The sequence below is a fragment of the Dendrobates tinctorius genome, unplaced genomic scaffold (genome assembly GCF_039654945.1).
Source record: "Dendrobates tinctorius isolate UK_male_01 unplaced genomic scaffold, ASM3965494v1 ptg000155l, whole genome shotgun sequence".
NCBI classification, from domain to species: domain Eukaryota; kingdom Metazoa; phylum Chordata; class Amphibia; order Anura; family Dendrobatidae; genus Dendrobates; species Dendrobates tinctorius.
Genome location: NW_027361822.1, coordinates 3,747,227 through 3,882,620, shown reverse-complemented (window position 1 = coordinate 3,882,620; position 135,394 = coordinate 3,747,227). Strand labels below are relative to the sequence as shown.

Genomic DNA, 135,394 nt, shown 5'->3' with positions numbered 1-135,394 from the left:
TACTAAGATAAAACAAGAGAAATATAACAAGAACCGACTACCTGTCTGTAGCAGAGGTAGGGGGCCAAACATACCTCCCATAACAGAACAGGAAAAAAAAAACATTTCCGGCACACGAGTGGCGCATGTAAACTTATATAGCAATTGAATGATATCAACACATGAGTAAACATCAAACTTAGCAAGCTAAGGTAAAATAGAACATGTCTGAGCGGACCGAGGGGTCAGGCTCCAGTATTGGAAAAAAGCAACCTAAAGAAACCTAAAAAAAGCTCAGGGAGGTATCTCCTTCTCCATTCCAGATTTCCCTCTTTTTGGAGTCGAGCGTTTCTTTCCTATGCCCAGCCACCCTGCTCTCCATTATAAGCATAGACGGGAGGAGGTGTGCGATGATCCATGTCCAGAGGTAGCCAAGAAGGGATATCCATAGGTGCAATGTCAAAAGCGTCCCATACTTTGGCTAAATCCTCAGGGGTCCGAACCATTATTTGCCTACTCTCTCCATGTATAGATATACCAAACGGGAACAGCCATTTATATAAGATTTTACGTGAGCGCAACACTTCCAGGAGGGGCCTTAGGATTCTTCTTTTCGCAAGGGTTGACGGCGCAACGTCCTGATAAAGATGAATAGCAGATCCCTCATAAGAAAGATTTTTAGTGTCTCTTGATGCAGACAAAATAGCATTGGTATCCAGATAACTCAGTAGGCCGCAAATCACATCCCTCGGAGGTTCCGCTGGCTTCGGCTTTGGTCTAAGTGATCTGTGCACCCTTTCTATTACAATGCGGTCACATTTTTCTTGTGGGATTAAAAGGGCGAAGATCTCCTTCGTAGATTTTTCCAATATTTCTGCAGAAACACTTTCAGGCAATCCTTTTATCCGTATGTTCTTTCTACGACTCCGATTTTCCTGGTCCTCAAGGGCCAGAAGAGAGTTGTTAAGCTGTACTCTGTGGTAGTCCAGATGCTCTTTCATGGCATTGGAGTGGCTAATGATAGAGGACTGGGATGACTCCAAGGACTCCACTCTATTACCAATATGCAGTAAGTCCGCTCTCATACCAGATATCTCAGTAACTAGTGGTTTTATGGCTTGTGTTAATAATTTTTTAAAGACCGATTTAGAAAGTTTCCCAGAGTCCGATTGAGTAACATCGCTGCCGGAAGCATCATCACTGGAGTCAGAGTCCTCTACACGCTCCTCTTCCACAACCTCTGCAGGGAGCCTCTTGGCATTAGGCCTAGTTGATGCAGATTTATTTTTCAAAAATTTATCCATTTCACCCTGTCTGCTTCGATACACCTCTGCAGCCACCGGTTTTATACGCTCTTTGTTAGTTTTGACCATTTTGCTTAAGTGAAGCTTGCCTTTAATTCACCACTCGTGCGTCAAGAAAAATCTAGTAGCACATTTTTCTATATATAAATAACCCCATGCAGCTTGAAGGGTGAGGGGCTAATATATGGGAACATCCGTAGAAGCCCGCTGGGGCCAGTGGGGGCAGGGCAGCGCCAACTTCCCCCCCGTGGCACTTCAGAAGTGACACAATGACCTCCCCACCAATGTCATATATGTCTGCAGGCAGTGGCACCCCTACGGGGGGAGAGCTGTATCCCCCGTTTCAAGAACAACCCGGTCCCTGGGAAAAGTCTCAGCAGAACAAAAAACAGGGGGCCGTCAACAACCTCTCTGGCCCAGAGCCAGCACTCTCCGTCACCTCATACAACGATAGCGATAGTGACCCCTGCAGGTCCCACAGACAGCTCACCGGGGGGCTCTCCTCACCGCCTTTTGTTCCAACGGGCGAGACCGCTCCTTATTCCGCGGTCTCACGTCCCCACCTAGGGACTCCCGTGGTCCGGCTGTCAGGCCCTGTTCAACAGGGGGATGTAAAGTTGGCGCCTGTTCCTCTTCGGCGCCGCAGCACTCTCCACGAGGCCGCTCTGCGCTCCGGTGTCACAGCGGAGGGCAGCAGCCCCTTTCGTCTCTCCACCGCCCCTCACCTTCTTCTCCAAACCCGGGGGACTCTAAGAATTGTTTTTGCCTCTCTCATCCGGGTCCAAATTAGTTGATTTTGTGGCTGGAAGCGGGAGCTGCTGTAAAACACGTCCTCCCTGTGTGAGATCCAGACCACGCCCCCCCCTTCTTATATATTTTAATACATCCTTTTTATATCATTTTTTTAATTCATCATTTTTTTTAATTCTCAATTATTCAATAAAATGTATTTTAATCGAATAATTATTATGTACGATTTTTTCACCTCCCCCAGATTTGTTTCATTCTAGCTCAGCGGTTTGCACCCTGGACTTGAGTCCCCTTTTTTTCCCTCCTGATGGATGGGTTCTTTCCCTTCCGATATACACAAGCGGCTTTCCCGCAATTTTTTCCTTCACCTCGCGCTTATTGAAACTTTCAAATTTTATATATATATTTTTCATGTACCATTTTTTATATACAATTTTTTTATATACGATTTTATACAAAAGACAATTTAATATATATACATTTTTGTTTATTAATTTTTTTTTTTTTCCATTTTACCAATATGTTTAGATAACTTTAGAAACATGGTATAAATCCCCCTCTCCCAAGCGTGTTTCTTCTCTAGTCCAGTGTTTCTGGCTCTGGACCTTCATCTCCCCTTTTTTTCCCTTTTCGTGACGGGTTCGTTTTACATCATTCTCATGTCCTTTTGGGAGAATTTCATTCTTCCTCATCTCCTTTCCTTTTTTCTTCTATAAATCCCTTTTAAGATATCCCCTGCAAACATTAGAAGAAAAATGATTAAAATGATTATAATGATTTTAACTTTGCTCCTGCGCAATTTTAACCTCTGAACTCTGACTCTTGTTCCCTGTCACATGTGTTCTTGGCGCCAAAGTTCAAATATTGCATGTATTTAACCAGAAGCCGCTGTATCAGTTCCCCTTATGTCAACCCCTGAAGAAGAAGTGGTTCACACTTTGAAACGCGTAGGGAATTAAATGGTCAAATTTCTCATATTGTGGTGATTTCATTCCGGTCAAGCAGCGCACAGTAAGCCCGAGAATAACTTTATATCCTTAAGGATTTGCATTGGAGGTCACGCAGTGGACCTTCGGGCGTGCAGCAAGCTGACGGCGAGTTTATATGCTTATACCTCTCCTGGAAAGGGTGAGTAGACTTTTTTCATATCTATTCCATTTATCACCAGATAAGACCCTATTGCGCTCTTTTGTTTCCTAGTTTCATTATATATGATGGAGAGTGGTCGTTCTTCCTATTCTTCATCTTCAGAACCCAGCGTTAACTCAAATCCAGTAATTACCTGGCTTGGTAGGTCTCTTATCTTTTGAGCAGGATTTTTTTTAAAGGAATTTGTACTTATCGGCCTTTTCTCTCCTTTTTTAGGCAGACAAGGATCCTGCTTCAAAAAGCAAAGACAAGATTTCCCGTAAATGTGCCATCTGCTTAAAAAAAAACTGCCATCTTCCCATAAGAAATGCCTGTGTCAAAGTTGCACAGATAAAATCATTGAAGAGAATCCCTCATTAATAGAAGAGGAATGGTCTGCCAGGAGGCCTAATCACACCTAGCTTCATATTCCCAAACCTTTTTGGTGACATCATCAGGGCCCAAAAAAGGAAAATATGCATGGAAGAGCAATCTGATTCAGACTCACAGGAAGGTCAGAGATTCCTCGCTGACGAGTGTTGGTAAGAAGGCGAGTCAACCTTAGGTATTGATCAGACCCAGGGAAGTAAAAAATGGGATTCGATGAGTGGGAGCTTTCAGAGAAGCGCTTAGGGATACGATCAGTACTGAAGGAGAGGTTCCTTCTAGAGGAAAGAATATGTAAATATTGGTCTGAAATACCAAAAGTAATTATTCAAGTAGCTAAAGTTGAAAAAAAATTGCCCTTTGCAGACTCCTCACAACTGAGAGACCCAATGGATCGTAAAGTGGACAGCTTACTAATGAAATCCTAGGAGACTTCAGCAGCGCTGTTGAATGCAAATGTTGTATCTACTTGTATAGTAAGATCCGTGTTCTGGTGGTATACTAGCTGGAAGAACATCTCAGCATGGGAACCTCAAGAGGAGCTATTGGGATGCAAACCTCTTCTGCAGAAGGCCACAGGATTTTTAGCTGACACTTCCGCTGAATCAGTAAGAACAGCAGCCAGATCTTCAGTCCTGTCAAACTCAACTAGACGTGCACTGTCACTGTGGCTAAAATTATGGAGCGAGGTCAGGAGATAGCCTCAAAAATCTAAGCCCTGCTCGATTCCCTTCAAGGGGGAATACATGTTTGGGCCAACACTAAATGAGTTACTAGAGAAAGCATTGGATAAAAAGAAAACACTGCCAGAACACAGAGTGACCAATAAGCAGATCTTTTGTCCCTCACATATTAAGCCCTCTTCCATATAAGGAAAAAAGGATCCCAAGGGAGGTAGATGCATGAACATCTTGCTCTTCCAGCATCAACGTCAGGAAAGAATGACAGAATTGTCACGCGGGGCTTAGTTCAACTCAGGCTTAAATACCCGGGGCCCCTGTGATGTCCCTTTAACTAGGGGAAACCCTGTCTGTCCCTCAACCCAGGGTTTTTGCTGAAGGTGCAAATGCCTGAGCCTCCACCCTTTCCTTATCTCCTGCACAGCCCTAAGCTTAACCCTCCACCCTCCACCCAGTGAGGAGACAAACCACCAAAGCCCCAAACAATAAAGACAGACAGGGAGAACTTAAACTGCACCGCGCCGCATACACACAGGACTATACAGTAATGTGAATAGGGCACAACAAAACACAAATATGGGAAGGTGAGAAGGTAACAATGGATCATACGACACCAGATATGAATCTCTCTCTCTCTCTCTCCAACACCTCAACTCCAGACCGGAACCACTTGGTATGAAACACAAGCTATAATCGGCGACGCCCATAGGCCAGCACGACTATTTAAAGACCGTGGGCGTGACCAAACATCCAACCTGATCTTCAGCTAGATTAACCCCCGATAGCCTGAGAAACTCAAGCCGGCGCCACTGAGGCTATAGTGGACGGAGGTGGAACTACCTCTGCCTGCCGGACGCTGTGGTGTGAATAGCGTCCGACATGACAGTACCCCGTCTTCTACGAGGGACCCCAGGGCCCTCAAGACTCATAGGACCCAGCTTGTCGGGATGACGACTGTGAAAAGAACTGACCAGCCGATCTGCATGTATGTCCGAGGCTGGTACTCAAGACCTCTCCCGATGACTCTTGACGGTGATTATTTAACGCGAACTCGGCCAGAGGAAGGAAAGTAGACCACTCCTCTTGGTTGTCGGACACAAAGCATCGTAAATACTGCTCCAGATTTTGGTTCATGCGCTCAGTTTGACCATTTGACTGTGGATGAAACGCCGATGAATGTGACAACTTGATCCCCAAACGTGAGCAAAAAGCTTTCCAAAACCTCGCAACAAATTGAGTTCCCCTATCAGATACTATGTCCGACGGAACTCCGTGGAGTCTGACCACCACCTGCACAAACACCTGAGCCAACGTCTTCGCATTGGGCAAGGAGGGCAATGAGACAAAATGCGCCATCTTTGAAAATCGGTCAACCACCACCAGGATGACCGTGTTCCCCGCCGAGACTGGCAAGTCAGTGATAAAATCCATGGAGATTTCTGTCCATGGCCTATTAGGTACCCCCAGAGGCTGTAGCGGGCCAGCAGGACGGGCTCGGGGCGACTTGGCCCTGGCGCACGTGATGCAAGCTGCCAAGTACGAGACCACGTCCTGCCGGATTTTGGGCCACCAGAAACGACGCGATACCAGCTCCAAGGTGCCCTTAACCCCTGGATGACCAGCCAGTACTGAGTCGTGATGTTCCCTCAACACCTTAAGACAAAGATGAAGGGGTACAAATGATTTGTTGGCGGGAAGTCCTGGCGGTACCTCCTCTTGGGCCTCGGCAATCTCCGCCTCTACCTCAGTCGTGAGAGCCGAAACCACTACACCTTCCTGGAGGATGGGTACCGGCTCTTCCCGAGGTTCTACCCCCGGAAAACACCTGGACAAGGCATCCGCCTTGGTGTTTTTAGCCCCGGGACGGTAAGTCACCAGAAAATTGAAACGTGTAAAGAACAATGCCCAGCGAGCCTGCCTAGGAGACAGATGCTTGGCCGACTCCAGATAGAGCAGGTTCTTATGGTCGGTGATGACTGTGACCTGGTGAGCCGCCCCCTCCAAGAAGTGTCGCCATTCCTCAAAAGCCAATTTGATGGCCAACAACTCCTTGTTGCCGATATCATAATTCCGTTCGGCCGGCGACAGCTTCTTGGAGAAGTAGGCGCATGGATGCATATCGCTCAAAGATGAGCCCTGTGACAGTACTGCCCCCACTCCCACCTCAGACGCATCAACCTCCACCACAAAAGGTTTAGACACGTCCGGTTGCACCAGAATGGGGGCTGAAGCAAAACTGTTCTTCAGACGCTCAAATGCACGTATCGCCACCTCAGACCAGCTAGTCAGGTCGGTACCTTTTTTTGTCATGTCCGTGAGCGGTTTGGCTATAGTAGAAAAGTGTTTTATAAATTTCCTATAATAATTAGCAAACCCAAGGAACCGCTGGAGCGCTTTCAGATTATCAGGCCTTTCCCATTGTAGCACCGCTTGCACCTTAGCGGTGTCCATTTTAAACCCTGCGGCGGACACAATATATCCCAAAAAAGGCAACTCCTGAACAAAAAATAAGCATTTTTCCAGCTTAGCATAGAGCTTATTCTCACGGAGCAACTGTAACACCTGCCTGACATGCTCTAAATGAATGTCCCGGTCGCTCGAATAAATGAGGATATCATCCAGGTATACAATCACAAATTTCCCCAGGACATGAGCAAACACGTCATTAATAAAATGTTGGAAAACAGCAGGCGCGGTTGTCAACCCAAATGGCATAACCAGGCTCTCAAAATGACCCTCAGGAGTGTTAAAGGCCGTCTTCCACTCATCCCCCTGACGGACCCTTATGAGGTTATACGCCCCCCTGAGGTCAAGCTTGGAAAACCACTTTGCCCCCGCCACCTGGTTGAACAAATCAGGGATCAAAGGCATCGGGTATGGATCACGGATCGTAATCTGGTTTAACTCCCGGAAATCCAGACACGGCCGTAACCCCCATCTTTCTTCTTAATGAAGAAAAACCCCGCTGCTACAGGCGAGGACGAAGGCCGGATGTGTCCTTTGCTCAGACTCTCCGCCATGTAGTCTTTCAGAACTTGTCTCTCTGGACCAGAAATATTAAACATCCTGGCCTTAGGTAATTTGGCCCCGGGTTTTAACCTAATCGCACAGTCATAGGCTCTATGTGGAGGCAGTTCTGAGCAACCCTTCTCAGAGAAAACATCCGCGAAATCCTGCAAAGCCTCCGGAAGGCTGGGCGTCACGGCGGACACACATGTGGCCAAGCAATTGTCCTGGCAAAAACCACTCCATTGGACTATGTCCTGAGTTTTCCAATCAATCACTGGGTTGTGCCTGGACAACCATGGAAAACCCAAGACCATTTGTGCTGGGAGATTACGGAGGACCCTACATGTAACCCACTCCGAATGTAGGACCCCAATGTGGAGTTTCACCTCAGCCACAAACTCCGTAATCTCCCCCTGAGGGAGGGGAGCGGCATTAATGGTAACCACCTGAATAGGATGAGGGAGTTTTTCGATCTTAAACCCGGCAGTGCGTGCAAACTCCTCATCTATGAGATTGGTGGCGGAACCGCTATCCACAAACACTGATATTGGTAGCTCTCTGCCCGCGATAATAACCTTGGCAGGGAGCATACATTGAGATACCATCATGGAGGATATGCATACGCTCAGCTGGGTCTCCTCCATACCCACTGAGCTTAGTAGTTTTCCGCCGGTGTGACCTTCTTCGGTAGCACAGGACAAGCGTTAACATAATGATTCCTTTTTCCACAGTAAAAACATGCTCCGGGCTCCATGAACCCAGGGACGCGACGCTTAACCTGTGACACCCCCGCAATTTGCATAGGTTCAGTGGGCTCACCTGCAGCAACCACACCTGCACCCCTGCTTTCCCCCAGGGGTAGCATCTCCTGTGCCCCCTGACGCAAACGGCGATCAATACGTATAACCAAACTCATGGCAGACTCCAACGATGCAGGAGTCTCATACATCAGGAGGGCCTGTTTAACTCTTCCTGAAACCCCATGAATAAACTGACTCCGCAGCGCTGGGTCGTTCCACTGTGTGTCTACTGCCCATCGGCGAAATTCGTAGCAATAGTCTTCCGCCATACGTTCCCCCTGACGGAGGGCGCGGATTTTAGATTCTGCTAGAGCCAATCTGTCGGGATCATCATAAATGAGTCCGAGTGCAGAAAAAACATTATCGACAGAATGAAATGTAGCAGAGTCAGCTGGTAAGGAAAATGCCCATGCTTGGGGGTCCCCACTCAATAATGATAACACCAGGCCCACCCGCTGAGCCTCATTACCTGAGGAGACCGGGCGCATGCGGAAGTATAACTTGCAGGCCTCCCGAAATATGACAAATTTGCTGCATTCCCCTGAGAATCGTTCTGGCAGCGGGATCTTCGGCTCTGCACCGACACCTGCAGATGCCGTTTGCACCTTCGCTACTACTAGGCCCTGCTGCTGAACTGCCCCTTTCAACTCGGAGACCTGTAAGGACAGCGCCGCCAACTGGCGGGTTATGGAATCCATGGAATCCATGGACTCCTGAAAAATGTGGGCCGATTATAAAGTCACGCGGGGCTTAGTTCAACTCAGGCTTAAATACCCGGGGCCCCTGTGATGTCCCTTTAACTAGGGGAAACCCTGTCTGTCCCTCAACCCAGGGTTTTTGCTGAAGGTGCAAATGCCTGAGCCTCCACCCTTTCCTTATCTCCTGCTCAGCCCTAAGCTTAACCCTCCACCCTCCACCCAGTGAGGAGACAAACCACCAAAGCCCCAAACAATAAAGACAGACAGGGAGAACTTAAACTGCACCGCGCCGCATACACACAGGACTATACAGTAATGCGAACAGGGCACAACAAAACACAAATATGGGAAGGCGAGAAGGTAACAATGGATCATACGACACCAGATATGAATCTCTCTCTCTCTCTCTCCAACACCTCCACTCCAGACCGGAACCACTTGGTATGAAACACAAGCTATAATCGGCGACGCCCATAGGCCAGCACGACTATTTAAAGACCATGGGCGTGACCAAACATCCAACCTGATCTTGAGCTAGATTAACCCCCGATAGCCTGAGAAACTCAAGCCGGCGCCACTGAGGCTATAGTGGACGGAGGTGGAACTACCTCTGCCTGCCGGACGCTGTGGTGTGAATAGCGTCCGATATGACAAGAATTGTAGGGCGTCAGATCTCCATTTTCCTCTCCCAGTGGCAGATGCTCACCCTAAATCAATAGGTTTTACAGTCTGTCTAAAATGGAATAAAAATGGAATTTTCCTCCGAACCTCCACAGATTTTGAGAATAACTTCCCTGTCATCTCGGGAATGACTGAGCACCTTAATATGTGGGCTCCAGAGACTACCAGCCATAGGGGTAGTCTGCCCAGTTAATCAGAAATGTCTTGAAACAAAGAGACAGCAATAGCAGCCAACAGCACACAGATTGTTCACTAGGATGCACGTTCCAAGAGTCCCAGGACCCAATAGGGACCATAACTTACAGGAAAAATGAAGGCGGAACAGCATCCAATCCGGGTGAAGAAACAGTTTCGTTAATCAGCCATTAATACAACGTTTCGACCATATCTTGGTCTTTTTCAAGTACAACAAGTGACAAGTGGAGCGGCCTTAAATGGTGTGGACAAACCAATCACCTTCAAGGTAACGCCGATCAGATTACATTTACACAAAATCTTTAATATGACACATCAGACAATTAAAAACATCACTGCATAGTACATAGTATAGCATACAAATTACAGACATGCAAATATCAGAATTATCAAAAACAGTGATGCAGAATCCACGTAAACAATATTTTCAAGTGTGATCACCCAATCGCCATATAGCATAGTAATCGCTATGGCAATAGGGCACCAATCACCCCACATTGCACATTTCCAAAATCACATGATCTTCAAAGCACCAATAGTGGTGTGGTATGAGATTGCGCCAAAAGAGGCAGCCTATAATAGATACTCACACAATTCATGAAGGAAAGCACCGCCGCCAGCCGCTGGATGACGCGCTGTATGTGCGCGCCACTGTAGGAAGGATGGGACGAAATCTCGCGATGAACTGGCACCATGGATCCCGCGCATGCGCGATATCACTAGGCCCGGCGCAAACAGCCAGAGTCCGCCTCCTCCAACCAAACAGCGATGGCACACACCATCACAGTCACCCCAGCATAGGCCAAGCTATTGGCACCCGCATATCAGACAGGACGCCGGCACCTATCAGCGCATGGAGGCCGTCACATGACCGGTCACATGACAGGCCATGTAAACAGACCACAACATGCCAACAGGATTTCAACATATCCTGTGAAACTGCAGGACACCTAGCCTAATAACCAAATCCATGGTATATAAAGAGGCAGTGTTAACATTTCAAAATTGTAACAAAATTATTTTAATAGCAATATAAGACCACCATCCTAATGAAACCACTGTAGAATATTAATTCCACAATAGCCCAATACAAATACTATAAGGGAGAAGAGAGGGCATGGGGATCGACCATCAAAAAAACACATCATGAAAAAAATCTAAAAAATAAAAATAAAGAACATATGCAATATTCAGGACTATTCAGTCCCCATGTCCGCAAATCGTTCCCAAACGCACAGCCTAAAAAAAGAAAAAAAAAAAAGAAAATTAGAACAAAAGTATCTAATTAACATATACAGAAAATGATAACATAATGTGGGGGGGGTTTCTCAAGCAATAAAAATATGCAGATTATAGTCTACATCCAAGCCCTTAGGCTGTAATGTATCTAAAGTGGAAATCCACCTTAGCTCTTTCCTTTTTAATAATTTGATCCTATCACCCCCTCGTCTCAAACTAGGAACATCATCTATAACTCTAAACCTCAATTGATTGAGTGTTTATAGTCGAAAAAATGCTTCGGCACTGGTAACTCCAGTAGTTTGGTCCTAATGGTGCTCTTGAGTTTACTGATCCTAGCTCTAATCTCCATGGTCGTCTCCCCTACATAAATAAGCCCACATGGGTAGGTAATCAAATAAACAATAACACTAGAAGAACATGTATATCTCTTTCTTATAAAGAACTTTTTCCCAGTGTGTGGGTGATAAAAACTATCCCCTTTTATCATATTGCTACAACTGATATTTGCATGTCTGTAATTTGTATGCTATACTATGCAATGATGTTTTTAATTGTCTGATGTGTCATATTAAAGATTTTGTGTAAATGTAATCTGATCGGCGTTACCTTGAAGGTGATTGGTTTGTCCACACCATTTAAGGCCGCTCCACTTGTCACTTGTTCTACTTGAAAAAGACCAAGATATGGTCGAAACGTTGTATTAATGGCTGATTAAAGTAACTATTTCTTCACCCGGATTGGATGCTGTTCCGCCTTCATTTTTCCTGTATGTCTTGAAACAAAGTCAAAATTCTTGACACTTATACTTAAATTCACAACCCATATCTATCCTAGCAAATATCAAAACTAGTAGATATAGTATAAAACGATTCAAACTTCATGATAAAACAATTATTTATTGAAAATTTAGACCGTGCAAAAAAAACTAAAAAAAAAGGGGAAAAAAAACACAGATACTAATGGATCCCAATGCTTGACATTAAGGGATGATTATATATCATTCTATCCAAGCCTATACTACAGAAGAAATGCTTAGAGAGCTGAAATAAATAACCACTTATGGCACTTTACAAGAGACAACAATGCTTGCATAATCCAGAGATGACAAAGTAAAGTGCTGCAGTGCAATATGTATACATACGAGAGCTCCAGATGATCACACATGCTAAATGCAAGGATAGTATGCAGCCAATCCCCAGTGGTGAAGAGTAATAATAAATGATTTGATACCTGAGTAGGTAACACCAGATAGGAACAGCCTGTGTCTCGTTCTCCCCACAGCCGGCACCGTTTTGCCGACGCTTCCAGGGATAGTAGTCTCCCCAGTGCCAGAAACAGACTGCGGAAGGGGACATTACTCCGGTGTGTTTCTAGTGAAAAAGCCAAGTGGGACTCACGGGATAATAGTCCTAAATCCCCTGAAGGTACATATAAAGTACAGAAAGTTCAAGATGGAATCATTAAAGTCCACCATTCCTCTAATAGGACAAGATTTTGTGATGGCAACCATCGATCATAGGGATACTTATTATCATATCCCCATTCATCCAGCATATTGGAAATGCCTAAGGTTTGAAGTTGATCAAGGACTTCCGGAACTGCACTATTAGTTCAACGTCCTTCCATTCAGGATTTCATCAGCACCTCGAGTATTCACCAAGATCATGGTAGAAGTGGTAGCATCCATCAGAAACCAAAACATCTGTATTGTTCCTTATTTCAAAGACATTCTGGTGATAGGCCCGTTAGAGCAAATTCTCTAAGATAACATATGGAAAATCCTTCGACTTCTTACGTCCCTACGGTGGCTGATAAACTATCAGAAATCCGATCTGGTCCTTTCCACCATGAAGATTTTTCTAGAGATTCTGTTGGATTTTCAGGACCAGATATCTCTGCTACCAAAAATCAGATCCAGCTACGTTCCAAAATAACAGCTTTGCGAAATCAAAAGATAATATCTCTGATATTCGCAATGTCAGTTCTAGGTTCCTTTACCACGTGAATTCAGTCGGTAGCTTGGGCTCAGACCCACACAAGAATCCTACAAACCCTCATCTTATTCTGCTGGGACGGAACCCCCGGATCCCTAAGCAGAACAATCCACTTAGAGGGCCAAGTAAGAGCTTCACTCAACTGGTGGCGCAATTCAAGGAACTTGAACAGAGGAGTAGCCTGGGATCAGAATCCACTAGAGATGAGCGACTTTGCCTTTTTTTGGGTCGAGTCGGGTTTCACGAAACCCGACTTTCGCAAATGTCGGGTCGAACGAAATCGGCCGATTATTGTGAAAAGTCGAAGTCCGACTGAAACACGAAATCCAATGTAAGTCAATGGGGAAGAAAAGTCGGCAGTGAGTGGAGGACAGGAAGCACACCTAGAGTGCCCATTTTAATGCCAAAAACATCAATTCTTATTCCTTAAGCTTGTCAACCTTAATTTACTTTATAAAAATAGTTAGGCATTGAAAACTGGGGGTTATTTGTCTAAAGTTGTAGGGGGGGGTAGTGCTGGCTCCAGATTTTCGTGGGCCCAGGGCCAAAGAGTGTCACTGGGCTCCTTTAACACATGACACAATTCATGATCCTTTGATACGGCAGAGAAATAGCGGTACAGTACAATGAAAAATACTTCAATTCTTACATCACATGACTGATATCCATTTTAAATTCTCCAATAGCTCCAAAAACAGACAGTATATTCCTCCATACAGTATTATGGCCACCGCATAGTGCGCCATACAGAGTAATGAGGCCCATATATTTCTCCATACAGAATCATTGATCCCATATAATGTTCGATACAGTATATGATGAGCTCCACATAATGCTACAGTATATGTTGTTCACCATGGATGAAGCTCCAGTGTCTTATGGGCACAAATAATGCTCCATATATAATGGGCCCCATTTCTAATGCTCCAGTGTATAATGGGCCCTGTAAATGCTGCTCCAGTGACTGATTTCCACCTTTGGAATGCTCCAGTGTATGGTGGGCCCCAGATATCATTCTCCAGAGTATGGTGCTCCCCAAAAATTGCTCCCAACCTTTAAAACAATTAAATAAGTCTCCTTGCTAAGGAATCCCTGTACTCTGGACTCCTCGTTGTCCCCATCTTCCATCTCTCTGCACTTGGACTGTTTAGGCAGAGGGCGTATAGACGTGATGTCATCGCGCTCTTTGACCAGAATGTCACTGTCAGGAAAAGTGTTTGGTTTCCGGGGGCAGAATGGTTGCAAAGCTGAACCTTAAAGGAATGTCCAGAAGGGCACCACCAGGAGTGGAGCCTGCGGCTTAATTGGACTCAACACAGGCAACCTCAACCATGCCATCCACCAAAAAGCTGCACAGATTGCAAGCTTAATACCGTTAACGAACGAGACTCAGGCATGCCCCCGCGGTCCGCGTCCAGCTTACTAGAGGGACACAAGAGGCTCTGGCACACGAGATCGGCCAATAACAGGTCTGTCATGCCCTTACATGTCCGGGGCTGCACGCGTGCTACAATGAAAGGACCAGCGTGTATCGCTTACAGGTGCGGATAACACGCTGAACCCTGTTAGTGATGGGGATCTGGGATTACAATTCTTCCCCACGAACAAGCATTTCCCATTAAGTGCAGGTCAACCGTAATTCCGGAATTAGGCCTAAACGGCATTCCAGAAAGAATGTGAGAAAATTAACTGTCCAAACCACAGGTGCTGTAGCTTACTTAACAGCTGGGCTCCTCTGCTGAGTAGCACACAGTTCTTACATAAACAGGCGGCATAGCTTGGTTCACGGGTGGTCAACTCTGCTGAGTAGCATACACAGTTACTAGGCCCAAAGTACTAAGTGGTGGAAATGCAGTCAAAAACTGGTTCTTTCATAAACAGGCGGCATAGCTCGGTTCACGGGTGGGCTCCTCTTCTGAGTAGCAGACACAGTTACTAGGCCCAAAAGGATTTTCAGGACAATATGCTGTAAAAAATTATTAGAAACACACATGGTGTAGCTCCTTCACAGGTGTACTACACCGCTGGCTACCAGACACCGCTACTATGCCCTAAAACTGTCTATTATCATTGAAAACCATTATTAATGTGAAAAAAAAGATATTCTTTTGTTTAACGAAACGTTCTCGAACGGAAACTCGAACAGCCGAATTTTAATCAAAGTGTTGTAGTTCGACGAACGGATCTAACACCACCCAAAACAGCTAGAAATTGAACTTGGCCAACAGTTCCACTCAAACACCACTCATCTGTAATCAGGAGGCAGATTCAGATGGTTTCAGGCACAGTATGGATTCAACAAGATTGCAGAAAGTTGAGAAAGGGTACAGTATCACCGGATAACAGATATATATAGCATAGTTTAAACATTTAAAATATCCGTGTTTATTTCCGGAGTCCGACAAAGACACTCACAGCCTCAGTATGGATTAGAAAACAATCTAAAAAGTAGAAAAAAGGAAATGTTTTTGAAGCGTACACCAGTATACACTGTTGGCGTATTTTTTAAATCTTCATATATATTTCTGTCTCAGTAAGACAGTCCAGTCTCTCCGCAAGAGGAAACAAGATGGCTAAAAGTACAGACATAAAGTCGAGTGATTGCCGAAATTGAGGAATTACTAATCACGGGAAAAACTCCCGGGAGAATTCTCAGAGGTGATGCTGACCCTCAATTACTTTGTGTGTGGAGACAGCGAAAACAGTTCTTTGTGAAGAAAGGGTTGCTGAATCGCAGTACCTTTGATCCCATCACCGTTACTCATCTCCATCAAAATTTGATCACAGGGAGAGATGTAGACATGGTCCTCACTGCCTATCATGATCTGTCAGGTAACTTTGGAGTGCAAAAGACAGAAGCCACAGGCTGTAGGCGATTCTATTGGATTGGCAGAGGGCACATTTAAAAATGTGGGCAGGAATGTCACACGTCTGTGAGTAGGAAAACTGTGAAAGCTGATGATAAACCACCACTGCAACTCATTGTGAGTCGACGTCCATAAGAAATGGAAGCCATTGATCATCTGAAGCTAGAGCCCGGCCAGCAGGACAGGGCATAGCTGTGTCTTAACTATCATCTATCAGTTCACCAAATTTGTAGTGGCAGTCCCAGGGAAGGATTTGACAGCCCAGACTACACAGCGGAGGAGCAGGGAGAGGTAAATATTGCAAATGCTGGGGCCCTGCCCAAGCAAGGGGGGGCCACTCGTGGGCGTCGGTACTGGCACTGGGCCCCTCATAGTACGCCGGTGTGTCTGACGGCGGGTGTGCACCCCCACCGTCAGAGACACTTGATTGCACTATGAGGGACCTTGTGCCAGTGCTGGCACCCAAGAGTCGGCCCACCCACCTGTCCAGGGCAATGGCACTTGCACGGTTGCATGCGCTAGGTGATGACCCCGTCCATGGGGGGGAGGCAGCCCAGTTAGGGAGGTTTAAAAAATGGCATATGTTGATGTTGGACATTCAGCAGCTGCAAATGGAGGAATTGGAGATGTCCGAGGAAGAGGAGGACAAAAGCGAGCCATTTTTCTGGCAACCTATGTGTCATTAGGGGAAGGTGGGACAAAATCCTTTGAAACCCATGCATGGTTCATTTTAATGAAGGTTAGATCATCAACATTTTGTGTCGACAGACGGGTCCATTTTTCTGTCAGGATTGAGCCAGCAGCACTGAAGACTCTTTCCGATAGCACACTAGCAGCAGGGCAAGCGAGCTTCTGTAAGGCATATTGTGCCAATTCAGGCCAGGCGTCCAGTTTAGAGGCCTAATAGTCAAAGGGGAATGACCTGTGAGGGAGAACATCGATATGGGACGAGAAGTAGTTTGTAACCGTAGTTGACAACTGCTGTCTCCTGTCAGTTTCAATCGATGCAGTATTACCAGTCGTGTGAGCGGGACTTGAAAAATCAGTCCACAACATGGTCATGAAACCCCTGTCTCCAACGCCACTTCTGTTGTGTGCACCACGAACACCTCTTCCATGTTGCCCCCTATGGCTCGTTGGAGAACCATCACCGCTGCTGTGTGCTGGGAATGCCTCAAACAAACGGTTTATCAGAGTTGCTTGTTTGTTAGCCAATATTAGGTCAAGGTTCTCCTGTGGCATGATGTTTTGGAATTTGCCTTTATAGCGTGGATCCAGGATGCTTACCAACCAGTAGTCGTCATCGTTCATCATTTTGGCAATGCGGGGGTCCCTTTTTAGGATCTGCAAGGCATAATCTGACATGTGAGCCAATGTTCCAGGTGTCAATGATGCACTGCGAGTGCTGGGTGGAGGAGCACTTTCTGGCAAATCCACATCCCTCCAGTCACGCACAAACCCTGTACCTGACCTTGCCGCGCCAACATTTTTTCTTGCCCCACGAGAAGCATCCTCCTCCCCTAAACTCCCCTAAATAATCATCCCCATCATCATCATCCTCCTCCTCCTCTTCTTCCTCCACCTCGTCCAGGAGAGGTCCTGGAGCAGACAATGGCTGACTGTCATCAAGGCTTCCCTCCTCCTCTTCCTCATCCTCCTCGGCTGCAGACACCTGCTCCTTAATGTGCGTCAAAGTTTGCATGAGCAGACGCATAAGTGGGATGGCGTCGTCTGCGCTTACCAGTCGTGTGCATTCCTCAAAACACTGAAGGACTTTACAGAGGTCTTTCAGCTTCGACCACTGCACAACCGACAATTCCATGTCTGCCCTCAAAGTGCCTGGCCGTGTATACTTCCACAAATGCATTACAGCCTGCCTCTGTTCGCACAGCCTCTCAATCATGTGCAGGGTGGAGTTCCACCTTGTTGCAACATCGATAATTAGGTGGTGCTTGGGAAGTTGGAGCAATCGCTGCAGCTTCTGCATACGACTGGAGTGTACGGGCGACCGGCGGATGTGCGAGCACAGTCTTCGGACCTTCTGGAGCAGGCCTGTTAACTCCGGATAATTATTGAGGAAGAACTGCACCACCAGGTTCAAGGTGTAAGCCAGGCAAGGTATGTGTCGGAGTTTTGAAAGGGCTATGGCTGCCACAAAATTCCGGCCGTTATCACTAACTACCTTGCCTGCCTCAAGATGTAGACTGCCCAGCCATGACTCAGTTTGTTGCTGCAAGTAGTCGGCCAGTACCTCCGCAGTGTGTCTGTTGTCACCCAAACACATCATCTTCAACACAGCCTGCTGATGCTTACCACTAGCTGTTCGATAGTGGGACACCTCGTGTGCAACACTGGCAGCTGCGGATGGAGTGCTCGTGCGACTGCACTCTGTGGACAAGCTTTCGCTTCTGGAGGAGGAGGGTCGAATGCCTACAGCCAACTGTTTCCTATACCGTGGGCTACGCAGCACTGTCCCACCGCCGCTGTCCCCTGTGGACCCTGCATCCACCACATTAACCCAGTGAGCAGTGATGGCCATGCCTACTAGACCATGCATCTGTTGTGAGGTGCACCTTTCCACTCACTGATTGCTTGAGTGCATGGACAATGCGGTCTTTCACATGAAGGTGGAGGGCTGGGATGGCTTTGCGAGAAAAGAAGTGTCGACTGGGTAGGTCATAGCGTGGTACTGCAGAGGCCATGAGTTCGCGGAAAGCTTTGCTTTCAACCAACCGTTAGGGCATCATCTCTAACAAGATTAGTTTGGCAATGTGGGCGTTCAAACCCAGTGTACACGGATGAGAGGATGAGTACTTTCTTGTCCTACTCATAGTCTCTGGTAGTGTGAGCTGAACTTGAGAGCTGCATATGGTGGAACTAGCGGTGGACTTGGCGGACTGAGAGAGGGTTGATGATGGTGATGGAGTTGGTGTTCTTTCTGATGGCCTAGATTCAGTCTTTCGTAGCAATAACATTGTGATTCCCTGACTGCTTTGACCTTGCGACGACACCTCAACATTTGCTGCTGGTGGTGTGCTAACCGGTGGGCTTACAGTGGGGGAAACGATGTAATGTAGCGTTGCTGACTACCTTCATTGGGAGCAGTTGCACATGTGGTACGTGAGGTTTGGTAGTCCGTCCACGCTTGCAAGTGCATGGTTTTTTAAATGTCTAAGCATGCAACTGGTATTCAAATTTCTCAGATTTTTCCCTCGGCCAAAGGTCTTTGCGCACTTCTTACAGATAACCTTTGCCTGATCATTAGGATTTTGTTCAAAAAAGTGCCACACTGCACTCTTCCTACTATGGAAGACATTTTGAGGCCTTGCACACTGTGCTAATTTGACCGTCTGGCCTAGCTGTCCTGCAACGCTTTTTGTTTTTGTAACCCGTTTTTGGACTGCTCCGGGCCTGCCAGATAACAGCTGTTGCGATGTCGATGCCTGCTGCAGATGCTCCTCCTCCTCTTCCGAGCTATTGGCAGCGGCACCCTCTTCCCCCAATGGATGCTAATCTGGGTCAACAACTGGGTCATCCATCACCTCCTCTTCAATGTCATGTGCACCTTCCTCTGTGTCACCATGTAAGGTGGTATAGCATGCGGGAAGGGGCACCTGAGTTTCATCAGGGTCAGATTCTGGCTCAGTACACTGCGAGGACAATGTAGTGCTCTGAGTGAATGTACCAGCAGATAAATCTAGCAGTGGCTGTGCATCAGTGCACTCCATGTCAGATTCTTCTTGGACTGGGTAATTCACGATTTGACTTGATAACCCAGGCATGGTATGTGAAAAGAGCTCCATGGAGTAATCTGTAGTGTGGCCTGCCGCATCCTTTACTTTTGGTAGGGGTGAAGGACACAAGGAAAGGTGTGGTTCCTGACCATGAGCCTCCAATGACAACTCAGTGCTTTTATTTTTTGAAAGTTCAGAAGAGGAGGCGATAGAGCTGGAGGCTGTGTCAGCAATGTAAGCCAAAACTTGTTCCTGAAGCTCCGGCTTTAAAAGCAGTTTACCTACTGCCAGAAAAGGGAGCCTACGAGGCCTTGTGGAGCCAGACGATGACGCAGGCTCAACACCTCTTGCATTAGGTGCTATTGTGCTTTTGCCACTACCAGCAGATCCACCACCACCACCAACACCATCATTACCAGCTGGCAACCCCTGCCCACATCCATGGCCTCTTCCAACACACTTCCTCATTTTTGGGAAAATGTACCCAAAATACCACCAGCAATATGGTACTGTAAAACAAGGTACAAGGTGTATATAGGACTGGGGAGAATTTGAATCTCCCTACAGACTTGGAGACACTGAACTATTATCTCAGGCCCAGTGTAGATTACACCTCAATATAACAGGCTGAAATTGGATGGTGTATAAAATGTCTATATAGGACTGGGGAGAATTTGAATCTCCCTACAGACTTGGAGACACTGAACTATTATCTCAGGCCCAGTGTAGATTACACCTCAATATAACAGGCTGAAATTGGATGGTGTATAAAATGTCGATATAGGACTGGGGAGAATTTGAATCTCCCTACAGACTTGAGGACACTGAACTATTATCTCAGGCCCAGTGTAGATTACACCTCAATATAACAGGCTGAAAATGGATGGTGTAAAAAATGTCTATATAGGACTGGGGAGAATTTGATTCTCCCTACAGACTTGAGGACACTGAACTATTATCTCAGGCCCAGTGTAGATTACAATATGAAAATTATAATCCTTAAGGGTTCTCAAATCAAACTCATATATAAATCCCTAAAACAATACTTTATTATTTAAAAACCACAGATGTGGTACACACCGGAAAAATGTGACAGTAATAGAAAAAATGAAAAATAAGTGTTCAAAATTAAACCCACACTAGGGTAACCCCTACGAGTCCCTATTAGGTAACTATGCTGTACCCTGCCTGGCTGCGGAGGTTGGCACCCTAAGGGGGGAACGTTGTGGCGCCCCCGCTCACGATGGCTATCCCTGGGGGCCCTGATAAACCCTACAGCCACTAGTGGTCCCTTCTACCCAATGTAAGGGAACCCCTCGTTCTAGACAGAGATCAGACCTGCTCTATAGAGGACCCTGTGTCCCAAAAAGAGGTTAAAAACAAATTAGAACACACATGGCAAAAAGTGGCATATTTGAAGTCCCACAGAAAGATACAGGCAAACTTCAAGGCAGACCAATGGGGTATCTCAGTTCAGATCATGCCTAATTCTTATATACACAATAGGGAGAGGCATCTTTTACAGAAATCGATGTAGAAATAGCTGAAAGATGCCATCAATAGTCTCCCACTCATGAAAATTTATATGGGAAACGCAGAGCTGCAACAGCGGTACTTATCTGCGTTTTTCGCCACCTGCCATCAATTTATGAATGCCTCAAACAAATTAGAACACACATGGCATCGAGTGGCATATTGAAGTCCCACAAAAAGATACAGACAAACTTCAAGGCAGCCCAGTGGGGTATCTCAGTTCAGATGATGCCTAGTTCTTATATACACAATAAGGAGAGGCATCTTTTACAAAAATCAATATAGAAATAGCTAAAAGATGCCATCAATAGTCTCCCCTTATTGAAAATATATGGGAAACGCAGAGCTGCAACAGCGGTACTTATCTGCGTTTTTCGCCACCTGCCATCAATTTATGAATGCCTCAACGCGTTTCGCCTTCCAGGGCTCATCAGGAGGCCCGATGCTACGATATTTGGTGTCCAATATAGGTGCACATAGCTTACCGATATTCCATAAGTCTCCACTCTTATAATCTGCCGCGCAGAGCCTAAGCTCCGCCCACTGCAATCCCATTGCCTCTTGCAACACCACCCATTTTCTGCTGCCCCAATCGGTTACCAGATCTCTGATGCACCGTCATGCTAACCAATCACGTGTCCTCACACACAGGGTTCCCCATAGCTCCCCTGTCATCCTGGCTTAGATTGGTTTCTGCACCTAGCCTGCATGCAGCGTCACTGCTGACTCACCAATCCCACCGATCACTGCACCTAAGGCATATTATCATCTCTGCACTTTAACCCCATATGTGCAGCAAACGTTCCACAGACCAGGCGTGTATGCCCACATCGCTACATTTAGGAGCTCATGTCTGACGGTCTCATTTAATGTGTTATATTAATCATGATAATTAGCGTTCTGCTTGATATATATATATGTATACAAAACCGCATCATCGCCAACAGCAATGTGAGCAGGCGTCTACAGCTACCCATCTCAATATATGTAAACAACATCTGATGTATATACCTTTTAATATAACCAGGCGTCGATATGCAAATACCCGATCAAGTTCAAGATATCTAATCTCCCAAGAAAATCACTGTGAGGCAAAAATATACAGATATCTATCTTCAGATAATCTATGCAATCTACAGATGATCCACACTAAAATAATATGCAACCGCCCCGTCAAAGTAATATAAAGAGGCAGCAAGGGTTCAGATTCAAAAATGCTCCTGAATCATATGGGAATATATGTCTGCGGCAGTAAAGAGGGACTTTCTATATAAACAATATTCCACGCCAATACATGGAGATTCCACTACAACAGGGAACCAATAGAACAAAATCAAGGAGGCTGGTATCCTCTAGAAGAGGAACATATAATTCAATTGTGGCTCATAAGAAACAGGCATATGACAATTGCTCATTCAGCCCTCTCGGTTCGAGTGACTCCATCCTGAATATCCATTCACACTCCCTCCTAAGCATCACCTTATCCATATTTCCTCCTCTTGGGTTTACATGGACTACTTCTACAGCACAGAATTTTATGTCACCCAGATCACCATTATGATGCATCCACATGTGCTTTGCGAGCGGGGTTTCTCTTTTATGTCTGATGTCTCCAAGATGTTCTCCTACTCTTCTTCTAAATTCTCTCCTGGTCTTTCCTATATAATTTTTAGGGCATGAGCATGTAGCCATATAGATGACCCCTGTGGTTTTGCAGTTTGAGAAGCCACGATGAAAAAATATCCTACCAGTGCTCGCACTGCAGAAAGACTTCCCCGGTCTCATATAATTACAAAAACTGCAGTCCCCACATTTAAAAAAACCACATGGTCGCCTATCCAACCAGGTACCACCAGCCAATGGTCTCCTATATTGGCTGTGGACCAACATGTCCCTAATAGATCTACCCTTTCTAAAGGTTATGTTGGGACGCTCGCCAATTATATTCTTCAAATCTGGATCCAACCTGAGGACATCCCAATGCTTAGATAGGACCTTTCTGACCTCCTGATGGTTGACGTCAAATGTCCCAATTACTCTTATTAATTCCGTCGAGTCTTTAATCTCACGTTTCTGCAGCAATTTGGACCTATCTGCTTTTCTTGCAAAATCATATGCAGTGTCTAGAACATGTTGCGGATAACCCTTGTTCTTAAACCGACAGAACATATCCCCAGCTTGCCTCTGGAACAGGTCATTCCTGGAGCAATTCCTCCTCAACCGTAGGAATTGTCCCTTCGGAATACCTCTCTTAAGAGGGACTGGATGGTGGCTCTGCCAATGTAGTAAGCTGTTCGTACTCGTAGGTTTCCGAAATATACTAGTAGAGATGTCTCCCATCCTATCTTTCTGGATTTTAATGTCCAGGAACGGTATTTCCGTTTTCTGAATTTCTGAGGTAAATCTCAAGTTAACACTATTTCGATTCAACTCTCTCACAAATTCTTCAAATTGATCTTTATCCCCTGTCCATACCATGAAGACATCATCTATGAACCTATACCACAGAGCAATCAAGCAGTGCCACCACTTCTCCTCTCCTCCAAAAACGATAGTCTCCTCCCACCAGCCCAGAAACAAATTTGCATACGAAGGGGCACAAGGGCACCCCATCGCGGTGCCCCTGAGCTGGTGGTAGAATTTGCCATCAAAGCAGAATGCATTATGGGTCAATATAAACTGCAGAAGGGAGGTCAGAAAGCTATTGTGCCCTCTACACGCTATGGACCTCTGACTAAGAAAATGTCCCACGCCTTTAATGCCCACATCATGTGGTATGTTACTGTAGAGTGCTTCTATGTCAATGGAGGCCAACCAAGCATTCCCTTCCAGATGAACGCCCTCCAATTTTAGCAGTAAGTCTGAAGTATCCCTCAAATATGACGGCAAACAAACCACAAAGGGACGTAATATCTGGTCAATATACAGGCCACTATTCTGTGTCAGCGAATCCACACCTGATACAATCGGCCTCCCCTTCAGGGGATTCAGGCCCTTATGTATCTTTGGTAAAGCATAAAATGTGGCCACCATAGGGAACTTAGGAAGAATAAAGTCAAATTCAGTCTTAGAGACCACACCCTCTGCTAAGGCCCCATTAAGGATCAGCCGCAGTTCCTCTCTATAAGAGGCCATGGGGTTCTCTTTTAGCACCTCATATGTTGAATTGTCCTGCAGTATAGTATAGCACATTTCACGATATTCAATGTGGTTCAGAATTACCATATTACCCCCTTTATCGGAGGGTTTAACCACTATTTGATCATTTTTCTTTAAGGCCTCAAGTGCTAATCGCTCACTGGCCAACAAATTATCCTTATTTTCCCACTCCGGTCCTACTAATTTCTTCAGGTCCCTCTCCACCAAGCTGGCAAATATATCGATATTTCCCATATCACCTGCAGGCGGCATCCTTTCACTTTTATTTCTCAAGGTAGTAAAGGGGCCCTTCCCAGCAGTGGGAACTCTATCATTTTCATTCAAAAGTCCAATGAGCGCCTCATATCCTTCAATATCCTCCTCATTGAGGCCCTGTTGTTTGCAGGCCTCTCGACTATTGTGTCTGAAAAACTTTTTCCACTTGAGTTTTCTACAAAACAAATTCAAATCTTTAACCCATTCGAAGCAGTTGAACCTATTCACTGGCACAAAGTTTAGGCCTCTCGAGAGGACACTCAGCTCATCCGTAGTAAGAACGTGCGAGGACAGGTTCACAATCTGACCTTTTATTGGTTGAACCGAGTTCTTAATTGGTAACCCGTTCTCGCACCCTGTTCCAAAAAAGAGGCAGAGGAGACAGTAGGAGTATACGACTGAGCAGAACCAGAACCAGATATCAAATTGGGGCCTGAGAAGGGAGTTAACACTCGTGTACCTCCCCTGTGTGGCCCTCTTCCCTTCCTCATGGATCTGCCTCTCCCACCTTGCCATCTTTGTTTCGACAGCGTATCTCTATACTGATGTGTACCCCCTAATGCCCTCTCCGTCCTTTCTGTATCGGAGGTATCGATATCAGATGACGAGGCCTCAGACTGTCTTTCTTTCTGGTAGTTGAACACCTGATTATCACTAAAGTCCCTCAGATCCCTCTGGAACTGAAGATGCTTTCGTTCTTTTAATAGAGCCTGATATCTCTCAACAGAGGTTTGCAATAGCCCCTCCCTTCTATTAAAATCGGGATCCCCTTTAAACTTCAGGACTCGTTCAATCAATTTATTCAACTCCCCAGTGACCCTCTCAAGTACCTTTTTTTCTTCTGCCAACAGAATTTGCATAAATCTAAGGGATGACTCGATGGATTCCTTCATCCACACACTCATAAATGAGACCGTCAGACATGAGCTCCTAAATGTAGCGATGTGGGCATACACGCCTGGTCTGTGGAACGTTTGCTGCACATATGGGGTTAAAGTGCAGAGATGATAATATGCCTTAGGTGCAGTGATCGGTGGGATTGGTGAGTCAGCAGTGACGCTGCATGCAGGCTAGGTGCAGAAACCAATCTAAGCCAGGATGACAGGGGAGCTATGGGGAACCCTGTGTGTGAGGACACGTGATTGGTTAGCATGACGGTGCATCAGAGATCTGGTAACCGATTGGGGCAGCAGAAAATGGGTGGTGTTGCAAGAGGCAATGGGATTGCAGTGGGCGGAGCTTAGGCTCTGCGCGGCAGATTATAAGAGTGGAGACTTATGGAATATCGGTAAGCTATGTGCACCTATATTGGACACCAAATATCGTAGCATCGGGCCTCCTGATGAGCCCTGGAAGGCGAAACGCGTTGAGGCATTCATAAATTGATGGCAGGTGGCGAAAAACGCAGATAAGTACCGCTGTTGCAGCTCTGCGTTTCCCATATATTTTCAATAAGGGGAGACTATTGATGGCATCTTTTAGCTATTTCTATATTGATTTTTGTAAAAGATGCCTCTCCTTATTGTGTATATAAGAACTAGGCATCATCTGAACTGAGATACCCCACTGGGCTGCCTTGAAGTTTGTCTGTATCTTTTTGTGGGACTTCAATATGCCACTCGATGCCATGTGTGTTCTAATTTGTTTGAGGCATTCATAAATTGATGGCAGGTGGCGAAAAACGCAGATAAGTACCGCTGTTGCAGCTCTGCGTTTCCCATATAAATTTTCATGAGTGGGAGACTATTGATGGCATCTTTCAGCTATTTCTACATCGATTTCTGTAAAAGATGCCTCTCCCTATTGTGTATATAAGAATTAGGCATGATCTGAACTGAGATACCCCATTGGTCTGCCTTGAAGTTTGCCTGTATCTTTCTGTGGGACTTCAAATATGCCACTTTTTGCCATGTGTGTTCTAATTTGTTTTTAACCTCTTTTTGGGACACAGGGTCCTCTATAGAGCAGGTCTGATCTCTGTCTAGAACGAGGGGTTCCCTTACATTGGGTAGAAGGGACCACTAGTGGCTGTAGGGTTTATCAGGGCCCCCAGGCATAGCCATCGTGAGCGGGGGCGCCACAACGTTCCCCCCTTAGGGTGCCAACCTCCGCAGCCAGGCAGGGTACAGCATAGTTACCTAATAGGGACTCGTAGGGGTTACCCTAGTGTGGGTTTAATTTTGAACACTTATTTTTCATTTTTTCTATTACTGTCACATTTTTCCGGTGTGTACCACATCTGTGGTTTTTAAATAATAAAGTATTGTACCAGTGTAGATTACACCTCAATATAACAGGCTGAAATTGGATGGTGTATAAAATGTCTATATAGGACTGGAGAGAATTTGAATCTCCCTACAGTCTTGTCTGTTATTATACACGGTTTTGCAGCACATATGCCATTAGCTCACAGAGTGGTTTTCCTTACACTTTTGGGGAGGGACATTTTTGACTATATTCATCTTGTTTGGACATAACATATGGTCTTTGACAGTATGGAATCAGGATTGTATTATTTGATATAATTGACATGTATTGTTATGTGATTGGTTCACACATGTTTTAGTCCTGTTCATTTATATTTCCTCCTCATGATGATTTTTTGAGTGTTTACGGCGTCCCCTAAACGGCATTATGCTTTTGTCATTTTAAAATTTTTGAATAAAATGATCTTTTAACATTATTGGGATCTCTTCTTTGTTCCATGCTACATTTATGGGATTTGTGTAATATAATTGTGTGAAGTGCCCTTTTGATTAGGTTTTGGGACATTGTAGTTAATGTTTGGTAACTGCAAACTCGTATTAACGTGGGGAATCATAATGGCAGGTCCGTTTTAGCACTTAGTGAATGTGAAAAACAAAAAACCCAAGTATGTCTTATGAATGTGGGAGGAAAACTGAGTACCCGGAGGAAACCCACGCAAACACGGGGAGAAACATGAAAACTCCTTGCAGATGTTGTCCTTGGTGGGAATTGAACCCAGGGCCCCAGCGCTGCAGTGCTATCCACTGAGCCATCGTGCTGCCCCTGCCTCTTTTTGATTTGATTTTTTTTATATGACAAAAACTTGGAATTATAAAAAAGGGGGTGTATCCACTGTATTTTGTCAGATATTACTGTTTGGGTACATGGCAAGATTCACTACGGAAAGAGCATTATTAGAGTTTTAGTGCAAAATTTGGCTGTATTAGACAAGGAATGCCATGTGGCATTTGCAGAGCACCTGACATGCCAAAAGAGCAGAAATCACACACAAGTGAATGCATTTTGTAACCTACATCCCTCAAGGAATTCATTTCTAGGGTTATGTTGAGCATCTTGAACCCAAAGAACTATCGAGACATTCAATGACATGCAGTCTTCAGCTTGCGCTAAAAGCTGTAAGGTTTATCCGTAATTCAACGAAAAATAAACTAGATACCATATCCATGTACCTATTGTGCTGGTGCCTGTTTCTATTCACACTTTAATACATCAACAACTGATGGAAGGAGACTTTGATAAGAGAAAAAAGTCTTTGCTCCAGCTCCTTCAAATAAAATTTCTTCAAGTTTATTCAATCCATTGAAAACATAAGCTCCTAGACCGCACCATGGTGCACACTGGGACACAAGAGGCCTAGTGTGCACCATAGTGCGGTCTAGGAGCTTATCATGTTTAATGGATAAACTTGAAGACTCTTTTTTTATATTAACATGTCTTCTCAGGATGGAGTTCCTTGCACCTGGAGTTTTGGTGAGCTGGCTTTTCTGTTTCTATAAGACTATTTGATAGCCTCTTTTACTTGTGGGACTTGTGGCTCTGGTTATAGCCTAATTAGCTTTGGTGTTGTATATATCTTCACTCCTGTGTTTTACTGGATATTCCCAATTCTGCCTTCAACTTGTTTACGGACTATTCTCCTGATAATTTTGTACCTAATCATACCAATTGGTTCTGATGCAGATAATTGACTATCCTTTTTGCCAACTAACTTGCCCACCGAACAGCAGCTGACTCCATGGCACCAGCCCTGGGGTCCCTATGTGAGTCCAGATTCTTGTACAGCAGTTAAAGGTAACCCCTTGTTGTTTGTTGAATGGACTGGCTAGCTCCAAGCTTGTTCGTGGTAGGCATTTTTTGAGCCGCTAGGTGACCACGAACAGTGCACTCGTGACAATCAGATCTGCAGGACTGTGAGCAATTGGGCAGCATAATATAGAGCATTTCGAAGCAATATTCAACAAAATATTAAAAAGGGGAAATATAAACACCTGGAAGTTTAGAAAACCTACATTTCCTTGACTAATGGAAGAGCTTAGTCTTGTACACTGGGATCATGCCATGGTAAAGCTGGAAAATGCAGATAAATGGGGGGAGAGCGAGAGCACGAAAGGTCAGAAATAAGGTCATGTAACTCATCTCTTGCTGAGATGCAGGGAGAGGGACGAAGAATGTGTAGCTGGAAGTTTTGGAACGGAGTTCCTCCTGAGGGTACCGTTTCCACTGGTCATCACAGGAAGGTAGATGAAAAATGTGGAAAGATTCCGGCACAACTATTCAGGGATAAAATAAACTCTTTATTCAAACATCCTTGCAGATGTTGTCCTTGGTGGGATTTGAACCCAGGACCCCAGCGCTGCAAAGCTGCAGTGCTAACCACTGAGCAACCATGCCGCCGCCACCACTCTTGGCCATGCAAGGATTTCTGTCCTGTGCTTGCTGTATACCGTGTATCCTCTGCTTGCTGTGTGCATACTTCCTGGCTGTATACTTACGCCTGCCCTTCCTGAATCTTAAAGAGACAGTGTGCACATTCCTAATGTGTCCCCTGCCTATTGCTAAGAAGCAACTGGTACTTAAGGCATCTCCACCAATGGGAAGATGCCTGGGCAACATTCTCTTTCAGCCTGTGAGCAACTACTGAGTTTTGTTTATATAACTGGATATTTATTGATTTTCCAATAGAAATTTACAGAATGATAACACATCAAGGTAGAATGCATGAAATCATTCAATGCAAAACAGTTAACGAACATAATAGAGACAAATATAATTGACAAGACAGTGAAACATAAGGGAGGGAAGGATAAAAGATCCCAGGGAAAGATGGCACATTTTGCTGAGTAAATATCGATACTAAGCCTTCCGAGCCCAGTATACGTCCCACAGATTCCACGTTGCTTCAAAACTTTCAAACGTATTATTTATTAAAGCAGTGAGATGTTCCATACTTCGTATGTCCTGTATGCGGGAATGCAACTCGTCAAGTGACGGAGGATAAGCCAGCCTCCACTTCCTTGCTATTAAACATCTTGCGGCTGTGGTCAGATGTAAATGAATCTGCTGAATCCTACTTCCAATCTGGAATGGGGGGATATTGAGCAAGTAGAATTTAGGGTCTAATGGAATATGAAGACCAGTAACTTCGAAGATTAAAGTTTTGACCCTACTCCAAAACCCTTGTATAATTGAACAAGTCCAAAAAATATGGGTTAGGTCTCCATCACCAGAACCGCATCTCCAACATTGCCCAGATATATTAGGATTAAATTTCTGCAATAACGAAGGAGTATGATACCAAAACATAAGTAATTTAAACTGGTTTTCCTTATACGTATAACAAGTGGAAGTCTTAATTGCCCTCCTCCAGACCCCCTGCCACACACCCGGAGAGATTCCCCCAAGAAACCCTCCCACCTGTCCATATAGGAGTGTCTGGGAGACTCCTCCGGACACGGGTCTAATAAAATCCTATAGATATCAGATATAAGACCCTTGGTCGATACTCCTGCCCTGCAGAGCCTCTCAAAGCGGGTTGGTTTGGAGACTACTAAGGAAGAGTAAAGAGACTGCATATAATGCCTAATTTGTAAATACAGATAGAAAGAGTTTGAAGGTAAGTTGAAGCTCGATTGCATCTTATCAAAAGGTAACAAGGATCTAGAGTGACTATCAACTATATCAGCAAAACAAAACTTAATCAAGTTCCCCCTAAAGCTGTCTGGTAGTTTGGGATTAAACAAAAAGGAGGTTAGTGGAGAGCATTTCGACATCAGTGGGAATTTTTTTCCTACAGGTATTCCAAATCCTCTTAGTGAAAGATATTGGTCCCAACGTGTGCGAGTCAAGTTTATTTGAGGTAGTTGCCCATAGATAAGAGTTGGGGTGGATTGGAGCCATCCACAACTTCTCAATCTCCATCCACCTATAGAATGCTCTAGGTGCAGACCAGCTCAAATGAGCTGCCCAATAATATTTGGCGATACCCAAACCTCCCCTATCTCTGCTAGCTAACAATTTGGTTTTTGATCCTGTGCCTTTTATGGGCCCAGATAAAATGGATGATAGAAGACTGAATACCCTTCAGGTCTCCAGGGGGGACCGCAATGGAGAGTCTCGAATAAATATAGTAGCTTATGGAGAATAGCCATTTTAACAGCTGATATTCTCCCAAATAGGGATAGTGGTAAGTTATTCCATTTATTAAGTATTTGTTTCAATTCCGAAAACAATTGGGGGTAATTATGTTTGAATAATAAGTTGTATCTAGAGGTCAGCTGCACTCCCAAATATTTCAGGGCAGTATCCTGCCATTTGTAGTTATAATTATCTTTTAAGGAGCTTAATGATCTGTCTGGAATATTAAGGGGAAGAGCCTCCGTTTTTGCTTTATTTTATAACCCGAGAGCTGGCCAAACTGTTTTAGAAGTGAATGCAGACTGGGTAGGGTTGTATTTGGCTGGGTCAGAGTTAAGAGCACGTCATCAGCAAATAAAGACATGTTTGGGTCAAGGCGTATAGCCGCAGCTAGTGGTTCTATACATATAACGAAGAGTAATGGAGAGAGTGGGCAACCCTGACGGGTGCCATTAAAAATTGGAAAAGGCTGAGACAATGCATGGGGTAACTTTACAGCCGCCGATGGGTGTGTGTACAAACTTTTTAGGGCGGTTATAAAAGGTCCCGAAATGCCAAAATGAGCCAGTGTTTGAAACGTAAATGGCCACCCAAGACGATCAAAAGCCTTTTCAGCATCTAAGCTAAGTAAAAGTGCTGATTTCTCTATTTTATTGATCAATAAAATAAGGCTGATTACCTTTCTTGTGTTATCTCCCCCTGTCTGCATGTAACAAACCCACTTGGTCTTTAAGAATTAAAAGGGGAAGCAGGGTAGACAACCGTAGAGCCAGCAATTTGGTAAAAAATTTTAAGTCTGCATTAAGTAAGGCTATAGGCTTATAATTGTCACATTCTAAAGGGTCCCTTCCTGGTTTGGGAATAAGGGTGATATAAGAGTGAAGCATGGTGGGTGGAATTGGCAAGCCTGTCAAGAATTTGTTAAATAACTTGACTAAGTGCGGGGTTAGTATGGTGCTATATGTTTTATAGTAGAAATACGTTAGTCCATCTGGACCGGGGGATTTACCATTGGGAAGAGAAGGACATCCAAAACCTCCTCCTGCGAGATATCCCTGTTAAGAGAAGACAAAGCTTCTATAGTAAGTGAAGGAAGATTGCACTTTTGGAGAAAGGATTGCATAACTCTCCTCCCCACATCTGAGTAACTACTGAGTTTTGACTACTGAGTGATTGACTTCTGTCAACCCAACCAGCTCCATTACCCACAGCAACCACCAGAGGGAGCCCAAACTCAGAAGTCAGGTCACAAGTGTTCACAACAACAGACATTGGACAGAGGAAGATTGGAAAAAAGTGTTATGGACAGACAAATCCAAATATGAGGTGTTTGGATCACACAGAACATTTGTGAGACGCAGAACTGAAAAGATGCTGGAAGAGTGCCTGACGCCATCTGTCAAGCATGTTGGAGGTAATGTGATGGTCTGGGGTTGGCTTTGGTTCTGGTAAACTGGGAGATTTGTACAAGGTAAAAGGGATTTTGAATAAGGAAGACTATCACTTCATTTTGCAACGCCATGCCATATCCTGTGGACAGCGCTTGATTGGAGCCAATTTCACCCTACAACAGGACAATGACCCAAACCACAACTCCAAATTATGCAAGAACTATTTAGGGAAGAAGCAGGTAGCTGGTATTCTAAGTGTAATGGAGTGGCCAGCGCAGTCACCAGATCTCAACCCCATTGAGCTGTTGTGGGAGCAGCTTGACCGTATGGTACGCAAAAAGTGCCCATCAAGCCAAACCAACTTGTGAGAGGGGCTTCTGGAAGCATGGGGTGAAATTTCTCCAGATTACCTCAGCAAATTAACTGCTAGAATGCCAAAGGCTTGCAATGCTGTGATTGCTGCAAAGGAAGCATTCTTTGAGGAAAGCAAAGTTTGAAGGAGTAAATTATTATTTAAAATAAAAATCTTTTTCAAACCTTGTCAATGTCTGGATTACATTTTAAATTAATTTGGCAACTCATTTGATTAATAAAACTGAGTATTCATGGAAAACACAAAATTGTCTGGGTCACCCCAAACTTTTGAATGGTAGGGTAGCTGCATAGTCACGCCCCTCCAAGGTAAAGTCTGGTTTGTGGCACAGTGGGACCACAATCCTTGCTTGCACCAACCAGTGTAGGCATGAGCGTTGCAGATGGTTATTGTACTTTTGTCTTGCAAAATTTGTCTGTGATTTAAAAAACTGAAAAAAATAAAAATTCCCCTGTGAGAGATCTGTATTGTGTAACAAGACTTTTTCTCTGTAAAACATTTTCTGCATATTGCTTCTACCTTGTATGTGTTCTCTGATGTCTAATAAGGTTTGATTTCTTGTAAAAACACTTGCCACATTCTGAACATGAATATGGCTTCTCCCCTGAGTGATTTCTCTGATGTGTAATAAGACTTGATTTCAATGAAAAACATTGCCTACATTCGGAACATGAAAATGGCTTCTCCCCTGAATGAATTTTTTCATGTCTTAGAAGACCCGATTTCTCTAAAAAACATTTCCCACATTCTGAACATGAAAATGGCTTCTCCCCATTATGTCTTTTCTGGTGCTTAACAAGTTCTGATTTATCTATAAAACATTTCCCACATGCTAAACATGAAAATGGTCTCTCTCCTGAGTGATGTTTTTTGTGTCTAACAAGATGCGTTCTCTGAGCAAAACCCTTTCCACATTCAGAACATGAATACGGCTTCTCCCCTGTGTGAATTCTCTGATGTTTAAAAAAATCTGATTTCTTCTTAAAATATTTCTCACATTCTGGACATGAATATGGTTTCTTCCCTGTGTGAGCTCTTTCTTTCTCTTGATCGCTATTGTCTTCTCTATTTTGCTTAACAGTCTGTCCAAAAGGATTTTTTCTGAGAAGGGCTTGAGGTGTATCTGAGATAACATGTTCTTCATATGTATCTGGTGTGGTATCAACTGCTTTAACATCTGAAAATATCAAATCTGTCTCTGAAGTCCTGAAACAGTCATCTGCCAAAAAAAACAATTATTACAACACGTTGAAATATATTTTACGTTTTTATTTCATTTCTACACAAATTGTACTAAAATTAAAGTATTTAAAAACCGATTCAGGGCAGTTTTGGCAAGAATAGATTTCAAAGCAGAGGTTAATAGATTATGATGATAGGCCACTATGTTGTGCATTGCGGTTAAAGGCAACTACTCCATAGATTTATGTTTTAGTGTCAATTTTTGTAAACTATAAAAGATTTATTTTTAGTGAAATATTCATTGGAGACTCATAAAGAGGCTGTAAGTCAGTGCTATTAGGTCAGACGTTTCTAACCTGGACATTGGTAGTCACATGTGGCTTGCAGGCCCGTGATATGTGACTTGCGGCTGTCTGCCACCTTGGTACATTAGGATGATACTGCCAGTTATAGGGTACCTTGAAGCTGGCATGCTTGATATTAGAATAATAAAAGGGGGCAAGATGAGAACCCCTAGATGTAAGTATACTGCCTCAATATATTTTCTGTGGACACTTTGATGTTATACCGGTAATAGGAGCTCTGGATGTTACTTCTGTGGGTAAGGGAAAAGGTGAAGTTAAGTGGGAGCTGGATGTCAAAATTTTGGGGGAAAAGAGGGTGCGCCTTATAGTCAGAATGTACTTAGCATGGTGGCAGCAGGAGCCAGACGATTCTTTCGGTGGTCTGACATTGCAGGGTGATGATCTCGCTCCCATCCCAGCCTGGTGCGACGGTGCAGGGGGATTCCGGCGACATTTTTTGAAAGCCCAGAGCCCCGCACTTCTATTGCCTCGATGCTGTGGCCTCGGGGAAAATCACCGCCAGAGACAGCGTATGCACAGATTGCGATCTCAGCTCCAAGATCTCAATCTGCACCTGGGGAATCAATTTGGCCTCCGGGAAAATGGCCGCCTCCGGCGGTGCATGCGCAGATTGAGCTCTTGGCTCCGAGATCTCGGGACGACATCTCAATCTGCGCATGCACAGCCTCCGGGGGCCATTTTTCTGGAGACCACAGCATCGAGGCAATAGAAGAGCGGGGGCTCCGGGCTTTCACAAAATGTCACCATAGCCCCCCGCACCACCGAACCAGGCTGGGATAGGAGAGCATCGCCCTGCTGAGTTGGACCAACCGAAGAATCGTCCGACTCCTGCTACCAGTGCTGCCAATCCCCTCCCCGGGTAAGCTGAATTCAGGACTGTAAGACGGACCTCCATTTGACACATTTATTTTTCTTTGTCCCCATTTTCCTTCTGAAAATTTGGGGTGCGTCTTATGGTCCAGTACATCTTAATAGTCTGAAAAATATGGTACATATCTTTTTTTTATCCATTTTTATTACAATTTTTGGAAGACAAAGAACAAAAAGCAACAATTTAGGAATTGTTCCTAATGTTTATTTTACACCTTTTGCTATCCAGTAAAAGTGATAAGACAACTATATTCTTTAAGTTAGAACAAATCATAGAGATTCGAGATTGATACTTTTTTTTGTTTTTCACTACTTTTAGTGAAAATAATTTGGACTTTTATCGCCGTATTCTAAGAGATAAAATATAGCTTTATTTTCACAGCGGTGTGTATAATTGTTTTTACTCATATTTGAGTGAAGAAATCATATAAAAAAAACCTAAAAACGATACTTTATTATTAAAAGACCAAAGGTCACACCACAAAGTGAACAAAACTAAACAACAACGTGTCCAATAACATCCAATTACAAAAAACATGTAATGGGGGTTACCTAGGAGTCCCTAATACAGTCTAACGCTCAATCCTTCCTTACCGCGGAGGTTGGCACCCTAGGGGGAACGTTGTGGCGCCCCCGCTCAACGGTGGCTGTCCCTAGGGACCCTGATGAACCCTGCAGCCACTAGGGATCCCTTCCCCGATGCTAAAGGGACCCCTATCATTAGACAGAGATCAACTATAATAAGGAGGACCCTAATCCCAAAAGGATTAAAAACAAAAGGAACACATTAATATACTGGCATTAAAGTGATGGCATCGTGGTGACGTGATTCAAATAAATACAGTAGAGAAGGTCCACAGCATATAGAGTATCAAATATCATTTACATGAGGTTAGATCCAAATGGCACAGAAATGCAAACTCAACAAATGGTGAATCACTAAATAGCCAAAAATTTGCATGCAAAATGACAATGATCATGCCACTAGATTAGAAATACGGTGCCATTAGATACATAATTCAAACACTCAGTGATCAATGCTGCAGATACTCATCATGTCACACGCCATCTGCCATATACGTGAAGCGCCTCGACGCGTTTCGCCCCATCTGGGCTCATCAGGAGGGCCAATCTCAATAACAATAGTGTCCTGATGTGGTATAGTAGATGTGCTGGCATGATAGCCCTTATTTTATAGTTACCGCCACAGCGTTCGCCAGCTCCGGACGCTATGAAGGGACACACCCCCTTAACGCTACTGCGCATGTCCCGACTCAAAAAGACTCACCCATTGGTTATAGAGTGTCTCATTCATTTCCTCACATCGAGTATGCCTATCATGACTTAGATAACGCCCCTGTCACGGGTGTAAAGGCAAACCCACCCTACCCCCGTATTATACTGCGTTTGATGATAAACGCGCAAAGTCCCGGGGGATGGATATGTGTTAACAGGAACATGTATTGATGAATACGGGTCAGTTTGACCTAATTCCTAACACGCATGTCGCTCATCAATATACCAAAGTATGGGGCTTGCGTATGTACAACCCGGAACTGATTTTATTATTTCCGGGTAGGTCAAAGGTGAATCTCACTGTGCAGAGCCGCGGCCTCTCAAAAGCGCACTTACTTCATCCATAACACAAACGTGTCCACCGTGCAGGATCCAGCTTGGAAGCACCACTATCATACATCCCTATTACTGCGCATGTCCACCATCGGCCATTCAATGCCCGCATTCAGAGCGGGTACATAGCACTCAATGAAAGCCGGCAGAAAGCATCCAGAACAAAGCACAATAGAAACAGGTGAACCCGATCCTCCAATCCAGCAGAGCAGAGGCAATGTATACCGCTAGCTCCACAAATGACAGACAATTGAAGCCCATGTTCGTCTCTTAAATATGGTACCAGATGAGACACATACAGTGTAGATCCATGATAAAAAGCATCATGTTAATAGGTGCATTCTGTCCTCTATTTATGTATATATATTTGGCCAATGTATACATCTATGATTAAACACGATACTTTATATTAACAGAGCAGAGGCAATATATACTACTATCCTCATAAGTAACATACATTTTAATGCCCGTGTTCATCTCTTAAATATGGTGCCAGATAAGACACCCTGTTAGTAGGTGCATTAAATCCTTTATTAGTGTATGTTACGCCAATACATAAATCTGTGATTGGCCAATATCAGACCTCAAACTACCTTGATCATCTGGGTGGTCTCAGAGCGGGGTGTCAAGTCCCTAATAATATAAGGGGGAAATAATCATCAAAAGAATTTGTCATGGTAGATCCATGTAGGTCTTTAAACTAGACCTTAACAAGAATTAGGAAAACAGTCCAGTCTTACATTTGGTCCTCATATGAACTATATCCGGGTTTAGTATAAAAATTAATATATAGCAGACCCGTGAAGAAGGAAGAAAAATCACAAAAAACAGGCAAAGGAAAGTTGTTCATTTAGTCCCCTCGGTTCACGACTCTCCATCCTGAATATCCATTCACACTCTCTTTTCAGGATGGTTTTATCCGTATTACCTCCTCTGGGATTAATATTCACTACCTCAATAATCGTGAACCTGACCTCAGCAAGGGAATTATTGTGGAATAATTGCATGTGCTTAGCCAAGGGGGTGTCTCTCCCGTTCCTGATGTCTCCCATGTGCTCGCCTACTCTACGTCTGAATTCCCTCTTCGTCTTCCCAATATAATCCTTAGGGCAAGAGCAAGTGGCCAGATAGATCACTCCAGTGGTCTTACAGTTTGAGAAATTGCGTTGGTAGAAGGTCTTCCCCGTGGCAGCACTACAAAAGAATTTGTTGGGCTTCATCCATCTACAAAGGCTACAGTCCCCACACTTGAAAAAACCAATAGGTTTCCTCTCAAGCCAAGTGCCCTTTGGTTCCGGTCTCTTGTATTGACTATGTACTAGCATGTCTCTAATGGACTTCCCTTTCCTGAATGTAATATTGGGGCGTTCGCCTATCAGACTTCCAATATCCGGATCTAATCTCAGAATATCCCAATGTCTTGCAATAATTCTCCTAACTTCTTGATGTTTATCATCAAATGTACCTATAATTCTCACTATTTCAGATGTATCCTGTTCAGTACGTTTCTGTAGGAGTTGCTGCCTATCCGCTCTTTCAGCAAAGTTTAGTGCTGTATCCAAGACATGTGTCGGATATCCCTTTTCCCTAAATCTGTTATACATGTCCCCAGCCTGACTATAAAAGAGGTCATTTCTCGAACAATTTCTCCTCAGTCTAAGGAACTGGCCTTTAGGGATTCCTCTCTTGAGAGGGACAGGGTGATGACTCTGCCAGTGAAGCAGACTGTTGGTACGAGTAGGTTTAAGATGAATACTCGTTGAAATATTCCCGAAAGATTCTCTCCTGATTTCAATATCCAGAAAGGCCAGTTCTTGCTTCTCAATTTCAAAGGTAAATCTGAGATTGATAACATTATGATTAAGCTCATTGACGAACAACTCAAATTGTTGTTTCGATCCTGACCATACAACAAAAACATCATCTATATAACGATACCACATAGAGATGTGTTGCTGCCACCATTTAGTGTCACCTCCGAACACAATAGTCTCCTCCCACCAGCCCAGGAACAGATTAGCATACGACGGGGCACAGGGGCTCCCCATCGCGGTGCCCCTGAGCTGGTGGAAAAACCTACCGTCGAAGGTGAAAACATTGCGTGTGAGGGTGAAATTGAGAAGAGATGATACAAAGCTATTATGCTTTCTGCAAGCAATTGACCTTTGCTGTAGATAATGTTCAACACTGCTGATCCCTTCCTGGTGTGGGATACTACTGTATAATGCTTCTATATCAATAGACCCCAGCCAAGTACCTTCCTCAAGATGGATACCTTCCAGTTTTAGTAATAGGTCCGACGTGTCCCTCAGATATGAGGGGAGTGAGGTCACAAATGGACGCAGAATTTGATCTACATAGATCCCACAATTTTGTATCAGGGAGTCCACCCCTGAGACAATTGGGCGTCCTTTCAAAGGATCTATACCTTTATGTACTTTTGGAAGTGCATAAAATGTCGCCATCAATGGGAACTTGGGTACAAGGAAATCAGATTCAGTTTTAGAGATTAATTCATTCAAAAGAGCCTCATCAACTAAGGTTCTAAGTTCTGCCTTATAGTCCAATAGTGGACTCACCTTCAGGACCTCATAGGTGAAGGCGTCCTGCAGAATGTTTAGACACATCTTGCGATATTCTAGATGATTCATAATCACGAGGTTACCACCTTTATCAGATGATTTAATAATCAAATGGTCATTTCTCTTCAGACCCATGAGGGCATCCCGTTCCCCCATTGCCAGATTCTCCTCATCATCCCAGTTAGTTCTTTTCATAATCCTTTTGAGATCCCTCTCAACTAGTGATGCAAAAATGTCAATGTTCTTAGTATCCCCTTGAGGTGGCATCTTTTCACTCTTGTTTTTAAGTTTAGTAAAGGGACCTTTTCCATCCACTGGGAGATTCTCATTCTCTCTGAGGAGACCCATGAGTGCTTGGTAACTCTCAATGTCCTCATCACTAAGGCCTTGTCTATGGCACTCCTCCCGGTCATTATGTCTAAAAAATTTTTTCCATTTTAGTTTTCTGCAGAACAGATTGAGGTCCTTCACCCACTCAAAACAGTTGTAACTGTTAGTGGGGACAAAATTCAGTCCTCTTGATAGCACAATAGATTCTTCTTTACTTAAGGTGTGCGAGGATAGATTTATAATTTGACCCTTAGTTAGTTGAACCGGGTTCTTAGATGATAGCCTGCCCTCGCACCCCGCTCCAAAAAAGAGGACGAAGAGGATAAGGGTGTAATGGAGGAGGGGGTAGTCAAGGAAGACGGTCCCGCAGGTACCAATGACATATTTACTTTTGAGTAAGATACTTCTTGTCTCATACTGCCCCTGTATGACCCTCTTCCCTTTCTTCTCCCCCTTCCACCCTGCCATCTTTGTTTCGGGAAAGTACCTCTGAATGATGGTACACTGTCTGCTCTTTCTGTATCTGAGACTTCTAAGTCAGACGACGATGCCTCTGACTGTCTTTGTTTGAAAATTGAAAACTTGGTTCTCACTGAAATCCCTCAGATCCCTTTGAAACTGAAGGTGTTTTCTTTCCTTCAGAAGGGCCTGATATCTCTACAGAGGTTTGTAACAATCCTTCCCTCCTGGCAAAATCAGGGTCCGTTTTATGCTTGAGAGTTTGCTCAATTAGTATATTGAGTTGGCTATTAGACCTCTCAAATATTTTCTTTTCTTCTGCTAATAGGATTTGCATAAACCTTAATGATGCCTCAATAGATTCCTTTGTCCAGATATTCAAAAATTCAGGTGAGGCAACTCTTTGGGAAGGACTAATATTAATTCTAAGCCCTCTTGGTACAATACGATTTTTCAGATAATTTTCCAGTGTCCTAATCTCCCACCAGGATTTAAGATAGTTTTTATAACCAACATATGTTTCGTTGAACAGATTCTTTAATGCCTGTGGGCCAGTATTATTCTCTATAGTACCACCAACGTTGAACGCCTGATTTGCATCCTCCATCCATATATCCGAATTAACCGGACCTGTAAGAAAACTGGCCATTCCAATTCCGAATTAATAACAAAAATCACTATCAAATGTAAAGGGTCTCGAACCAAGAAATCATATAAAAAAAACCTAAAAACGATACTTTATTATTAAAAGACCAAAGGTCACACCACAAAGTGAACAAAACTAAACAACAACGTGTCCAATAACATCCAATTACAAAAAACATGTAATGGGGGTTACCTAGGAGTCCCTAATACAGTCTAACGCTCAATCCTTCCTTACCGCGGAGGTTGGCACCCTAGGGGGAACGTTGTGGCGCCCCCGCTCAACGGTGGCTGTCCCTAGGGACCCTGATGAACCCGACTCAAAAAGACTCTATAACCAATGGGTGAGTCTTTTTGAGTCGGGACATGCGCAGTAGCGTTAAGGGGGTGTGTCCCTTCATAGCATCCGGAGCTGGCGAACGCTGTGGCGGTAACTATAAAATAAGGGCTATCATGCCAGCACATCTACTATACCACATCAGGACACTATTGTTATTGAGATCGGCCCTCCTGATGAGCCCAGATGGGGCGAAACGCGTCGAGGCGCTTCACGTATATGGCAGATGGCGTGTGACATGATGAGTATCTGCAGCATTGATCACTGAGTGTTTGAATTATGTATCTAATGGCACCGTATTTCTAATCTAGTTGCATGATCATTGTCATTTTGCATGCAAATTTTTGGCTATTTAGTGATTCACCATTTGTTGAGTTTGCATTTCTGTGCCATTTGGATCTAACCTCATGTAAATGATATTTGATACTCTATATGCTGTGGACCTTCTCTACTGTATTTATTTGAATCACGTCACCACGATGCCATCACTTTAATGCCAGTATATTAATGTGTTCCTTTTGTTTTTAATCCTTTTGGGGATTAGGGTCCTCCTTATTATAGTTGATCTCTGTCTAATGATAGGGGTCCCTTTAGCATCGGGGAAGGGATCCCTAGTGGCTGCAGGGTTCATCAGGGTCCCTAGGGACAGCCACCGTTGAGCGGGGGCGCCACAACGTTCCCCCTAGGGTGCCAACCTCCGCGGTAAGGAAGGATTGAGCGTTAGACTGTATTAGGGACTCCTAGGTAACCCCCATTACATGTTTTTTGTAATTGGATGTTATTGGACACGTTGTTGTTTAGTTTTGTTCACTTTGTGGTGTGACATTTGGTCTTTTAATAATAAAGTATCGTTTTTAGGGTTTTTTTATATGATTTCTTGGTTCGAGACCCTTTACATTTGATAGTGATTTTTCATATTTGAGTGACAAAAAGTAATAATGCAGGGTTGTTTCGAGGCTCTGTAATTGGAATGAGTACACTTTAAATCCTTTAACAAAGATCTATTGGAGAGCAAGTCTGGTGCCAGCAGCTACTTTAATTTCAGTTCCAGAAGCATACATTTAACCTGCCGCATTTAAAAAGCTCATCTTTGCATCCTTTTAGCATTTGGGCACCTTGATTGAGTGTCCAGGAGGCCTGACCTGAATTGCTGCCTTCAAATCAGTCACCTCATCTCAATAATCCAGCTAGGAATAATGGAATAGGATCATGTTTAAGCAGCACGTCCGGAGGCATCTATACTGCTCCGTCAGACGTGAAATTCTTGGACCAGTGCCAAAGAAACCAAAGTGAAAGTATTTGCTTAGAATATTGTCATTAAAGGGGTTGTCCAGGCAAATTTAACATTTTACCAGTAGCTTGGAATGTTAGAAATGACATATGAAGCTATACTTTCCTACTGGCTCTTGTCTTGAGCCAGCATAGACCACTGCATGCTGCTAAAAATTAATGGCGATGTCCCACTTCTGGTGTAAATCCAGACCACAAAATACAGACCACAGAGTAGAGTGCACTGCATCCAAGTACGTGACGATAGGCAAGTATAATTTTATTTCTTATTTTCTAAAATACAGTATTAACCTACTGGTAAAATTTTGATTTGCCCAGACGACACCATAAGAATGAAAGTTGGAGGTTCAAAGAAAATCAGATACCATCATAGTTCTGACCTTAAATGATGCCAACTAACAATCCAGCAGGGCTATTACCACGAACAGCCCGAGACACCACATGGTAAAGTATAGTCTCTTTGGGTTAAGGGGAGGTTTGCTTGCCAAGCTGAAACTTAAAGGAGTTGAGAGCAGGGAACGATTTAGGAGAGGAGCCCGTGCCTAATTTGACAAAAGAAAAAAAATTTGCCTGGCCCAAATACTGAAAGGATTAAGAGGCTGAAAGATCTTTCTCAATTTTGTTGGTGGAGGTGCTTTGCAATTCTTATTTGGTAGCGCATATTGTCTGGCATGTAATGAAATGATAACGAACAGAACTCCAACATGTCCAGGTTCTTAGATGGATTAGTGACACTAATTCTGCCATATATGGCCTCTTTCACACATCTGTTTATTTCATGTACCGGAAAAACTGGTACTGGAGATATCCGTGTCCAAGTGTGTACTGTGTGTGGCAACCGTGTGCCACATCAGTACCACACGGACAGCCGCCGGGGAATAAGCGCTACATTAAGCGCTGCTCCCCAGCAGCAGGTGCTGAAGCCAACTCTTATCATTCTCCCCTGCTCTGTCAGGGAGCAGAGGAGAATGATGAGCGTTATATTAAAGTCCGAACGACAGCAGGTGGGGGTGTGGAATACCCCGCACCTACCGTCACTTTTATTAGCGGCAGGTGTTGGATGATGGGGGTAACAATCCCAAAAGCCCCCACCTGCTGTTGTTGATGACAGCCAGCTTCAGCACCTGCCGCCGGGGAACAGCGCTTACTGTAGCACATATTTGCCGATGCGTGTCACACGGAGGACATCAATGTGTTCTCTGTGTGCGGGACGTTTTGCCGTCCGTGCTGACGGCAAAAAATGGACATGTCAGCGTGTTTTGAACACTGACACACAGTCCATGGAAACACACTGACATGTGCACAGACCCATTCATCTGAATCGGTCTCCATAAGTACGTGTCTCCGGTACGTGTGAAAACAGTCACCACACATACCGGAGACACGGACGTGTGAAAGAGGCCTCAGATTGAGAAAAATAAAAGATTTGTGACGTCCTTAGATGTCTGGGCTGCACGTACACTACACTGAATGGACCATTATGTCCCACTGAATTCCATTCATGATGGGGATCAGAGATTGAATTATTTTTTTTTCCCGTGAAAAAGGTATTCTCTGTAGGTGCAGGCTATAATCTAGCATTAGATCAACATGAAATCCAACCAATAATAATCAAGTGCCTCTAAGCAATTACAAATCCCGTCCGTCCCATAGGTGGTGATAATAGCCCCAAGACAGAAAAGGCACTATGCACAAACAATTAAAAATCATTCATTTATTGATAAATATTAAAAAACAAACAAACATGGAAAACCTCTGTTATAAGACACGTACAAAGCTATGTAAATCCAAGAGATCATTAATATTGGACAATGGAGAGATCATAAATGTTATACAATTGATGAAAATGCTATGGAAAAAATACAAATATGGAAAAAATATTTTTTACCATACAGTAAGCCAAGGATCGCTACCTAGCGGCTTCGGACAATTGAAGGGAGAGTGAGTTTTGCTCTTGGTGGTATGGTGTCCATGTGGAGACTTTTTTTGAATTTGTATTACCATGATTGCTATTTTGAGCTATAGGTACATATTCATATGGCTTACTGTATGGTAAAAAATATTTTTTCCATATTTGTATTTTTTCCATAGCATTTTCATCAATTGTATAACATTTATGATCTCTCCATTGTCCAATATTAATGATCTCTTGGATTTACATAGCTTTGTACGTGTCTTATAACAGAGGTTTTCCATGTTTGTTTGTTTTTTAATATTTATCAATAAATGAATGATTTTTTATTGTTTGTGCATAGTGCCTTTTCTGTCTTGGGGCTATTATCACCACCTATGGGACGGACGGGATTTATAATCTTGCATTGAATAAATCCCTGTGATCTGTACATACCACTCAGAACTGCTACTGATTGGATGATATAATGAGATCTTTGGATCAAACCCACTAGGTTCTGCCAAGCCCCTTAGGGAGAACCATCATGCTGAGCAGACTTGACCACATAATAGAAGGAAAAGTCGTAATAAGAATTCAATAGGTGAACATGTAGGAGGATCATTAACTGAGGGTGTGCATGGGGGACCAAAGAATCACAGAGCTGCGATGCTGGAAGCCAAGCTATGTAACCCCAGAATGAGTTCATGCCTGCTCTGGAGCCCAGGTTCCTACTCTTTTTCTGATTCTCCCGGTCGAAGGGTGAGTGGAAAGGGCTTACAGCTGAGGAAGGAAGAGCGTTCATTCACGCCTTGACCCGCCCAAGTGGGGGAAAATGAGAAACATTTTCAGTGATGACCGTTTGCTATATATACATTTTAATCAAAGTTTAATTCACTTTTGGTGAGGCAGTCTGATAAAAAATCTGCTTTTCTTTAATGTTTATTTTTATTACAGTGTAGGTAAAGTAACATGACTGTTTTATGCTCAGGTCATAGTGGACACAGCATTACCAATATGTCTACTTTAACATAAAAAATACATTTTTAATGGTAAATTTTTTTGTGTGTGTTTTTACAGTTTTAGAAATTTTATCAAACTGTTTTTTTCCTTTTTTTACTCACTATGGGATTTGAACTCTCAATAGGCTGATCATTGGTCTAATCCACGACGATACTTCTGTTTCAGTACAAATGTGCTTTTCAGTTTTACAATGATACAGGTCCTACTAGACCCTACTTATGGCCAACCTTCGCAGTACTTCTGGCTGGACATGGATGTGACTGCTACGGCTAGTTATTGACCACCCATGTCTGTAAATTCATCACAGAATCAAGAACAACCCTGAAATTATTTTTCGGTGTGGAAATAAAATCTCAATTTCAATTTGTCACAATAAGGCCGGTTTCACATTAGCGCATTTTCAGCGCGCGCACGGCCGGGGGTAGCTCCGCCCCCGAGCCGGCTCTCTGCCCGGCGTGCCCGCCCCTTCCTTGTAGCGCCGCCTCCTAGCGGACAGCGGCGCCTGCGATCGGCGCACCCTATCTTTAGCATAGGGTGCGCCGATCGTGCGCAGGTCGTGCGCTAGTTGCGCTTTGACCTGCGCTGCGCACTTTTGACGGTGCGCCGTGCGCGCCAAAATCCAACTTTTCGGATTTTGGCGCGCACGGCGCACCGTCATAAGTGCGCAGCGCAGGTCAAAGCGCAACTAGCGCACGACCTGCGCACGATCGGCGCACCCTATGCTAAAGATAGGGTGCGCCGATCGCAGGCGCCGCCGTCCGCTAGGAGGCGGCGCTACAGGCAAGGGGCGGGCACGCCGGGCAGAGAGCCGGATCGGGGGCGGAGCTACCCCCGGCCGTGCGTGCGCATAAAATGCGCTAATGTGAAACCGGCCTAAAGATGACATTTTCACAATAAAATCACCTGTCATTACCATCCAAATAATAAAAAAAATCTGTTACACACTCTAACAAAATCAATTTATAAATGTGACTGAGTAGAATTGATTATATCATTGTATTTAGTGGTGTCCAGCGCCGTTCTTCTCTTGTTCTCAGGGACGTCACCACTCTGTAGACTTTCTGGATCACGCTGTGCTCAGTGAGATCCGAAATGGCTTTTACAATGTAAGTTTATGGAGCGTCAGCAGAGGTGTATCTAGGTTTTCTGGCAAGAAATCAGTTTGGCGCCCACCCTCCCCCCTGCACACATGCGACTTGCACACTTAGTCAGGAAAGATGTATATCTTTGTACCGTGTTAGCCAGTACATAGAAAAACAACATGGATATGAAATTACTGGTATTGAAAGGTAACTTCACATCTCAGAGAGAGAGACGTGTTTGGGAGTATAAATTTATGACGACCTTTGACACTCTCAGTGCTGGAATGAATGTGTCACATGGATTTATGTCTTTTTACATCAATTAAGGAATTTGCTTTCAAGACCTGGTGGGGGCATCACAACACATTAGGAGACCCCAATCAGAGGACAAAAAAACATCCGGACTCCTTATCTATGTACTGGTCCAATATTTATGTTTCTCCCTCTCCCATACTGATAGTTCTGCTTCACGTCACTTGTCTTATCCATTGCATTTTTTCTGTGTTGTACTGTGCATAAATATGTGACTCTTCAGATTTTGTATTAGTCTAGCCTGAAGAAGAGACCTGAGTAGTCTCGAAAGCTTGCAATGTGTTACCATCTTTTCAGTTAGCCATTAAAAGGTATCAACCACTGAGGACTCTCAATTCTGCACACTTAGTCATGTACCGACGAGCTGCTCTCCCTAATGCTCTCAATGTTCAGTGAAAAAATGAGAGAAGCAGGAAAAGAAGCTTTTGCTGTCACAATCGCATACTAATGAAGTTTCTATGTGATGACTACTGGAACCTGCAGAGCTGAATCCTGACATTGCAGCTTCTGAATTCTCACAACTAATGCACTGCACACATTTAGGATTCTCCCTTGCCGACGGACAGTCATGTCAGCACAAGTATGTGATTTGTATATTTCTGACCACACACTGACTAGACGTGCCCGGCCTCGCTCCGTTCATTTTCATTGAGTGAGGCCACACATGTCTAATTAGCATGTGACTGCATGTATGTAAAATCGCCAACACCAGAGAATCCTGAAAGCATGCAGTGAGCATTGTGAGAATTCAGAAGTCTGCAGTCACATAGAATGTCTGCAGACTCATCACAAACCTGGACAACCCCGTTAATGCTTCTAACAAATAAAAACATGAGAATTAGTCAGTATCACAAATAACCAGGGCTGTGGAGTCGGAGTCGGAGTCGTGGAGTCGGAGTTAGTTTTGGTTGGAGTCGGAGTCGGTAGAAATGTACCGACTCCAGCTTTAAAAAAAATGTATTAATATTTCATAATTGAGCTTTCATATGAATTTTATAAATGTTACTCAAATATATATGTTCTATCAAACTATGAACAACAGTGATAAGCAGTTCTGCTGGAGATAGAGACATTTCTTACTTCTTGTGTGTCACTGTTCTCCACTGCCCTTATCTAATCTTATACTTGGTTAACCTCATGCTGCCCCAACCCCCCTACTTACAATGTATGAAACTGAAAGTGAAAATGTGTTGCAAATTCTTAGTAGTAAAGCTCCTCCTCTAGACTAGATCATACTAGGTGTGCATCTTCCAAGCATCTCACAGCTGCCTGCTACTCAGAAGAGGAAGAAGTATTATCATTTCAACAAACTTTGCATCAGTTAACTGTGAGTACATGAGGAATAATAACAGTATTACTGACCACTATATCAGTTGTACGACCTGGCAATAATTTTGTACAATTGTTTTTAGGAAAAACAATTGTCATTTGGATTGTGGATGCAGAATTAAAAACCTGAGAATGTCAAAGAAGCATCACATTAAATCAGCTGTATTTGAACATTTCACCATCACTCAAGATAGAAAACATTATGTCTGTCAGTGTATGACAAATGATCCAGACGAAAACAAATGCTGTGAAGCCAAGATGAGTGCATATTCAGGCAAAGATAAAAATGCTCCTACCAGAGCTTCTAATCTAAAGAGACATTTACAGCGCTTTCATCCTGAAGTACTGAAAGCAGTGGATGAGAAAGACTGCATCCAAACCAATGAACCAGTGCCCAGCTCTTCCAGCCAAACAAAGGAGCAGAGAACTTTGCAGCCATCAGTTGCAAGATATTTTGTCAGTGACAAAGTTACTGTGACAATGACAGTAGATACATTTAAAAAAAAAGATCATAGAGCTTGTTGTAAAGGATAGTGTGCCTATTTCATTATTTTCACGACCAGCTTTTATGTGTCTGAATGGGGAAATGGCCCGCAAGCTTGGTGTTTCTCTGGAGAGAGAGAGTATTAGAAAATTAGTAATCGAAGAAGCTTTTAAACAAAAGGAAGAACTTAAAAAAACTCTAAAGGGACGCTTTCTGTTTCTTAAAATGGATGCCTGCACACGTCACAGAGTGAACTATTTTGCCATCAATGTCCGATTTGTTTGTGACAAAAATGAAATAGTTACCAAGACATTGGCAGTAAAAGACACCAAAGCTCATCACACCAGTGAGTTTCTCCAGGTCTTGGTGGAAAAGGTTCTGCAAGACTATGAACTTTAAAAAGAGCAAGTTCTTTCTGTCGTAACTGACAATGCTTCAAATAAGTACTATTAAGCTAATGAATGAGAGTAATTATGGTGACCAGCAGCTAGAAGAACATTCTGGGTCCACAGACACAGAAATGTTTGAAATAGAGGAACACAGTATTGTAACTGAGGAGCAAACTGAAGTTGCTTCAGATGAACAGCAACATGATAGTTTAGATGATCTTGTTGAAACTGTGTCAATATGTTCTTTCATTCATCACATGCGCTGTGTTGTGCATACGCTACAGCTGGCTATAAGAGACAGTCTGCAAGAAGGACATGCTGCTGCACTGATTGGCAAGGTGACAAAATTGGCTACTGTTGCCAGAACCCCTAAAGTTGACTCAATTTTGAAGACGTGCTGGAAAAGGGGCAATTATTGATCAAGCCACACGATGGGGCAGTACTTACTTAATGATTCAGCGCTTGGTTGAACTGAAAACCTTTCTTGTAGACATGGCTAACTGTTATGATTGAGTCACCGTAGGAGGCAAAAACAGAAATGCTAGCTAAGTCCTGAAAACCGGAGAAGTTGGCAACTATCAGATTGCAGACCCCTGAACCTATCAACACAACTAGCAGTAGCCGTGGGGGGTTCCTACGATGACCTAGACCCCTCGATCACAGCCGGAGAGATACATAGGCCTAAAGAAGGAAAGGGGAAATCTAACTGCCCCAGAGCAGACCCCAAAGCAATAGGCAGCCCCCCACATATAATGACGGTGAAGCAAGATGAAAACACTTACACAGACAGAAAGACAGGCTGAGCAAAGACGGGGCCCAAAAACTACCTAGATAGGAACGGATAGGAAGGCTGCTGTCTGCAATCTGCCAAAACCCTGTAAGAGACAAAAGTCAACAAGCTGATACAAAAATGGCCCTGAAGCAACTAAGCTTCAAAAACTAAATCAGCACTCAGGTACTTTCAGAAGACAGAGTTCAAGGAACACTGCACACTCCAGCAGGGAGTGGCAGAATCCGAAAAGCAAGAAAAACAAAAACAAATCTTAGATGCAAAAAGGCAAAACAGAAAACTTAGCTTTAGGAGAGCAGGAATCAGACTGGAGTCCAAGAGTCCACAGAGAAATCACCCGCAGGGCAGAAAGGGCATAGGCTGCCTTAAATCCAGTCAGTGACTCCACTCAGCCAATCGTCTTCATTAGTCCCAGGTGCCTGATAATCAGGCTCACTACCTTCCTTCACTAGAATAGGGAGTTCACCAGGCCTCAGTGACGGAGGGGAAAATGAACTCACAACAGCTAACCCTCAACTGACGCTAAATGAAAGTCAGTGGAATCAGGTGACTGAGCTGGAAAAATTGCTAGAGCACCCATTTACAGTGACTAAAAAATTACAAGCAGAGGACTTAACTCCAGGTATTTTCTTAAAGGAGTGGAAGAACCTGATGTTTCGCCTGTCCCAAAGAGGAGGGTTAATTGCAAGTGGCATTGCTACATCAATGAAACGGAGAGAGGAGCTACTATTACAAAATAACATTCTTTTGGCAGCTGTTTATGTAGACTCAATGCATTGGATTCTTCTACATGATCAACAGCTAAGTAAAGGAAAAGAAGCTCTGTTTGAAATAGCAGTAAGGATGAAAGGGTTGCAGAACAGTCAGGAGGAACAAGAAGAAATTGGTCGTCCTGCCACATCTTCACCCTCATCATCAACTGATGAAGAATTTAATTTCGAAAAATATTTGGATCACAAGGACCGTGCAAAGCGTTCCCGCATAGAAGAAGAGTCATCCCCATCAAGGAACACAGCCAGTACATTTCAGCAGAATTTTTCATGTGCACTAAAAGAAATTGAGAAATTTGACCATTCATCAAAAATAACAGTGCAACAAGCGATTCCTCTGTATCCTGACATTGTCAGAGATGTTGCCCGAGTGGTTACTGCTTTGCCACCAACAAAACTTAGTGTAGAGAGGTTGTTCTCTGCTCTCAAAATAATTAGATCAGATTTGAGGGCATCCATGAAGGAGGATCTGACAGAGGCAATACTTTTTCTGAGGACAAATTTATAGATTTCTTCTTATTAACTGCATAAAAGTGTTTATTGCATATTTACTTACAGTTTAGAAAAGTTTATAAAAGTTATTTGCTATATTCTAATTGTATTCTAATAAATGTAGTTTTTGCTCTAAGTGGTCTGATTACTTATATGATGGTGAGAAACTGAATAAGCACGTTGTTTAATATTTTACAACAGTAAATTTGTTGTTATGAATTGGCCATTTATGAAGGAGACGGAGCCGGAGCCGGAGTCGGAGTCGGAGCCTGATAAAATCCAGGAGTCGGAGTCGCAACTGTGGCTTACCGACTCCACAGCCCTGCAAATAACATTTACATCCAGGTACCTTATAGATGATGTCATCTCTGGAGTCGTTCTCCTTCTTTTCTTCTTTTTGTACAGACCCCATGATGAGTTTTCTCATCCACAGCCATCTCTGCAGACTTCCATCTTCTCCGGTCTTCTGCAGCAAATCTCCATGATGCCCTTAAAGATAGAAATGTCATTCTAATGATCCTGAATAAAAAAAAAAAAAAGCCCCTCACTATATTGTTTGCACAAAATATGACCCCCACACTGTCCCTCTTATGGTACATACTCTTCATACTGATCTCTACTTTCCATACCGGCCCCCTCTACACACTGTCCTCTCACACTGTGTCCTCCCTATTGGGCCTAGTCTCTATACTGTACTCTGCCATCACAATCCCCCTTCTTGGTATACTGTCCCACCCTGGCTGTACCCTTACACTGTCTCCCCATGCTATGCATCCAATACTCAGTTTCTATTCTGTGCCCACTCACTTTACGCCCCCCATACTGTCTCCTCACACTATTCCCCTCCCTTCTTATACTGTCTCCTCGCACATCCCCCGTTCACCATACTGTCTCCTCATATATTTACCCTCTCACTTTCTATACTGCCTGCTCACACATACCCCTCACACACACCCTACTGTGTCTGCACACCTCCTATCACCCTCACTCTCCGTACTCTGTTTACATACTTTTTCACATTGCTACTCATACTGTGTCCGCATATATTCCACTCGCTCCTCCTCTGCAGACTTCCATCCGGTCTTCTGCAGCAAATCTCCACGATGCCCTTAAAGATAGAAATGTCATTATAATGCTCCTGAATAAAAAAATGCCCTATACTGTTTCCTTGTACATGCCCCCCACTAATGTTTCCTCATACATGCTCCCATACTGTTTCCTCGTACATGCCCCCCATTCCCCCGTACTGTTCCCTCATACATGCCCCCCATTCTCCTGTATTGTTTCCTCATACATGCCCCCCATTCCCCTGTACTGTTTCCTCATACATGCCCCCCATTCCCCTGTACATGCCACCCATTCCCCTGTACTGTTTCCTCATACATGTCCCCATTCCCCTGTACTGTTTCCTCATACATGCCCCCCATTCCCCTGTACTGTTCCCTCATACATGCCCCCCATTCTCCTGTATTGTTTCCTCATACATGCCCCCCATTCCCCTGTACTGTTTCCTCATACATGCCCCCCATTCCCCTGTACTGTTCCCTCATACATGCCCCCCATTCTCCTGTATTGTTTCCTCATACATGCCCCCCATTCCACTGTACTTTTTCCTCATACATGCCCCCATTCTCCTGTACTGTTTCCTCATAAATGCCTCCCCACTCCACTGTATTGTTTCCTCATACATGCCCCCCATTGCACTGTATTGTTTCCTCATACATGCCCCCAATTCCCCTGTATTGTTTCCTCATACATGCCCCCATTCTCCTGTACTGTTTCCTCATACATGCCCCCATTCTCCTGTTACTGTTTCCTCATAAATGCCTCCCCACTCCACTGTATTGTTTCCTCATACATGCCCCCCATTCCACTGTATTGTTTCCTCATACATGCCCCCAATTCCCCTGTACTGTTTTCTCATACATGCCCCCATTCTCCTGTACTGTTTCCTCATACATGCCCCCATTCTCCTGTACTGTTTCTGTTTCCTCATACATGCCCCCCATTCCCCTGTACTGTTTCCTCATACATGCCCCCCATTCCCCTGTACTGTTTTCTCATACATGCCCCCCATTCTCTTGTACTGTTTCCTCATACATGCCCCCCCATTCCACTGTACTTTTTCCTCATACATGCGCCCCATTCCCCTGTACTGTTTCCTCATACATGCCCCCCATTCCCCTGTACTGTTTCCTCATACATGTATCTCCCTATTTGCTCCTCATTGTGTCCTCAAATCTCCCCCACTCCAAATCTCTACACACATTAAACCCCATCATCCCCACTCCATATCTCCACATACATATTAAATCCACCCATCCCCACTCCAAATTTCCCAACCCACATTAAATCCCCCATCCCCCTCCAAATCTCCCAACCCACATTAACCCCTTTACCCCCAAGTGTGGCTTGCATGTTAATGACCGGGCCAATTTTTTACAATTCTGACCACTGTCCCTTTATGAGGTAATAACTCTGGAACGCTTCCATGGATCCCGGTGATTCTGACAATGTTTTCTCGTGACATATTGTACTTCATGTTAGTGGTAAAATTTCATTGATATAACTTGCGTTTGTGAAAAAAATGGAAATTTAGCAAAAACTTAGAAAATACCGCAATTTTCCAACTTTGAATTTTCATGCCCTTAAATCAGAGATATGGCACACAAAATACTTAATAAGTAACATTTTCCACATGTTTACTTTACATCAGCACAATTTTGGAACCAACATTTTTTTTGTTAGGAAGTTATAAGGGTTAAAATTTGACCAGCAAAAAAAAATGAACATTTAGGCTAAGTGCACACGTAGCAGAAAATTTATCCTGAAAAACCTGACTCCCTTCCCAGAAACCGCGCGTTTTTTTCTGCGTGTTTTCAGCACGTTTTCTGCGCAGAAAACGTGCGGTTTTTATGCGTTTTGTTTCGCACGTTTTCAAAACGCATAGAAATAGCCAGAAACGCGGAAAAATCAGCGAAATTAATGAGCATGCTGTGTTTACCGCAATGCTTTTTTTTTGCGGTAAAAAACGCATCAATATGCACAAAAAGTGCAAAATGCATAAAATTGAATGGGAAGCTTTTTAGCGGTTTTATTGGAAAATCCGCTAAAAAAACGCTGTGTGTGAACCCAGCCTTAACTTTTTTTCACAGAAAAATTACTTCAGGTCCAATTTTTTTTATTTTACTAAAGGCAACAGGAGAAATTGGACTGCAAAAGTTATTGTGCAATTTGTCTTGAGTACGCTGATACCCAATATGTGGGGGGAACCACTGTTTCGGCGCATGGCAGAGCTCAGAAGGGAATGAGCGCCATTCAACGCAGAATTGGCTGGACGCCATGTTTGGAGAGCCCCTTATGTGCCTAAACAGTGGAAACACCCCCACAAGTGTCCCCATTTTGGAGACTAGACCCCCCAAGGAACTTATCTAGATGTGTGGTGAGCACTTTGAACCCCCAAGTGCTTCAAAGAAGTTTATAATGTAGAACCATAAAAATAAAAAAAATTATATTTTTTTCCACAAAAATTATGTTTTTTCCCTCAATTTTTTATTTTCCCATAGGGTAACAGATATTGGACCCCAAAATTTGTTGTACAATTTGTCCTGTTTGGGCGCATGGCAGAGCTTGGAAGGGAAGGAGCACCGTTTGACTTTTTCAACGCAGAATTGGCTGGAATTGAGATCAGACGCCATGTTGCGTTTGGAGAGCCCCTGATGTGCCCAAACAGTGGAAACCCCCCCCAATTCTAACTCCAACCCTAACCCCAACACACCCCTAATCCTAACCCTAGCCCTAATGGGAAAGTGGAAATAAATACATTTTTTTAACGAGTTGACGTTTTTATTGGTACCATTTTCGGGCACATTACATTTTTGATCGCTTTTTATTCCGATTTTTGGGTCGCAGAATGAACAAAAACCAGCATTTCATGAATTTCTTTTTGGGGGGGGGCGTTTACATCATTCTGCGTGTGGTAAAATTGATAAAGCAGTTTTATTCTTTGGGTCAGTACGATTCCAGCGATACCTCATTTATATCATTTTATGTTTTGGCGCTTTTATACAATAAAAACAATTTTATATTAAAAAATGATTATTTTTGCATCACTTTATTCTGCGAGCTATAACTATTTTATTTTTTCGCTGATGATGCTGTATGGCGGCTCCTTTTTTCCAGGACAAGATGACGTTTTCAGCGGTACCACGTTTATTTATATCCGTCTTTTTGATTGCGTGTTACTGCACTTTTTGTTCGGCGGTATGATAAAGCATTGTTTGTTTTTGTTTTTGGAGGGGTTCACTACAGGGGCTAACTAGTGGGATAGTTTTATAGGGCGGGTCGTTACGGATGAGGCGATACTAAATATGTGTACTTTTTTTGTAAAAAAAAAAAAAAAAAAATTAAAGGGGGATATTTATTTTTTTATGAATTTTGTAAAAATTATTTTTACTTTATTACTTTGTCCCAGGGTGGGACATTACTATATAGTGTCAGATCGTTGATCTGACACTTTGCACTGCACTGCTTCTCAGCACCTGCTCTCAGCCACCAGGGAGGAAGCCCTCGGAACAACGCGAGCACAACGCGTTGTTCTGAGGGTCTCAGGGTAGCCCCCTCCCTGCGCGATGCTTCCCTATGTGCCGGGAGCGGTCCGTGATAATCCCTATCCCTCCCTATGTGCCAGGAGTCAGCTGTGATGATCACACATATTAAATCTCCCCATCCCCCTCTAAATCTCCCCACACATTAAATACCCCAATTCCCACTCCAAATCTCCCAACGCACATTAAATCCACCATCCCCCTCCAAATCTCCCCCCACACACATTAAATCCCCAACAAAATGCATTACCATCCATAGGAAATCCGCATCAATTCCGCATGCGTTATCTGCCAAGAGATGCGGATTTTGTGCAGAACATTCCACAGACTAATCTACAACGTGTGCACATACCCTATCAGTATGTCTTTGGAGTGTGAAAGGAAACCAGAGGAAACCAATGAAAACACGGGGAGAACACACAAACTCCTTGCAGATGTTGTCCCCCTGGTGGGATTTGATCCCAGGACCTCAATTAAAGCAACAGAGCTAGCCACTGAGCCACCGTGCCACCCATTTGCCTAATTTCCATGGAATAAGGCTGAACTACTAGTATATCACATAGTAATAAATAAGGTTTACAATAGCATTGGGTGGGATAGAAACTGATACAAAAGCTACTTCCAAGTCTATAAGTCATTCTCTGTTACACCTATTAGCGAATAGAGTGAATCCCAAACCAGACGATTTCAGTCCGAGCCTAAATTAAATCCCTCGACATTTCTCACCTGTAGGAATCTCCTCTTTCCACCGCTCATCACCCCTCACATATGTCTCTGCAGTATTAATATGGGGCAGATATTCACCCTGAAAGAAAGATTGTAAGCGTCACAGACAGACGGAGAAGTGGTAAGAAATCATCTCATAGAACAGAAAAGATCATAAATGAACATGATGACCATAAATGACAGCAGTAGTTATCACATAGCTGCAGGTCTCCTGAATAAATCATTCCTTTCGGCTCCTAATTCTACCCAGCAGTCTCCATTACCAGAAAATGGTGAGGAGATCCAGACAACATCTAATGTCTATGATCAGCTTTATCCTGTCATCTCCACCAAGTCTAACACATACCCTGATTGGCTATTTTATTATAGACAGCCATAGCCCATTATACTTTCCATGGCACATAAGAAGAGGATTGCATTTTATGTGCCACAAATATAGTAGATGGAGCTACTGACATGCTCTAAACATCACAATCTACTACACTGCAGACATGCTCTACAGGATTAAGATATGGAGACAGTCAAGACGGAGAATCAAGAATGCAAAGCGTGACTATACGACCCTTCCAGCACAGTGCATTGTCCTTCAACCATAACTGTAGAAACACTTGGTTGACCAACAGGTTTAGATAAACATTACTGTCCAATTGTACAAATATCAGAAGACCTAGAATGTGCCAAAAAATATTGCCCACAATAATACTCTACCTCCATCACACTGAAATGTTAACACCTGATACAAAGCGGATGGATTCATATAGCACGGGTCAAACTTCTGACCTTCCCATCAGGATAGTGCAACAAAAATCTGCATACATCTTATTAATGTTTATCCACTGCTCACTAATATAATTTTGTACCCTTCCTTCTTTTGTTTTCCCTTAGACAGCAATTGTTGGCCAAAAAGCCTATGTAAGCATATGTGCTGTAGAAATTTTAGTTTGGACACTTTAGTTGTAGCACCAATGTTGTATTCATCTGCATTACATGACTGTGCATCACCTGTTCTCCGGGACAGTTCTTGACAATCACAGAATCCACTTGCATCAGTTATTCCTTGATCAAAATTGAATCTATATTAATAAAAATGAATGTATGTGTGTATCAGCCACGCCCACTCCACATAGCCCCACCTAATCACTAAGCATCTTTCATTTCACAAGAGCGGTTTAAAAGAAGCTGAGCTGTGATTGGTTGCTCTGAACAACAGTTTTCTCACTCCACAACACCTCAGCAGACACTGACCGGGTAGGAGAAATCTAGCATCCCCGGAAACATAAGCTCCCAGCCATTGTCTGCCCCCCAGAAAGGAGCAGAGAGCACATGACAGAAATGAATCACCCCCTCCCGTGCCCATATACCCATCACACATCCTCCATCCCATAGGCACATCTTCCCTCTTAAAGGGATCTCCGGTATGGAAGTCAGGGTAAATCCCTCAGCGCTCTGGTTCTGACCCCAGGCCTCTCTTAAAGGGATCCCCCGATATGGAAGTTAGGACCGTTCCACTCAGCGCTCTGGTTCTGACCCCAGGTTGACGGGATGATGTGGGATATTAGGGGTAGTAGTCCGGTGGTTCTGGCTGACGGAATGATGTGGGATATTAGTGGTAGCAGTCCGGTGGCTCTGACGGGATGATGTGGGATATTAGTGGTAGTAGTCCGGTGGTTCTGACAGGATGATGTGGGATATTAGTGGTAGTAGTCTGGTGGCTCTGACGGGATGATGTGGGATATTAGTGGTAGCAGTCCGGTGGCTCTGACGGGATGACGTGGGATATTAGTGGTAGCAGTCCGGTGGTTCTGACAGGATGATGTGGGATATTAGGGGTAGTAGTCCGGTGGCTCTAACGGATGATGTGAGATATTAGGGGTAGCTGTCTGGTGGATGTCTGACGGGATGATGGGGGATATTATAGTGGATGTGGCTATGCGGAGTGGGTGGGGCCATGCACATATATATATTATAATTACAATTTGTTATACCTAACCGTAGTTAGTTACTATGCCCAGACAATGCCGGGTTCTTCAGCTAGTTCTTAATATTTTAGGAAGTAAAATACGCGCAAAGTCGCCCAGATGACTCTTCCATTCTAATGTGGATTCAAACTGCGACTGATCCATGGAAAGCTAATTGCTTGAGTTTCTCCTGTACACATCATAAAGGAGATTTCATGATCTCTTCTTGCCATCTATACTACCGTTCAAATGTTTAGGGTCACTTAGAAACTTCCTTATTTTTGAAAGAAAAGCACAGTTTTTTTCCAATGAAACATTAAATGATTCGGAAATACACTCTATATGTGATAAATGACTATTCTAGCTGCAAAAGTCTGGTTTGTAATGCAATATCATCATAGGTGTATAGAGGACCATTTCCAACAACCATCACTCTAGTGTTCTTATGGTACTTTGTGTTTGCTAGTATGCTAGCACAGCTGAAAACAGTTTGGCTGATTAGAGAAGCTATAAACCTGACCTTCCTTTGAGCTAGTTGAGAATCTGGGGCATTACATTTGTTGGTTTCATTAAACTCTCAAAATGGCCAGAAAAAATGAACTTTCATGTGAAACTTGATAGTCTATTCTTGTTCTTAGAAATGAAGGCTATTCCATGTGAGAAATTCCCAAGAAACTGAAGATTTCCTACAACGGTGTGTACTACTCCCTTCAGAGGAGAGCACAAACAGACTCTAACAGAGTAGAAAGAGAAGTGGGAGGCCCCGCTGCACAACTGAGCAACAAGACAAGTACATTAGGGTCTGTAGTTTGAGAATTCGATGCCTCACAGGTCCTCAACTGGCAGCTTCATTACAGTGCACGCAAAACTCTAGTGTCAACGTCTACAGTGAAGAAGCGACTCCGGGATGCTGGCCTTCAGGACAGAGTGGCAAAGAAAAAGCCATATCTGAGACTGGCTAATAAAAGGAAAAGATTAATATGGGCAAAAGAACACAGACATTGGACAGAGGAAAATTGAAAAAAAGTGTTATGGACAGACAAATCCAAGTTTGAGGTGTTTGGATCACACAGAAGAACATTTGAGACGCAGAACAACTGAAAAGATGCTGGAAGAGTGCCTGACGCTGGTAAAGTGGGAGATTTGTACAAGGTAAAAGGGATTTTGAATAAGGAAGGCTATCACTCCATTTTGCAATGCCATGCCATACCCTGTGGACAGTGCTTGAGTGGAGCCAATTTCATCCTACAACAGGACAATGACCCAAAGCACACCTCCAAATTATGCAAGAATTATTTAGGGAAGAAGCAGGCAGCTCGTATTCTATCTGCAATGGAGTGGCCAGCGCAGTCACCAGATCTCAACCCCATTGAGCTGTTGTGGGAGCAACTTGACCGTATGATACTTAAGAAGTGCCCATCAAGCCAAACCAACTTGTGGAAGGGGTTTCTGGAAGCACGGGGTGAAATTTCTCCAGATTACTTCAGCAAATTAACTGCTAGAATGCCAAAGGTCTGCAATGCTGTAATTGCTGCAAAGGGAGCATTCTTTGACAAAAGCAAAGTTTGAAGGAGAAAATTATTACTTCAAATAAAACTTTTTTCGAACCTTGTCAATGTCTGGACTAGATTTTAAACTCATTTGAAAACTTATTTGATTAATAAAAGTATGAGTTTTCATGGAAAACATATAATTGTCTGGGTGACCCCAAACTTTTGAACGGTAGTGTACCTGAAAATCCTGAGGAACATTGGGATCTTCTTGTTTACAGTCCTGTGGAAGAAGAGGACGGGGACATCTCTCTGGTGTTTTCCTCTCACTGGATAGAGCTGGAGGAAACACATACAGGGACTGAATTCATTCTTTACATACAGATAATTATAGGCCGTGTGTATTTAGTCCTGTCCATTACCTGGTGATGTGAGGGGCTGGGGAACCTCCATCATGACATCCTTGTACAGATCTTTGTGTCCTTCTAAATACTCCCACTCCTCCATGGAGAAATGGACGGTGACATCTTGACACCTTATAGGAACCTGACACATACAATGACATCGTCATCCCCCGATCCCTTCATAGCGTTACTGTATAATGTCCCAGCATTCCCACAGTGTCACCTCTCCAGTCAGCAGCTCAATCATCTTGTAGGTGAGTTCTAGGATCTTCTGGTCATTGATGTTCCCATGTATCAGGGGGTTAGATGGAGGCCTCATGATTGGGCTCAGGGGTCTTCCCCATCCCTCAGACACAGGGTCCTGGCAGCGCTCACTAGAAGTCTTCACTAATATGTAATCCTGGTTATGGAGAGAGACATTAATAAACCTCACTACAGACATTTCCAGAATCCTCACCTCTCCAGTTCTGTCCATCTGTTATTCCTATAGATAAGAATGATGTAATGTGACGTCATCAGAATCTCTCACCTCTCCAGTAAGCCGGAAGAGGATCTCTAGGGTGAGGTGTAATAATCTCTCCGTCATCTTGTCCCTCTCCCTATCCATTCTAGATGGGTCAATCATTAAAATTCTCTTACATAGATCTCCACTGAGAGGATCCGATACTGTAGGGACCTGAAAGGGGAGAAGATGACGATGTAACATCATAAAGATCCCATGTAATAATACAATAGCTGGAGATAGTAACGGGAACCATGTGCAGATATACCATGTAGATATTGTATTCTATCTTTGTATGGACTGGAATATTTCATATCTTATCAAAGATAAGTCAAACCTTCACATGAACATTACAGCTAATCCCTGGCAGCAACGTTGATGGCAGCATGTAGGGCACATGATCTCTGTGAACCATTACGGAGCAACACAATCACATCCCAGACATACTGGGTATCACCATGGCAACGAGTATCGTCATTGCAGTAATGTAAACTAGAGATAGAAGGAAACCATGCGGGCATTAGCGCTGTAGTGGATAATACATTCACGTAATATTTTTTTTCCTACATCTGGACAATCCGATCACATAGCGTAAGACTTCATTGGTTTTCTCCCTAGTATCTGCATTACCTAAAAGTCTGTGACATTTGCGCTGTGTCACTTTGAATGGATCGGATTTCGTGACAGGAATCCCCCATGTCACGGACATCAGAAGCCGAGGACTGTGGAGACACAGACAGCGGGAAATGTGTCATATACATGGCGTGCGGCCTGAACACAATATGTCCTCCCGAATCTGCAGTCTACAAGGGGAGTGTTGGTGACTGTCACTACACAGGCTGCTTAGGTCACAGGGTCTCCTTAAATATGGAGGAGACCAGCAAAAGTACAAAAGACAATGACACTGGGAATGTCCCAATGGAGTGGCCATGAGAAGAATTTACAGGAGTCATTAAAGGGAATCTGTCACCGCACTGGAGCACCCCCCCGGTGAGTATAATCTAACTCGTTTTTCTTATCTTTCAGGTTACATCGGGGGCTTATCTACAGCATTACAGAATGTTGTAGATAAGCCCCTGATGGCGGTGGCCGCATCTTATATGCCAAAAAATAGGTGACAGATTCCCTTTAAGGAGAACCTGACAGCCGATACATGCACTAGCTGTATGATTTCAGCAATGTATGTTGGACTCTGAAACATAGTAACATAGTTTTGAAGGCTGACGGAAGACCTTATGTCCATCTAGTTCAGCCTATTTTTAGTGCAGCTGTTCTGCATAGTTGATCCTGGGGAAGGCAAAAAACCCACAGAGTAGAGGCCAATTTTCTCCATAGGGAAAAAAATTCCTTCCCCTACGCTGGGTCAACCATCTACCTATAATATTCTGTTATTCGTAACCTTCTATACTGTTACTCACAAAAAAAGCATCCATTCCTTTCTCAAATTCATTCAGTGAGCTGGCCATCACCACTTCCTCAGGAAGAGAATTCCAGAGCCTCACTGCTCTTACCGTGAGGAACCCTCTTCTATGCTGGTGCAGAAATTGTCTTTCCTCCAAACGAAGAGAATGCCCCCTTGTTCTTGTCACAGTCCTTGGTACAAACAGTTCATTGGAGAGATCTCTGTATTGCCCTCTGATATATTAAGTCTCCCCTAAGTCTTCTCTTTTCTAGAGTAAGTAGACCTAATTTTGATAACCTTTCTGGGTACTGTAGTGAACCAACTCCATTTATCATTTTAAGTAGCCCGCCCTTGCACCCTTTCAAGTTCAGTAATGTCTTTCTTGAGCACCGGCGTCCAAAATTGCACACAATACTACAAGTGTGGTCTGACGAGTGATTTGTACAGAGGGAGAATTATGTTTTCATCTCGTGTCCCCAGACCTCTTCTAATGCATCCCATGACCCTATTTGCTTTGGTGTTTCAAAGAAAGAAAAGTCCTTTAAAAGACGCCAGGGACCATGCCGCAGGGGAAACTAGTCAGACGAATGGATGCCCAGCAGATTCTGCCTGCCCACTTTCCCAGTGCGATAGGTCTCTCTTATACACATGCAAGGATAGACCTGTAACTCAAGGGGACAGGACAGGAGAAGCCACCGGTGACCCACCTATGTACAGTAACTAGTCTCACATCAGGCTCGTTCTCCAGCAGCTTTTATCTGAAGCGCTGCAACTTTCCAGAGCCATACACACCTGCCAGTGCCAGATACATGCTGACCAACCCATGGGCAGAATGTATCAGCTGTCAGGTTCTCTTTAATTATAACAGTGGCAATTATAAATGTCACCTCAAGACACTGCGACAGAAACAAGTGTGGTATACACAGCTTATAGTCGGAAGTATTTTCAGGATGGCTGGACTTGCCGAAAAAAAAGAAATCAAAATGGACAAATCATCAGAAATTATAAATAGGCAGATGATACAACAATGATAGCATGGAACAAGTGTAGATGGAATTAAGGACTTCTCACAGAGTGTCAAGGAGGAAAGCTCGAATATGGGACAGCTACTCAATACCAAGAAGAAGAAGATGATATTGTCTACTGCTAGGTACGACAGGGACTCATTTGAAACTCTAAAGGACTTCAACCTACTTGGATCGATGATCACACAAGATGCAGCAAGGACACTGGAAATCAATAGGAGAATAGCTACGGGCAAATCACCAATTGCGTCACAGGAGAAGGTCTTTAAATCGGAAAACATTTCACTGGCGACAAAGACCGGGCTCGTACATAGCTTCTCGTGCTTCTTTATCATCCGTGTTTTTGCAGCCATATGTTGCTACAGAAGAGAAAAGAGGAATCAATGCCTCCTAAATGTGGTGCTGGAGAAGGATGTTATCAATAGCACGGATGGCAAGAAGAACAAACAAATCAACCTTGGAAGAAATCAACACGGACGTGTCATTCGAAGCGTGGATCATCAAGCTACGACTTACCTACTTTGGACACATCATACTCAGAGGGGAATCACCGGAGAAGGACATCATGGTCAGAAGAATAGAAGGAACAAGGAGAAGAGGAAGACCAACAGCCAGATGCAATCAATATAATCATGGAAAAGACCCTGGTGGAGCTATCTAGGCTTTTACAGGATCAATCTTCCTACATGAAGTCACCAAGGCTTGAGATTGCATAGAAAACCATTAAATAAGAGGGTTCCCCATGAGACGTGGGCGCTTCTCTCTATCCATCGTCTATGGGACGGCGGAGAACCGAGTGCGACTCTAATTGGTGACGACTTATAAGGAGACTATAAGGGAATCGCTGATGTTTTCTGTCCCCAGGCAAGGAATAAACCTCATTAATAATTTATATGTTCCAGAACCTTCTATTAAATACGACCCATAAATGTCCGACATACGGTGACATCAGCGGGAAATAACAGAAGCTCCAGAGAAAGAGAAGAGAAATGTCACCAGCACTGAGGGGGTTACTGCTGCCTGCCCAGTAATGGGGAATCTCCAGCACCTACCTCCACCTGCAGAGCCGCACACCACATATATGGCTGCTCTGTGTGCACAGGACCTGGGATGAGGTCACAGGAGGGGAGGAGTCAGGGGTCACATGATCAGGGGCCTCAGTGTACACAGGACTCTGCTGTGCTGGTTGTCATGGTGCTGGATGAGGGGAAGTTTTTGCTCACATGAGATCTTAAGTGCTCTAATCGTGGCAGAGCACTTAAGGATCTTCTCACTTCTGATTTCCTTGCATGGTGTCTGACATCACACAAACACTGAGCTATCAATCAATCAAGAGGCATTCTTGTGGGACAGTGCCAGGGTGAAATTGGCTCACAAAAACACTGGAATCTCCGCAAGATAGGATCAGCATACCAGGGGGCTCTGCTTTAACACCTCAGCTCAGACCAATAGCATAGCCACGCCCCATTTCATAAAAATCAGTCATTGCTCTTTGAAATATTCTTTGCAGACTGTAACTGTTGTATTTTTTCTTGTACAATTTGTCAATAAAATGATTTTAAAAAGAAAAAAGGAAATTACATATCCCATACATGAATTCCTTGAGGTTTATGAAAATCTTATTTATAGATTAAATGTCATGATCCAGGTTGGATTGTGACAGATTTTGCACAAATAACCTTTTTTTTCCTTTAAGCTGTTGGCTTAAAAACTTGCCCATATCTGGGCGTCCCCACTGTAGGTGTTTTTTTTTTTTTTTTGGTGTGGAGCGGTCTTGAGGGTCCAGAGGCCCCTCAATGAGGGAGGGTACTGTCATGATCCGGGTTGGATTGTGACAGATTTTGCACAAATAATCCTTTTTTTTCCTTTAAGCTGTTGGCTTAAAGTTAGTTTTGCCCCCCGGTGGCCGTTAGGGTCATTACACTGTGGTTTCTTTAGTTCTAGTTTTGCCCCCGGTGGTGGCTAGCGGTATTACACGTAATTACCAAGCAGGTGATGAACCTGGCTCCTTCCTATAAACGAGTGGCAGGTGGTCTCATTCACTGTTGGTGATATTGGTCATTTCCAACCAAGTTTGGTGAAGGAAGGAGCTATACAGAGGAGTTCCTTGCAGCTCAATCAGAGCTCTGGTGTAGTAGCTTCAGGTGGAAGCTGAATTCGGGTGTTGTACTCTGTTGCTGGGAGCAATAGCAACAGAGCAAAGCTAAGTGGCGTTTTCCGTTTATATTTTTCCTTGTGTGTGTATTAGTGCAGTGGTGGGTTTAGTTTCTGCACCATCCAGTGCACTAGTAAGGGATAGGTGCAGGGCGAGCTAGGGATTGAGGTATCCAGCTCAGCGACAGGTGAGGAACCTGTATAGGGAATGCTAGGAGTGCAGGGACACTGCCTCAGGGGAGTGCAGGAGGTCTCCATGTCCCCATTCCCTAGTGCGGGGCCCACCCACTGTAACTGTTTCCCCGGTGTTCCCCTTTACTCTATAAATTCACCCTGCTGGAGGCAGTGTATCCAGGTACACGTGCCATTATTGAAATTCGCCCTGCTGGAGGCAGTGTATCCTGCTGCACGTGACATTATCACCAACCTAACAATTTTTGCTGGTAAGCCATGGGCCAAGTTCAGACCTGTGAGCAGTTGCTGCTGGGCCTGATTGAGCAGCTGAATGGTGTGTTGAAGCCGTTCCAGCAGCAGTTATCAGGGTCTGGGGCCTCCCCTCTGGCTCAACCAGAAAATCAATTTCCAGCTTTGGCGAAGATGCCCCTTGGAGTCCCTGCTGGGGAGCAGGACTTGCTTATACATGCCGACGTAACCCAGGCAGGTGGGAGGAGTTGGTGTCCCCATGGTGCTGCCTGGAGTTCCCCGAAGTGAAGGGGTACGTCCCTGTAGTGAGCAGACTAATGATTTAGTCCGTGGCGCTCACGCCGAACCTTCTGTACTGTCAGAGAAGCCGTGTCCCCCTGGTCGTGTGGAGGAAGACGTCCTGGGAGTGTATATTTCCTCCTCGCCCTCAGAAGGTACTGTCAGCAGAAGTGGTGGTTGGCGAGGTACCTGAGGGCATACCGCTGCTTGTGGACAGTGGAGCAGAAGTCAGGCTGGTGGATGCTCGGTTTGTCCAGACTCATGGTCTGAGGTGTAAGACGCTGGACAAACCCATAAGCGTCCAGGCCATTAACTCTGTCCTACTGAGCCATGGGGGGGTTGAACCAAGTCATAGAAGACTGTTATGATGAGTCACCGAAGGAGGAAAAAACAAAATACTAGCTAAGTCCAGAAAAACCAGAGAGGTTGGCAGCTATCGGATTGCAGACCCCTGAACCTATCCACAACAACTAGCAGTAGCCGTGGGGGTTTCCTACGGTGCCCTAGACCCCTCGATCACAGCCGGAGAACTACATAGCCTAAAGACAGAAAGGGGAAAACTAAACTGCCCCAGAGCAGACCCCAAAGCAATAGGCAGCCCCCAACATATAATGACGGTGAAGCAAGATGAAAACACTAACACAGATAGAAAGATAGGTTGAGCAAATGATGGGGCCCAAGCTAACTAAATAGGACAGGATAGGAAAGCTGCTGTCTGCCATCCGCAAAAACCTTATCCAAAATGAGCCAACCGACTGATAGGAAAAACAGGCCCTGAAGTCGCTAGGCTTCAAAAGACAATATCAGCACTCAGTTATATTCTGAAGACAGAGCAAAAGATCAACAGATCAGAGACAAAAATGGAATTCAGCTAACCCCCGGCCAGGGATGGCAGAACTCCCAAAAAACAAGGCAAAACAAAAACAAAACTGAAGAGTACAAAGCAGAGCAGAAAAACTTAGCTTTGAGACGCAGGAATCAGACTGGTCTCCAAGAATCCAGCAGGATCACCAGCAAGGCAGAAGGGCGTCGGCTGCCTTATATCCAGTCAATTCCAGCCACCCAGTCATCATCTAGCTGCCCAGGTGTTTGGTAATCAGCCTCACTACCTTCCTTCACCAGAGGAGGGAGTTCATCAGACCTCAATGGTGAAGGGAAAAATGAACTCACAACAGAAGACATTCACTTGCATAGCGGACATCATTATGAGTCTCTGTCATGCTACGTCTTGGAGGGAAAGCCAGTACCTATCGTTTTGGGCCCCCCTTGGTCGAAGAAACACAACCCGGCCTTAGATGGGCGGACTAAGGAAGTAGTCAGCTGGGAGCAGTCGTGTGAGGGCTGCTGCCTAGGGGCTACTGTCTCTGCCGTCTCTCTACAACTGTCCCCGTCCTCTCCAGTGGGGGCAGCAGAGGTGCTGCTGGAGAGTAGGGGCAAGTCTCAACCCTCGCCATTAGCCAACCCAGAGAGGTGCAGGCCTTGTAGTAGGAGGGATTGGAGGGTGGTTTCCCTTGGTGAATTGCGGGGGTGTGAGTGTGGTGACACAGGGGGATGCCTCTGTTGTCAGTTCCAGAAGAGCACCATCTTGTGACAAACGAATGTGTGGCAATAAACGTTCAGGTCCGGACCTTTGTGTGAGCGAGTATGTATGGGTGGCCACCAAAAACATCCAGTGGAAGTACGTTGCGGGGGTCTGGAATTCTCAGGTGATTGGGCCGTATCTGGTGTCGTCCATCCTCGGCCCGGAGATTTACCAGCTGGAGTTACCCTCAAACTTGCCCATACACAACTCGTCCCCCAGGTCGGCGCTTTGGAGATGGGTGGTGCCTCCGGAACATACATTGCCAATATCAGCGGTGCTCGTTTGTCATAAACCTGAAGCTCAGGTAGTTGCTGGGGTGAACTCTGGATCTGGGCGCCCCCACTGTAGGTATTTTTTTTTTTTTTTGGTGTGGAGCGGTCTTGAGGGTCCAGAGGCCCCTCATTGAGGGAGGGTACTGTCATGATCCAGGTTGGATTGTGACAGATTTTGCACAAATAACCTTAAGTTAGTTTTGTCCCCGGTGGCCGTTAGGGTCATTACACTGTGGTTTCTTTAGTTCTAGTTTTGCCCCCGGTGGTGGCTAGCGGTATTACACGTAATTACCAAGCAGGTGATGAACCTGGCTCCTTCCTATAAAGGAGTGGCAGGTGGTCTCATTCACTGTTGGTGATATTGGTCATTTCCAACCAATAATAATAATCTTTATTTTTATATAGCGCCAACATATTCCGCAGCGCTTTACAGTTTTACATACATTATCATCAATGTCCCCGATGGGGCTCACAATCTAAATCAAGTTTGGTGAAGGAAGGCGCTATAGAGAGGAGTTCCTTGCAGCTCAATCAGAGCTCTGGCATAGTAGCTTCAGGTGGAAGCTGAATTCGGGTGTCGTACTCTGTTGCTGGGAGCAATAGCAACAGAACAAAGCTAAGTGGTGTTTTCCCTGTTTGTTATATTTTTCCTTGTTTGTGTATTAGTGCAGTGGTGGGATTAGTTTCTGCACCGTCCAGTGCACTAGTAAGGGATAGGTGCAGGGCGAGCTAGGGATTGAGGTATCCAGCTCAGCGACAGGTGAGGAACCTGTATAGGGAACGCTAGGAGTGCAGGGACACTGCCTCAGGGGAGTGCAGGAGATTTCCACGTCCCCGTTCCCTAGTGCAGGGCCCACCCACTGTAAATGTTTCCCCGGTGTTCCCCTTTACTCTATAAATTCGCCCTGCTGGAGGCGGTGTATGTTGCTGCACGTGACATTAAATTCTCTTAATTTGAACATGAAAATGACTTCCCCCCTATGTGACTTCTATGATGTGTAACAAGAGGGTATTTTGGTTAAAAATATTTTCCACATTGTAAGCATCAATATTGCTTCTCCCGTGTGAGCTTTCTGTTTTTGAGAATCTGATTCCAGCATTTTCAACCCAAAAATGGCTCCTCCACAGTGTGAATTCTCTGATGTGTGATGACATGTGATTTTTCAGTAAAATATTTCCCACATATTGAACATTAATATGGCTTCTCCCCTGTGTGTCTTTTCTGATGTTTAAGAACACTTGATTTCTTTGTAAAACATTTCCCACATTCTGAACATGAAAATGGCTTATTCCCCGTGTGAGTTCTCTGATGTGCAGTAAGATTTGATTTCTCAATAAAACATTTTCCACATTTGGAACATGAAAATGGCTTCTCCCCTGTGTGAATTCTCTCATGTGTGACAAGATGTTTTCTCCGTGTAAAACATTTCCCACATTCTGAGCATGAAAAAGGCTTCTCCCCTGTGTGATTTTTCTCATGTGTAACCAGGGTTGATTTTTGTGTAAAACATTTCCCACATTCAGAACATGAAAATAACTTCTCTCCTGTGTGAATTCTCTGATGTCTATGAAGTGTTGATTTCACTGTAAAACATTTTCCACATTCTGAGCACAAAAATGGCTTCTCTCCTGTGTGAATTCTCTGATGCTTAGTAAGATCAGATTTCATAGAACAACATTTCCCACATTCTGAACATGAAAATGGCTTCTTTTTTGACTGTGCTTTTTGATGTTCATCATCCCTTCTGTTAATTGTATGTTGCTTTATAATATGTGATAAATTAGAAGATAGGAGCATTTGTTCAGTTGATAGATCTTTGTTGTGAAGAGATGAAGGCAATTCTGGGATAATGGCATGTTCTTCATATGTATCTGGTGTGATACCAAAATCTTCTGCTTTAAAATCGGAAAACATCAGATGTTCCTCTAATCTGCCAGAACAGTCATCTGTCAAGAATAAAAGTTAATTATTATTTTTCAATTGCACGGCCTTGAAATTATATTAATAATAATACAGGCTGTTCCCTGGGTTACAAAGTAGATATGTTCTGTAGCTTTGTTCGTTAGTCAGATGTGAATGTAAGTTGGAACAGGGCAAGGAAAGAAAAGTCACCCTATAGTCACCACACCACTGACCACTCTAGCAGCTATGCTGCTTGCCACCCAGTCCTCTTCTTTATGTAGTTGGGCACACCACGTATCCGTCCTGTTCAATATAGCTTAAGATTTATGACCACGTCTAGGCTCAGAGGTTACTGTGCGACACAAGTTCGCAACTGTATCTTTACTGTAAAGCGCAGTGACCCATGGACCTGGACACAGCTAGAAGTCTTGGAGATGCAGCGTGCGATGGTGGAAAGAATTAGACTGGATGGCGAGCATTAGGGCAGTCAGACAGGTGAGTTTTACTTTTTTTGTTTTTGTTTCAACTAATACTCATCTTTCTGTCATCAGGCGCTTACTGCATGTCCTAAGGTTGCGATGACATCATGACCTTAAAGAAACACTCTCATCAAAATTTTTATCCTATTAATATATTGCAGTCATCATATTATATATAGCACTGTGCATTACAATTGCTCATTTTGCCCTTCTATCTAGATAATTCTTATGTTTTCCATTAGGTCCATAAAGTCACATGATTAACCCCTTCACCCCCAAGGGTGGTTTGCACGTTCATGACCGGGCCAATTTTTACAATTCTGACCACTGTACCTTTATGAGGTCATAACTCTGGAACGCTTCTATGGATCCCGGTGATTCTGACATTGTTTTCTCATGACATACTGTACTTCATGTTAGTGGTAAAATTTCATTCAAATAACTTGCGTTTATTTGTGAAAAAAACGGAAATTTGGCAAAAATTTTGAAAATTTCGCAATTTTCCAACTTTGAATTTTTATGCCCTTAAATCACAGAGATACGGCACACAAAAAACTTGATAACTAACATTTCCCACATGTTTACTTTACATCAGCACAATTTTGGAACCAAAATTTTTTTTTGTTAGGAAGTTATAAGGGTTAAAAGTTGACCAGCGATTTCTCATTTTTACAACACCATTTTATTTTTAGGACCACATCACATTTGAAGCCACTTTGAGGGGTCTATATGATAGAAAATACCCAAAAGTGACACCATTCTAAAAACTGCACCCCTTAAGGTGCTCAAAACCACATTCAAGAAGTTTATTAACCCTTTAGGTGCGTCACAGGAATTTTTTTTGAATATTTAAAAAAAAATGAACATCTAACTTTTTTTCACAAAAAAAATACTTCAGGTTCAATTTTTTTTATTTTACCAAGGGTAACAGGAGAAATTGGACTGCAAAAGTTATTGTGCAATTTGTCCTGAGTACGCTGATACCTGATTTGTGGGGGGGAACGACTGTTTCAGCGCATGGCAGAGCTCAGAATGGAAGGAGCGCCGTTTGACTTTTTCAATGCAAAATTGGCTGGAATTCAGATCGGACGCCATGTCACGTTTGGAGGGTCCCTGATGTACCTAAACAGTGGAAACCCCCTACAAGTGACCCCATTTTGGAAACTAGACCCCCTAAGGAACTTATCTAGATGTGTGGTGAGAACTTTGAACCCCCAAGGGCTTCACAGAAGTTTATAACATAAAGCCGTACAATTAAAAAATCATTTTTTCCACAAAAATGATCTTTTCACCCTCAATTCTTATTTTTCCAAGGGTAACAGGACCCTAAAAGTTATTGTGCAATTTGTCCTGAGTACGCTGATACCCCACATGTGGGGGTAAACCACTATTTGGGCGCATGGCAGAGCTCGGAAGGGAAGCAGCGCCATTTGACGTTTTTGGCTGGAATTGAGATCGGACACCATGTCGCGATTGGAAAACCCCTGATGTACCTAAACAGTGGAAACCCCCCACAAATGACACCATTTTGGAAACTAGACCCCCCAAGGAACTTATCTAGATGTGTGGTGAGCACTTTGAACCCCCCCAGTGCTTCACAGAAGTTTATAACGCCCGGGCGTGAAAATAAAAAATTCGTATTTTTTCCACAAACATGATCTTTTAGTCACCAATTTTTTTATTTTCCCAAGGGTAACAGGAGAAATTGAACCCCAAAAGTTGTTGTCCAATTTGTCCTGAGTATGCTGATACCCCATATGTGGAAGAAAACTACTGTATGGGAACACGTCGGGGATCGGAAGGGAAGTAGTGACGTTTTGGAATGCAGACATTGATGGAATGGTCTGCGGGTGTCATGTTGCCTTTGGAGAGCCCCTCATGTACCTAAACAGTGGAAACCCCCCACAAATGACCCCATTTTGAAAACTAGACCCCCTAAGGAACTTATCTAGATGTGTGGTGAGCACTTTGAACCCCCAAGGGCTTCACAGAAGTTTATAATGCCAGGGCATGAAAATAAAAAAATCGTATTTTTTCCACAAACATGATCAATTAGTCCCCAATTTTTTAATTTTCCCAAGGGTAACAGGAGAAATTGGACCCCAAAAGTTGCTGTCCAATTTGTCCTGAGTATGCTGACACCCCATATGTGGGAGAAAACTACTGTATGGACACACGTCGGGGCTCGGAAGGGAAGCAGTGCCATTTTGGAATGCAGACTTTGATGGAATGGTCTGCGGGTGTCATGTGCGTTTGGAGAGCCCCAGATGTACCTAAACTATTGAAACTCCCAACAGGTGACCCCATTTTGGACACTAGACCCCCCCACGGAACTTATCTAGATGTGTGGTGAGCACTTTGAACCCCCAAGTGCTTCACAGAAGTTTATAACGCTCGGACGTGAAAATAAAAAATTTTTTTCCACAAAAATGATATTTTTGCCCCCAATTTTTTATTTTCCTAAGGGTAACAGGAGAAATTGGACCCCAAAAATTGTTTTGCAATTTGTCCTGAGTAGGCTGATACCCTACATGTGGGGGTAAAACACTGTTTGGGCGCATGGCAGAGCTTGGAAGGGAAGGAGCACCATATGACTTTTTCAACTCAGAATGGGCTGGAATTGAGATCAGACGCAATGTTGCATTTGGAGAGCCCCTGATGTGCCCAAACAGTGGAAACCCCCAATTCTAACTCCAACCCGAACCCCAACACACCCCTAACCCTAATCTCAGCCCTAACCCAAGCCCTAACCCTAACCCTAGCCCTAATGGAAAAATGGAAATAAATACATTTTTTTAATTTTATTATTTTTCCCTAACTAAGGGGGTGATAACGGGGGGTTTGATTTACTATTTATGGCGGTTTTTATTTTTGGCAGCTGTCGCACACTAAAAGACGCTTTTTATTGTAAAAATAGTTTTTGCATCACCACATATTGAGAGCTATAATTTTTCCGGATTTTGACCCACCGAGTCATATGAGGTCTTATTTTTTGCGGGACGAGTTGACGTTTTTATTGGTACCATTTTCGGGCACGTGACATTTTTTGATCGCTTTTTATTCCGATTTTTGGGACACAGAATGAACAAAAACCAGCGTTTCATGAATTTCTTTTGGGGGAGTGCGTTTACACCGTTCCGCGTGCGGTAAAATTGATAAAGCCCTTTTATTCTTCGGGTCAGTATGGTTACAGCGATACCTCATTTAGGTCGTTTTTTTATGTTTTGTCGGTTTTATGCAATGAAAACTATTTTATATAAAAAATAATTATTTTTGCATCGCTTTATTCTGCGAGCTATAACTTTTTTATTTTTTCGCTGATGATGCTGTGTGGTGGCTCGTTTTTTGCGGGACAAGATGACGTTTTCAGCGGTACCATGGATATTTATATGCGTCTTTTTGATCGCGCGTTATTGCACTTTTTGTTTGGCGGTATGATAATAAATCATTATTTTTTGCTTCGTTTTTTATTTTTTAAGGGGTTCGCTAAAGGGGTTAACTAATGGGACAGTTTTATAGGGCGGGTCGTTACGGACGCGGCGATACCTAATATGTGTACTTTTATTGTTTTGGGTTTTTTTATTTTCAAAAAATGAATTTATTGGGGAATATTTTTTTTTTTTTTCCACTAATTTATTTGGCGATTTCTTTTAAAATTATTTTTACACTTTTTTTAATTTTTTTTTTACTTTATTACATAGTCCCAGGTGGGACATCACTGTCCTGTGACAGATCGCTGATCTGTCACATCACAGATCACTGTGACAGATCAGCAATCTGTCACAGGCAGTGCACAAGGCTTCCTCATGCCTGCGCTTTGCAGGCACTGAGGAAGCCAGCTTCCTCCAGGCCCCCGAAGGCCCCCGTCGCCATCTTGGATCCGGGGGCCTGGAGGAAAGGAGCCCCCGCAGCAGCGCTGCACATTGCGCTGCCGTGGGGGGCTCAGGGAAGCACGGAGGGAGCCCCCTCCCTGCCGATGCTTCCCTTTAACTCCCGGTACACCGCGATCATGTTTGATCGCGGTGTGCAAGTGGTTAACGTGTCGGGGCGGTCCGTTAACGCCCCTGACACATAGTGCCGGGTGTCAGCTGTGATAATCAGCTGACACCCGGCCGCGATCAGCGGCGCTCACCACGTGGGTGCCGCTGATCGCGCTAGACGTACTATCCCGTCCATGGGCATAGGGGCCCAGGTCCCATGGACGGGATAGTACGTCTGATGTCAGGAAGGGGTTAAAAACTGACTAGCTGAATGCTTTTAAGCTTTAGAAACAGGAAGTCAGTTTTCTCTGCACAAATCACGAGTCACTGCAAAAGCCTATGGTGGAGGAGGAGGTAGAAGCTGGATCAGGAGTTGAAGAGGGGAATAAGTTATGCAAGGACAAGACCCTTCCTGTTTCTACTAAGAGCAGAGAAGAGAGAATTAACTGGGTAGAAAGGCAAAATGAGCAATTGTAAGTACACATTGCCAGATAATATAATTACTGCAATAAGTTAAGAGGATAAAAATTTGAGCTCCATCATGAACACAGTCAGGAGTCCTGGTCTGTAGTGAAGAGTGCACAATGGTGGAAAGAAGAGAACTGGACAGCAGTTGGAGAGGTCAGCAGTGAAGTGAGTTTATTAAAGGGAACCTGTCACCCCCCCTGGCTCTTTTCAAATTCTGGCGCCTGCGTCATCAGTGGAATCGTCAGCTTCTCCCACCGATGACGCTGCAATGTAGGCAAGAGGCGGAGGGACTTCATGGAGTCGGAGAGCAGCAGATAACTACTGTGCATGTCCGAGATTCCCAGCCCCGCAGTGTGAATAAACCATAAGCGACTGCGGGGCGGGATCTCTGGCCGAGCGTCCACACAGGCGCGATAGGAAGGCCAGGAAGTCATGAGGATGGGCAGCGGTAACTGCGCATGCCCAAGAATAAATAGAACAGCGCAGGCGCCAGAACTTGAAAAGAGCGATGAGGAGGCAGATCCAAAAATGCAGGAAGACATGAGTGACGGATGTGAGGCGTCTGTCAGATGGGGAAAGACCTGCCCCCCTGTCAAAGATCAGGTATGTCTGACCAATTTTATAAACTATTATTTCTGCGGTGGAAGGTACCCTAAATAAAAGAGCCACCTTGACAGAATGCAGCATTAGTGCTGCACAAGGTGGCTCTTTTACTTAAAAACGCCAGGGGGCGGGACAGGTTCCCATTAAGGGTTTTTTGAGTACTGAGAAGATATAAATAATAATAAGGGACTATGAGTGCGAACATATAACCCTTAAAAGTACGTTTTAATTGAAAAACTCTAAAATCACACCAAAAGAAACCTTAGTGCACAAATGATGATACCCATACAAAAAAGTCAAACTATATGTTATAAGTGACTGTTTTGATGGAGCACTTGTGACTGTATTTCACGTGACCTAACAGAGCACTACAATCCTTGTCTCCCCTTGCACACACCAAGATGGAGGTGAAATGGTTAGAGGGCAAGGCGGAGGGGGGGTGGGCTAGATAAGCTCTGTGGATGAAGTCCCATGTACCCCCACACACCTAGGATGCCCTACGTGTCAACTCACACATCCCTTCCTACCAACGGAGGTTGGCACCCTAAACACGATATTTGGCGCCGCAGCTCCACGGTGTCCGACCTTCACATACCCTGTAGGCCCTGCACTAATGTGTCTACAGGGAGCCTAGACTAGACAGTGAACAACTAGACTATAAGTGGGGAAGGGATGTTGGATGCCACGTTATTTAAAAATGGTACATGTTACGTATCAATTTATGCCTCTGTCTCGACGCGTTTCTCCTTTGGTTGTTCATCAGGAGGCTAAGGTTTATATATGAGAGTTATAGATCCTGGAGGATAATCAAAAGGCCATGGTGGTGTGAGGTTTTTTTTTGAACATCCAATGTTTTTAACTAGAGGTCGTACTAAAGTCTGATGTTCGTAAGGCACGGACTCCCTGTATAATATACATTTTATAACATTTCAAAAGAAATTGCAGTAAAATTCAGTTATCAACTAATTAAGGCAGTGGTGAAAACAGTAAAAGTCAGAGCAGGGACTAATTAATTATGATGTCAAGCCAGCTAGTTTGGGCACTTTTCATTTACTTTGCTTTGGAAGCCATTTATTACATACCATACATTATGTATATTTAGTAAAACATTCAGTGAAGACTATTAAAGGTCAACCCCAAAATAATCCTCAAAACCATCTTCCACATTCACTTTCCATATAACAAAAATAGGTTATACAAACAATGGAGAAAGTGTTTATGTAAAAAATATTTTAAAAAAAGCTTTATTAATCATTTAATACTCAAGTGCAGTCTAACGAAAACACAAAAGCAACACATGCTCTAACCACTTAAAAACATAAAAAAGTAACATCCAGTTGAACTTCAAGCAGAAATTTCACATGCTGTGCTCCAACAGCAACAAATGTGATTACCTCTGTAAGGCCGGGATCACACATGCGAGAAACTAGGATGAGTCTCGTATGTTAATATCCAACAATGCCGCCGGCACTTCGGGAGCGGAGAGTGCGGCTGCATAGCAATACATGCCGCCGCACGCTCCACTCCTGATTGCCGGCGGCAGTGCCGAGTATTAACATGCGAGACTCGGCCGAGTTTCTCACGTGTGATCCCAGCCTAATGGAGCCAAGCAGCACAAAATGGAAAAGTTTCAGAATGAGGGGAGCTCAGGGAATTTTACAAGCTATTTATCTCAAATATTTTAAACAAGTGACAGACCCTCTTGAGACTGGAATCGCAGTAGCTTATGTTATCCTATGCCAGGGCATCAGATGCAATATGCTACTGACCATCGGCTCCAGCTCTGCTGTGAATCGGTGCCGAGTGTCACGCTACTGTGCTCCGATCCTCTTGCATGAGAGAATGACAGCAAAGGTGCGGAGGAGACTCAGAAAATAATTTTTCCATCTCCTCCATTGCCTGACTCCCACGTTCCCAGAACGCACTGTGAAAGCACCCTAAGGAGTGGACTCACTTTTGAGATATACTGTATGTGTAAAAAAAACACTTTATATCATTAGTAGATTGCATGACATACCTTTTCTTTCAGTCATAGGGGTGGCACTTTTTACTGCTTCAGTCACAGTCAGTCATGGTCCTTTTCAAAACTATTCACTCCCACCGCATTGACTGGCCTGACATCATGGCAAGGGCCTTGGAAATTGCGCACTGCCCATCAGCTCCTCAGGCATGTGCACTGAATATGGGTGTAGGCCCCCAGCTTCTTTTCACATGAGCGCATGCTCCGTAGTCCCTGTGTGTCAGTGGCCACATGATAGTTTGTTGAATGAGCACACTGCACACCACTGACTTCCCGTTCGCGGCCACGGTGCATGCGCACATGTGAAAAAAAAGCTGGGGACGTACACCCAGAGTCAGTGTGCAAGTGCGGGATTTCTGAGGTCATTGCCGTGACATCACGCCAGTCATGCAATGTTCGTGATGCACATTGCATCACTAACAACACGCTAGGGGCAGTTTAACAAAAAAAGGACATGCCAGGTTCCCTTGAAGGCATTCACTGTGCTGTATAAATGACCAGGAAATATGATTCTCTAATTCAGTATGATGTCAACAATTTTAAACTTTTGAACGGTTGTTTTTTTTCTTTTCGTTTAAGAGGTAAAAAATTTAAGAAATTTGCAAAAATTAAAAAAAAAAAAAAAAAGAACTTGTGCCATCATTCTCTTTTTCCATCGATGGACCTCTCTAAGCGCATGTGTTGGTGACCTAATAATGTCATAGGTAACATTTTGGATTAGACTAGATGTTTTCATCACTTCTTATTGCATTTTTGCAGGATTTCAAGTTTTTTTCTGCTTTACGGCTTTTTACCATTCAGTTTAAATCATTTTTGTAGTTTGAAAGATCAGACTTTTATGGATGGGACGATAACAAATATGTCTTCTTTTCTTTATTTTTATAGGGATGCTATCTTAAAAAAAATACTTGTTATTTAAATCAGGGTTCCCCAACTCCAGTCCTCAAGGCCCACCAACAGATCATGTTTTCAGGATTTCCTTTGTATTGCACAGGTGAAGCAATTATCACCTGAGCAATACTAAGGAAATCCTGAAAACATGACCTGTTGGTGGGCCTTGAGGACTGGAGTTGGGGAACCCTGATTTAAATCATGTATGTGTGTTATATGTATTATTAAAAAATAGCATTTTTTTAGAATACAATCTTTCAAAAATGACAACAATAAATTAGTAACCTTGCAATTTTCACATTGACACTTAACACTTTTTTAGATTCATACTTCCTGTCCTTTTTCAGGAAGAGTTTTCAGTTGTTTCCTTATCATCACAGACAGGATTACAATGACCGGTAACACCGCTGTACACAGCTGATGGCAAATGATCCACCAATCACAATAGTTGATGCCACAACTGACCCTGCTCCCCCTTTATTCACAATAACTTGTGCACATGCTCAATACAAAAATAGGTTCAGAAACCGACCATTATAGCTATAAACATGTTATTTCCTGAAACACAGAGAACACCGAATAACCAATGTGAAAATTGTAAGAGTAACAATTTTTATTTTTAATACAGATTGTGATTAGTGATTAGCGAACGTGCTCGGGTGTTATCAGAGTATCTTGGGCATAAAACATGCAGCCGCAAAGACTTCAATATATTATCCGAGCACGCCCAAGTTACTCGGATGTCATCAGAGCACGTTCGCTCATCGCTAATTGTGATATGAGAAAAAAAACACTGGCAACAAATTTTAATAACTACATTTAAAGACAAAAAAATGATTTCAACAATAGATCAGATTCTGATGATTTTATATACAATTTTTAAATTGTTTTAGCCCCTGTAGGGTTTCAGATCTCTGGTAGCCACTTGGATATACACAGACACAAGGTTTTTATAGAAGAAAAGCATAAAGTTTATTCTTAAATTTTACAGCTCCAAAATGAAGACAGCTTTTCTCCAATACAAGTGAATAACATAAACAGTCCTTTCTTCAGGCAAAATTAATCAAAGTAAATGTAGTAGTCGCACTGGTCTTGGGATTCCAGGCAGTAGAAGCCCAGTAGTAATGGTGTTCATAAGACAAATACACTTCTATTCAGCGCCAACATAAATCCACTCTGAGCTAACCCAGATGCTGAAATTAGGCCTTTAAGCCCTGGGCTGGATTATGGGAATGACCTTTCCCATCCAGACTCTCTTGGTTGCTTCTAAATCCAGGACTAAAATCCAGTCAAAATAAATGGACTCTGTCAGCAGAGAATGACTGTTCAAACTAAGTTCTTCCACTCGATGCTTCACGGTGCGGCGAGTCATCTAAATACTCCTTCCCAAGTGCTTGTTTCTCCTCAATCTGCACCCCCTCTTCTTTAATTGACAGCTCTGGCTTCATAGAGCCAGAGAAGGGAGGAGATATATGGAAACAAAGCAGGTGGGAAAAATATTTAAATAATTGGCCCCACCATGAAACACCCAAGCGCCTGTACTGGGTTTGAAAAGTCATTCTGTGCTGAAAGAGTGAATTTAAACTTTTTCAGTAACCTAGTGTTACTGATACAGATTTTACATTACCGAGGTCAACCACCAGCTAGTTGTGTACACTGCAAAACAACAGCATTGCAATGTATATAGAAACTGATTATCTCCTATGAAGCCTTTAATTTTTTTTTTCTACATGGAAAAAGATGCCATTTCAATTTGATGATTTTAATTTTGTTCCATTTATGCATCACATTTTTTGACAGTAAAAACCACATCAAACCTCTGAGTACCACATCCAAAAATCAACACATAATTATAGCAGCCAGTGACGGCTTAAAATCTGCATTTAGTGGTCACTGCTCACCTGTGCGGTTATCTGTAGGAGTCTCCTCTTTACACCGCTCATCACCCCTCACATATGTCTCTGTAGTATTAATATGAGGCAGATCTTCACCCTGGAAGAAATGTTGTAAAAGTCACAGACAGATGAGAAGTCATGCTAAATTATCATGATGAAAGCAGTAGTTATCACATAGCTGCAGGTCTCCTGCATAAATTCAACCTGTTGGCCCCTAATTCTACCCAACAGTCTCCATAACCAGAAAACTGTGAGAAGATCCAGACACCATCTAATGTCTATGATCAGCTTTATCCGGTCATCTCCACCAAGTATAAAACATACACTGAATGGCCACATTACTAGAGACACCCATTAGCAGCACATTGGGCCTCATTTAGCTTTCAGGAACCCAGCAAATTGTGCCAGAGATTCTACTAGATAGTGAAACCGCTCTACAGGAACATGGGCTCATGAGGACACAATAGCTTCTTGCAGTTGCCACAAATTAAATGGAGATCCTGATTTGTTCTGCGTTCTACATACTTTGTCCTGGAGATGCTCTATGGCAGGGTTGAGCAATTAATTTTTCCAAGGGGGGGCACATGAGAGACTGTGACTAGTGTGGAGGGCAGAGACAACTTAACCGTACTTAATTCTGCTCATTATTATTGTTTCATATTCATTTTTATCACTTAGTATTGCGTAGAACTAAGTCTGCTGATTAGCTGCTACTGCTAATACAGAGGACTTACTGTAAAGTTTTCTTAATTGAAGGAGCTAGTCAAAATATACATACCATGTACTGCTTCTGCTTTTTATAATGTTTATACGAGCCTTGATAAACAGCTTCCAACTCAACATGATGTCCACACATAGAGTATGATGTCACTACAAAGAGCCCTACACAGTATGACATCACCATCAGCCTCACTATACAGTATTATGTCTACGCACAGCCCTACCACACAGAATAATGTCCCCACACAGCCCCTTTGCACAGTATTGGGTCCTACAACAATCCCAACTCAGAATGGTGACCCTATTCAGTTCTCATTCAGAATGATGTGCCCACACAGCCCATTTGGAAGGTATTATGTCCCCACACTCATAACGTCTCCACATAGTACCCCATTCAGAATGATATCACCACACAGCCTCCTTACACATTACTACATCCCCACCCAGCTTTCCACTCAATGTCACGCTCGCGCCTTGGCTGAGTGGCGCGAGCCAGGGGGTTGTGGCCCCACTGTGCCACAAACCAGACTACCCTGGAAGGGGCGTAACTATGGCAGCTACCTCGGTCTTCACTGGAGCCTCTGATGGTGAGGTCAGGCTTGTGCGGCAGGTAGCTGCCGGGTGCCACTCCAGGGTGGCGTCTGGCTGTGACTACTGATCCCACTCGGGAACAGGACACCTGGACAGGTGCGAGTGACAAGCAGGCTGAGACACAGGCTAGGCGAGCACGGCTTGGAGACACAGGACAGGCGGGCACGGCTTGGAGACACAGGACAGACTGGCGTGGTATGAGAAGGGACAGGTAGGGACCTGTTCACACAGCAGGTGCAGGCAGGAGGGAGTGGTGTATGTTGGAACAGGATTTGGACCTGTTCACACAGGAGGTGCAGGTATGGATATAGGCAGGAGTGTGGAGTAGGCAGGGCGGCTAGAGAGCCGTGCAGGCAGAGCGGCTAGAGAGCAGTGCACAGATAGAGCTGCAAGGGTGCAAGATTCACAGACAGAGCTGCAAGGGTGCAGATGAACAGATAGAGCTGCAAGGGTGCAGATGAACAGATAGAGCTGCAAGGGTGCAGATGAACAGACAGAGCTGCAAGGGTGCAGATGAACAGACAGAGCTGCAAGGGTGCAGATGAACAGACAGAGCTGCAAGGGTGCAGATGCACAGACAGGGAGGACGCAAGGGAAGACACAACAGGGAAGGAAGCCACGGACAAGGAGAAAGGGAGATTAAGGTAGGACAGAGTACAGACAGAGTACTGGAACCAAGACTCAAGGGCCATGATATTCAGCCTCCTGGCAGGCAGACAAGGTACGAGGCAAGACAAGAAGTATTCCTCCAGAGAAGGAGGAAATACACAGAACAGGGCCTGGCTTCCTCAGCAGCAAAATACTAACTGAGATTAGACATTGCTCAGGTAATGTTCCAGTGGGTGTGGCAGGGTTAAATAGTCCAGGGCTCTAGGTGATTGGTCAGGGACCCATTAGCCAGGTGCACCCTGACTGCATAAGAACCAGAGTTCAGGCGTCGCCCCCCTATACACACAGTCAGGAAACATACAGGAGAGCAGAGGCACAGAGCTGGCAACAGACAGAATTCACAGCATGGCTTGAAGCAGAAAGTAAGTTGGTGTGCGGGGGATGGGAGGCCATGCAGTGATGCCAGCAGGGTTGTTACACTCAGATACCCCCACACAATTCCCCATTTAGAATTATGCTCCCACACAGTACCCATACATGGTAATATGTCCCCACACAGTTTCCCCTTCAGAATTATGTCTGTACACAGCCCCCCACACATAGTATTAAGTCGCCACACAACCCCCCCTCAGAATGATGTACACATACAACCCCCTTGCACAGTATTATGTCCTCCTACACCCACAAAATAATGTAAAAAAGAAAATACTGGGACACAGCTGGCGTGATGTAGTGAACTTATACTGTCTTTAATAACTTGTCCATCCAGTGTATAATACTGGTGGATAAAACAAGACTGAACACAAGACCTTCACAGACTTCTACACATCATAGTGGCGATCTCATGACAACTTCTCTCCATCTACCTGATCATCCTGAGGAACATTGGGATCTTCTTGTTTACAGTCCTGTGGAAGAAGAGGACAGGGACTTCTCTCTGGTGTTGTCCTCTTACTGGATAGAACTGGAGGAAACACATACAGGGACTGAATTCAGTCTTTACGTACAGATAATTATAGGCCGTGTGTATTTAGTCCTGTCTATTACCTGGTGATGTGAGGGGCTGGGGAACCTCCATCATGACGTCCTTGTACAGATCTTTGTGTCGTTCTAAATACTCCCACTCCTCCATGGAGAAATAGACGGTGACATCCTGACACCTTATAGGAACCTGACACATACAATGATACCGTCATCCCCCGATCACTTCATAGCGTTACTGTATAATATCCCAGCATTCCCAGCAGTGTCACCTCTCCAGTCAGCAGCTCAATCATCTTGTAGGTGAATTCTAGGATCTTCTGGTCATTGATGTCCTCATGCATCAGGGGGTGAGGTGGAGGCCCCGTGATTGGGCTCAGGGGTCTTCCCCATCCCTCAGACACAGCGTCCTGACAGCGCTCCCTAGAGGTCTTCCTCACTACTGTGTAATCCTGGTTATGGAGAGACACATTAATAAATCTCACTACAGACATTTCCAGAGTCCTCACCTCTCAAGTTCTGCCAAATTAGGGACGAGTGAGCTCTAAAATGCTCAGATGATCGTTACTCAAACCAAGCAATTCCTAGTGTTCGCGTGCTCGTTTCAAGTACCGAGTATAATGGGAGACAATGGGAAAGCGGAGCATTTTTCCAGCAGACCCTACAAGGAGGTCTGGGGGGCAGTCAGAATGTTTAACCCCTTCACTACCAAGGGTGGTTTGCACGTTAACTACCGGGCCAATTTTTACAATTCTGACCACTGTCCCTTTATGAGGTCATAACTCTGGAACGCTTCCATGGATCCCGGTGATTCTGACATTGTTTTCTCGTGACATATTGTACTTCATGTTAGTGGTAAAATTGCATTCAAATAACTTGCGTTTATTTGTGAAAAAAACGGAAATTTGGCGAAAATTTTGAAAATTTCGCAATTTTCCAACTTTGAATTTTTATGCCCTTAAATCACAGCGATACGGCACACAAAAAACTTAATACATAACATTTCCCACATGTTTAATTTACATGAGCACAATTTTGGAACCAAAATTTTTTTTTGTTAGGAAGTTATAAGGGTTAAAAATTGACCAGCGATTTCTCATTTTTGCAACACCATTTTATTTTTAGGGACCACTTCACATTTGAAGCCACTTTGAGGGGTCTATATGATAGAAAATACCCAAAAGTGACACCATTCTAAAAAATGCACCCCTTAAGGTGCTTAAAACCACATTCAAGAAGTTTATTAACCCTTTAGGTGCGTCACAGGAATTTTTTGAATATTAAAAAAAAAAAAATGAACATTTAACTTTTTTTCACAAAAAAAATACTTCAGGTTCAATTTTCTTTATTTTACCAAGGGTAACAGGAGAAATTGGACTGCAAAAGTTATTGTGCAATTTGTCCTGAGTACGCTGATACCTGATATGTGGGGGGGAACCACTGTTTCGGCGCATGGCAGACCTCAGTAGGGAAGGAGCGCCGTTTGACTTTTTCAATGCAAAATTGGCTGGAATTCAGATCGGACGCCATGCCGCGTTTGGAGAGCCCCTGATGTACCTAAACAGTGGAAACCCCCCAAGTGACCCCATTTTGGAAACTAGACCCCCCAAGGAACTTATCTAGATATGTGGTGAGAACTTTGAACCCACAAGGGCTTCACAGAAGTTTATAACGTACAGCGGTACAATTAAAAAATCATATTTTTTCCACAAAAATGATCTTTTCACCCCCAATTTTTATTTTTCCAAGGGTAACAGGACCTTAAAAGTAATTGTGCAATTTGTCCTGAGTACGCTGATACCCCATATGTGGGTGTAAATGACTATTTGGGCGCATAGCAGAGCTCGGAAGGGAAGCAGCGCCATTTGACGTTTTTGGCTAGAATTGAGATCGGACACCATGTCGCGATTGGAAAACCCCTGATGTACCAAAACACTAGAAACCCCCCACAAATGACACCATTTTGGAAACTAGACCCCCCAAGGAACTTATCTAGATGTGTGGTGAGCACTTTGAACCCCCCAGTGCTTCACTGAAGTTTATAACGTCCGGGCGTGAAAATAAAAAAATCGTATTTTTTCCACAAACATCATCTTTTAGTCCCCATTTTTTTATTTTCCCAAGGGTAACAGGAGAAATTGGACCCCAAAAGTTGTTGTCCAATTTGTCCTGAGTACGCTGATACCTCATATGTGGGAGAAAACTACTGTATGGGCACACATCAGGGCTCGGAAGGGAAGTAGTGACGTTTTGGAATGCAGACTTTGATGGCATGGTCTGCGGGTGTCATGTTGCTTTTGGAGAGCCCCTGATGTACCTAAACAGTGGAAACTCCCCACAAGTGACCCCATTTTGGAAACTAGACCCCCTAATGAACTTATCTAGATGTGTGGTGAGCACTTTGAACCCCCCAGTGCTTCACAGAAGTTTATAACGACCGGGCGTGAAAATAAAAATATCGTATTTTTTCAACAAACATCATCATTTAGTCCCCAATTTTTTTATTTTCCCAAGGGTAACAGGAGAAATTGGACCCCAAAAGTTGTTGTCCAATTTGTCCTGAGTACGCTGATACCTCATATGTGGGAGAAAACTACTGTATGGGCACACGTCGGGGCTCGGAAGGGAAGTAGTGACGTTTTGGAATGCAGACTTTGATGGATTGGTCTGCGGGTGTCATGTGCTTTTGGAGAGCCCCTGATGTACCTAAACTATTGAAACTCCCCACAAGTGACCCCATTTTGGAAACTAGACCCCCCACGGAGCTTATCTAGATGTGTGGAGAGCACTTTGAACCCCCAAGTGCTTCACAGAAGTTTATAACGCCTGGGCGTGAAAATAAAAAAAACATTTTTTTCCGCAAAATTATATTTTTGCCCCCAATTTTTTATTTTCCTAAGGGTAACAGGAGAAATTGGACCCCAAAAGTTGTTTTGTAATTTGTCCTGAGTAGGCTGATACCCTACATGTGGGGGTAAAACACTGTTTGGGCGCATGGCAGAGCTTGGAAGGGAAGGAGCACCATTTGACTTTTTCAACGCAGAATTGGCTGGAACTGAGATCAGACGCCATGTTGCCTTTGGAGAGCACTTGATGTGCCCAAACAGTGGAAACCCCCCAATTATAACTCCAACCCTAACCTCAACACACCCCTAACCCTAATCTGAGCCCTAGCCCTAACCCTAACCCTAGCCCTAACCCTACCCTAACCCTAACCCTAGCGGGAAAATGGAAATAAATACATTTTCTTTTAGTTTTATTATTTTTCCCTAACTAAGGGGGTGATAACGGGGGGTTTGATTTACTATTTATGGCGGTTTTTATGTTTGTCGGCTGTCATACGCTAAAAGACGCTTTTTATTGTAAAAGTAGTTTTTGCATCACCACATATTGAGAGCTATAATTTTTCCGTATTTTGACCCACTGAGTCATGTGAGGTCTTATTTTTTGCGGGACGAGTTGACGTTTTTATTGGTACCATTTTCGGGCACGTGACATTTTTTGATCGCTTTTTATTCCGATTTTTGGGACGCAGAATGAACAAAAACCAGCATTTCATGAATTTCTTTTGGGGGGGTGCGTTTACACCGTTCCGCGTGCGGTAAAATTGATAAAGCGGTTTTATTCTTCGGGTCAGTACGGTTACAGCGATACCTCATTTAGGTCTTTTTTTATGTTTTGTCGGTTTTTTGCAATGAAAACAATTTTATATAAAAAATAATTATTTTTGCATCACTTTATTCTGCGAGCTATAACTTTTTTATTTTTTTGCGGATGACGCTGTATGGTGGCTCGTTTTTTGCGGGACAAGATGACGTTTTCAGCGGTACCATGGATATTTATATGTGTCTTTTTGATCGCGCGTTATTGCACTTTTTGTTCGGTGGTATGATAATAAATCATTATTTTTTGCTTCGTTTTTTATTTTTATTTTTTAAGGGGTTCGCTAAAGGGGTTAACTAATGGGACAGTTTTATAGGGCAGGTCATTACGGACGCGGCGATACCAAATATGTGTACTTTTATTGTTTTTGTTTTTTTTTATTTTGAAAAAATGGATTTATTGGGGAATATATTTTTTTTTTTTTTTACTAATTTATTTAGCGATTTTTTTTAAATTATTTTTAACACTTTTTTTTTTTTTTTTTTACTTTATTACCTTGTCCCAGGTGGGACATCACTGTCCTGTGACAGATCGCTGATCTGTCACATCACAGATCACTGTGACAGATCAGCGATCTGTCACAGGCACTGCTGCAGACTTCCTCATGCCTGCGCTTTGCAGGCACTGAGGAAGCCAGCTTCCTCAGGCCCCCGAAGGCCCCCGTCGCCATCTTGGATTCGGGGGCCTGGAGGAAAGGAGCCCCCCGCAGCAGCGCTGCACATTGCGCTGCCGTGGGGGGCTCAGGGAAGCACGGAGGGAGCCCCCTCCCTGCCGATGCTTCCCTTTAACCCCCGGTACACCGCGATCGCGTTTGATCGCGGTGTGCAAGGGGTTAACGTGTCGGGGGCGGTCCGTGACCGCCCCTGACACATTGTGCCGGGTGTCAGCTATGATAATTAGCTGACACCCGGCCGCGATCAGCGGCGCTCACCACGTGGGCGCCGCTGATCATGGTGACGTAATATTCCGTCCATGGTAATTAGGTCCATGGTCACATGGACGGAATATTACGTCAATTGTAGGTAAGGGGTTAAATGGATGAAAAAAGTGCTGGATGGAAGGACAACAGCATGGGGAAGATTCCTGAAAGCACCTCTGTCTCCTAGATTGCTGCTAATAACAATAGTGTCACACTTTTACTCCACTTTAACCACTGACAATTAAACATTCAAAATCGACAAGAAATTGAAGTTTACAGGAAAAACATGTTAAGAAACATTCTTTCCTGTATAATGACTTGTATATAAGGCAAAATTGAAAAATGATTTTAAAAAATGTAATAAGTAAACCAAAACTGAATTTTTATTAATTTTTTATATAAAAAATTGAAATTTCAGTGTAATTTAAGAAAGAAGCAAGAACTGCCAAAAATGAGATGGAAGTGGGAGTTAGATACACTCTGTATTAGGCATAAAGGAGGGTCTCATACATATTATGTTCAAATAGTCATGTAGTGGTAATATAGCCAAAAATTACAAGCAGGGTCAAACAGAGACACTTAAGGCAACAACTGGCAGGCCTCATTCAAATATTTTGAAAGTGTAGTTGATGTACTCCTACACTCATGAAGGCTTTGCAGGAGAAAATGATAAGGAGGGAAATACAGTAATCACGTGTTCGCTTCTTCTCCTTCCTCGGGAGGCTGGGGCGACTGCATACACCTGCTTTTTAAAGCCCTATTCCCAGGTGCCTGGGCTGTAAGTGACCCGGCTTCGGGTAGTGCTGGAGCCCCGACATGTAAAAATGAGCGACAGCCTCCTGTGTCAGCTGTACCATCGCCTGCTGTTGCATAGACAGTACGATCTCTAGCTGTCTCTCCCAGGCCAGTTCATTTCGAAAGAAGAGTTCATCCTGCTCCCTTCCTTCTTGAATCACACCCACCTCATACCAGCAGCGATGTCATCCCTCCATTTTGAAGAACGTGACCCTAGTTCTAGACGTGGGCTCTTGCAGCTTTTGAGGCAAATGTTCTGTCTCTACTGCCCACCAGTTGAGCAAGATGTGATGAAGGGTTCCAAACTCTTCTATGGACCCCATCTCTGCTGCCAGTAGTACATAACAAACACCCCCCCATGATGACAACTGTCGGTACCTTGAGGCTAGTGGGCTCGCTAGCATGTCTCCAGCCCTAATCCTGGCTCGCCTCCTTTTCTCTTCCAACCAGCTTAGGCCCTGCAGTCCGCTGACCATTTGCTGCATCCTAGCTCTCCCGTCCGCAGTCCACAAGAACCTCAGCAGTGAAGGTTGAGTCCTGGCTTTGAGCCCTGGTGGTGCCACAAAAGTGGCCGGTTCAGGCTTGGTCTGACTCCGATATTCCTCCGATCCCTCTCTTGGAAGTCTCACTGGATTCTGCCATCTTTGTCACCCACTAAACACGGTACACTGTATGGATTACTAATTAAATCCAGAAAAAAAAAATTTGAACGCTTTTTTTGGAGTGTTATATACCACAGAAATGTAATACAAAGCACGTAATACTCTATGGATGACAAATTCCATCGAGAGAAATTTTGAATTCTTTTTTGGAGTGTTATATACCACCACAATAAAACACAAAGCACGTAAGGATATGTGCACACGTTGCGGATTCTTCTGCGTATCCGCAGTGTATTTGGCCCTGTGGATGCGCAGCAGTTTTCCAGAGTATGTACAGTACCATGTTATCCTATGGAAAACAAAAACCACTGTGCACATGCAGTGGAAAATTCCACGCGGAAACGCAGCAGTTTATTTTCCGCAGCATGTCAATTTTTTATGCAAATTCTGCAGCGGTTTACACCTATTCCATTATAGGAATCCACAGGTGTAAAAACGCAGGTGAAATCCGCACTAAATCCACAGAAAATCCGCAGCTAAAACGCAGGCATTTTGATCTGCAGATTCTGCACGGAAAAATCCGCACACGAATACGCAACGTGTACACATACACTAATACTACGTGCATGGCAATATAGTCATTTTTTTCACCCCAAAAAAAACAATGTGGTCATGTGCAGCACCTATATATTTAGCAACGGACTGCAAAGTCATAAGCCCTGCCTAGAGGCTGAATTCTACCACTCTCCCTGCTCCTGCAACTGTCCTTAGGCTAAATGTAGAATGTATCTGATACAAACAGCAAATCACAAGATTAACCCTAAGAACGACTGTTAGTACGATCGTTCAGCATCAGCACCAGTATCAACGCTACAGGACTCTAATTAGTTAAACTGGGCACACACAGGCATGGATAAAAGCTCTCTCCCTCCAATCACAACTGTCCCTGAACTGTGCAATGGTGTCAGTGTGCCAAGCAAGGAGGCGCATATCCTTTTATAACCTCTAGTGAGGTAATGCTACCAGACAATCACAGTAATACCACGACCAAGATTGCTACGGCATTACAGTGACTGGCAGGCAATCCTTGAATGTTTATTGGCTGTGTTACAGGCGCCAAATATGCAGGGTGGGGATTCAAGCTTCAAATCCGATCATCAGCCAATGCTCGTCTAGTGTCAAGTCATATCTGAGTATCATGGAGCATCCCTACTGTCCATCTGTTATTCCCATAGATAAGAATGATAGAATGAAAGTAGTGTGATGTCATCAGAATCTCTCACCTCTCCAGTAAGCCGGAAGAGGATCTCTAGGGTGAGGTGTAATATACTCTCAGACTTTTTGTTCCTGTCCCTATCCATCCTTGATGGGTCAGTTAGGAAATTTTAAAATTTTCTTAAATAGAAGATCTCCACTGAGAGGATCCGATATTGTAGGGACCTGAATGAGAAGAGGTGCAGATGTAATATCATAAAGATTCCATGTAATATTACAATAACTGAATATTAAAACGGGAAACATGCAAAAGCTGCAAAGTGTTGAAGTTCTATTCTCTTATCTCGTGAAGACAGGAGCTGCTTAGGCCACTATTTTTCAGGACCAAACAGGAAGTACAGAGGCTGGCATTGTTTGAACCGGAGCTCTGATGGATAATTAATGTGAATATTACTACTTTTATTAATTATTTTACAGTATTCTGAGCGTTCTTTCTTCATATTTACCTACTGATAAAATTAATTTATTTTAGCCCACGCACAGCAACAAGCAATTTCTTCTTCAGAGTTAGCATCTGAATATGTTGCCCATAGATTCACCTTCCATAAAGCTCATTCATGTCTCCATCATCTAAGCCGAATTCTGCATCACTGATACTGCATGTACCAGGTTCACAAGTAACTGCTGCATGAGGAGACATCTTTATTTTATACTACACTTGTATATGCAGACATGGACACAATTGTTGGTGCCTTTTGGAATAGTAGGAAAACCCACAATGGTCACTGAAATAACTTGAAAATGTCAAAAGTAATTGTCAATGTAAATTTATTGAACATCACCTAATGGGAATTAGACTTTGCTTTTGAATTGTGATTCAACATAAAAATTAAAAAAAAAAATTAAATGGCTGGGATAAAAATGATGGTGCCCTTAACTTAATATTTTGTTGCATAACCTTCAGAGGCAATTAATGCAAATATACAATACTCACAAAAAGTTAAGGATATTTGGCTTTTGGGTGAAATTTATGGAAAACGTAAGCAGTTAAAAGGGAACCTGTCACCCCCCCCAGGGAGTTTTTAAGTAAAAGAGCCACCTTTAGCAGCACTAAAGCTGCATTCTGTGAAGGTGGCTCTTATGTTTCTGATCCCTAGTAACGCTGAAATCCAGACTTTTATAAATTCCCCGCCATACCTCTTTTGTGTCCGGGAGGTGTGTTTTCTCCCCCGATGTCCAGCGTCTTAGAGCCATCAATCATTGCCTTGTTGCGCCTCCTCCTCTGCTCCTTACGTGCCTGGCGCCTGCGCTCTGCCAACAGTTCTCGGCATGCGCCGTGTGCGCTGTCCGGGAGCAGACATCATGCCTTGATGTAATGCTCTCTCGCCGCGAGGCCCCAGATCCCGCCCTGCTGTGTGTTATGATGTATTCACACTGCGGGGCTGGGTATCTGGCGCCTGCACAGTGAGATCCTGCGTGTGGGGAGCTCAGCTCACTAGACGCTGCTGAGGGAGGAAACAGGAGGAGGGGTGAGATGGGGACAAGCGCAGAGATAGATGCTCACTGTGCATGCGCCAGATACCCCGCCCCGCAGTGTGAATACATCATAACACACAGGGGATGGGATCTGGGGCCTTGTGGCGAGAGAGCATTACATCAAGGCATGATGTCAGTTCCCAAGCAGCGCAGACAGCGCATGCCCAAGAACTGTTGGCAGAGCGCAGGCGCCGGGCATGTAAGGAGCAGAGGAGGCAGCGCAACAACACAACAAGGAAATGATTGACGACTCTAAGACGCTGGACACCGTGGGAGAAAACACACCTTTCGGACACAAAAGAGGTATGGCGTGGAATTTAGAAAAGTCAGTATTTTAGCATTACTATGGATCATAAACATAAGAGCCACCTTCACAGAATGCAGCCTTAGAGCTGCAGAAGGTGGCTCTTTTACTTAAAAACGCCCTGGGGGGGTGACAGACAGGTTCCCTTTAACACTGCAGTAATAGTTTATCATGAAAGCAGGGCATTTAAGGAGTCATATGCAATGGTAATTTCCTCATCTCAAACAATTTATTGAAACAATAGCCAACAACAGTGGTGGGTATACACAGGGCAAATGTTGCCTTTCTCTTAAAAAATGAAAGAAGATAGAGCCCGGAAATTACAGGCCAGTGAGCCTTTCTTTTATACTAGGAAATATCTTTGAACAACTTATTAAAGAGCATGTACGTAATTACTTGGATAAAAATACAGTAATTAACCAGAGCCAGCACGGGTTTGTAGAAAACGAGTCATGTCAAACTAACTGCATTTCCTTCTATGATGGAATCACTGACTGGGTGGATCAGGAAAATGCGGTAGATATAGAATATCTCGACTTCAGCAAAGCATTTCATAAAGTATCTCATACTATCCTTATTGAAAAAATGACCAAGTATGGGATTCACAAGGCTACGGATAGGTGGATTCATAACTGGCTCAGTGATCGTTCTTAAAGAGTAGTAATAAGTGGTTGTACATCCAATTGGAAGAGTGTTTCAAGCGGGGCACCACAAGGCTCTGTCTTGGTCCCAGTGTTGTTCAATATTTTTATAAATGATCTAGGTAAGGGAACTGAAGGTAAACTAATCAAATTTGCAGATGATTCAAAGATAGGAGGGGAAGCTAACACTAGAGAAGACAAATAACTGATTCAGAAGAATCTAGATAAGCTTGAACAATGGGTAGATACTAATGGAATGGTGTTATGATTGAGTCACCGTAGGAGGCAAAAATAGAAATGCTAGCTAAGTCCAGAAAACCAGAGAAGTTGGCAGCTATCGGATTGCAGACCCCTGAACCTATCAACACAACTAGCAGTAGCCGTGGGGGGCTCCTACGATGCCCTAGGCCCCTCGATCACAGCCGGAGGACTACATAGCCTAAAGACAGAAAGGGAAATCTAAACTGCCCCAGAGCAGACCCAAAAGCAAAAGGCAGCCCCCCACATATAATGACGGTGAAGCAAGAAGAAAGAACAAAACACAGACAGAAAGATAGACTGAGCAAAAATGGGGCCCACGCTAGCTTAGATAGGAAAGGACAGGAAGGCTGCTCTCTGCAATCCGTGAAAAACCCTATGAAAATAAGAGCCAACAAACTGACAGTAAAAAAGGCCCTGAAGACGCTAGGCTTCAAAAAAAGCTATGTCAGTACTCAGGAAAATTCTGAAGACAGAGCAACAGGCAAAAGGAGATTCAGCTCACCCCAGCAGGGAATGGCAGAATCCAGAAAAGCAAGGAAAACAAAACACTAATGCAAAAAGGCAAAGCAGAAATCTTAGCTTTAGATGAGCAGGAATCAGACTGGTTTCCTAGAAGTCCACAGAGAAATCACCCACAGGCCAGAAGGGTGTCGGCAGCCTTATATCCAGTCATTAACTCCACTCAGCCAGTCATCATCATCAGCCCCAGGTGTTTGACAATCAGGCTCACTACCTTTCTTCACCAGAAGAGGGAGTTCCTCGGGCCTCAGTAGTGAAGGGGAAAATGAACTCACAACAGAATGGTATTTAACAGGGAGAAATGCAAAATGCTAGATCTGGGCAAGAAAAACGAAAATTACATCTACAGAATGGGAGGAAAGCACTAAGCAACAGCACGTGTGAGAAAGACTTGGGTATACTAATAGATCACAGATTTCACATGAGTCAACAGCAGCAAAAAAGGCAACACACAGTTCTGGGATGTATTAAAAGAAGCATAGAGTCTGTTAGGCGTCGGGTTCCTGTCGCTGCACAGCGGTAATCCCGAGCCTTGCTTCCGGCGGTCTCCCATTCCTCTCCAGCCACAGAGGAGGTTGCTCAGCAAACTCGTCGGTCCCGGCGCTCTGCCCAGACGAGCTCTGTGGGTTTGCTTGCTGCTGCCACCTCTGGCACAGCTATGGCAATACATGCTGCTCAGCAGCGAGATTCTCCAGGGACTAAGTCCCCATGTCGGGCCACTGAGCATGCCCGTGGAGTGATCTCCCATTGGAGATCGAAGGTCATGTGCTCAGGTCCTGCTCCTGTTCGGATTGGCCCATCCGAGAAGCCAGGAGGGTCCCGAACGCTCGCGGCTATAAAAGGTTTGCATGGCCACTCGGCCATGCGCTAGGATAGACTGTATTTTCAGACTATATGGAGTGAGTGATGTATGCACTTATGAATGTCTCTGGTGACTGACTCATTATGAAACCCCTACCCTTGGTACGCATGTGTTGTGCAGCCTAGCCTGCTAGCGCTCAGGCTTAGGCGTAGGTAGGTCAGAGTTGAGTCAGGCATTAGTCATCATCAGTGACTCGGCACGCCTCAGTGAAAGTGCTCCACACTCCATAGCCAGCGTCTATAATGGCGTTCGTGAAAGCGACGCCGTGCGCTCAGTGGGCCTAGAGGGACTCTAACCCCGTGTCCATGCGGTAGAGTTCTGTGGCCGTTTGCTGTGCGTTCTTTGGCCGAGCTCTGTGAGCTAAACAGGCTCCGGCATCCACGTTCAGTGGTTGTGCGGCTCTGTGAATTAACAGAGTCCGCTCCTGCTCACACTGGGTGACGTAACCCACGTGTGACTGTTTTCACGCCGCTCTATTCTTCCGCCATTGTCTAGCAGCAGTGTACCACCTCTGCACGGTGGACCCTGGGCTGCGAACGCACCTACTACTACTTTATAATTTGGTGCGTTCCGCCAGCCCTAAGAGACTCTAGATCACATGATGTAATAATTTCCCCCTGCTCCTCCTTGGTCAGATCTCATCTGGAATACTGTGTCCAGTTCTGGGCATCACATTTTAAAAAAGACATTGAAAAACAGGAGCAAGTTCAGGGAAGAGCTACCACGATGGTGATTGGATTTCAAAGTATGTCTTGCAAGAAACCGTTAAAGGATCTGGGAAAGTTTAGCTTGCAAAAAAGAAGGCAGAGAAAAGACTTAATAGATGTCTACAAATATCTGAAGGCATGTCACAGTATCATCCTTATTCTCATTTGCACATGGAAAAATGAAAAGCAATAGAATGAAACTGAAAGGAAGAAGATACCGATTATATATTAGAGAAAACTTTTTTTAAAGTGAGAATGATCAATAAGTGGAACAGGCTATCACAACAGTTGGTGAGTCCCCTTTCAAAGTCTTCAAATAGAGGCTGGACAGACATCTGCCAGAGTTAGGTGCTGAGATTCACCCACTGCACAGGGTAGATCCCAAGCCTTATCGCCTCTGCGGTCACCCATTATGCTCCAGCCGCAGTGGAGGCTGCTCAGCAAAGACGTCAGTCTCAGCATCTTTCTCAGACCTGTGCCAAAGATATGGTAACCAGCATTAAGCAGCGGCTAACAGATGCTCCGGAGGCTAAGTTCAGAAATCACTCTTCTGAGCATGCTCGTGAGGTGGAGACCTCTCAGTGGTGGTCGGCTGTCAGCTGCTCAGGTGATGTGGCAGTTCCGTATAGGTCCACGAGCAAAGTCCTATCTGACTGGACTTAAGCGGAGAATATAAAAGAGTCTTTGAGGCACACGCCGACACGCTAAGATCATATGTGTTCCATATGTTAGTGGACTCTTTACCACCCTGTGAGCTTGCGTGCCACCTACAGAACGATTATAGTGTGTCTTGGCAGGCAGTGTAAGGTAGGAACTCTCACTTGGCTCAGCATCTGACTCCGGGCGTCCTCAGGCGCGTGTGCAGAAAGTACAACCAAGTGTCAGAGCGAGCACAACCACCAGCATAGTCTTCTCTGGGGGGTAGCTATAGGGAGCCCACTAGCGTCAATATTTGTTGTACTCCTGTGATGCCTAACAGGGCATAGCTCCGAGTGCTCTGTCGTTGTACCACTCTGTGGAACAACCAAGCAGGTACTCTGCACTCTTTCCACATGGAGTGACATTTCACTACATGTGTCTACGGTGCTTGTACGCAGCATCACTCCGCTATTGTTTACTAGCTGTGGTTCCTCCATCACCGCACTGTGGACCCCGGGCTGCAATCGCACCTTCCCATAATTTATATTTGGTGCAATCCGCAAACTCTAACAGATGGTTTGGTAAATCCTGCATTGAGAAGGGGTTTAGACACAATAACTCCGGAGGTCACTGACAGAGATAGAGCCTCCTCTATTATATCTGAGGTCACTGACAGAGATAGAGCCTCCTCCATTATATCTGAGGTCACTGACAGAGATAGATCCTCCTCCATTATATCTGAGGTCACTGACAGAGATAGAGCCTCCTCCATTATATCTGAGGTCACTGACAGAGATAGATCCTCCTCTATTATATCTGAGGTCACTGACAGAGATAGAGCCTCCTCCATTATATCTGAGGTCACTGACAGAGATAGAGCCTCCTCCATTATATCTGAGGTAACTGACAGAGATAGAGCCTCCTCTATTATATCTGAGGTCACTGACAGAGATAGAGCCTCCTCCATTATATCTGAGGTCACTGACAGGGATAGAGCCTCCTCCATTATATCTGAGGTCACTGACAGAGATAGAGCCTCCTCCATTATATCTGAGGTCACTGACAGAGACAGAGCCTCCTCCATTATATCTGAGGTAACTGACAGAGATAGAGCCTCCTCCATTATATCTGAGGTCACTGACAGGGATAGAGCCTCCTCCATTATATCTGAGGTCACTGACAGAGATAGAGCCTCCTCTATTATATCTGAGGTCACTGACAGGGATAGAGCCTCCTCCATTATATCTGAGGTCACTGACAGGGATAGAGCCTCCTCCATTATATCTGAGGTCACTGACAGAGATAGAGCCTCCTCCATTATATCTGAGGTCACTGACAGAGATAGAGCCTCCTCCATTATATCTGAGGTCACTGACAGAGATAGAGCCTCCTCTATTATATCTGAGGTCACTGACAGAGATAGAGCCTCCTCCATTATATCTGAGGTCACTGACAGAGATAGAGCCTCCTCCATTATATCTGAGGTCACTGACAGAGATAGAGCCTCCTCCATTATACCTGAGGCGTAGCAACTGTTTGTGGCGCCCGGGGCGGTCGAAAAATTTGCCGCCCCTTTGGTCGTTGATAATTCGGAAGCATCCGAAGAGCTCACACTACACGCAAAGATCTAAATTTTTAGTCTGCTACTAACTCTGCTGTTATTATTTCTAAATTTCTAGACTTTCATCTTCTTGCAGTTCTCTATATATATATGTATGTATTAGCTTGATGATGCTGGATGAAGACCTAATGGCTTTTTTAATAATAATTTTTAATAATGTGACAGAAAAAAACCCAGAAAGTACAAATTATTTTGGCGGACAGGGGGCGGACACTGACAGCTTGGGGCCCCTGTGCAAGAAATGTGTCCGGGCCCCCCTCCTTTTATATATATATATATATATATATATATATATATATATATATATATATGTATATATATATATATATACATACAGTCATATGTTAAAGTTTGGGCACCCCTATTAAAGTTAACCTTTTTTCTTTATAACAATTTTGGTTTTTGCAACAGCGATTTCAATTTCATATATCTAATAACTGATGGACTCAGTTATATTTCTGGATTCAAATGAGGTTTATTGTACTAACAGAAAATGTGCAATCTGCATTTTAACAAAATTTGACCGGTGCAAAAGTATGGGCACCTCAACATAAAAGTGACATTAATATTTCGTAGATCCTCCTTTTGCAAAAATAACAGCCTCTAGTCGCTTCCTGTAGCTATTAATGAGTTCCTGGATCCTGGATGAAGGTATTTGTGACCATTCCTGTTTACAAAACAATTCCAATTCAGTTAAGTTTGATGGTCGCCGAGCATGGACAGCCCGCTTCAAATCATCCCACAGATGTTCAATGATATTCAGGTCTGGGGACTGGGATGGCCATTCCAGAACATTGTAATTGTTCCTCTGCATGAATGCCTGAGTAGATTTGGAGCGGTGTTTTGGATTATTGTCTTGCTGAAATATCCATCCCCTGCGTAACTTCAACTTCGTCACTGATTCTTGCACATTATTGTCAAAAATCTGCTGATACCGAGTTGAATCCATGCGACCCTCAACTTTAACCCCTTCATGACCCAGCCTATTTTGACCTTAATGACCTGGCCATTTTTTGCAATTCTGACCAGTGTCCCTTTATGAGGTAATAACTCTGGAACGCTTCAACGCATCCTAGCGATTCTGAGACTGTTTTTTCGTGACATATTGGGCTTCATGTTAGTGGTAAATTTAGATCGATAATTTTTGCGTTTATTTGTGAAAAAATCAGAAATTTGGCGAAAATTTTGAAAATTTCGCAATTTTCAAATTTTGAATTTTTATTCTGTTAAACTAGAGAGTTATGTGACACAAAATAGTTACTAAATAACATTTCCCACATGTCTACTTTACATCAGAACAATTTTGGAAGCAAAATATTTTTTTGTTAGGAAGTTATAAGGGTTAAAAGTTGACCAGTGATTTCTCATTTTTACAACAAAATTTACAAAACCATTTTTTTTAGGGACCACCTCACATTTGAAGTCACTTTGAGGGGTTTATATGGCAGAAAATACCCAAAAGTGACACCATTCTAAAAACTGCACCCCTCAGGCTACTCAAAACTACATTCAAGAAGATTATTAACCCTTTAGGTGTTTCACAGGAACTAAAGCAACATGGAAGGAAAAAAAGGACATTTTAATTTTTCCAACAAAAATTTTCTTTCAGCATCAATTTTTTCATTTTCACATGGGCAACGGGATAAAATGGATCCTAAAATTTGTTGGGCAATTTCCCCTGAGTACACCGATACCTCATATGTGGTCAAAAACCACTGTTTGGGCGCACGGCAGGGCTCAGAAGGGAAGGAGTGCCATTTGACTTTTTGAATGGAAAATATGCTGGAATATTTAGCGCTTGCCATGTCGCGTTTGGAGAGTCGCTGTGTGCCTAAACACTGGAGCTCCCCCACAAGTGACCCCATTTTGGAAACTAGACCCCCCAAGGAACTTATCTAGATGCATAGTGATCACTTTGAACCCCCAGGTGCTTCTCAAATTGATCCGTAAAAAAAAAAAAGTACTTTTTTTCACAAAAATTATCTTTTAGCCTCAGTTTTTTCATTTTCACATGGGCAACAGGATAAAATGGATCCTAAAATTTGTTGGGCAATTTCTCCTGAGTACACTGATACCTCATATGTGGTCATAAACCACTGTTTGGGTGCACAGCAGGGCCCGGAAGGGAAGGAGCGCCATTTGACTTTTTGAATGGAAAATTAGCTCCAATCGTTATCGGACACCATGTCGCGTTTGGAGATCCCCTGTGTGCCTAAACATTGGAGCTCCCCCACAAGTGACACCATTTTGGAAACTAGACCCCTTAAGGAACTTATCTAGATGTGTAGTGAGCACTTTGAACCCCCAAGTGCTTCACAAAAGTTTATAACATAGAGCAGTGAAAATAAAAAATCATTTTTTTTCCTCAAAAATGATTTTTTAGCACGCTATTTTTTTTATTTTCACAAGGGTAACAGGAGAAATTGGACCAAAAAAGTTGTTGTCCAGATTGTCCTGAGTATGCTGGTACCCCATATGTGGGGGGGGGCACTGTTTGGGTGCACGGCAGGGCGCAGAAGGGAATGAGCGCCATTTGACTTTTTGAAATTAAAATTAGCTCCAATCGTTAGCGGACACCATGTCGTGTTTGGAGAGCCCCTGTGTGCGTAAACTTTGGAGCTTCCCCACAAATGACCCCATTTTGGAAACTAGACCCCCTAAGGAACTTATCTAGATGCATAGTGAGCACTTTGAACCCCCAGGTGATTCACAGAAGTTTATAATGCAGAGCAGTGAAAATAAAAAATCTTTTTTTTTCCTAAAAAAAAATTTTTTAGTTGGCAATTTTTCATTTTCACAAGGGTACTAGGATAAATTGGACCCCAAAAGTTGTTGTCCAGTTTGTCCTGAGTACGCTGGTACCCCATATGTGGGGGGAACCACTGTTTGGGCACACGTTGGGGCTCAGCAGGGAAGTAGTGACATTTTGAAATGCTGACTTTGATGGAATGGTCTGCGGGCGTCATGTTACATTTGCAGAGCCCTTGATGTACCTAAACTGTAGAAACCCCCCACAAGTGACCCCATTTTGTAAACTAGACCCCCCAAGGAACTTATCTAGATGGGTGGTGAGCACCTTGAACCCCGAAGTGCTTCACAGAAGATTGTAACGCAGAGCCATGAAAATAAAAAATCTTTTTTTTTCCTCAAAAAATGAATTTTTAGCTCGCAATTTTTTATTTTCACAAGGGTAACAGGAGAAATTGGACCCCAAAAGTTGTTGTCCAGTTTGTCCTGAGTACGCTGATACCCCATATGTGGGGGATGACCACTGTATGGGCACACGTCAGGGCTCGGAAGGGAAGTAGTGACGTTTTGGTATGCAGACTTTGATGGAATGGTCTGCGGGCATCATGTTACGTTTGCAGAGCCTCTGATGTGCCTAAACAGTGGAAACCCCCCACAAGTGACCCCATTTTGGAAACTAGACCTTCCAAGGAACGTATGTAAGATGTGTTGTGAGCACTTTGAACCCCCAAGTGCTTCACAGAAGTTTATAATGCAGAGACGTGAAAATGAAAAAATCATTTTTTTCCACAAAAATCATTTTTTAGCCCCCAATTTTTTATTTTCCCAAGGGTAACACGAGAAATTAGTCCCCAAAAGTTGTTGTGCAATTTTTCCTGAGTATGCTGATACCTCATATGTTGGGGTAAACCACTGTTTGGGCACACGTCAGGGCTTGGAAGGGAGAGAGCACCGTTTGACTTTTTGAACGCAAAATTGGCTGGAATCAATGGTTGCACCATGTCGCGTTTGGCGACCCCCTGATATGCCTAAACAGTGGAAACCCCTCAATTCTAACTCCAACCCTAACCCCAACACACCCCTAACCACAGCCCTAACCCTAACACATCCCTAACCACAAGCCTAACCCTAATTCCAACGCTAACCCTAATTCCAACCCTAACCCTAATTCTAACCCTAATTCCAACCCTAACCCTAATTCCAACCCTAACCCTAATTCAACCCTAACCCTCTTTCCAACCCTAACCCTCTTTCCAACCCTAACCCTCTTTCCAATCCTAACCCTAACCCTCTTTCCAATCCTAACCCTAACCCTCTTTCCAACCCTAACCCTCTTTCCAACCCTAACCCTCTTTCCAACCCTAACCCTCTTTCCAAGCCTAACCCTAACCCTCTTTCCAACCTTAACCCTCTTTCCAACCCTAACCCTAACCCTCTTTTCAACCCTAACCCTCTTTTCAACCCTAACCCTAACCCTAATGGAAAAATAAAAATATTTTCTTTATTTTATTAGTTGTGCCTACCTATGGGGGTGATAATCGGGGGTTTATTTACTTTTTCTTTCATTTTGATCACTGTGAGAGTGATCAAAATGAAAGAATGGAATCTGCAGCCGGCAGATTCGGGCGGGCGCACTGCGCATGCGCCCGCCATTTTCTAAGATGGCGGCACCCATGAACCGGACCCGCCGGACACCGGGAGCGACAGGGGGACTTAGAAGGTGCCGGGGGAGGTGAGAGGGGGTGAGGGGGTTATCGGAATCTGGCGGGGAGCAGAGGGAATGGGAGGGGGGCAGATGATGACAGCGGCGGCAGATCGCCGCTGTCATTCAGTTGCGGGGGGGGGCGATCGCCGATGGGGGGGGTGGAATCGGTGTCTCCAGCCATGTCCGATGCTACAGCAGCATCGGCCATGGCTGGATTGTAATATTTCATCAATTTTCACTTTAAATACCGTTTCTCATGATTTGATACACCTGGCTATGAAGTTCAAAGCTCAAAGAGGTTACAAAACCAATTTAGTGCTTCAGGAAGTCAGTAAAAAGTAGTTAGGAGTGTTCAAATCAAGAAAATGATAAGGGTGCCCATACGTTTGCACCGGTCAAATTTTGTTTAAATGCAGATTGCACATTTTCTGTTAGTACAATAAACCTCATTTGAATCCAGAAATATAACTGAGTCCATCAGTTATTAGATATATGAAACTGAAATAGCTGCTGCAAAAACCAAAATTGTTATAAAGAAAAAAGGTTAACATTAATAGGGGTGCCCAAACTTTAACATATGACTGTATATATATATATATATATATATATATAGATATTGATATTATATAGCCACACACACACATACAGGTATATACAGTTGTGGCCAAAAGTATTGACACCCCTGCAATTCTGTCAGATAATACTCAGTTTCTTCCTGAAAATGATTGCAAACACAAATTCTTTAGTATTATTATCTTCATTTAATTTGTCTTAAATAAAAAAACACAAAAGAGAATGAAGCAAAACATTGATCCTTTCACACAAAACTCCAAAAATGGGCCAGACAAAAGTATTGGCACCCTCAGCCTAATACTTGGTTGCACAACCTTTAGCCAAAATAACTGCGACCAACCGCTTCCAGTAACCATCAATGAGTTTCTTACAATGGTCTGCTGGAATTTTAGACCATTCTTCTTTGGCAAACTGCTCCAGGTCCCTGATATTTGAAGGGTGCCTTCTCCAAACTGCCATTTTTAGATATCTCCACAGGTGTTCTATGGGATTCAGGTCTGGACTCATTGCTGGCCACCTTAGAAGTCTCCAGTGCTTTCTCTCAAACCATTTTCTAGTGCTTTTTGAAGTGTGTTTTGGGTCATTGTCCTGCTGGAAGACCCATGACCTCTGAGGGAGACCCAGCTTTCTCACACTGGGCCCTACATTATGCTGCAAAATTTGTTGGTAGACTTCTGACTTCATAATGCCATGCACACGGTCAAGCAGTCCAGTGCCAGAGGCAGCAAAGCAACCCCAAAACATCAGGGAACCTCCGCCATGTTTGACTGTAGGGACCGTGTTCTTTTCTTTGAATGCCTCTTTTTTCCTCCTGTAAACTCTATGTTGATGCCTTTGCCCAAAAGCTCTACTTTTGTCTCATCTGACCAGAGAACATTCTTCCAAAACGTTTTAGGCTTTTTCAGGTAAGTTTTGGCAACCTCCAGCCTGGCTTTTTTATGTCTCGGGGTAAGAAGTGGGGTCTTCTTGGGTCTCTTACCATACAGTCCCTTTTCATTCAGACGTCGACGGATAGTACAGGTTGACACTGTTGTACCCTCGGACTGCAGGGCAGCTTCAACTTGTTTGGATGTTAGTCGAGGTTCTTGATCCAACATCTGCACAATCTTGCGTTGAAATCTCTTGTCAATTTTTCTTTTCCGTCCACATCTAGGGAGGTTAGCCACAGTGCCATGGGCTTTAAACTTCTTGATGACACTGCGCACGGTAGACACAGGAACATTCTGGTCTTTGGAGATGGATTTGTAGCCTTGAGATTGCTCATGCTTCCTCACAATTTGGTTTCTCAAGTCCTCAGACAGTTCTTTGGTCTTCTTTCTTTTCTCCATGCTCAATGTGGTACACACAAGGACACAGGACAGAGGTTGAGTCAACTTTAATCCATGTCAACTGGCTGCAAGTGTGATTTAGTTATTGCCAACACCTGTTAGGTGCCACAGGTAAGTTACAGGTGCTGTTAATTACACAAATTAGAGAAGCATCACATGATTTTTCGAACAATGCCAATACTTTTGTCCACCCTCTTTTTTATGTTTGGTGTGGAATTATATCCAATTTGGCTTTAGGACAATTCTTTTTGTGTTTTTTCATTTAAGACAAATTAAATGAAGATAATAATACCAAAGAATTTGTGTTTGCAATCATTTTCAGGAAGAAACTGAGTATTATCTGACAGAATTGCAGGGGTGTCAATACTTTTTGGCCACAACTGTATATTACATAGTCTCCTTTATGTTTATTGCTGTCCTTTACACAGTGCCCTCTCTTGTTATGTACAGTACCGTCCCTTACATATTGGATTATATAGAGCCCTGTTTTTTATTACATACCGTCCTGTCTTGTTGGCTGTATAATGCAATGATGGCTGATGGAGCATGGGAAAGCTTCCTTACTAATGGAGGAGCTGATGGACTGGTAGTTTGGTCACCTCCTCGATCAGCAGTCATTTTATATCTAAAAAGATAGGAGACTATGTAATAAAAGAGGGCACTGTAAATAACAAAATTAACAAGAATACACTATGTAAGAGACAGCACTATACATAACAGCAGAGGAAGCTATATAATAAGGGACGGCATCATATATAACTAGAGAGGATGATACGTAATAAGGGATGGTGTTATACATAATAAAAGAGGAAAAGAGGAAATATGTAACTAAGTATGGTGTTATACAGAATTAGTGAGTACACTATATACTAAGGGACTGTGTTAGACATAATAAGCGATAATGTCTTCTTCCACCTCCCCCTGTTCCTAAGGCCATTATAAGTCCCCCTTCCTCCCATCCCAATCCCCCACACCCCGCATTGTCCTCCTCCCCTCGCATCCCATTATTGTCCTCTCCCCCACCCAATCATTGCCCTCTTCACCACCTCCATCATTTTCTTCTCCTCCAGCACTATCTTTGCTTTCTCCCCCACCACTCCCATCACTGCCCATTCCACCACCTCCATCATTTCCTCCTCCACCACCACCCCCATTTATTGCCCTTTCCACCACCCCCATCATTGCCTTCTCCCCATCACTCCCATCATTGCCTTCTCCTTCACCCCATCATTGCCTGCTCCATCACCCCATCATTGTCTTCTCCCCATCACTCCCATCATTGCCTTCTCCATCACCCCCCATCACTGCCTTCTCCCCATCACTCCCATCATTGCCTGCTCCATCACCCCATCACTGTCTGCTCCATCACCCCCATCATTGCCTGCTCCATCACCCCATGACTCCCATCATTGCCTTCTCTGCATCACCCCCATCATGGCCTTCTCCCATTACCCCCCTCAAGGCCTTCTCCCATTACCCCCTCATGGCCTTCTCCCATTACCCCCATCATGGCCTTCTCTCATTACCTCCATCATGGCCTTTTCCCATTACCCCCACATAGCCTTCTCCAATTACCCCCTCATGGCCTTCTCTCATTACCCCCATCATGGCCTTCTCCCATTACCCCCACATGGCCTTCTCCCATTACCCCCACATGGCCTTCTCCCATTACCCCCACATGGCCTTCTTCCATTACCCCCTCAAGGCCTTCTCCCATTACCCCCTCAAGGCCTTCTCCCATTAACCCCATCATGGCCTTCTCCCATTACCCCCTCATGGCCTTCTCCCGTCACCCCAGGCATCACGGCCTTCTCTCCCCATCACAGTCTTCTCATGTCCCCATCTCCTCCAGGGCCAGGCTAACCTACAGACACACACACAAACATACACACAGACATGCACACACACATACATACATACACACACACACAGAGACAAACACACAGACATATACACACACAGACATACACACATACATACACACACAGACATACATACACACAGACACCACCTCTCTCCTCTCACCTGTCCGCAGCATCGTCCGCGCTTCCTCGCTCACACAGCAGCGGCCGCTGAATGATGACGTCATTCAGCGGCGCTCCTCTGTGTCAAATAGGAAGCGCGGCCTCCGGGCAGGAAGAAGGACGGACCCTTGCAGCTCCGCTCCTGCTATTCCCTCTTGCAGGCAGCGGAGCTGCTATGATCGCTCCCTGCCCGCCGCTGCACTGCACTGTGCCTCCGCGCTTCTCCCACAGAGAGGAATTGCTGCTGCTGCCGCCCCCACACACGTGCCGCGTGGGGCGCACCGCCCCCCCACGCTACGCCACTGAGGTAACTTACAGAGATAGAGCCTCCTCCCTTATATCTGAGGTTACTGAGATAGAGCCTCCTCCATTATATCTGAGGTAACTGACAGAGATAGAGCCTCCTCCATTATATCTGAGGTTACTGAGAGATAGAGCCTCCTCCATTATATCTGAGGTCAGTGACAGAGATAGAGCCTCCTCCATTATATCTGAGGTCACTGACAGGGATAGAGCTTCCTCCATTATATCTGAGGTTACTGAGAGATAGAGCCTCCTCCATTATATCTGAGGTCACTGACAGAGATAGAGCCTCCTCCATTATATCTGAGGTTACTGAGAGATAGAGCCTCCTCCATTATATCTGAGGTCAGTGACAGAGATAGAGCCTCCTCCATTATATCTGAGGTCACTGACAGAGATAGAGCCTCCTCCATTATATCTGAGGTCACTGACAGGGATAGAGCCTCCTCCATTATACCTGAGGTAAGTGACAGAGATAGGGCATCCTCCATTATATCTGAGGTCCCTGACAGAGATAGAGCCTCCTCCATTATATCTGAGGTCACTGACAGAGATAGAGCCTCCTCCATTATATCTGAGGTCACTGACAGAGATAGAGCCTCCTCCATTATATCTGAGGTCACTGACAGAGATAGAGCCTCCTCCATTATATCTGAGGTCACTGACAGAGATAGAGCCTCCTCCATTATATCTGAGGTCACTGACAGAGATAGAGCCTCCTCCATTATATCTGAGGTCACTGACAGGGATAGAGCCTCCTCCATTATATCTGAGGTCACTGACAGGGATAGAGCCTCCTCCATTATATCTGAGGTCACTGATAGAGCCTCCTCCATTATATCTGAGGTAAGTGACAGAGAGAGAGCCTCGGATTGGCTGTGAATCTTCTGGTTTAACCCCTTAGTGACGGAGCCAATTTTTTAAATTCTGACCAATATCACTTTATGTAGTGATAACTCTGGAACGCTTCAACAAATCCTATTGATTTTGAGACTGTTTTTCGTGGCACATTATAATTTATGATAATGGTAAATTTAGGTTGATATGTTTTGTGTTTATTTATAAAAAGTTTCAGAAATTTGACAAAAATGTAAAAAAAATTGCAATTTTCAAAAGTTGAATGATTATCCCTTTAATCCAGATAGTCATATCACACAAAAACATTAATAAATAACATTTCCCACATGTCTGCCTTACATCAGCACCATTTTAAAAATGCTAATTTATTTTATTAGCCTTTTAGGAGGTTTAATAATGTAGCCGCAATTTTTCATTTTTTCAAAGAAATTTACAAAATTTATTTTTTTGAGGGACCTATCCAGGTTTGAAGTGACTTTGGGGGGGTCCTATATATTGGAAGACCCCAAATGTGATACCATTTTAAAAACAGCACCCCTCGACATACTGAAAACTGCTGTCAGATAGTTTATTAACCCTTCAGGTGATTTTCAGGAATTAATGCAAAGTGGTATAGCCGGAATGAAAAAGTGTTTGTTTACCACCTAAATGTCGCTGACTTCTGAACTGACCGCTATAGCCGGCAGACTCTAAGGCCGCTATTTGGCCATGAACTGCTATGGCAAACATCAGGACCACACAATCATGATCTCGGCGTGTCAATTAGATTAAAAGCGGAAGCCCTCACAATCTATTAACCATTTATTAGATGTAGTCACTTTTGACAGCAGCAACTAAGGAGTTAAACATATCTGGATGGTGCCAACACTGATCATTTGTGATACAGCAAGTTGTCAGCTATAGTGTACAGCCGACAGCTGCAGGATTGTCACCTGTATGGGGATGCTATTCTCTTATCTCAGGTCAGTAAAAAGACGTACTGGCTGTCATTAAGGGGTTAAAGTGGTAGAGCAGAAAGAAAACAATAGCGCAATAGGGTCTTAACTAGTTAAAAGATAGGGCGGGTGGGTGATGGAACTGCTCACCTTGCTCTGGTTGTGTGGCTACAACCACAGAAAGTAATCACATAGAAAGACTCCTGCAGACCCATGTGGATGTATAATTAAATGTGGCGGGAGGAGATGGGGTTAATCCTGCGCTGCATATTGGGGTGAAAGATGATGGATGGAGCCAACTAAGAATCGGATAATATGCCCCAGGACAAAATCACATGTGGAACTGGAATAAGTGATCAGTTTATGTTCCCTAATGTAAGGCCAGTTTCATGCATCCGCATTTCACAGTCTGCACTCGGCCCATAGTGCACGGACTGGTGGGCAAGTGTCTTCTCACTAGAACTCATCGGCCTCACATAAGTCTATGCGGCTGCGGAGCTCGCCTCAAGAGACCTCCAGCCAGTCTGTCTGAGTATGGGCCCGAGAACATTGGTGTATGAAACCGGCCTAAAAGTAAAAGTTCTCATTGCTGCATTATCCTTGGTACAATATAGACTAGCTAGGTGTTTGGTCATGAAGATCTCACCTGTGAAGGGAGTGAATGATTCCAGAAGAATAACATAGGTGGATTGTGTGACCAGTAGTGATAAGGTGTTATCCCATCATGCTCAGGTGCTAACCGAGCGTCTTTGGCGTGCTCGAAAAATATGTTTGAGTCCCCGCGGCTGTTCTACAGCTACAACACATGCAGGGCTTGTCAAACAGGCCTATGTAATCACTGAGATTAATATGTCGCGGTGAGCACCATGACCTACAATTGACCACGGGATCCCGTTGTAACAGCCATGATCAAAGAAAGCTCCAGATTGGCTATTAACCCTTTGGTGACTAGATGGAGGGAGGGGCCGATGTTTTGCCCCATTGGCGTCCCACAACTTGTTTCAATGGGTTGACATTATAGCCATGGGACTAAAAAAAAAGGTACCAGAGCAGCTCCAATAGAAATAGGAATCACAAAGACAACAACAAAGATACATAGATCTATCTTCTGGAATTCTATGTGTCCACCATACTTCCATCTGAAGGTACAGAGAACAGCCCCTCATGTCCACCATTCCTCCCCACATCCTGGGGGACATTCTCAGATGAAAGAAACTGTGTGGGAGGTAGGCGACATGTCATATCATCTGTATCTGCGTCCCCTGCACCATCTGAGGTCAGAAGCAATGATGTCACTATATCAACCAGGGCCAGGGGTAACAACAATGCACCAAAATGTCACCAGCACTGAGGGGGTTACTGCCCCCTGTGCCCAGTAATGGGGAATCTCCAGCACCTACCTCCACCTGCAGAGCCGCACACCACATATATGGCTGCTCTGTGCGCACAGGACCTGGGATGAGGTCACAGGAGGGGAGGAGTCAGAGGTCACATAATCAGGGGCCGCAGGAGGGGTTTACAGGCATTCATATAAAAAAAAGAGAAATATCCCTAATAACTATCCCGCACCATTAATTTGTCAGGACACCTGTCAGTGATAACCCCATCTGTGCTAATTATCTAGGATTTATTACTGTGATGAGGATTAATCCCCTATTAATGCGAGATAGGAACAATCTCACCCAAATCCATAACAGGCGGCTCAGAAGAGGTGCTCAAAAATTATCCTTCATACAATTAGGGGGGATTTGCTCGAAGGAGCACTTCATCGCATTCAAACAGTCCCTCACTACTTTCAAGGCCACACTCGCCACAGCTAAACAAACCTACTTCTCACCTCTCATATCCTCCCTGTCTCACAACCCTCAACAGTTATTCAACACCTTCAATTCTCTCCTCCGTCCCCCAGCACCTCCTCCCTCCCCACTCATCTCAGCTGAAGACTTTGCCTCATTTTTCAAGCAGAAAATTGATAACATTAGGGACAGTTTTGGTCAACAACCCCCAGAGCCCTTCCTCCTGACTTCCCAGCCCTCCACCTTCAAAACCAACTTCTCCACCATTACAGAAGATCGACTCTCCACTCTACTCTCAAGATCACATCTCACCACCTGTGCACTCGACCCAATCCCATCCCACTTCATACCAAACCTCACCACAGTCTTCATCCTAACCCTAACCCATCTCTTCAACCTATCACTAACAACTGGTGTTTTCCTCTCAAGCTTTAAACATGCCTCCATCACACCTATCCTCAAAAAGCCCTCTCTTGACCCATCCTCTGTATCTAGCTATCACCCTATATCACTTCTCCCCTACGCCTCCAAGCTACTGGAACAACACGTCTACCTTGAACTGTCCTCCCATCTCTCTTCTTGCTCCCTCTTCGACCGCTTACACTCTGGCTTCCGGTCACACCACTCCACTGAAACTGCCCTTACTAAGGTCACCAATGACCTCTTAACAGCCAAGAGCAAGCAACACTACTCTGTCCTCCTCCTCCTGGACCTGTCGGCTGCCTTTGACACAGTGGACCATTCCCTATTATTACAGACCCTCTCATCCCTCGGCATCACAGACTTGGCCCTATCCTGGATCTCATCATACCTAACAGACCGGACATTCAGCGTCTCCCACTCACACACCACCTCCTCACCTCGCCCCCTATCTGTCGGAGTCCCACAAGGTTCAGTCCTTGGGCCCCTGCTGTTCTCTATTTACACCTTTGGCCTGGGACAGCTCATAGAATCTCATGGCTTTCAGTATCATCTTTACGCTGATGACACACAGATCTACATCTCTGGACCAGATATCACCTCCCTACTAAACAGAATCCCTCAATGTCTGTCCACTATTTCATCCTTCTTCTCCGCTAGATTTCTGAAACTCAACATGGACAAAACAGAATTCATCATCTTTCCCCCATCTCACGTGACCCCCCCTACGAACCTATCAATTACAGTAAATGACTGCCCACTCTCTCCAGTCCCACAAGCTCGCTGCCTCGGAGTAATCCTTGACGCTGATCTCTCCTTCAAACCACATATCCAAGCCCTTTCCACTTCCTGCCGACTTCAACTCAAAAATATTTCACGAATCCGTTCATTCCTCACCCAAGAATCTGCAAAAACCCTAGTCCATGCCCTCATCATCTCTCGCCTTGACTACTGCAACCTCATGCTCTGTGGCCTCCCCTCAAACACTCTTGCACCCCTCCAATCTATTCTAAACTCTGCTGCCCGACTAATCCACCTGTCCCCCCGCTATTCCCCAGCTTCTCCCCTCTGTCAATCCCTTCACTGGCTCCCAATTGCCCAGAGACTCCATTACAAAACCCTAACCATGACATACAAAGCCATCCACAACCTGTCTCCTCCATACATCTGTGACCTCGTCTCCCGGTACTTTCCCGCACGCAACCTCCGATCCTCACAAGATCTCCTTCTTTACTCCCCTCTTATCTCCTCTTCCCACAATCGCATACAAGATTTCTCTCGCGCATCACCCCTACTCTGGAACTCTCTACCACAACATATCAGACTCTCACCTACCATCGAAACCTTCAAAAAGAGCCTGAAGACCCACCTCTTCCGACAAGCCTACAATCTGCAGTAACCACCGATCGACCAAACCGCTGCACGACCAGCTCTACCCTCGCCTACTGTATTATCACCCATCCCTTGAAGATTGTGAGCCCTCGCGGGCAGGGTCCTCTCTCCTCCTGTACCAGTTATGACTTGTATTGTTTAAGATTATTGTACTTGTTTTTATGTATACTCCTCCTTACATGTAAAGCGCCATGGAATAAATGGCGCTATAACAATAAATAATAATAATAATAATAATTTGGAATTAATCCAATCCCCACAGTGCACCCTGGCCAAAATGTGGACAAAGTATTCCAGATGAGTCCTGACCTGGTATTGAGCAGTTATGCAGAGGCGTATCTAGGCTTCCTGGCACCCGGGGCAAGAATTTGGTTTGGCGCCCCCCCCCCTCCACACCAAGTACATATATGCGACTTGCACTCTTAGCCATATACCCACGAGCTGCTCTCCCTAATACTCTCAATGTTCAGTAAAAAACTGAAAGCAGGAAGAGAAGCTCATTGTCAAGTATGAAAATCGCATATGAGTGAAGTGTCCGTGTGATGACTACTGGAGCCTGCAGAGCTGAATCCTGACATTGTAGCTTCTGAATTCTCACAACGAATGCACTGCACACTTAGGATTCTCCCTTGCTGATGTACAGTCATGTCAGCATATGTATGTGATTTATATACTTAGAATCATAGAATCATAGAATCGTAGAGTTGGAAGGGACCTCCTGGGCCATCTGGTCAAACCCCCTGCTCAAAGCAGGATTCGCTAAATCATCCCAGTCAGATGTCTGTCCAGCCTCTGTTTGAAGACTTCCATTGAAGGAGAACTCACCACTTCTCGTGGCAGCCTGTTCCACTCATTGATCACTCTAACTGTCAAAAAGTTTTTTCTAATATCTAATCTGTGTCTCCTCCCATTCAGTTTCATCCCATTGCTTCTAGTCTTTCCTTGTGCAAATGAGAATAAAGTTGAGCCTTCTACAATGTGACAGCCCTTTAGATATTTGTAGACAGCAATTAAGTCTCCTCTCAGTCTTCTCTTTTGCAAACTAAACATTCCCAAATCCTGCAACCTTTCCTCATAAGACAGGGTTTGCAGACCGGTCACCATTCTGGTCGCTCTTTTCTGAACTTGCTCCAGTTTGTTGATGTCTTTTTTAAAATGTGGTGCCCAAAACTGGACACAATATTCCAGATGAGGTCTGACCAAAGAGGAGTAGAGGGAAATAATGACTTCACGTGATCTAGACTGTATGCTTCTGTTAATACATCCTGGAACTGCATTTGCCTTTTTAGCTGCTGCATCACACTGTTGACTCATATTCAGTCTGTGATCTATTAGTATACCCAAGTCTTTTTCACATGTGCTGTCACTTAGCCCTATTCCTCCCATTCTATATATGCTTTTTTCATTTTTATTGCCCAGATGTAGTACTTTGCATTTCTCCCTGTTAAAAACCATTCTGTTAGTTACTGCCCACTTCTCCAGTTTATTTAAATCTTTTTGAGTCCTCTCTATCTCTTCTCTAGTATTAGCTATCCCTCCTAGCTTTGTGTCATCAGCAAATTTAATCAGTTTACCCTCAATTCCTTCATCTAATTCGTTGATAAAGATGTTGAACAATACAGGGCCCAGGACAGAGCCCTGTGGTACCCCACTTGAGACATTCTTCCAACTGGATGTGCAGCCATTTACGACCACTCTTTGGGTCCGATCACTAAGCCAGCTATGAATCCACCTAACAGTTGCCTTGTCCATTCCATACTTAGTCATTTTTTCAATAAGGATTGTATGAGAGACTTTGTCAAATGCTTTGCTGAAGTCAAGATATACTATATCTACAGCATTTCCTTGATCCACCCAATCAGTGATACCGTCATAGAAGGAAATTAAGTTAGTCTGACATGACTTATTAGCTACAAACCCATGCTGACTCTGTTTGATCACTTCATTCTTATCCAGGTATTGACTTACATGTTGTTTAATAATTTGTTCAAAGATCTTTCCTGGTATAGAAGTCAGACTCACCGGCCTATAGTTGCCTGGGTCCACCTTCTTCCCCTTTTTGAAGATAGGAACAACATTTGCTCTTCTCCAGTCTTCTGGCACTTCTCCTGTTCTCCAAGAATTTTCAAAGATTATGGAGAGTGGTTCAGAAATTTCTTCTGCTATCTCCTTCAGTACTCTGGGGTGTAATTCATCTGGACCTGGAGACTTGAATTCATTTAGGTTAGCTAAGTGTTTCCTCACTATCTTTCTGTTTATAGATATCCTGGATTCTTCTATTCCCTTAATAGGACAGTGAATAACAGTTGGTGTTACATTTCCTTTCTGAGAGAAAACAGATGCAAAATAGGAATTTAAAAGTTCAGCCTTCTCAACATCCTGTCTTACCATTTCATCATTTTCATCCTGTAAAAATCCTATAGCATCTTTGACTTTTCTTTTACTTTTGACATATCCCCAAAATCCTTTATTATTGCTTTTGACATCTCTTGCAAGCCTCAATTCATTTTCAGCTTTAGCTAATCTGATTTGTGCCCTGCAGATTCTGCAGACAGCATTATATTCTTCTTTAGATATGCCTCCCTCTTTCCATTTTATAAACATTTTTTTCTTCCTTTTTAGCATGTGCTTAAGTTCTGTGTTCACCCATCCTGGTTTCCTTAAATGCTTCCTATTCTTCCCTCTTTTCGGAATTGTTAACAACTGTGCTTTGAGAATTTCATTTTTCAAGATTTCCCATCCTTCCTGGACATTTTTGTCTTTAAGGATATCCAGCCATTGGATTCCTCCAATTATCTTTCTGAATCCCTTAAAATCTGCCTTTCTGAAATCTAACCTTGACGTCTGAGTCTTCACAGGTCTTCCGCCTCTAGTTATCCAAAATTCTAAAATAGCATGGTCGCTACCTCCTAGGGTTCCAGCCACTTTTACCTCCTCAACCATTTCCTCCCTGTTTATAAGGATTAGATCCAAGGTAGCAGTTCCCCTTGTTTTCTCCCCTACCTTTTGGAAGATAAAGTTGTCAGCAAGAGAGGATAAGAATTTCCTTGACCTGTTAGTTTTGCCTGAGAGAGATTCCCAACAAATGTCTGGATAGTTGAAATCTCCCATGACAACTATGTCATATTTTTTGGAGAACTTGGCCATTTGATGCATAAAGAGTTCATCCATATCTTCAGCTTGCACAGGCGGCCTGTAGTAAATGCCTACAATGGTGTCCTTTCCATTGTTCTGTCCTTGTATTCTTACCCAAACAGTTTCCACAGAACTCCCAGTCTCTGAAGCTTCAATCTCTGTGCAGATATATGCGTTTCTAACATACAATGCAACACCCCCTCCTCGTTTATCAAGTCTGTTTCTTGCAAATAAGTTGTATCCTTCTAGTCTTGTATTCCAATCATGTGTATCGTCCCACCAAGTTTCAGTGATTCCAATGACATCATATTTCTTTTCCTGTGTTAGTAGTTCCAATTCTCCTTGTTTGTTGCCCATGCTTTGTGCATTAGTATAGAAACATTTTAGTTTGTGATTGGTTTCTCTTTCTCCAATATTTTTATTAGATTCTTTCGTCTTTGTTCTTCCTTTCCACTTCTATTAGCAGAGTTCTCAATAGCATTTGTCAGGTGTATGGCTTTTTCTGGTCTTTTGCTTCCCTTCCCATGTTGTTCTAGTTTAAAGCTCTCCTTACAAGTGTAGCAAGGCGACTTCCAAATACATGCTTTCCAGTCTTCGTAAGGTGCACCCCATCTCTAGCAAGTAGTCCATCGTATAAGTAGTTCACTCCGTGATCCAGAAATCCAAATCGTTGCTGACGGCACCATCGACGTAGCCAGTTGTTCACCTGCAGAATCTTATTCCACCTCCTTGTTCCATGGCCATCCACTGGGAGGATGGAAGAGAAGACCACCTGCGCTCCCAGTTCTTTCACTTTCTTGCCTAAGTCTTCAAAGTCTCTGCAGATGGTTTCCAGGTCGTTTCTTGTGGTGTCATTTGTCCCCACATGTAGTAGCAGGAATGGGTAGTCATCTGTAGGTCTGAAGAGTCCTGATATCCTGTCAGACACATCTTTAATTTTTGCACCTGGAAGACAGCACATTTCTCTTGAAGTTATATCCGGTCTGCAGATAGCGGCCTCTGTTCCTCTCAACAGGGAATCCCCCATGACCACCACTCTCCGTTTCTTCTTCACAACATTTTTCTTTCTCCATCCAGGAGGACTCTGAAGGCGTACAAGGTTGCTGTTTGTTGGCAAAGTCTTATCCTGATGTATTTCTTCATCATTTTCCTGCGTGAGAGCCTGGTACTGGTTCCTGAGCAGTATGGGTGCTGACTGCCTCCTGATCCTCCTGCTTCTCTGGGTCACATGTCTCCATTCCTCTGTTTCTTCAGGTGCACTTCGAATTTCTTCTCTTTCTGTAACCTGAAGAGATAATTCTGCTCTGTCCAAGAACTCTTCACCTTCCTTAATGATCTTCAACGTAGCCAACCTCTCTTCGAGATTTTGCAACTTTTCCTCCAACAGGGACACAAGCTTGCATTTGTGGCATGTGAAGTTTGGCTTTTCCACTGGTAAGTCTGTGAACATGTAGCAAGAAATGCAGCTCACCAAATGGCTCCTGGCCTCTTCCATCTTGAGATTTCTTAAAAATGATGAAAGATGAGCCAAAATTCGGCGCGCGGTTTTTCCGATTTCCTCTTTTCAGCTGCAACGGCCAAAACCCAGTGATCGTTGAGCTCGCGGAGACTCTTCACTTATCCCAGAAGGCACTGGGAATATGCAAATGATCTCCTCAAGACTCTTCCCCTGGTTTTTTCTGGCCACATTCCGACTAGACGTGCCCGGCCTCGCTCCGTTCATTTTCACTGAGTGAGGCCACACATGTCTAGACCGTATGTATGTAAATCACCAGCATGAGAGAATCCTGACAGCGTTCAGTGAGCACTGTGAGAATTCAGAAGTCTGCAGTCACCTAGAATGACTGCAGACTCAGCACAAACCTGGACAACCCCTTTACTGTTCCTAACATAAATAAAAACATGAGAATTAGTCAGTATCACAAATAACATTTACATCCAGGTACCTTATAGATGACGTCATCTCTGGAGTCATTCTCCTTTTCTTCTTCTTGTCCAGACCTCATGATGAGTTTTCTCATCCACAGCCGTCTCTATAGACTTCCATCTTCTCCGGTCTTCTGCAGCAAATCTCCACACGATGCCCTTAAAGATAGAAGTGTCATTATAATGCTCCTGAATAAAAATGTCTGCAATATACTGTCATCTCACACTATTCCCCTCCCTCCTCTAACATCCCTCTGTTCACCATACTGTCTCCTCATATATTTACCCCCTCACTCTCTATACTGTCTGCTCACACATACCCCCGACTCCCCATACTGTGTCTGCACACACCCAATCACCCTCACTCCCCATACTGTGTCCACATACATTAACCCATTCGCTCCCCATACTGTCTGCACCCAACCCCCATACTGTTTCCTCATACATACTCTGTGTCCTCAAATCTCCCCACACACATTAAATCCCCCCCTATCCCCACTCCCAAATTCCCCCCACACATTATGTACCCCCATCCAAATCCCCCACACATTAAATAACCCCCATCCCCACTCCCAAATCCCCCCACACATTATGTACCCCTCACAAAAATCCCCCACATACTAACCCCATCCCTACTCATTAACCCCCCCAAACAATAAACCCCATCCCCACTCCCAAATCCCCCCACACATTATGTACCCCTCACAAAAATCCCCCACATATTAACCCCAGCCCTACTCATTAACCCCCCAAACAATAAACCCCATCCCCACTCCCAAATCCCCCCACACATTATGTACCCCCACTCCAAATCCCCCACATATTAACCCCATCCCTACTCATTAACCCCCCAAACAATAACCCCCATCCCCACTCATTAATTCCATCCCCACTCATTAACCCCCCGTCCATACTTCCAAATCCCCCAACACATTATGTACCCCCCCACACATTAACCCCCATCCCCACTCATTAACCTTCCACAAATTAATTCCATCCCCACTCAATAACCCCCATCCCCACACATTAACCCCATTCCCACTCTTTACCCCCACACAGTAACCCCCATCCCCACTCATTAACCCCCCACACATTAACCCCATCCCCACTCTTTAACCCCCCCACTCTAACCCCCCACTCATTAACCCCCATCCCCACTCATTAACCCCCCACGCATTAACCCCATCGCCACACATTAACACCCCCCATCTTCGGTGGTTTCTTCAGCTCCACATTGGAGCACACCACCAGCGCTGAGCGTTCACTCTGGGTGCCGGGGAGTGACGTCAGCAGCGTGATCACATGACATGTCACGCTGCTGACGTCGCTCTGGCCCGGCGGTCAGAGCTGCAATTGTACTGGCGTCTATACAGACATCAGTACAATTGTTCCCTGGGAGCCGGCACTCGCACCTTCTCTGCGCCAGCTGTCAGCTTGACAGCTGACACAGAGAACCGCCGACTCCCAGGCCGGGGGGGCGGCAAAACGCAGCCGCCAGGGAGGACACTGCGTACCGCTGCATTAGGCGGCCCGGACTGCGCCCCCTGCCGGCTGCGCCCGGGGCAACTGCCCCGGCTGCCCCCCCCTAGATACGCCCCTGCAGTTATGATTCAGTAATTTTTTTCTGAAATGTGTAAGATGCTCAGATACATATTTTTTAAACGTTGTCTATGCACATGATTTTTTGAATAAAGAACAAGAGTTCATCCGGGAGGATGGCGTGCAGACTTTTTCTTCAGTCACAAGCTCTTGACCACTTACTTTGTGTGACATGGAACCACTGTCTGTGTGTGTGTTGACCTGGGCCATGCGATAGTTCTTGGCATGGCCATAGATACACCTTACCCCCACCCCAGGGATTAGCACATGTGGAAGTGTGGCAATTTCCAGGGTCACTAAACTCCCTGAGTCCCAAAGTTCCAGCACTTGGACAGCATTCACAGGCACTTGATCTACTTGAAGCCCTTCACCAGAGTGACAGCCATCACTGTAGGCAGTTTAAGCGAAGCTGGAGCTGCTCCATCCAATGCTGTAGTCCATTGGTTCTGAGACTTGGTCGGTGCCACCAACTGTCTCCGAGGCTATGTGAACCTCGCGCCTGGATATTGCCGCCCTCGGCTTCCTCTGCACAACGCCCACTTTTCCTGAGCCACACCAGCGATGCCATGACTCCGCAGCAATGTCACCCTCTGGCAGGAGAGTTCCTCCATGCTTTCAAACTGTTTACAATGCTGTAGCTGCCTTTACCCAGGACACTCAATTTGTACACTGCAATCGCCTGTGCTACCTGGGACTTCGCACCTGCATTTCATTCACCAATTGTAGGGATTTACGCTCTCTGGTAGAAATTAAGAATTAGGCCTTATGTAGTGTTCACAGAAGCAATGCAGTTTTGGTCCAAACACGTGAAGTTTTTATAACTTTCCCCAGGTTGCACAACCTCAAAATCATAACCAAAATTTCCTAACCTTGTCCAGGCATTAATTCAACAGAACAAGCCCTAGCTACTCATACACGGCTAAGCTAGCCCCAGATAAGTCAATGAAAACAGCTATTGTCCATATCAGCCACTGATACTTGCTGTTCTCTACACGTGGCCTGTGCATTTAATCATCATCACATACAACCCTTGGTAAAAATTATGGAATCACCGGCCTTGGAGGATGTTCATTCAGTTGTTTAATTTTGTAGAGAAAAAGCAGATCACAGACATGGCACAAAACTAAAGTCAATTCAAATGGCAACTTTCTGACTTTAAGAAATACTAAAAGAAATCAAGAGCAAAAAATGTGGTAGTCAGTAATGGTTACTTGTTTTAAACCAAGCATAGGGAAAAAATTGTGGAATCACTCAATTCTGAGGGAAACAATTATGGAATCACTCTGTAAATTTTCATTCCCAAAACTAACACCTGCATCAAATTAGATCTAAGTAATAAAACAAACTGACGGCACATCTAGAACTAGTCTGAATAGGTGCATACCAAAAGGCAACTTACATATTAAATAGAAAATGGCAGCACACCAAATATGAAATATGTGAAATACGAAGTTAATATTTAATATGTAAGTTGCCTTTTGGTATGCACCTATTCAGACTAGTTCTAGATGTGCCGTCAGTTTTTCTATTACTTGTATACTGTTTTTCTGACTGAGCACTCCGCCCTTCATCAAATGGTGATTTTAATCGCATTCAATCACATGTTTGGTTCCTATCGACCTATATATATAGGCTTTATCATGTTACTAGCCAGAGGTCAGTTCACACCAGGCAGTCAGTATAGGGACCCATTCAATCTGAGATCACCTTGTCGCTGGTGAATGGGCTCACATCTTTTGGCCAAACTTTGTGCTAAGTATCTCATATGTTTTTCAAGATTGCAAAAGCCATTATGCTATTCATATTTCACTTATTTCATATTTGATATGCCTTATAAAAGCCATTATGAAATGTATTACTAAAGCCATTTTGCTATTCGTATTTCACATATTTCATATTTGGTGTGCTGCCATTTTCAAATTAGATCTACTCATTAGTCTGAATCTAAAAAGGAGTGAGCACACCTTGGAGAGCTGTTGCACCAAGTGGACTGACATGAATCATGATTCCAACACGAGAGATGTCAATTGAAACAAAGGAGAGGATTATCAAACTCTTAAAAGAGGGTAAATCACGCAATGTTGCAAAATATGTTGGTTGTTCACAGTCAGCTGTGTCTAAAATCTAGACCAAATACAAACAACATTGGAAGGATGTTAAAGACAAACATACAGGTAAACCAAGGAAGACATCAAAGCGTCAAGACCGGAAACTGTCTCCAAAACAGGAAATGCACAACAAAACAAATAAGGAATGAATGGGAGGAAACTGGAGTCAACGTCTGTAACTGAACTGTAAGAAACCGCCTAAAGGAAATGGGATTTACATACAGAAAAAGTCATCATTAACACCTAAACAGAAAAAAACAAGGTTACAATGGGCTAAGGAAAAGCAACCGTGGACTGTGGATGACCGGATGAAAGTCATATTCAGTGATGAATAGCGAATCTGCATTGGGCACCGTGATGATGCTGGAACTTTTGTTTGGTGCCGTTCCAATGAGATTTATAAAGATGACTGCATGAAGAGAACATGCAAATTTCCACAGTCATTGATGATATGGAGCTGCATGTCAGGTAAAGGCACTGGGGAGATGGCTGTCATTACATCTTCAATAAATGCACAACTTTACGTTGATATTTTGGACACTTTTCTTATCCCATCTATTGAAAGGATGTTTGGGAATGATGAAATCATTTTTCAAGATGATCATGCATCCTGCCATAGAGCAAAAATTGTGAAAACATTACTTGAAAAAAGACACACAAGGTCAATGTCATGGCCTGTAAATAGTCCGGATCTCAATCCAAATGAAAATCTTTGGTGGAAGTTGAAGAAAATGGTCCATGACAAGGCTCCAACCTGCAAAGCTGATCTGGCAACAGCAATCAGAGAAAGTTGGAGCCAGATTGATGAAGAGTACTGTTTGACACTCTTTAAGTCCATGCCTCAGAGACTGCAAGCTGTTATAAAAGCCAGAGGTGGTGCAACAAAATACTAGTGAGGTGTTGGAGTGTTGTTTTGTTGGTTTGTTTTTCATGATTCCATAATTTTTTCCTCAGAATTGAGTGATTCCATAATTATTTCCCTATGCTTGGTTTAAAAAAAGTAACCATTACTGACTACCACATTTTTTGTTCTTGATTTCTTTTATTGTTTCTTACAGCCATAATGTTGCCATTTGAATTGACTTTAGTTTTGTGCCATGTCTGTGATCTGCATTTTTTCTACAAAATTAAACAACTGAATGAACATCCTCCAAGGCCGGTGATTCCATAATTTTTTCTATGGGTTGTATGTCAGTGCGGGCTCATCGGAATAGATTACAATCCTTTCTCGCACAGAAAACTTCATATACTGAAGAGGTATGGTCCTAAGTACACTGCTCAAAAAAAATAAAGGGAACACTAAAATACCACATCCTAGATATCGCTGAATGAAATACCACAGTTGCAGATTTTTATTCATTGCATAGTTGAATGTGTTCAGAACAATAAAACATAACAATTATCAATCTAAATCAAAATGAATATCCCATGGAGGTCTGGATTTAGAATGATACTCAAAATCAAAGTGGAAAATCAAAGTACAGGCTGATTCAACTCTAGTGGAAATGCCTCATGACAAGGAAAAGATGCTCAGTATTGTGTATGGCCTCCACGTGTCTGTATGACCTCCCTACTGTACAACGTCTGGGCATGCTCCTGATGAGGCGGCGGATGGTCTCCTGAGGGATCTCCTCCCAGACCTGGACTTAAGCATCCGCCAACTCCTGGACAGTTTGTGGTGCAATGTGACGTTGGTGGATGGAGCGAGACATGATGTCCCAGATGTGCTCAATCGGATTCAGGTCTGGGGAACGGGCGGGCCAGTCCATAGCTTCAATTCCTTCATCTTGCAGGAACTGCTGACACAGTCCAGCCACATGAGGTCTGGCATTGTCCTGCATTAGGAGGAACCCAGAGCCAAACGCACCAGCATATGGTCTCACAAGGGGTCCGAGGATCTCATCTAGGTACCTAATGGCAGTCAGGCTACCTCTGGCGAGCCAATGGAGGGCTGTTCGGCCCTCCAAAGAAATGCCACCCCACCCCATTACTGACCCACTGCCAAACCTGTCTGCTGAAGAATGTTGCAAGCAGATCGCTCTCCACGGCATCTCCAGACTCTGTCACATGTGTCACATGTGCTCAGGGTGAACCTGCTTTCATCTGTGAAGAGCACAGGGCGCCAGTGGCGAATTTGCCAATCTTTGTGTTCTGTGGCAAATGCCAAGCGTCCTGCACGGTGATGGGCTGTGAGCATAACCCCCATCTGTCGACGTCGGGCCCTCAAACGATCCTCATGGAGTCGGTTTCTAACCGTTTCTGCAGACACATGTACATTTGTGGCCTGCTTGAGGTCATTTTGCAGGGCTCTGGCAGTTCTCCTCCTGTTCCTCCTTGCACAAAGGCGGAGGTAGAGGTCCTGCTGCTGGGTTGTTGCCCTCCTCCAGCCCCCTCCACGTCTCCTGGTGTACTTACCTGTCTCCTGGTAGCGCCTCCAGCCTCTGGGCACTATGCTGACAGACACAGCAAACCTTCTTGTCACACAGCTCGCATTGATGTGCTATCCTGGATGAGCTACACTACCTGAGCCACTTGTGTAGGTTGTAAAGTCCGTCTCATGCTACCACGAGTGTGAAAGCACAACCAACATTCAAAAGTGACCAAAACATCAGCCAGAAAGCATTGGTACTGAGATGTGGTCTCTGGTCCCCACCTGCAGTACCACTCCTTTATTGAGGGTGTCTTGATAATTGCCAATAATTTCCATCTGTTGTCTATTCCATTTGCACAACAGCATATGAAATTGATTGTCAATCAGTGTTGCTTCCTAAGTGGACAGTTTGATTTCACAGAAGTTTGATTTACTTGGAGTTATATTTTGCTGTTTAAGTGTTCCTTTTATTTTTTTGAGCAGTGTATGTTTCAGTATCCCCTTCAGGCCAAGCTCCAGCAGCTTCTAACACCAAGTAGAAGTGTTCAACTCCAGCACAGTTCACAATAAACTGGCTAATCCTTCCACACGGTTCTCTGCAACTCTCACAGACTGCTTAGCACAGTTTCTATTCTGAGAGACATTCCGGCTCGTCTCTCTCAGCTACAGCTCACATTTTGGCTGTTCATTCACCAGCAGCACATTCAACTCTGCTTCACCAAGCAGACTGCCACTCCATGAAGCGACTTCCTGATTCTTAGCAAAACCCTACAGGTGTATCTAATTCAGAACCTGCAGAGCTGGGATTTAACCGTGCCCTTATCAGTTATGCTACACTTTGTTATTGAATGAGGCCGTACACATATCGATTTTTTTTTTTTCCGATTTAGGAAAGAAATAGTGGCATACACGATTTGCCTCCAATAATTGGTTGACACTAGGCCACTCAAGTTTATAGTGGGTGAAAAAGATTGGACCACATTCGGACCAAATTTGAGTATGGTCTGCTTTTCATCGACTGACAGAAAGGAGATGAAAATCTTTTTTTTTTTTAAATTCTCCACATCCCATCCAAGAAAATGGATCCTACTCTGCTCAAACTCTGATCAGAGTCTGATTAGCATAAATCAGACTGTTTTTCTCAGATGGAGAACATAAGGTTGTGCGATCCTAGTCCTAGATAATGTATCAGCAACTTAACTTTGTGCTACTCAGGCAGTGCAGGGGTGAAGCCTCTTTATTTGCTGTAGCGCTGGGAAGCAAGCATGCACAATATCCTCAGAATTGAGTGATTCCATAATTTTTCCCCTATGCTTGGTTTAAAAAAGTAACCATTACTGACTACCACATTTTTTGTTCTTGATTTCTTTTATTGTTTCTTAAAGCCAGGAAGTTGCCATTTGAAATGACTTTGGCTTTTGGACCATGTCTGTGATCTGCTTTTTCTCTACAAAATTAAACAACTGAATGAACATCCTCCAAGGCCGGTGATTCCATAATTTTTGCCAGGGGTTGTATACATTAATGAGAAAAAGGGTAACAATGTTTTGAACTTTTGAATTTCAGGCTCTACAGTCATGGCCAAAAGTTTTGAGAATGACACAAATATTAATTTTTACAAAGTCTACTGCTTCATTTTTTCTAATGGCAATTTACATATACTCCAGAATGTTATAAAGAGTGATCAGCTTTACAGCAATTACTTGCAAAGTCAATATTTGCCTAGAAAATGAACTTTATCCCCCAAAACACATTTCAACATCATTGCAGCCCTGCCTTAAAAGGACCAGCTAACATCGTTTCAGTGATTGCTCCATTAACACAGGTGTGGGTGTTGATGAGGACAGGGCTGGAGATCAATCTGTCATGATTAAGTAAGAATGACACCACTGGACACTTTAAAAGGAGGCTGGTGCTTGGCATCATTGTTTCTCTTCTGTTAACCATGGTTATCTCTAAAGAAACACGTGCAGTCATCATTGCACTGCACAAAAATGGCCTAACAGGGAAGAGTATCGCAGCTAGAAAGATTGCACCTCAGTCAACAATCTATCGCATCATCAAGAACTTCAAGGAGAGAGGTTCCCTTGTTGCCAAAAAGGCTCCAGGGCGCCCAAGAAAGACCAGCAAGCGCCAGGACCGTCTCTTAAGTGTTTCAGCTGCGGGATCGGGCTACCAGCAGTGCAGAGCTTGCTCAGGAATGGCAGCAGGCAGGTGTGAGTGCATCTGCACGCACTGTGAGGCGGAGACTCTTGGAGCAAGGCCTGGTCTCAAGGAGGGAAGCAAAGAAGCCACTTCTCTCCAGAAAAACATCATGGACAGACTGATATTCTGCAAGAGGTACAGGGAGTGGACTGCTGAGGGCTGGGGTAAAGTCATTTTCTCTGATGAATCCCCTTTTCGATTGTTTGGGACATCTGGAAAATGGCTTATTCGGAGAAGACGAGGTGAGCGCTACCACCAGTCTTGTCTCATGCCAACTGTCAAGCATCCTGAAACCATTCATGTGTGGGGTTGCTTCTCAGCCAAGGGAATGGGCTCTCTCTCACTCTTGCCTAAAAACACAGCCATGAATAAAGAATGGTACCAGAATGTCCTCCGAGAGCAACTTCTCCCAACCGTCCAAGAGCAGTTTGGCGATCAACAATGCCTGTTTCAACATGAAGGAGCACCTTGCCATAAAGCAAAGGTGATAACTAAATAGCTCAGGGAACAAAACATAGAGATTTTGGGACCATGGCCTGGAAACTCCCCAGATCTTAATCCCATTGAGAACTTGTGGTCAATCATCAAGAGACGGGTGGACAAACAAAAACCTTCAAATTCAGACAAAATAAAAGCATTGATTTTGCAAGAATGGACTGCTATCAGTCAGGATTTGATCCAGAAGTTGATTGAGAGCATGCCAGGGAGAATTGCAGAGGTCCTGAAGAAGAAGGGTCAACACTGCAAATATTGACTTGCTGCATTAACTCATTCTGTCAATATAACCTTTTGTTACTCATAATATGATTGCAATTATATTTCTGTATGTGACAAAAACATCTGACAAACACACATAAAAACTATAGGGCAGCAGATCATGTGAAAATATATTTGTGTCATTCTCTAAACTTTTGGCCATGACTGTACTATGGCTTTGAAAGCGAGAATACCATCATTTTATAGACAATCATCTTGGCTATCTCATACATATATTAGATTTGCAAAATTCTCCTCTTATTACTCCCAGTCCATGCAAATTTACTAAAATTCAAATAAGAATTTCCCATCATCATGTAAGGTGAGCAGGGCGGTAGTCATGGTCAATTGGCTGCGTCCCCACGCCCTAGCTCCCCACAAATAAATGGTGTTCCTGTCCATCAATGTTGTGCTGTATGCAGTGTGGTGTACTCATTTTTAGGTCGGAGACTTCCGCTGTATCCACATCCATTGGTTCAAGATCAGACGCACACAAATCATAGGACACTCGCTTCTTAACCAGTCCAATTTTACTGAACAATCTGAGTTCAAGTGATGACAAAACACAGTACGTTTCCATGTTCTCCGTTAGTTCAGCCTGAGTTATCCCTTAGGTTACTGGCTCCTTCAACCCCCGGGATACTCCGTCTGGCTCTGCAGTAATTACAATACTCACACCGTCTCCCTCACGCATTTCCCCATCTGGCGTCCACTTGTTGGAAGAGAATAAGGCTCGCTTCCCAGTGTCTAGTTCAAGCTTAGGCTCCGGACGTTAAAAAAAAGTTGTTGTTCTTATAGTGCCAGAACAATCCTAGTATGCTGCTGCTATGCAGGTAGAAGCTATCTCCACTAGGTGGCGAAAGAGTGGAGAGTGGTCCAGCACACAGATTAAGCAGACCTGATGTGCAGCAGTGAAGCTACCACCAGGTGGCAGCAGAGAAGTCAAACAAGCCGGGTCAAATCCTAGACTCTAGCACAGTACCAAAGGAATAAGCAAACTCAGGGTCAGAGACAAGCCAGGGGATTAGTAACGGTCAGGAGCGGATATGACAAAGACAAGAGACAAAAGCAAGTCAGGGTTCAAGTACCAAGAAGTCCAGACACAAAGGGGACACAGAGTCGGGACAGGGAGCAGTGAGTAACACAGACACAGGTCGAGTCAGGAGCAACAGGAGTCCAAATCATGGTGTAACAGTCAGCTACTCACGCCGTAGGCAGAACTATGACATCGACTGCAGGAAGCAGCGGCGAAAAATAGCAAACCTGAACCCAGACAGGCTGATAAAGGTTAACCCCTGAAATGACCAGACTGGAAACATGGAAAGACAGGACTCAAAACCCGGTCTGGATCATGACAAATCTGTACTTCTCAAGACCTTCAACCATTTGACCTTAAACTCTTACTAAAACTTTGTCTCTCAATCTAATCTAACCAGGAAGTGCACCCCTTTTTATATGACCATATCCCTTCAATGCTGGGTTGGTCCCAAGCATGTTAACCATATCTAACCCTATGCACTACTTTCTATAACTAATATGCCCACCTCCGCATATTCCCTTTTCCTAAACTATAAGCCCTATACCATACCTTATATCCTAACCTATCTCTACAGTGGATACGGAAAGTATTCAGACCCCTTTAAATTTTTCACTCTTTGTTTCATTGCAGCCATTTGGTAAATTCAAAAAAGTTCATTTTTTCTCAGTAATATACACTCTGCACCCCATCTTGACTGAAAAAAACAGAAATGTAGAAATTTTTACAAATGTATTAAAAAAGAAAAACTGAAATATCACATGGTCATAAGTATTCAGACCCTTTGCTCAGTATTGAGTAGAAGCACCCTTTTGAGCTAGTACAGCTATGAGTCTTCTTGCGAATGAAGAAACAAGTTTTTCCCACCTGGATTTTGGGATCCTCTGCCATTCTTCCTTGCAGATCCTCTCCAGTTGCGGCAGGTTGGATGGTGAACATTGGTGGACAGCCATTTTTAGGTCTCTCCGGAGATGCTCAATTGGGTTTAGGTCAGGGCTCTGGCTGGTTCAGTCAAGAATGGTTACACAGTTGTTCTGAAGCCACTCCTTTGTTATTTTAGCGGTGTGCTTAGGGTCATTGTCTTGTTGGAAGGTGAACCTTCGGCCAAGTCTGAGGTCCAGATCACTCTGGAAGAGGTTTTCATCCAGGATATCTCTGTTCTTGGCTGCATTCATGTTTCCTTCAATTGCAACCAGTCGTCCTGTCCCTGCAGCTGAAAAAAACCCCATAGCATGATGCTGCCAACACCATGTTTCACTGTTGGGATTGTATGGGGCAGGTGATGAGCAGTGCTTGGCTTTCTCCACACATACCGCTTAAAATTATTACCAAAAAGTTCCATGTTGAGTGTGATACAAACCATGTCACCAAACAGCACAGTGAGTATCTGTAGCCCTATTTATAGGCCCACTCACTGATTGCAAGATTGTAGACACCTGTGATGCTAATTAGTGTACACGCCTTGATTTAACAGGTCCCTTTTGTCACATTATTTTCAGGGGTACCATCATTTTTGTACAGGCCTATTTCATGAGTCTTATTTTAAAAAAAAATCCTGTGGAAGCATGGATGAAAAGCAATGTCTGACTCATTGGTTCAGGTTCATAGATTTTTTATTACTTTTGTCAGATTCAAGTTATTTCTATGACCATTGTTTTTTTCCTGTCATTAAAAGAGGGGTACCAAGAATTTTGACCACGTGTGTAAATACACTTCAATGTTGTTTTCAGGGATACAGGCATATGACAGCCCCTTTCATACCCTAACAATCACTGTTCAGCTCAGACAAACTCTCCCCCTATTATTTCTCAGTCATCTATATTTATACAGACTTTACTTCCCTACCTCCGTAGAAGCAGAACACCAATTGCCCCATTTTCTACAGATAAGTAAAACATGACCGCCATTAAAGTGGTAACATTCAATATGAAACGTATGAACTCAAATAAAGGGGGCACGGTGGCTCAGTGGATAGCACTGCAGCCTTGCAGCCCTGGGTTCAAATCCCACCAAGGACAACATCTGCAAGGAGTTTGTATGTTCACCCCGCGTTTGCATGGGTTTCCTCCGGGTACTCAGATTTCCTCCCACATTCCAAAGACATACTGATAGGGAACTTAGATTGTGAGCCGCATCGGACACAGTGCCAATAATGTCTGTGAAGCGCTGTGGAATTAATAGCGCTATATAAATGACTAAAATAAATAAAGGAAACCACATAACTCTGAACTTAAAGTCAAAGTCCACATATCATATCTATAAGTAACAAACTTCAAGCTGTTAGAATCTGTTTAGTTTGTGACCATCCGCCATTTTCTTGTGGTGTTCTGGTTGCTGGTCTTTTTCCTCTGGTGCTGGGTTTGTCTTTGGTCAGGTGATGGTATCACTCTTTATTACCCAGCACCTGCCTCCCAGTCTTTGCTGGACAACAGTGTTAATTGGCTTGACTTCTGGCTTGGTGCTTTGCTTTGTCTTCTGTGTGTGTAATTTGTGCAGTGCTGGGACCTCTGGTTCTGCTAGTCTTTGTTTCTGTAATCTGTTGGTTTCTGCAGCCTTCTCTGTGTTTTCTATTAGGAGGTGACCCCTTTTTGTGCCCAGTCATTACATCTTTCAGGGACCCCCGTCCCCCTATCTATAGGTCTTCTCTTGAGATTAACCTAGGATCGTCGGAGGCTCTATTCGCAAGGAATGGGTCGCCCATTCCATTCTAGACATAGTGCAGGGTCAGTTTTCCCCCTTCTACCCTAGTCCTGTGTTGCAGATCCGTAACACAAGCAAAGAAACTTCCTAAGGAAACAATTCTCACAGTGGTACTATAGCGGCAGTCACGTTATCGCTAAAGGAGAATTTAGGCTGATTCACCACCCAGTCATCAATTTTGGCTAGATCTAGTTTAAATTCTACAAAAAACTATGGCATGATGGCCGGCTTTTTCCTGAAACGACTTTGCCCGGGAAAACCTTGGCGAGTGTGCTGGCATCTTAAAGACTTTGTGTGAACATACCCTCTCAGTAAAACCCATCTTGGGGCAAGGTCAATAAAATGGGTCAGCTTCATCTCATTCTATTTAGTTTTTGGAATACTAAAAGAGAACATCCCGTTTGCATTGAGTTGGACGTGCAGTTGGTTACAAGGTATGAGAATGCCTTCCATCAACTCTGGCAAGAAGTTGAACCTCAAAAAGGTGGCCGTCGTAAAGTCCCAGGACATGTCAAATCTCTTTTTGGCATCAATTCTTAGAAGGGCTAGTAAAGTCTTAGATTTCTGTGCTAAGTGTATGACATGGAGTAGATACATAAAATTGTCTTTACATTCTCACCCCATCATAAATCCCTGACTGCTCAACTTTGGCCAGAAATATTTCTGCTGGCCTGATCACCCTGGCTAGTTAAGCATATATTGAACCCAAATTCTAGATATGGGTGAATTGATTTGTAATTCTTCAGCCAAGCAGTCAGGAAAGTAAAATATGATGATGGCCGGGAACCCTGCGAATCTCCTTACCCCATGGCATTCCCGGTTCTTCTTTGGATTAGCTGGGCTTGTGTGACTTTCATGTGTGCATCACATTGCAATGAAGTCATAACTCAATGCTTATTATTTTCACAGCGTGAAATATTTCTTGTATATATTGTAAAACTCTGTACTTATAACAGAAGTGAGAAAAATAATTGTTGTCCTTACTCCAAGCCCTTAAATGGAATGACCGAAGCTAAATTTCTTAAAAAAGGATGAATTATATACTATTATCACTGCTTTAAGAGAGAAATTTCTAGGGTTATTTTCAGCAATTTCTTACAATCCTCTAGGCTTAGAACCTCATCCTCAAATATTACTGTAAGTACTCTGTTTCTCCTAATTTCTTTCCCCGATGTAAGACTTTGTGAAAGATCGACAGACAAAAAAATAATTGTTTTTCCACCATACTATGTTATTCTCCCTTCACTGTTTTTATACAAAATACCAGCTCTCCCTCAACGCCATAGATTCTAAGGCAATATCTTTGTAAATACTAATATACCCAAAAATAACAAAAGTATTCTAGTATTGATAATTTCATTGGCTGAGCAGAAGAATGGTTAGTCTATAAAGGTCTCATTCCTAGAATATTTTTTTAATCTTTAGGCATAAAACTATTTACAATCGATTTTTCGGACTTATAAGGTACTAAAATATAATTTTTCTATTGTACATCAAGGCAATATCTTAATAGCTAAAGAATAAAAAATATAGATCCAAATAAGTTTTAAGATCAGTTGTTTAATGATTGATAAATTAAAAATTGGGTTGTCTAACTCCACTCTCCCCTTTTTCATCTGACATCATGGGTCGGGAGATGCTCCTGTACATGATTAGGAAAGTTTCTGAGTCCACAATATGATTCTTAACTGATCTCATCCAGTGGCATACTGTTACCGGCTGCAGATCCGGTGGCTGCTACAGGGCTTGTGAGCCAGGAGAACTTGGTGTAGAACAACCCTGCTTCGTTTCCCAGTTTCAAAATTATCTGCTTCCTCAGGAGCAGACAGTTCCTTGTTCCCCCATTCATTCTGAGGAACTGGAGCAATCATGCCACTAGATCATGACAGCTGGGTGGAGCCTCAATTCAAACACAGCAAAGACCAGATCAGCATATCCTGTGAATGTGGCTGGGTATTTGTTCTATTGTTTCAGTGCATTTTAATATGAGATGAGGACAAGCACAAAACTGTAGTAAAGAGCACACTGAATTGCTCATAATATAATAATAATAATAATAAATTTTATTTTTATAGCGCCGACATATTCCGCAGCACTTTACATTTCAGAGGGGATTTGTACAGACAATAGACATTACAGCATAACAATAATCACATACAGTAGATTATAACAAATACCAAGAGGAAAGAGGGCCCTGCTCGCAAGCTTACAGTCTATGAGGAAAGAGGGAGACACGAAAGGTGGGTGGTAACAGTTACCCTGATTGTATGGACCAGTCATAATGTTAAGTGTGTAACAGTACAGACACAGAGGGCTAATGGAGGCATAAAGCATGTGGGAACATGATGCGGGGAACCTGGTTATGGTAAAACTTTTGGCTCTGCCACACAGGGATAGATTAGGTTAATGTGTTGGGGTGGTAGGCCAGTCTGAATAAATGCATTTTCAGGACACGCTTAAAATTGTGGGGATTGGGGACTAATCGTATTGACCTGGGAAGTGCATTCCAAAGAATTGGCGCGGCACGTGTAAAGTCTTGGAGACGGGAGTGGGAGGTTCTGACTATTGAGGATGCTAATCTCAGGTCATCAGCAGAACGGAGGGCGCGGGTAGGGTGGTATACTGAAACAAGGGAGGAGATGTAGGGTGGTGCTGAGCCATGGAGGGCTTTGTGAGTGAGGGTAATAAGTTTATACTGAATTCTGGAGTGGATGGGTAGCCAGTGTAATGACTGGCACAAGGTAGAGGCATCGGTGTAACGATTGGTGAGGAATATGATCCTGGCTGCAGCATTCAAGACAGATTGGAGGGGGGAGAGTTTGGTAAGAGGGAGACCGATTAGAAGAGAGTTACAATAGTCGAGACGAGAATGAATAAGAGAAACAGTAAGAGTTTTTGCAGAGTCAAAGGTAAGAAAAGGTCGAATTCTGTATTGCGTCCACAGTGGGAAAGTCATAGACTGTTTGGAGTACTGTGGGACATCATACTATACTGGTGGGTATACCGGTGGCCTAATGCTATATTAGAGGCACTGTGAGGGCCTCATACTGCATTGATGGGTACACTTGGAGCATGATTTTGACATTATATTGTATTGGGGGCATCATACTGTGCAAGGGGTAATTGTACTGTAGATGAGGACCTTAAGGACATTATTTTTGTTCATTTACCTCTTCTTTGTCGTTAAACATTGGGAGCCATGTTCTTTTGTGACTGCACCTGTGAACCACTAACCCGCCATATAATTGTTTTATTTTGTATTTTTGTTTTGCAAGGGCAGGCAATTCCTACTTTTGCCATGGTACCCCATGCATTTTATGTAGACACCTTGTCTCATCTAATTATTACATTAGCTTATTAAAGGGAATCTGTCACCTCATTTTTGCCCCATAAGCTGGGACCATCGCCATCAGGGGCTTATCTACAGCATTCTGTAATGCTGTAGATAAGCCCCCGATCAAACCTGAAAGATAAGAAAAACACGTTACTCACCGGGGGGCGGGTGCAGTGTGTGTCGCGGTCCGGTGCCTCCCATCTTCATACGATGACGTCCTTCCTCCTCCTTGCTTCTCCCTCGGCTCCTGCGCACGCATACATTATCTGCCCTGTTGAGGGTACTGCACTGCGCAGGCGCCAGGAAAGGTCAGAGAGGTCCGGCGCCTGCGCACTGCAGTACTTTGCTCTGCCCTCAACAGGGCAGATCGAGTACGCGTGCGCAGGAGCCGAGGGAGAAGCAAGGAGGAGGACATCATCGTATGAAGATGGGAGGCGCCGGACGGGACGGCGACACCCATCGGACCGGACGCCGGGGTGAGTATAATCTAACTCTTTTTTTCTTAGGTTTCAGGTTACATCGGGGGCTTATCTACAGCATTACAAAATGCTGTAGATAAGCCCCTGATGGCGGTGCCTGAAGCTGATAGGGCTAAAATGGGGTGACAGATCCCCTTTAAATAGAAAAGACTAGTTAAGAAGGGTTGGATGGTGATTTCACAAACTGTCAGCCATGTAGAGCTGCTTTTCTCCATTGCAGGTGTCAAACTGGACAGAAGAGAGAAGCACCAGACAATCATTTTAAGTTGTAGCTAAACAGTACATATAGATGTTAATTATGCTGTATAATTTGTTCATTTATAGCTCTATAAAGTGGTGATTGGTAATCGTATACGTTTTCTAATTATAGTTTTGTGCTCTAAATTGTGTATTTTTTCTCCTGTAGACTTGTGACTTTACTATAACTTGTATTTTTCTTGTACATGTTAATAAAATAAAAAAAAGGTTAAGTTCCTATGTGTGATCTTTGATGTCTAATAAGAGATGATTTCTCTGTGAAACATTTTCCACATTCTGAACATGAGAATGGCTTTTCCCCTGTGTGATTTCGTTGATGTTTAAGAAGATGTGATTTCTCGTTAAAACTTTTTCCACATTCAGAACATGAATACGGCTTCTCCCCCGTGTGAGTGTTCCGATGTGCAACAAGATGTTTTTTCTCTGTAAACCGTTTTCCACATTCTGAGCATAAAAATGGCTTCTCCCCTTTGTGAATTCTCTGATGTGTAACAAGATTTGTTTTCTGATTAAAAAATATCCCACATTCTGTACATGAAAATGGCTTCTCCCCAGTGTGAATTCTCTGATGTGTAACAAGGTTTGATTTCTGACAAAAACATTTTCCACATTCTAAACATGAAAATGGCTTCTCCCCTGTGTGACTTCTCTGATGTGTAACAAGATATGATTTCTCTGTAAAACATTTTCCACATTCTGAGCATGAAAATGGCTTTTCTCCTGTGTGAATTCTCTGATGTGTAACAAGAATTGTTTTCCGATTAAAACATTTCCCACATTCTGAACATGAAAATGGCTTCTCCCCTGAATGACTTTTCTGATGAGTAACAAGGTACGATTTTTCTGTAAAACATTTCCCACATTCTGAGCATGAAAATGGCTTTTCCCCTGTGTGAATTCTCCGATGTGTGACAAGTTGGTAATTCTTGCTATACCGTTTCCCACATTCTGAACATGAATATGGCTTTTCCTCGGTTTGAATTCTCTGATCTATAACAAGTCTTTTGTTTTGCATATTGTTCTTTGATGGTGCTGAAGAGATAACCTGTTCAAAATGATCTGAAGAAAGATTTTTTCTGTGATGGAGTAGAGGTGTATCTGGGATAAATTCTTGTCCTTCACATGTATTTGGTGTGATGCCATAATCATTTGCAGCAAAATCTGTAAATATCAGATGTCCCTCCATTCGTCTGGTCCAGTCATCTGCCAAGAATAAAACCGATATGCTTTCAAAAATTTGAAATTATATTCAGCTTTATATTATTCTATAGCATCAACTGACTAAGACAGTAGACAAAAGCATGGACTCTTGGATTATGTTAGGCCACCAGCTTGTACTTTTTCAATTTTTCACTTCCCTAATTAAGCCATCTTCTTCAGATGTTTGTGTCCCACTGTGCCTATCACCATTTGTTTCAAGTTATATTACCATATACACTCACTGGCCACTTTATTAGGTACACCTGTCCAACTGTGTGTTAAGACTTAATTTCTAATCAGCCAATCACATGGCGGCAACTCAGTGCATTTAGGCATGTAGACATGGTCAAGACAATCTCCTGCAGTTCAAACCGAGCATCAGTATGGGGAAGAAAGGTGATTTGAGTGCCTTTGAACGTGGCATGATTGTTGGTGCCAGAAGGGCTGGTCTGAGTATTTCAGAAACTGCTGATCTACTGGGATTTTCACGCACAACCATCTCTAGGGTTTACAGAGAATGGTCCGAAAAAGAAAAAAAATCCAGTGAGCGGCAGTTCTGTGGGCGGAAATGCCTTGTTGATGCCAGAGGTCAGAGGAGAATGGGCATACTGGTTCGAGCTGATAGAAAGGCAACAGTGACTCAAATTGCCACCCGCTACAACCAAGGTAGGCAGAAGAGCATCTCTGAACGCACAGTGCGTCGAACTTTGAGGCAGATGGGCTACAGCAGCAGAAGACCACAGTGGGTACCACTCCTCTCAGCTAAGAACAGGAAACTGAGGCTACAATTTGCACAAGCTCATCGAAATTGGACAGTAGAAGATTGGAAAAACGTTGCCTGGTCTGATGAGTCTCGATTTCTGCTGCGACATTCGGATGGTAGGGTCAGAATTTGGCGTAAACAACATGAAAGCATGGATCCATCCAGCCTTGTATCAACGGTTCAGGCTGATGGTGGTGGTGTCATGGTGTGGGGAATTTTTTCTTGGCACTCTTTGGGCCCCTTGGTACCAATTGAGCATCGTTGCAACGCCACAGCCTACCTGAGTATTGTTGCTGACCATGTCCATCCCTTTATGACCACAATGTACCCAACATCTGATGGCTACTTTCAGCAGGATAATGCACCATGTCATAACGCTCGAATCATC

General features: G+C 43.8%; 2 protein-coding genes across 2 annotated transcripts in view; both read right to left on the bottom strand.

The window, feature by feature from the left end:
• Positions 1–28,946: 28,946 nt before the first annotated feature.
• LOC141051167 (uncharacterized) lies at positions 28,947–108,982 on the bottom strand. Its single transcript, XM_073548032.1, is given in 13 exon segments — positions 28,947–33,780; positions 56,140–56,218; positions 59,829–59,926; positions 60,010–60,133; positions 60,215–60,391; positions 60,521–60,667; positions 68,736–69,577; positions 79,876–79,966; positions 82,656–82,753; positions 82,837–82,960; positions 83,043–83,222; positions 103,910–104,033; positions 108,929–108,982. Coding segments are annotated over 12 exon segments (2,781 nt in total). The 5' UTR covers positions 104,027–104,033; positions 108,929–108,982; the 3' UTR covers positions 28,947–33,076.
• Positions 108,983–130,512: 21,530 nt separating this feature from the next.
• LOC141050981 (uncharacterized) overlaps positions 130,513–135,394 on the bottom strand; it is a 30,191-nt gene continuing 25,309 nt past the window's right edge. Inside the window, exon 6 of the mRNA XM_073547748.1 lies at positions 130,513–134,246. Within this exon, the coding sequence (XP_073403849.1) occupies positions 133,252–134,246 (995 nt within the window). The 3' untranslated portion in view covers positions 130,513–133,251. The remainder of the gene's footprint in view (positions 134,247–135,394) is intronic.